Source organism: Urtica dioica, chromosome 4 (assembly GCF_054948205.1).
Source record: "Urtica dioica subsp. dioica isolate 48M chromosome 4, U.dioica_male_clone48M_v1_H2, whole genome shotgun sequence".
In the NCBI taxonomy this organism is placed as follows: Eukaryota; Viridiplantae; Streptophyta; class Magnoliopsida; order Rosales; family Urticaceae; genus Urtica; species Urtica dioica.
This window is the reverse complement of record NC_142759.1, coordinates 36,400,195-36,544,373: the sequence shown is the minus strand read 5'-3', so window position 1 is coordinate 36,544,373 and position 144,179 is coordinate 36,400,195.

The window sequence follows — 144,179 nt, the reverse complement described above, 5'->3', positions numbered from 1 at the left end:
TACTCGAGTCGAGGAGTGGACTCAACTCGAGGAGAAACGTAGAGTCGGCACGAGGAGTATCTTGTCGACTCGTGGACTCGCACTCGACTCGAGGAGTGAACTCAACTCGAGGAGAAACGTAGAGTCGGCACGAGGAGTAGCTTGTCGACTCGTGGACTCGCCACTCGACTCGAGGAGTGGACTCAACTCGAGGAGAAATGTAGAGTCGGCACGAGGAGTATCTTGTCGACTCATGGACTCGGTACTCAACTCGAGGAGTGAACTCAACTCGAGGAGAAACGTAGAGTCGGCATGAGGAGTAGCTTGTCGACTCGTGGACTCGGCACTCGACTCGAGGAGTGAACTCAACTCGAGGAGAAACATAGAGTCGGCACGAGGAGTAGCTTGTCGACTCGTGGACTCGGCACTCGACTCGTGGAGTGGACTCAACTCGAGGAGAAATGTAGAGTCGGCACGAGGAGTAGCTAGTCGACTCGTGGACTCGAGGAATGAACTCAACTCGAGGAGTTTTTTGTAGAGTCGGCACGAGGAGTAGCTAGTCGACTCGTGGACTCGGTACTCGACTCGAGGTATGAACTCAACTCGAGGAGATTTTTGTAGAGTCGGCACGAGGAGTAGCTAGTCGACTCGTGGACTCGGTACTCAACTTGAGGAGTGAACTCAACTCGAGGGGAAATGTAGAGTCGGCACGAGGAGTAGCTCGTCGACTCGTGGACTCAATACTCGACTCGAGGAGTGAATTCAACTCGAAGAGCAATGTAGAGTCGGCACAAGGAGTGGCTTGTCGACTCGTGGACTCGGTACTCGACTCGAGGAGTGAACTCAACTCGAGGAGAAACGTAGAGTCGCCACGACGAGTAGCTAGTCGACTCGTGGACTCGGTACTCGACTCGAGGAGTGAACTCAACTCGAGGAGAAATGTAGAGTCGGCACGAGGAGTGGCTTGTTGACTCGTGGACTCGGTACTCGACTCGAGGAGTGAACTCAACTCGAGGAGAAATGTAGATTCGGCACGAGGAGTAGCTAGTCGACTCGTGGAGTCGGTACTAGACTCGAGGAGAAATGTAGAGTCGGCACGAGGAGTAGCTCGTCGACTCGGTACTCGACTCGAGGAGTGAACTCAACTCGATAAGAAATGTAGAGTCGGCATGAGGAGTAGCTAGTCGACTCGTGGACTCGGTACTCGACTCGAGGAGTGAACTCAACTCGAGGAGAAATGTAGAGTTGGCACGAGGGGTAGCTAGTCGACTCGTGGACTTGGTACTCGACTCGAGGAGAAATGTAGAGTCGGCCCGAGGAGTAGCTTGTCGACTCGTGGACTCGGTACACGACTCGAGGAGTGAACTCAACTCGAGGAGAAACGTAGAGTCGCCACGAGGAGTAGCTTGTCAACTCGTGGACTCGGCACTCGACTCGAGGAGTGAACTCAACTCGAGGAGAAACGTAGAGTCGCCACGAGGAGTAGCTAGTCGACTCGTGGACTCGGTACTCGATTCGAGGAGTTAACTCAACTCGAGGAGAAATGTAGAGTCGGCACGAGGAGTAGCTTGTCGACTCGTGGACTCGGTCCTCGACTCGAGGAGTGAACTCAACTCGAGGAGAAACGTAGAGTCGGCATCAGGAGTAGCTTGTCGACTCGTGGACTCGGCGCTCGACTCGAGGAGTGGACTCAACTCGAGGAGAAATGTAGAGTCGGCACGAGGAGTATCTTGTCGACTCGTGGACTCGGTACTCGAGTCGAGGAGTGGACTCAACTCGAGGAGAAACGTAGAGTCGGCACGAGGAGTATCTTGTCGACTCGTGGACTCGCACTCGACTCGAGGAGTGAACTCAACTCGAGGAGAAACGTAGAGTCGGCACGAGGAGTAGCTTGTCGACTTGTGGACTCGGCACTCGACTCGAGGAGTGGACTCAACTCGAGGAGAAATGTAGAGTCGGCACGAGGAGTATCTTGTCGACTCATGGACTCGGTACTCGACTCGAGGAGTGAACTCAACTCGAGGAGAAACGTAGAGTCGCCACGACGAGTAGCTAGTCGACTCGTGGACTCGGTACTCGACTCGAGGAGTGAACTCAACTCGAGGAGAAACGTAGAGTCGGCACGAGGAGTAGCTTGTCGACTCGTGGACTCGGCACTCGACTCGAGGAGTGGACTCAACTCGAGGAGAAATGTAGAGTCGGCACGAGGAGTATCTTGTCGACTCATGGACTCGGTACTCGACTCGAGGAGTGAACTCAACTCGAGGAGAAACTTAGAGTCGGCATGAGGAGTAGCTTGTCGACTCGTGGACTCGGCACTCGACTCGAGGAGTGAACTCAACTCGAGGAGAAAGATAGAGTCGGCACGAGGAGTAGCTTGTCGACTCGTGGACTCGGCACTCGACTCGTGGAGTGGACTCAACTCGAGGAGAAATGTAGAGTCGGCACGAGGAGTATCTTGTCGACTCGTGGACTCGGTACTCGACTCGAGGAGTGAACTCAACTCGAGGAGAAACGTAGAGTCGGCATGAGTAGTAGCTTGTCGACTCGTGGACTCGGCACTCGACTCGGGGAGTGGACTCAACTCGAGGAGAAACATAGAGTCGGCACGAGGAGTAGCTTGTCGACTCGTGGACTCGGCACTCGACTCGTGGAGTGGACTCAACTCGAGGAGAAATGTAGAGTCGTTACGAGGAGTAGCTAGTCGACTCGTGGACTCGGTACTTGACTCGAGGAATGAACTCAACTCAAGGAGGAATGTAGAGTCGGCACGAGGAGAAGCAAGTCGACTCGATGACTCGGTACTCGACTCGAGGAATGAACTCAACTCGAGGAGAAATGTAGAGTCGGCACGAGGAGTAGCTAGTCGACTCGTGGACTCGGTACTCGACTCGAGGAATGAACTCAACTCGAGGAGTTTTTTGTAGAGTCGGCACGAGGAGTAGCTGGTCGACTCGTGGACTCGGTACTCGAATCGAGGTATGAACTCAACTCGAGGAGATTTTTGTAGAGTCGGCACGAGGAGTAGCTAGTCGACTCGTGGACTCGGTACTCAACTTGAGGAGTGAACTCAACTCGAGAGGAAATGTAGAGTCGGCACGAGGAGTAGCTCGTCGACTCGTGGACTCGGTACTCGACTCGAGGAGTGAATTCAACTCGAAGAGCAATGTAGAGTCGGCACGAGGAGTGGCTTGTCGACTCGTGGACTCGGTACTCAACTTGAGGAGTGAACTCAACTCGAGGGGAAATGTAGAGTCGGCACGAGGAGTAGCTCATCGACTTGTGGACTCGGTACTCGACTCGAGGAGTGAACTCAACTCGAAGAGAAATGTAGAGTCGGCACGAGGAGTGGCTTGTCGACTCGTGGACTCGGTACTAGACTCGAGGAGTGAACTCAACTCGAGGAGAAACGCAGTGTCGCCACGACGAGTAGCTAGTCGACTCGTGGACTCGGTACTCGACTCGAGGAGTGAACTCAACTCGAGGAGAAACATAGAGTCGGCACGAGGAGTAGCTTGTCGACTCGTGGACTCGGCACTCGACTCGAGGAGTGGACTCAACTCGAGGAGAAATGTAGAGTCGGCACGAGGAGTATCTTGTCGACTCGTGTACTCGGTACTCGACTCGAGGAGTGAACTCAACTCGAGGAGAAACGTAGAGTCGGCATGAGGAGTAGCTTGTCGACTCGTGGACTCGCACTCGACTCGAGGACTGAACTCAACTCGAGGAGAAACGTAGAGTCGGCACGAGGAGTAGCTTGTCGACTCGTGGACTCGGCACTCGACTCGAGGAGTGGACTCAACTCGAGGAGAAATGTAGAGTCGGCACGAGGAGTATCTTGTCGACTCATGGACTCGGTACTCGACTCGAGGAGTGAACTCAACTCGAGGAGAAACGTAGAGTCGCCACGACGAGTAGCTAGTCGACTCGTGGACTCGGTACTCGACTCGAGGAGTGAACTCAACTCGAGGAGAAACGTAGAGTCGGCACGAGGAGTAGCTTGTCGACTCGTGGACTCGGCACTCGACTCGAGGAGTGGACTCAACTCGAGGAGAAATGTAGAGTCGGCATCAGGAGTAGCTTGTCGACTCGTGGACTCGGCGCTCGACTCGAGGAGTGGACTCAACTCGAGGAGAAATGTAGAGTCGGCACGAGGAGTATCTTGTCGACTCGTGGACTCGGTACTCGAGTCGAGGAGTGGACTCAACTCGAGGAGAAACGTAGAGTCGGCACGAGGAGTATCTTGTCGACTCGTGGACTCGCACTCGACTCGAGGAGTGAACTCAACTCGAGGAGAAACGTAGAGTCGGCACGAGGAGTAGCTTGTCGACTTGTGGACTCGGCACTCGACTCGAGGAGTGGACTCAACTCGAGGAGAAATGTAGAGTCGGCACGAGGAGTATCTTGTCGACTCATGGACTCGGTACTCGACTCGAGGAGTGAACTCAACTCGAGGAGAAACGTAGAGTCGCCACGACGAGTAGCTAGTCGACTCGTGGACTCGGTACTCGACTCGAGGAGTGAACTCAACTCGAGGAGAAACGTAGAGTCGGCACGAGGAGTAGCTTGTCGACTCGTGGACTCGGCACTCGACTCGAGGAGTGGACTCAACTCGAGGAGAAATGTAGAGTCGGCACGAGGAGTATCTTGTCGACTCATGGACTCGGTACTCGACTCGAGGAGTGAACTCAACTCGAGGAGAAACTTAGAGTCGGCATGAGGAGTAGCTTGTCGACTCGTGGACTCGCACTCGACTCGAGGACTGAACTCAACTCGAGGAGAAACGTAGAGTCGGCACGAGGAGTAGCTTGTCGACTCGTGGACTCGGCACTCGACTCGAGGAGTGGACTCAACTCGAGGAGAAATGTAGAGTCGGCACGAGGAGTATCTTGTCGACTCATGGACTCGGTACTCGACTCGAGGAGTGAACTCAACTCGAGGAGAAACGTAGAGTCGCCACGACGAGTAGCTAGTCGACTCGTGGACTCGGTACTCGATTCGAGGAGTTAACTCAACTCGAGGAGAAATGTAGAGTCGGCACGAGGAGTAGCTTGTCGACTCGTGGACTCGGTCCTCGACTCGAGGAGTGAACTCAACTCGAGGAGAAACGTAGAGTCGGCATCAGGAGTAGCTTGTCGACTCGTGGACTCGGCGCTCGACTCGAGGAGTGGACTCAACTCGAGGAGAAATGTAGAGTCGGCACGAGGAGTATCTTGTCGACTCGTGGACTCGGTACTCGAGTCGAGGAGTGGACTCAACTCGAGGAGAAACGTAGAGTCGGCACGAGGAGTATCTTGTCGACTCGTGGACTCGCACTCGACTCGAGGAGTGAACTCAACTCGAGGAGAAACGTAGAGTCGGCACGAGGAGTAGCTTGTCGACTTGTGGACTCGGCACTCGACTCGAGGAGTGGACTCAACTCGAGGAGAAATGTAGAGTCGGCACGAGGAGTATCTTGTCGACTCATGGACTCGGTACTCGACTCGAGGAGTGAACTCAACTCGAGGAGAAACGTAGAGTCGCCACGACGAGTAGCTAGTCGACTCGTGGACTCGGTACTCGACTCGAGGAGTGAACTCAACTCGAGGAGAAACGTAGAGTCGGCACGAGGAGTAGCTTGTCGACTCGTGGACTCGGCACTCGACTCGAGGAGTGGACTCAACTCGAGGAGAAATGTAGAGTCGGCACGAGGAGTATCTTGTCGACTCATGGACTCGGTACTCGACTCGAGGAGTGAACTCAACTCGAGGAGAAACTTAGAGTCGGCATGAGGAGTAGCTTGTCGACTCGTGGACTCGGCACTCGACTCGAGGAGTGAACTCAACTCGAGGAGAAAGATAGAGTCGGCACGAGGAGTAGCTTGTCGACTCGTGGACTCGGCACTCGACTCGTGGAGTGGACTCAACTCGAGGAGAAATGTAGAGTCGGCACGAGGAGTATCTTGTCGACTCGTGGACTCGGTACTCGACTCGAGGAGTGAACTCAACTCGAGGAGAAACGTAGAGTCGGCATGAGTAGTAGCTTGTCGACTCGTGGACTCGGCACTCGACTCGGGGAGTGGACTCAACTCGAGGAGAAACATAGAGTCGGCACGAGGAGTAGCTTGTCGACTCGTGGACTCGGCACTCGACTCGTCGAGTGGACTCAACTCGAGGAGAAATGTAGAGTCGTTACGAGGAGTAGCTAGTCGACTCGTGGACTCGGTACTTGACTCGAGGAATGAACTCAACTCAAGGAGGAATGTAGAGTCGGCACGAGGAGAAGCAAGTCGACTCGATGACTCGGTACTCGACTCGAGGAATGAACTCAACTCGAGGAGAAATGTAGAGTCGGCACGAGGAGTAGCTAGTCGACTCGTGGACTCGGTACTCGACTCGAGGAATGAACTCAACTCGAGGAGTTTTTTGTAGAGTCGGCACGAGGAGTAGCTGGTCGACTCGTGGACTCGGTACTCGAATCGAGGTATGAACTCAACTCGAGGAGATTTTTGTAGAGTCGGCACGAGGAGTAGCTAGTCGACTCGTGGACTCGGTACTCAACTTGAGGAGTGAACTCAACTCGAGAGGAAATGTAGAGTCGGCACGAGGAGTAGCTCGTCGACTCGTGGACTCGGTACTCGACTCGAGGAGTGAATTCAACTCGAAGAGCAATGTAGAGTCGGCACGAGGAGTGGCTTGTCGACTCGTGGACTCGGTACTCAACTTGAGGAGTGAACTCAACTCGAGGGGAAATGTAGAGTCGGCACGAGGAGTAGCTCATCGACTTGTGGACTCGGTACTCGACTCGAGGAGTGAACTCAACTCGAAGAGAAATGTAGAGTCGGCACGAGGAGTGGCTTGTCGACTCGTGGACTCGGTACTAGACTCGAGGAGTGAACTCAACTCGAGGAGAAACGCAGTGTCGCCACGACGAGTAGCTAGTCGACTCGTGGACTCGGTACTCGACTCGAGGAGTGAACTCAACTCGAGGAGAAACATAGAGTCGGCACGAGGAGTAGCTTGTCGACTCGTGGACTCGGCACTCGACTCGAGGAGTGGACTCAACTCGAGGAGAAATGTAGAGTCGGCACGAGGAGTATCTTGTCGACTCGTGTACTCGGTACTCGACTCGAGGAGTGAACTCAACTCGAGGAGAAACGTAGAGTCGGCATGAGGAGTAGCTTGTCGACTCGTGGACTCGCACTCGACTCGAGGACTGAACTCAACTCGAGGAGAAACGTAGAGTCGGCACGAGGAGTAGCTTGTCGACTCGTGGACTCGGCACTCGACTCGAGGAGTGGACTCAACTCGAGGAGAAATGTAGAGTCGGCACGAGGAGTATCTTGTCGACTCATGGACTCGGTACTCGACTCGAGGAGTGAACTCAACTCGAGGAGAAACGTAGAGTCGCCACGACGAGTAGCTAGTCGACTCGTGGACTCGGTACTCGACTCGAGGAGTGAACTCAACTCGAGGAGAAACGTAGAGTCGGCACGAGGAGTAGCTTGTCGACTCGTGGACTCGGCACTCGACTCGAGGAGTGGACTCAACTCGAGGAGAAATGTAGAGTCGGCACGAGGAGTATCTTGTCGACTCGTGTACTCGGTACTCGACTCGAGGAGTGAACTCAACTCGAGGGGAAATGTAGAGTCGGCACGAGGAGTAGCTCGTCGACTTGTGGACTCGGTACTCGACTCGAGGAGTGAACTCAACTCGAGGAGAAATGTAGAGTCGGCACGAGGAGTGGCTTGTCGACTCGTGGACTCGGTACTAGACTCGAGGAGTGAACTCAACTCGAGGAGAAACGCAGAGTCGCCACGACGAGTAGCTAGTCGACTCGTGGACTCGGTACTCGACTCGAGGAGTGAACTCAACTCGAGGAGAAACGTAGAGTCAGCACGAGGAGTAGCTTGTCGACTCGTGGACTCGGCACTCGACTCGAGGAGTGGACTCAACTCGAGGAGAAATGTAGAGTCGGCACGAGGAGTATCTTGTCGACTCGTGTACTCGGTACTCGACTCGAGGAGTGAACTCAACTCGAGGAGAAACGTAGAGTCGGCATGAGGAGTAGCTTGTCGACTCGTGGACTCGCACTCGACTCGAGGAGTGAACTCAACTCGAGGAGAAACGTAGAGTCGGCACGAGGAGTAGCTTGTCGACTCGTGGACTCGGCACTCGACTCGAGGAGTGGACTCAACTCGAGGAGAAATGTAGAGTCGGCACGAGGAGTATCTTGTCGACTCATGGACTCGGTACTCGACTCGAGGAGTGAACTCAACTCGAGGAGAAACTTAGAGTCGGCATGAGGAGTAGCTTGTCGACTCGTGGACTCGGCACTCGACTCGAGGAGTGAATTCAACTCGAGGAGAAAGATAGAGTCGGCACGAGGAGTAGCTTGTCGACTCGTGGACTCGGCACTCGACTCGTGGAGTGGACTGAACTCGAGGGGAAATGTAGAGTCAGCACGAGGAGTAGCTCGTCGACTCGTGGACTCGGTACTCGACTCGAGGAGTGAATTCAACTCGAAGAGCAATGTAGAGTCGGCACGAGGAGTGGCTTGTCGACTCGTGGACTCGGTACTCGACTCGAGGAGTGAACTCAACTCGAGGAGAAACGTAGAGTCGCCACGAAGAGTAGCTAGTCGACTCGTGGACTCGGTATTCGACTCGAGGAGTGAACTCAACTCGAGGAGAAATGTAGAGTCGGCACGAGGAGTGGCTTGTTGACTCGTGGACTCGGTACTCGACTCGAGGAGTTAACTCAACTCGAGGAGAAATGTAGAGTCGGCACGAGGAGTAGCTAGTCGACTCGTGGACTCGGTACTAGACTCGAGGAGAAATGTAGAGTCGGCACGAGGAGTAGCTCGTCGACTCGTCGACTTGGTACTCGACTCGAGGAGTGAACTCAACTCGATGAGAAATGTAGAGTCGGCATGAGGAGTAGCTAGTCGACTCGTGGACTCGGTACTCGACTCGAGGAGTGAACTCAACTCGAGGAGAAATGTAGAGTTGGCACGAGGGGTAGCTAGTCGACTCGTGGACTTGGTACTCGACTCGAGGAGAAATGTAGAGTCGGCACGAGGAGTAGCTCGTCGACTCGTGGACTCGGTACTCGACTCGAGGAGTGAATTCAACTCGAAGAGCAATGTAGAGTCGGCACGAGGAGTGGCTTGTCGACTCGTGGACTCGGTACTCAACTTGAGGAGTGAACTCAACTCGAGGGGAAATGTAGAGTCGGCACGAGGAGTAGCTCGTCGACTTGTGGACTCGGTACTCGACTCGAGGAGTGAACTCAACTCGAAGAGAAATGTAGAGTCGGCACGAGGAGTGGCTTGTCGACTCGTGGACTCGGTACTAGACTCGAGGAGTGAACTCAACTCGAGGAGAAACGCAGAGTCGCCACGACGAGTAGCTAGTCGACTCGTGGACTCGGTACTCGACTCGAGGAGTGAACTCAACTCGAGGAGAAACGTAGAGTCGGCACGAGGAGTAGCTTGTCGACTCGTGGACTCGGCACTCGACTCGAGGAGTGGACTCAACTCGAGGAGAAATGTAGAGTCGGCACGAGGAGTATCTTGTCGACTCGTGTACTCGGTACTCGACTCGAGGAGTGAACTCAACTCGAGGAGAAACGTAGAGTCGGCATGAGGAGTAGCTTGTCGACTCGTGGACTCGCACTCGACTCGAGGAGTGAACTCAACTCGAGGAGAAACGTAGAGTCGGCACGAGGAGTAGCTTGTCGACTCATGGACTCGGTACTCGACTCGAGGAGTGAACTAAACTCGAGGAGAAACGTAGAGTCGCCACGACGAGTAGCTAGTCGACTCGTGGACTCGGTACTCGACTCGAGGAGTGAACTCAACTCGAGGAGAAACGTAGAGTCGGCACGAGGAGTAGCTTGTCGACTCGTGGATTCGGCACTCGACTCGAGGAGTGGACTCAACTCGAGGAGAAATGTAGAGTCGGCACGAGGAGTATCTTGTCGACTCGTGTACTCGGTACTCGACTCGAGGAGTGAACTCAACTCAATGGGAAATGTAGAGTCGGCACGAGGAGTAGCTCGTTGACTTGTGGACTCGGTACTCGACTCGAGGAGTGAACTCAACTCGAAGAGAAATGTAGAGTCGGCACGAGGAGTGGCTTGTCGACTCGTGGACTCGGTACTAGACTCGAGGAGTGAACTCAACTCGAGGAGAAACGCAGAGTCGCCACGACGAGTAGCTAGTCGACTCGTGGACTCGGTACTCGACTCGAGGAGTGAACTCAACTCGAGGAGAAACGTAGAGTCGGCACGAGGAGTAGCTTGTCGACTCGTGGACTCGGCACTCGACTCGAGGAGTGGACTCAACTCGAGGAGAAATGTAGAGTCGGCACGAGGAGTATCTTGTCGACTCGTGTACTCGGTACTCGACTCGAGGAGTGAACTCAACTCGAGGAGAAACGTAGAGTCGGCATGAGGAGTAGCTTGTCGACTCGTGGACTCGCACTCGACTCGAGGAGTGAACTCAACTCGAGGAGAAACGTAGAGTCGGCACGAGGAGTAGCTTGTCGACTCGTGGACTCGGCACTCGACTCGAGGAGTGGACTCAACTCGAGGAGAAATGTAGAGTCGGCACGAGGAGTATCTTGTCGACTCATGGACTCGGTACTCGACTCGAGGAGTGAACTCAACTCGAGGAGAAACTTAGAGTCGGCATGAGGAGTAGCTTGTCGACTCGTGGACTCGGCACTCGACTCGAGGAGTGAACTCAACTCGAGGAGAAAGATAGAGTCGGCACGAGGAGTAGCTTGTCGACTCGTGGACTCGGCACTCGACTCGTGGAGTGGACTGAACTCGAGGGGAAATGTAGAGTCGGCACGAGGAGTAGCTCGTCGACTCGTGGACTCGGTACTAGACTCGAGGAGAAATGTAGAGTCGGCACGAGGAGTAGCTCGTCGACTCGTCGACTCGGTACTCGACTCGAGGAGTGAACTCAACTCGATGAGAAATGTAGAGTCGGCATGAGGAGTAGCTAGTCGACTCGTGGACTCGGTACTCGACTCGAGGAGTGAACTCAACTCGAGGAGAAATGTAGAGTTGGCACGAGGGGTAGCTAGTCGACTCGTGGACTTGGTACTCGACTCGAGGAGAAATGTAGAGTCGGCCCGAGGAGTAGCTTGTCGACTCGTGGTCTCGGTACACGACTCGAGGAGTGAACTCAACTCGAGGAGAAACGTAGAGTCGCCACGAGGAGTAGCTTGTCAACTCGTGGACTCGGCACTCGACTCAAGGAGTGAACTCAACTCGAGGAGAAACGTAGAGTCGCCACGAGGAGTAGCTAGTCGACTCGTGGACTCGGTACTCGATTCGCGGAGTGAAGTCCACTCGAGGAGAAATGTAGAGTCGGCACGAGGAGTAGCTTGTCGACTCGTGGACTCGGTCCTCGACTCGAGGAGTGAACTCAACTCGAGGAGAAACGTAGAGTCGGCATCAGGAGTAGCTTGTCAACTCGTGGACTCGGCGCTCGACTCGAGGAGTGGACTCAACTCGAGGAGAAATGTAGAGTCGGCACGAGGAGTATCTTGTCGACTCGTGGCCTCGGTACTCGAGTCGAGGAGTGGACTCAACTCGAGGAGAAACGTAGAGTCGGCACGAGGAGTATCTTGTCGACTCGTGGACTCGCACTCGACTCGAGGAGTGAACTCAACTCGAAGAGAAACGTAGAGTCGGCATGAGGAGTAGCTTGTCGACTCGTGGACTCGGCACTCGACTCGAGAAGTGGACTCAACTCGAGGAGAAATGTAGAGTCGGCACGAGGAGTATCTTGTCGACTCATGTACTCGGTACTCGACTCGAGGAGTGAACTCAACTCGAGGAGAAACGTAGAGTCGGCATGAGGAGTAGCTTGTCGACTCGTGGACTCGGCACTCGACTCGAGGAGTGAACTCAACTCGAGGAGAAACATAGAGTCGGCACGAGGAGTAGCTTGTCGACTCGTGGACTCGGCACTCGACTCGTGGAGTGGACTCAACTCGAGGAGAAATGTAGAGTCGGCACGAGGAGTAGCTAGTCGACTCGTGGACTCGGTACTCGACTCGAGGAATGAACTCAACTCGAGGAGTTTTTTGTAGAGTCGGCACGAGGAGTAGCTAGTCGACTCGTGGACTCGGTACTCGACTCGAGGTATGTGTTGTCGGTCGTTTTCGGAAAACCCGAGATGCCAAGAAGGCACGTCGCTCAAAGGGCCGATGGTCAGGCCGGAGGTCCTGAAGAGCGGCAAGTCTTCAAGCCTTCGCCCAAACTCTTGACTCTTTGAGTCGAGCCTAGCCCCTCGAGTTGAGACTTGAGTCGGCTCCCCGACTTGAGCTTCGCTCCTTGGGTTGAGCCTTGAGTCAGTCTCCTCGAGTCGAGCTTCGTTCCTCGAGTCGAGCCTTGGGTTGTTCCTCGAGTCGAGCCTCGAGTCGGTCTCCTCGAGTCGAGCTTCACTCCTCGAGTCGAGCCTCGAGTCGCTCCTCGAATCGAGTCACTCTCGCCAAGTTGAAACCTTCATATTTCATGTGGCAAGAATGGTATTCGAAGGCCCGCAAGAGCCCGACGAGGCGGGCCATGCGCCGCGCGCGCTGCCGCGCCGGCCAACCAAGCACAGCAGCCCGCGCGCCGCGCCAGACAGGCCGCGCGCCGCGCCAGGAAGACCGCGCGCCGCGCGCTCCATGCGCCGCGCATCCCGCGCCGTGTCCAATGACCCGCGCGCCGCGCCAGATGACCCGCGCGCCGCGCCCCCTGCGCCGCGCTTTGTGCGCCGCTCTTTGTGCGCCGCGCGCGCCGTGCGCCTCCGCTTGATGCCACATGCGTTCCTAGTCCCACATGGACGAAAAAGGAGCCTCCTAAGGCCCCCAAACACCTATAAATACCCCCTCTCATTGAGGGGAAATCCATCCCATTCTTTCTCAAGGAACTTGAGTCTTCTCTCCGCTTCTCTAGATGCCATCCTTGGCCTGAAGCGGATTCTCTACGATTTCTCGCTCTCGGAGATTCTGAAGCGCTTTCCGGGGACTCCCGAGTGCCGCCTCTCTTGATCGAGCGATTAATCTTGGGCCCACGAGTGCTCTAACGGTTTTCTACTGAAAATCGCCTACGCGTCTAGCACCCTAGACGCGTCCGCCATTTCTGACAAGAAATCGCCTACGCGTCCTGCATTTCCGACTAGGAATCGCCTACGCGTCCGTAATCTCCGCCACAACAAGGAACTCTTAACTTAGAGTCTTCCACGTCTCCAAAAGAGAGAAAACACACATTCTCTCTCGCGCCCGTGATCTCCGAAGTTCTGAGACATCGCCGAGGACTCCTCCGTGCCTCGTCTCCTTTGTTGAGCACGCCTCTCCACCAAGGCTCTGCGCCTCATACTGTGTCCTACACGCTTGAACTACGTTCTGGCCTGATCCCACACACGGGTACGTAGGCAGCCGACAACCAAGGCACGGTCACTCCTCCTCCTCACCCCCTACCTCTCCCGAGAGGCGGGTTGATCGGAGAGAACCCTAGCTCGAGACTATCGAGTTCACACTCTTGGCCCGGGTGCGATCACTTGGTCCGGCCTTGGATCGAACCGCCCGAGGTTTTAAATAGTTGTTCATTTTCGTGCGACAACAGTATGAACTCAACTCGAGGAGATTTTTGCAGAGTCGGCACGAGGAGTAGCTAGTCGACTCGTGGACTCGGTACTCAACTTGAGGAGTGAACTCAACTCGAGGGGAAATGTAGAGTCAGCAAGAGGAGTAGCTCGTCGACTTGTGGACTCGGTACTCGACTCGAGGAGTGAACTCAACTCGAAGAGAAATGTAGAGTCGGCACGAGGAGTGGCTTGTCGACTCGTGGACTCGGTACTCGACTCGAGGAGTGAACTCAACTCGAGGAGAAACGTAGAGTCGCCACGACGAGTAGCTAGTCGACTCGTGGACTCGGTACTCGACTCGAGGAGTGAACTCAACTCGAGGAGAAACGTAGAGTCGGCACGAGGAGTAGCTTGTCGACTCGTGGACTCGGCACTCGACTCGAGGAGTGGACTCAACTCGAGGAGAAATGTAGAGTCGGCACGAGGAGTATCTTGTCGACTCGTGTACTCGGTACTCGACTCGAGGAGTGAACTCAACTCGAGGAGAAACGTAGAGTCGGCATGAGGAGTAGCTTGTCGACTCGTGGACTCGCACTCGACTCGAGGAGTGAACTCAACTCGAGGAGAAACGTAGAGTCGGCACGAGGAGTAGCTTGTCGACTCGTGGACTCGGCACTCGACTCGAGGAGTGGACTCAACTCGAGGAGAAATGTAGAGTCGGCACGAGGAGTATCTTGTCGACTCCTGGACTCGGTACTCGACTCGAGGAGTGAACTCAACTCGAGGAGAAACTTAGAGTCGGCATGAGGAGTAGCTTGTCGACTCGTGGACTCGGCACTCGACTCGAGGAGTGAACTCAACTCGAGGAGAAAGATAGAGTCGGCACGAGGAGTAGCTTGTCGACTCGTGGACTCGGCACTCGACTCGTGGAGTGGACTCAACTCGAGGAGAAATGTAGAGTCGGCACGAGGAGTATTTTGTCGACTCGTGGACTCGGTACTCGACTCGAGGAGTGAACTCAACTCGAGGAGAAACGTAGAGTCGGCATAAGGAGTAGCTTGTCGACTCGTGGACTCGGCACTCGACTCGTGGAGTGGACTCAACTCGAGGAGAAATGTAGAGTCGGCATGAGGAGTATCTTGTCGACTCGTGGACTCGGTACTCGACTCGAGGAGTGAACTCAACTCGAGGAGAAACGTAGAGTCGGCATGAGTAGTAGCTTGTCGACTCGTGGACTCGGCACTCGACTCGGCGAGTGGACTCAACTCGAGGAGAAACATAGAGTCGGCACGAGGAGTAGCTTGTCGACTCGTGGACTCGGCACTCGACTCGTGGAGTGGACTCAACTCGAGGAGAAATGTAGAGTCGTTACGAGGAGTAGCTAGTCGAATCGTGGACTCGGTACTTGACTCGAGGAATGAACTCAACTCAAGGAGGAATGTAGAGTCGGCACGAGGAGAAGCAAGTCGACTCGATGACTCGGTACTCGACTCGAGGAATGAACTCAACTCGAGGAGAAATGTAGAGTCGGCACGAGGAGTAGCTAGTCGACTCGTGGACTCGGTACTCGACTCGAGGAATGAACTCAACTCGAGGATTTTTTTGTAGAGTCGGCACGAGGAGTAGCTAGTCGACTCGTGGACTCGGTACTCGAATCGAGGTATGTGTTGTCGCAGTTTTTCGGACAACGATTCAGGAGTCGTAGACGGTTAGACCCAAGGCCGGACCAAGTGGTCTCGTCTCGACTCGAGCGTGTCGGGCTTGGTATCCCAAGCCGTCACTTAGCTGTAGATGATCTCTATCTCGTCCAAGCACCTGAAACGTGAACAGAAAGGTGTGAACTACAAAGGGGAAACAGAGGGGTTGCCTCTGTTTACCTCTCCGACGCTCAACATTAGTAGGATTGAGGTGGTTTGTAGAGGGTTTAGTGTTTAGAGGTCGAGACTTGAGAGAAACGAGCGAGGTACGAGTTCGACAGCGTTTCAGTACTCAAATTCGGATTACCTGGACTAGAGAATGGACTCCTCTATTTATAGGCGACCAAGAGACGTGTTGAGGGTCCCTTGGCCGAGTGAGGCTGAGTCGGCCATCGGCCGAGTGAGGTTGGGCCGGCCGATGGCCGAGTGAGATGATGGTCGCCGAGGGAGATTCACTCGGCCAATGGCCGAGTGAAGGAATGGGCGCCGGGTGAGCTTGACTCGGCCACCGGCCGAGTGATGGCCGAGCGAAGAGTCTGGGCCGAGAGAAGACTCACTCGGCTGTTGGCCGAGTGAGCTGTTGGGCCGGCAGGGCTCTTCATTCGGCCTTCGGCCGACCGAGCGTGCTGGGCCGCCCGGGGCCTCACCCGGTCATCGGCCGAGCGAGCATGGTGGGCCGGCTGGAGACTTCATTCGGCCCTTGGCCGGGCGAACACGCTGGGACGTCTGAGGCTTCATTCGGCCATGGGCCGAGTGAGTATGGTGGGCCTCGTCCGGCCATTGGCCGAGTGAACATATGGAGAAGTTCACTCGGCCATTGGCCGAGTGATGGGCTTGGACCGAGAGAAGGCTCACTCGGCCATTGGCCGAGTGAGTTGATGGGCCGGCCGAGTGTGGGCTGGAAGTAGGGTTTCACTCGGCCAATGGCCGAGTGAGCCTGCTCGGCCGCCCGAAATGTCGATCGAGCCGTCGGACCTCGTCGGGCCGATAACATTAGCCCCCCGAGTTTGGCACCGGGCGTAGCCCGTGTGGTAAACTCAAGCAGCTCCGTCTTCAGTCGTCTCGCCGAACCGTCTCGTCAACAATTGGTAAGCCCGCTCACCTTAGGTATTATTTTAATGTTTTTGCTGACGTGTTTGTCGTTATTCGCGCCCATGGGGTCCCCCAACCACACGTCGGCCAGTGGGCCCCCCGAGGACTTCGTCTCGTTCCTCTTTGACGACCCTTACGAGACTTTGGACGATCTTCTAGATCGAATTTCACCGCCCCCGGTCGACCACAACTCTCTCCCCACTCTAGGTTTGGTTTTCCTAGATCGAACGACAATGAATTTGGACGGCCAAGACCTCCCCACGGTGGATGCTTGGTTGGCGGGCGAGGGAGAACACCTAGCGGCCGAGGGCGACGCCGGCGAGGCCGAGGCGAGCGCTGGTGTGGCTGAGGCGAGCGAGGGAGCAGCCGGGGCGCACGCTGCCGGGGCTGGGTCGCGCTGTGGCGTGGCTGGGTCGGCCGAGCGGGCCGAGGTGGACGAGCGCGCAGACGAGGCCGGGTCGGCCGGGGACAGCGCCGGCGGGGTCGACGCGGCTGGGGACAGCGCAGGCGGGGTCGAGCGAGGCCGCGCTGCTGCCGGGGAGGCCTCGGCCGGCTGTGTCGGCACCGTCTGTGGCGAACCCAACCCCGGGGGGGCGCTGGTGGAGGCGCGCGCGACGAACCCAGGCGAGGGGCACGCCGCTCGGGCCGGTGGAGGCGGCGCCGGCGCTGGAGAGGCCGCGCCTGGCTGGGTCGGCTTCGTGGAAGGCTCTTCCCACGCGGGCGGGGCCGTGTTACAGGTGGCCGGAGACCATGGCGGCCCGGGTGGACCAGCCCCAACTAGGCCGGGGCGCGCGCGCGACGAGGAGACGCCGCCGGCGACGGCCGGCGTCACGGGCGGAGGAGCCGACGCCGGAGGTGGGGCACGTGGGCCATCCATTGCTGGAGGAGAGGGGGCGGCCGGCTTGGACCCTTCCCAAACCCTAGGGCCCATTGGGCCGGGCCTAGGTGGGGAGAGCTTGGAGCATGCTCAAACCCTAGGACCTATTGGGCCGGGCCTAAGTGAGAGAGAGCTTGACCCCTCACAGGACCTTGGGCCGAACCACGAGCTTGGGCCGGACGCAGCCCACGGGGGCCACACGGCCATCCCATCGCTTGACACGCACCATGGGCTCACGAACGGGCCGGACGCGCCGACGGAGCCGCCTCTCGTGGTCAACAACCGGGAAACGGGCCCCAGTGGGCCGAGTGCGCATACCACAGCCCGAGCGAGCTACCGTAGCGGGCACCACGAGGGTTCGGGCTAGACGTCGGGTCGTCGCGTCCTATCGGTCACCCCGACAAGCTCGACTGCGCGGGAAGAAGAACGAACCTCGTCGTTTCCCCTCGGGGAAACGGCGATTCGAGATAGCTTTGACTGTTCTGGCATCGATTTCCCGAGTTCGCTCTCGATTGCCAGCTTTAGTGGTTTGAGGAAGCGGTTCCACATCCCGTCGGCCGTATCGCTTTTGCGACCGTTGCCCGACGATCTGCCGACTCGCCCTCGGAAGGGGTACGCCGCCGTTCACGAGGCGAGCCTTCGGGGAGGGCTACGACTGCCTTTTCAGCCCGTGATCCAGGATCTTCTAGCTCGGCTCGGTGTTCATGCGGCCCAGATGTCCCCATCCTTCTACCGTATGGTGGCGGCCTGCCACATGATGCTGCACCGAGCGAAGGGTCGAGCCGTGACGGCCGACGACATCAGGAATCTCGTGGCCGTCTTCGATGTTCCCGGTAAACCCGGCTTCTACAAGGTCCAGCACCGGAAGCGATTCACCATCCTCACCAAGCTGACCTCGAAACACCGATATCCTTGGGTGTGGGCGTCCGAATCTGCCTTCGGGACGGCACCTCTCACCTTTGGCCCCGTTGCTCAATTCCCGGCCGACTATGGCATCGAGAGCTCCGAACTTGCGCTCGTGATCGGAGCGGTTCCCGACTCGAGGCGGCAAGGATCGCTTTTCGAGTCCCCGAATCTTATGGCAACCACCGGATGGTTCGTGCCTGCTGACGAAGACTCCTCATGTTCCGGACCTGGAGTGGAGACTGGCCCGGAATCCGAGGTGGGGGGTTCGTCTGCCCCCCCACCCGACGCGGGGGGTACTGATAGAACATGCGTCGTCGCGTTATAGTTGTTTTTCCATTATTTACGCTTACCATTACGTTTTAACTGACAAACGCGCTTTTCTTCTCTGCAGGTGCCATGGCTCGACGTCACCGACCGCGCACCTAAATGCCGGGAGCAACGCCCACCGACGATGCTACGACCGTGGCTCGCCCTCCAGCCGAGGCCCGTCACGGGGGGTCGCCATCGCGGGCGAGGAATGAAATGATCTCCTCCAACAAGCGACCATCATCGTCGGCTTCTCTCGGGTCACCGTCCGGCCACAAACGCGCTCACACATCGACAGTGCCAGACAGCCTGGACTCCATGCTCCTAGCGGAGGCGGCAGAGTTGAGAGACCAGTGCTCCCGAGGGATCCTTGAGACCTCCTTGCGGGATTTCAAAGGCCTGCTGACGACGAGCGACCTTGAGCACTTGCAGAACGGGATCGGCGACGCCCGAAAGGTATGGCTCGTTTGCTTGTGTTATGTATGACTGTCGTGCTTATTGTAATTATCCGCGTTTTGCTTGCTTGCAGATGCTCGCGCGCCAAGAGCAGAGCGATCGCATTCTCCGAGATATGCTACGACGCATGCAAATCATGGAGAAGGAGAAGACGAGCATGACGGTTGCGCACGCTACCGCCCTAGCGGGGGCTCGCACCGCCCGAGAATTTGAGGCGCTCGAGGGGGAGCTGGAGCGAGCTCGCGGGGAATTGGCCACCGAGAAGGCGCTTCGTGAGAAGGCGGAGCAGGCAGCCGACACCTTCCTGGGGGAAACGAAGAAGCTTCAGGCGGCGCTCGGGTTAAGGTCGAGAGGGAGAGGGATACCCTCCGGACGGAGATGCGGACCCTTGTTGAGGAGAAGGAAGACGCCGTGCGATCCAAGACCGACTTGGAGGACGACTGGGACTTGGCGTTGGAGGCGGCTCGTTACGAGGCGGCCCGGCGAGTTCGGGAAGCGACCGAGAAGGAGAACGCGTCTCGCGGGACCACGTTTTCCTTTTTCAACACCATGTTCCCTCCTTACGATGACGAGCCACCGGAGGACGACTCGCATCCACAGATCCCCGCCGAGGCTGCTCAGTCGAAGACCCACCAGCCTGACGGAGAAGCCGTTGGCGGGTTTGGCGCCCCTGACCCCGAAGGAGATGAAGAGCAAGTCGATTTTGGCTCGGACTAGTTGAGTTTTCCTTGGTTTTTCGCGCACTTGTTTAGCGCTCGCTTTATGCTTTCTTTCGGATTATTGTTATGTTTGCGTCGTACTTTCGTACCTTTCTTATTGGGTTGTTTACACAATATCGTTTTGCTTTGATTGAAGCTTTCTTTTCATCGTGCGTCTTATTTTCTCGACTTGCTACGCTTAGTGTAATCGATTTGAGCAATTTGAATAGTGCGTGTCTTACGAGCCCGGCTTACTATGCTTAGCGTAACCGGTTGGCACGGCTTACTGCCGCATTTGGCGGCGAAATTTCCCGCGGATGCAGGCTAGACCAGTTTCATCCGGCGGGTGCGATTTCCGGCTATCCATTTGTGACTCGCTGCCTATCGGCGCGCGCGAGCTGGGTGGCCGCCGCGCTCATCCTCCGGCGAGTACGCTACCTATCAGCGTGCGTATCGGGATGGGTTTGCAGCTCCCAGTGAGCGTGGTACTCGTTGGTACGCGTGTCACGTTTTGGGTTTTGACTGCCGAGATCGACGATCCGGTGCGCGGACGTGATCCATCGATGACTTGCCGCCTATCGGTGCGCAAGGTGCATCGGTGCACGAGAGGGTCGCAGCAAAAGACGTGCGAGGCCGGAGGTCCGGTGCGCGGATCCGACTCATCGACGTTTCGCTATCTCTCGGCATACGGCCTCGACCCATGCGAGAGCGTCGCACGAGGAGGGTACGAAGTCGGAGGTCCGGGGCGCGGATCCGATTTATGGGTGTTTTGTTACCGTTTGGCGCGTGGAAAGTGGAGTTACCGTTTGGCGCGTGGAAAGTGGAGTAAGCGAGCTTGTTGCTCTCGCCTTATCCTCCTTAGCCCCCCGAGTTTCTTGGGTGCTCGTAGAGGAGGCTAGAAACTAAGATACCAAGTGTTTTGAAGTGAAATGTAATTTATTAAATTATCGAAATGGTTCAAAAATTACATCCCAGGCCGTTGGCCAAACTCGAAATTGTAAATTGCCTTTGCTAGAATTGAAAATTACATGAAGACAAAAAGCGAAAAAAGGACGAATGAACGTCTACTGGTAATATTGTCGGAGATGCTCCGCATTCCATGGGTGTGTGAACACGAGTCCCTCCATGTTCTCGAGCTCGTATGTGCCATTGTGGATGGCTCGGCGCACACGGTACGGGCCTTCCCAGGTGGGGCCTAGAACTCCCGCACCTTGCACTTTGGTGTTTTGGAACACCCTTCGAAGGACGAGGCTTCCGTCGGCGAACTTCCGCAGCTTGATCTTCGAGTTGTAGTACTTCTCGACCTTCCTCTTCTGCGCAGCAAGCCGGGTAAGTGCGTCCGCCCTCTTTTCGTCTATAAGGTCTAGCTCGAGCCTGATCGCGTCATCGTTGGCGGCTTCGTCGTACTCCTCGATGCGCAAGGTTGGCAACTTGATCTCGACGGGTACCACAGCCTCGACGCCGAACGCGAGGGCGAAAGGGGTTTCGCCGGTCGCGTTTCGGGCGGTGGTGCGGTATGCCCATAAGACCATGGGGAGCTCGTCAGCCCAAGCCCCCTTTCTTGCCTCCAGCTTCTTCTTCAGGTTCTCCTTGATCGTCTTATTCACCGCCTCGACCTGACCGTTGGCTTGGGGATGGCGGGGAGAAGAGAAAGTCTTGCTAATGCCAAGCTGTTCGCACATTTCTCGGAGTCGCGCATTGTCGAATTGTTTTCCGTTGTCGGTTACAATTGACGCAGGGATCCCGAAGCGGCAGATGATGTTTCTCCAAATGAAGCTTGTCGTGTTCGCCTCGGTGATCTTTGCTAGCGGTTCAGCCTCTACCCACTTTGTGAAGTAATCGATAGCCACGATCGCGTGCTTGTATTGTCTCGGGGCCGTAGGTAGCTCGCCGATGAGGTCGATTCCCCACTTCGCGAAAGGTCGCGGCACGATAATCGGACACAAAGGGGCCGGTGCTTGGCGCGGAATGTGGGCGAACCTTTGGCACTTGTCACACTTCTTGGCCCACTCGTGGGAGTCCTTTTTCAAGGTTGGCCAGAAATATCCAAGTCTTAGCAACTTCAATGCCAAAGATTGCCCGGCGGCGTGATTACCGCACACCCCCTCGTGCACCTCGTGGAGTGCTTTCCTCGCCTCCACCTCGGTCAGGCAACGGAGAAGGGGCATGGAGTAGCCTCTCTTGAACAAACTATCCTCCCTCATCGTGTACTTTGGGGCTAGGCTTCTCAGCTTTCTAGCTTCTTCTTTATCCTCGGGGACGACTCCTCGTTTTAGGAACTCCACGAGCGGGGTCATCCATGAGGGAGGTGGAGTCTCGTCAATGACCCCTACGTCACCTCTCGAGACGTAGGGTCGGGTCAACACTTCGATTGGGACGCTGCCCTCGCCCTCCTCGTCTATCCCAGACGCGAGGCGAGCTAGGGCGTCGGCGTCAACGTTCTCTTCTCGAGGGACCTGGACGATCTCGAACCATGACAGGGCCTCCAAGTTCTTTTGGGCCTTGGACAAGTAGGCGATCATGTGTGGCTCCTTTGCGGCGTAGTCGCCCTTAACCTGATTCACGATCAATTGCGAGTCGCAATGGATGCGCAGGTTTCGGGCGCCCAACTTGTTCGCTAGTTCCAAGCCAACAATCAGAGCCTCGTACTCTGCCTCGTTGTTGGAAGCCTTGAACTCGAACCGTAGGGCGTACCTCAGCTTTTCCCTATCGGGATTTGTGAGCACGACGCCGGCGCCAGCCCCCCGGGCGTTTGATGCGCCATCCACGTGCAAGTCCCAGACCGGCCCTATCGGGTCGTTGGTTCTCTTCTTTGACGACTCGCTATGGTCGTCCTCCTTGTCTTCCGTGGTCTTACTTCTTTCGTCGCCCTCGCTGGTTGGGGGCGCGCTTGTGAACTCGGCGAGGGCCTGACCCTTAATGGCGGTTCTCGGTTGGAACTCGACCCCGTATTCGCCCAGCTCTTGGGACCATATCGCCATTCGAGAGGAGGTCCCTTTTTGAAGGGCCTTCTCGATGGGATGCCCCGAGCGGACCACGATGGGGTGCGCCTGGAAGTAGGGCCGGAGCTTTCTCGCGCTCATGACGAGGGCGAGTGACAGTCTCTCGATCTCGGGGTATCGGGTTTCGGCGTCGAGGAGCGCCTTGCTAACGTAGTAGACTGGCCATTGTACTTTGTCCTCTTCGCGTATGAGGACCGCGCTCACGGCCCTATCGGAAACCGCGAGGTAGAGGTATAGGGTTTCGCCATCCTTTGGCTTCGCGAGGAACGGGGGGGAGGTGAAATAGGCTTTCATATCGCGGAATGCTTCCTCGCACTCTTCCGTCCACACGAACCCGTCGGTCTTCTTCAGTGCCTTGAAGAACGGTTGGCACCTGTCAGTGGCTTTGGAAACGAATCGCGTCAGGGCGGCGATCCTTCCCGTCAAGCTTTGAACTTCTTTGACCTTTTGTGGCGACCTCATTTCTAAGATCGCCTTAATCTTCTCAGGATTAGCCTCGATCCCGCGGCGACTCACCATGTAGCCCAGAAATTTCCCAGACTCGACCCCGAAGGCGCACTTGTTGGGGTTAAGCTTCATCTTGTAGCGCCGCAGAATCGTGAACATTTCCCTAAGGTCTCGAACGTGGTCGCGGGCTTTGAGGCTTTTGACCAGCATGTCATCCACGTCGACCTCCATAGTTTTGCCAATTTGATTGGCGAACATGCGGTTCACCAACCTTTGATACGTTGCTCCCGCGTTTTTGAGGCCAAAGGGCATGACCTTGTAACAGTAAAGTCCGCGGTTCGTAACAAAGGTGGTTTTAATTTGATCCGGCTCGTGCATGCGGATCTGGTTGTAGCCTGAGTAGGCTTCCATGAAGCTTAGCAGTTCGTGGCCCGCAGTGGCGTCCACGAGCTGCTCGATCCTCGGGAGAGGGAAGCTGTCTTTCGGGCAGGCTTTGTTGAGATCTTTGTAGTCGATACAGATCCGCCACTTCCCGTTTGGCTTCTTGACCATTACCACATTGGACACCCACTTGGGGTGCTCCGCCTCCCTGATGAAGTCGGCGGCGAGAAGTTTGTCAACTTCTTCACCAATGGCTTGGTACCTGTCCCCACTGAACGCCCGTCGCGGTTGAACGCGCTCGGCCACTCTCTTGTCGTCGTTGAGATGATGAACCATGATCTCGGGGTCGATCCCCGGCATGTCGGCGTGTGTCCACGCAAAGACATCTTTGTGCTCTCGGAGGAAAGCGGCGAGCTCGATTCGGGTCTCAGACGCGAGTTGGGCGCCTACCTTGACCACTTGGTCAGGTTTGGCGTCGTCCAACACGACGGGAACGAGGTCGTCCGGTGTCTCCACCTTTCGACGCTCGACTTCGTCCCTTTGGTCTAGCTCTCCGAAGGTGCCTCCTTCCTCTAACTTGCACGGGAATTTGTCTCCGAGTTGGAAGACGGTGCTCACCACCTTCGCTTTCCCTTTTCCGTCCACGCCCTGGATGTAGCACATCCTCGCCATGGATTGGTCTCCCAACATCACGGCGATCCCTTTATCGGTCGGGAACTTCATCATCAGGTGGTACGTGGACGTTATGGCCTTCAACCGATTGAGAGTCGGGCGGCCGACGATGATGTTGTAAGCCGAAGGCTGATCCACCACCAGGAACGACACGATGTGGGTAACCTCGAGCCCCCCCGGCGTATCGAAGGTAACCGGGAGGTCGATAGTTCCCTCCGTCATAACCCTCTCCCCAGAGAAGCCGAAGAGCGGGGTTGAGATCGGGGTCGGTCTTACCCCGGAGAGCTTCATCCTGTCCAACGCAGATTTGAAGATTATGTCGGCGGAGCTCCCATTGTCGATCAGGATTCTTCGGACGAGATTGTTGGCGACCGGGGCAGAGACGACTATCGCGTCATTGTGTGGATGGAGAACTCGCGTTGCTTCTTGTCCGGTGAAGAACATGGACTCGAAGGGGGCCGGAGGAGGGACCTCGTACGTGTGGTTGATGTAGTGCGCTATTTTCCCTTGGGAAACTTCGCGCACGTACTTCTTCCTTTGCGTAGCCGAGTCTCCGAACTCCGGGCCACCCAAGATTGCACCCAGGACGTGAAGTTGCGAGCTCTCCGGCTCTTCGTTTGTCGCGCGGTCCGTGACAGTCACCGTCGCTGGACCTTTCTTCCCTTGCCGCGGGCGACCTCCGTGTGCCGCGGCCGTCCCGATAGTTCTCAGGACGTACTCTTTAAGCTTCCCATCTTGAATCAGGGCCTCAATCTGACGCTTGAGTTGATAGCATTCGGATGTCAGGTGCCCGTGATCTTGATGGTAATCACAGTACTTGCTTTGATCCCTCTTGGCGGGATCCTTCGTGAGCGGGGTCGGGCTCCCCAACTTGTCACGGTGCAGAGCTAGGATTTGCTCCGGCGGAGTGTTCAGAGGAGTGAATGGCGAGAACCTCCGGAAGCTGTCGACATGCGACGGCTTCGGCCCGGGGAGGGAACGGCCGTTAGGGGCCTGGCTTCCCTTATTCCTCCTCTTTCGGGGGTCGGGACGATCTTCATCTCGATCGTGGCGGCGACTCCCCTGTCGTCCTGCCTTTCGGCCATCTCGGCCATCGAGATAGTCCTCGACTCCCATGTATGTGCGGGCTCTTGTCATCAGCTCCGCCATGTCACGCGGGACTTGGCCAACAATAGACTTGAGGAAGTCGCTCGTGAGCACTCCCTCGGTGATCGCCGTGATGGCGTCCCTGTCGTCGAACCCTTCGACCTTGTGAGACTCCTCGGTGAAGCGAGCGAGGTATTGTCTCAACGTCTCGTCTCTTCCTTGTCGGATAGAGAGGAGGTGGGTCTTCGGCTTCTTTTGCGCCACGAGGGTGGCGAATCGGGCGAGGAAAGCCTCTCGCAAGGCCCGGAAAGACGGGATGCTTCCCGGCCTCAAGCTTCGGAACCACTCAAACCCCGAGCCTGTGAGGGTCAGGCTGAAGGCTTGGCAGAGGGTGGCGTCCGCCTGCCCCTGCATAGTCATCCACGTCTCATAGTGTTGGACGTGGAAGTGGGGGTCCGTACGTCCATCGTAGGGGGGAATGGACGGTAACTTGAAGTTCCCCACGCATGGTTGCGCGAGGATTTGTGCGGCGAAGGGAGAGTATGATTCCTCGATCCCTCCGTACGGCCTTTGCCTCCCCGACTCCCTCATTTCGATGATTTGATTCTGGAGGCTTTGAATCATCGTGACCATGTCGAGCCCGTTAGCGGGGCCGATCGTCGGGGCCACGGGAGTCACCGGTTGGCGTTCGTTGGACGCTTGGTCCACGACATTGGCCTGCGGTCGGCCGAGAGTTGCGGCGGGGAGCGCGTCCCTTCGAGAGTTTAGCCTTTGGCGGAGATCCTCCCCTCGGGAGTTTCTCTGCGCCGTCAAGCGCTCTCTAAGGTCCGCACTCGGTGCGGGGCGAGGTGAGGTCGCCCTTGGTCGGGCCGTCCGGCGGGCGCTTCGGCTGTCGGCCCCATCATCTACCAGAGTCGCTCTCTCCTCGGCGAGGGGCCGTGTCCGGCCACCTCTTGAAACCGAGGGGGCGAGTCCCCAGGAATGTGACCGTGCCTGCTGCCGCACTATGTGCGACGGTCCGGCCAAAGCGTCGTTGGGCCTCTCGGGCCGCGAAGGGGCGAGGCTAGGCGTTGCCTCGTTGGTCCTCGACTCCCCCACATATTCGGAGTCGGAGTAGTCTTTGGCGGACCTATCCTCAACGTCATAGCCGAGGAGGTCGGCTATGAGCGAACCATCGACGCCGGGGCGGTCAAGGAGCTCCGCAAGCCGCCGGGCCGTGTCCTCTCGGAGCGCGGCCTCGGGGTCAACCATCGGGTCTTGGGGCTGGCTCTCGCTATCGCGAGGTTGCTCTTCAAGACGATGTGCGAGGTGCCGAAGACCGTACCTCGAGCCAGTCGCTCGGGTACCCGCGGAGGTAGTGGGAATGTGACTCATCTCTCGAGAGTCGTGAGAACAAAGGGAGAAAACTGGTAGAGGGAATGCGTCGTCAAGGTCGAGAGATCCCCTCCTTCTAGCGCCAAAATGTTGTCGCAGTTTTTCGGACAACGATTCAGGAGTCGTAGATGGTTAGACCCAAGGCCGGACCAAGTGGTCTCGTCTCGACTCGAGCGTGTCGGGCTTGGTATCCCAAGCTGTCACTTAGCTGTAGATGATCTCTATCTCGTCCAAGCACCTGAAACGTGAACAGAAAGGTGTGAACTACAAAGGGGAAACAGAGGGGTTGCCTCTGTTTACCTCTCCGACGCTCAACATTAGTAGGATTGAGGTGGTTTGTAGAGGGTTTAGTGTTTAGAGGTCGAGACTTTAGAGAAACGAGCGAGGTACGAGTTCGACAGCGTTTCAGTACTCAAATTCGGATTACCTGGACTAGAGAATGGACTCCTCTATTTATAGGCGACCAAGAGACGTGTTGAGGGTCCCTTGGCCGAGTGAGGCTGAGTCGGCCATCGGCCGAGTGAGGTTGGGCCGGCCGATGGCCGAGTGAGATGATGGTCGCCGAGGGAGATTCACTCGGCCAATGGCCGAGTGAAGGAATGGGCGCCGGGTGAGCTTGACTCGGCCACCGGCCGAGTGATGGCCGAGCGAAGAGTCTGGGCCGAGAGAAGACTCACTCGGCTGTTGGCCGAGTGAGCTGTTGGGCCGGCAGGGGTCTTCATTCGGCCTTCGGCCGACCGAGCGTGCTGGGCCGCCCGGGGCCTCACGAGCATGGTGGGCCGGCTGGAGACTTCATTCGGCCCTTGGCCGGGCGAACACGCTGGGACGTCTGAGGCTTCATTCGGCCATGGGCCGAGTGAGTATGGTGGGCCTCGTCCGGCCATTGTCCGAGTGAGCATATGGAGAAGTTCACTCGGCCATTGGCCGAGTGATGGGCTTGGACCGAGAGAAGGCTCACTCGGCCATTGGCCGAGTGAGTTGATGGGCCGGCCGAGTGTGGGCTGGAAGTAGGGTTTCACTCGGCCAATGGCCGAGTGAGCCTGCTCGGCCGCCCGAAATGTCGATCGAGCCGTCGGACCTCGTCGGGCCGATAACAGTATGAACTCAACTCGAGGAGATTTTTGTAGAGTCGGCACGAGGAGTAGCTAGTCGACTCGTGGACTCGGTACTCAACTTGAGGAGTGAACTCAACTCGAGGGGAAATGTAGAGTCGGCACGAGGAGTAGCTCGTCGACTCGTGTACTCGGTACTCGACTCGAGGAGTGAATTCAACTCGAAGAGCAATGTAGAGTCGGCACGAGGAGTGGCTTGTCGACTCGTGGACTCGGTACTCAACTTGAGGAGTGAACTCAACTCGAGGGGAAATGTAAAGTCGGCATGAGGAGTAGCTCGTCGACTTGTGGACTCGGTACTCGATTCGAGGAGTGAACTCAACTCGAAGAGAAATGTAGAGTCGGCACGAGGAGTGGCTTGTCGACTCGTGGACTCGGTACTCGACTCGAGGAGTGAACTCAACTCGAGGAGAAACGTAGAGTCGCCACGACGAGTAGCTAGTCGACTCGTGGACTCGGTACTCGACTCGAGGAGTGAACTCAACTCGAGGAGAAACGTAGAGTCGGCACGAGGAGTAGCTTGTCGACTCGTGGACTCGGCACTCGACTCGAGGAGTGGACTCAACTCGAGGAGAAATGTAGAGTTGGCACGAGGAGTATCTTGTCGACTCGTGTACTCGGTACTCGACTCGAGGAGTGAACTCAACTCGAGGAGAAACGTAGAGTCGGCATGAGGAGTAGCTTGTCGACTCGTGGACTCGCACTCGACTCGAGGAGTGAACTCAACTCGAGGAGAAACGTAGAGTCGGCACGAGGAGTAGCTTGTCGACTCGTGGACTCGGCACTCGACTCGAGGAGTGGACTCAACTCGAGGAGAAATGTAGAGTCGGCACGAGGAGTATCTTGTCGACTCATGGACTCGGTACTTGACTCGAGGAGTGAACTCAACTCGAGGAGAAACTTAGAGTCGGCATGAGGAGTAGCTTGTCGACTCGTGGACTCGGCACTCGACTCGAGGAGTGAACTCAACTCGAGGAGAAAGATAGAGTCGGCACGAGGAGTAGCTTGTCGACTCGTGGACTCGGCACTCGACTCGTGGAGTGGACTCAACTCGAGGAGAAATGTAGAGTCGGCACGAGGAGTATCTTGTCGACTCGTGGACTCGGTACTCGACTCGAGGAGTGAACTCAACTCGAGGAGAAACGTAGAGTCGGCATGAGGAGTAGCTTGTCGACTCGTGGACTCGGCACTCGACTCGTGGAGTGGACTCAACTCGAGGAGAAATGTAGAGTCGGCACGAGGAGTATCTTGTCGACTCGTGGACTCGGTACTCGACTCGAGGAGTGAACTCAACTCGAGGAGAAACGTAGAGTCGGCATGAGTAGTAGCTTGTCGACTCGTGGACTCGGCACTCGACTCGGGGAGTGGACTCAACTCGAGGAGAAACATAGAGTCGGCACGAGGAGTAGCTTGTCGACTCGTGGACTCGGCACTCGACTCGTGGAGTGGACTCAACTCGAGGAGAAATGTAGAGTCGTTACGAGGAGTAGCTAGTCGACTCGTGGACTCGGTACTCGACTCGAGGAATGAACTCAACTCAAGGAGGAATGTTGAGTCGGCACGAGGAGAAGCAAGTCGACTCGATGACTCGGTACTCGACTCGAGGAATGAACTCAACTCGAGGAGAAATGTAGAGTCGGCACGAGGAGTAGCTAGTCGAGTCGTGGACTCGGTACTCGACTCGAGGAATGAACTCAACTCGAGGAGTTTTTTGTAGAGTCGGCACGAGGAGTAGCTAGTCGACTCGTGGACTCGGTACTCGAATCAAGGTATGAACTCAACTCGAGGAGATTTTTGTAGAGTCGGCACGAGGAGTAGCTAGTCGACTCGTGGATTCGGTACTCAACTTGAGAAGTGAACTCAACTCGAGGGGAAATGTAGAGTCGGCACGAGGAGTAGCTCGTCGACTCGTGGACTCGGTACTCGACTCGAGGAGTGAATTCAACTCGAAGAGCAATGTAGAGTCGGCACGAGGAGTGGCTTGTCGACTCGTGGACTCGGTACTCGACTCGAGGAGTGAACTCAACTCGAGGAGAAACGTAGAGTCGCCACGACGAGTAGCTACTCGACTCGTGGACTCGGTACTCGACTCGAGGAGTGAACTCAACTCGAGGAGAAATGTAGAGTCGGCACGAGGAGTGGCTTGTTGACTCGTGGACTCGGTACTCGACTCGAGGAGTGAACTCAACTCGAGGAGAAATGTAGAGTCGGCACGAGGAGTAGCTAGTCGACTCGTGGACTCGGTACTAGACTCGAGGAGAAATGTAGAGTCGGCACAAGGAGTAGCTCGTCGACTCGTCGACTCGGTACTCGACTCGAGGAGTGAACTCAACTCGATGAGAAATGTAGAGTCGGCATGAGGAGTAGCTACTCGACTCGTGGACTCGGTACTCGACTCGAGGAGTGAACTCAACTCGAGGAGAAACGTAGAGTCGGCACGAGGAGTAGCTTGTCGACTCGTGGACTCGGCACTCGACTCGAGGAGTGGACTCAACTCGAGGAGAAATGTAGAGTTGGCACGAGGAGTATCTTGTCGACTCGTGTACTCGGTACTCGACTCGAGGAGTGAACTCAACTCGAGGAGAAACGTAGAGTCGGCATGAGGAGTAGCTTGTCGACTCGCACTCGACTCGAGGAGTGAACTCAACTCGAGGAGAAACGTAGAGTCGGCACGAGGAGTAGCTTGTCGACTCGTGGACTCGGCACTCGACTCGAGGAGTGGACTCAACTCGAGGAGAAATGTAGAGTCGGCACGAGGAGTATCTTGTCGACTCATGGACTCGGTACTTGACTCGAGGAGTGAACTCAACTCGAGGAGAAACTTAGAGTCGGCATGAGGAGTAGCTTGTCGACTCGTGGACTCGGCACTCGACTCGAGGAGTGAACTCAACTCGAGGAGAAAGATAGAGTCGGCACGAGGAGTAGCTTGTCGACTCGTGGACTCGGCACTCGACTCGTGGAGTGGACTCAACTCGAGGAGAAATGTAGAGTCGGCACGAGGAGTATCTTGTCGACTCGTGGACTCGGTACTCGACTCGAGGAGTGAACTCAACTCGAGGAGAAACGTAGAGTCGGCATGAGGAGTAGCTTGTCGACTCGTGGACTCGGCACTCGACTCGTGGAGTGGACTCAACTCGAGGAGAAATGTAGAGTCGGCACGAGGAGTATCTTGTCGACTCGTGGACTCGGTACTCGACTCGAGGAGTGAACTCAACTCGAGGAGAAACGTAGAGTCGGCATGAGTAGTAGCTTGTCGACTCGTGGACTCGGCACTCGACTCGGGGAGTGGACTCAACTCGAGGAGAAACATAGAGTCGGCACGAGGAGTAGCTTGTCGACTCGTGGACTCGGCACTCGACTCGTGGAGTGGACTCAACTCGAGGAGAAATGTAGAGTCGTTACGAGGAGTAGCTAGTCGACTCGTGGACTCGGTACTCGACTCGAGGAATGAACTCAACTCAAGGAGGAATGTAGAGTCGGCACGAGGAGAAGCAAGTCGACTCGATGACTCGGTACTCGACTCGAGGAATGAACTCAACTCGAGGAGAAATGTAGAGTCGGCACGAGGAGTAGCTAGTCGAGTCGTGGACTCGGTACTCGACTCGAGGAATGAACTCAACTCGAGGAGTTTTTTGTAGAGTCGGCACGAGGAGTAGCTAGTCGACTCGTGGACTCGGTACTCGAATCAAGGTATGAACTCAACTCGAGGAGATTTTTGTAGAGTCGGCACGAGGAGTAGCTAGTCGACTCGTGGATTCGGTACTCAACTTGAGAAGTGAACTCAACTCGAGGGGAAATGTAGAGTCGGCACGAGGAGTAGCTCGTCGACTCGTGGACTCGGTACTCGACTCGAGGAGTGAATTCAACTCGAAGAGCAATGTAGAGTCGGCACGAGGAGTGGCTTGTCGACTCGTGGACTCGGTACTCGACTCGAGGAGTGAACTCAACTAGAGGAGAAACGTAGAGTCGCCACGACGAGTAGCTACTCGACTCGTGGACTCGGTACTCGACTCGAGGAGTGAACTCAACTCGAGGAGAAATGTAGAGTCGGCACGAGGAGTGGCTTGTTGACTCGTGGACTCGGTACTCGACTCGAGGAGTGAACTCAACTCGAGGAGAAATGTAGAGTCGGCACGAGGAGTAGCTAGTCGACTCGTGGACTCGGTACTAGACTCGAGGAGAAATGTAGAGTCGGCACAAGGAGTAGCTCGTCGACTCGTCGACTCGGTACTCGACTCGAGGAGTGAACTCAACTCGATGAGAAATGTAGAGTCGGCATGAGGAGTAGCTACTCGACTCGTGGACTCGGTACTCGACTCGAGGAGTGAACTCAACTTGAGGAGAAATGTAGAGTTGGCACGAGGGGTAGCTAGTCGATTCGTGGACTTGTACTCGACTCGAGGAGAAATGTAGAGTCGGCCCGAGGAGTAGCTTGTCGACTCGTGGACTCGGTACACGACTCGAGGAGTGAACTCAACTCGAGGAGAAACGTAGAGTCGCCACGAGGAGTAGCTTGTCAACTCGTGGACTCGGCACTCGACTCGAGGAGTGAACTCAACTCGAGGAGAAACGTAGAGTCGCCACGAGGAGTAGCTAGTCGACTCGTGGACTCGGTACTCAATTCGAGGAGTGAACTCAACTCGAGGAGAAATGTAGAGTCGGCACGAGGAGTAGCTTGTCGACTCGTGGACTCGGTACTCGACTCGAGGAGTGAACTCAACTCGAGGAGAAACGTAGAGTCGGCATCAGGAGTAGCTTGTCGACTCGTGGACTCGGCGCTCGACTCGAGGAGTGAACTCAACTCGAGGAGAAACGTAGAGTCGGCACGAGGAGTAGCTTGTCGACTCGTGGACTCGGCACTCGACTCGAGGAGTGGACTCAACTCGAGGAGAAATGTAGAGTCGGCACGAGGAGTATCTTGTCGACTCGTGGACTCGGTACTCGACTCGAGGAGTGAACTCAACTCGAGGAGAAACGTAGAGTCGGCATGAGGAGTAGCTTGTCGACTCGTGGACTCGCACTCGACTCGAGGAGTGAACTCAACTCGAGGAGAAACGTAGAGTCGGCACGAGGAGTAGCTTGTCGACTCGTGGACTCGGCACTCGACTCGAGGAGTGGACTCAACTCGAGGAGAAATGTAGAGTCGGCACGAGGAGTATCTTGTCGACTCGTGGACTCGGTACTCGACTCGAGGAGTGAACTCAACTCGAGGAGAAATGTAGAGTCGGCATGAGGAGTAGCTTGTCGACTCGTGGACTCGCACTCGACTCGAGGAGTGAACTCAACTCGAGGAGAAACGTAGAGTCGGCACGAGGAGTAGCTTGTCGACTCGTGGACTCGGCACTCGACTCGAGGAGTGGACTCAACTCGAGGAGAAATGTAGAGTCGGCACGAGGAGTATCTTGTCGACTCATGGACTCGGTACTCGACTCGAGGAGTGAACTCAACTCGAGGAGAAACGTAGAGTCGGCATGAGGAGTAGCTTGTCGACTCGTGGACTCGGCACTCGACTCGAGGAGAAATGTAGAGTCGGCACGAGGAGTAGCTTGTCGACTCGTGGACTCGGTACACGACTCGAGGAGTGAACTCAACTCGAGGAGAAACGTAGAGTCGCCACGAGGAGTAGCTTGTCAACTCGTGGACTCGGCACTCGACTCGAGGAGTGAACTCAACTCGAGGAGAAACGTAGAGTCGCCACGAGGAGTAGCTAGTCGACTCGTGGACTCGGTACTCGATTCGAGGAGTGAACTCAACTCGAGGAGAAATGTAGAGTCGGCACGAGGAGTAGCTTGTCGACTCGTGGACTCGGTACTCGACTCGAGGATTGAACTCAACTCGAGGAGAAACGTAGAGTCGGCATCAGGAGTAGCTTGTCGACTCGTGGACTCGGCGCTCGACTCGAGGAGTGTACTCAACTCGAGGAGAAACGTAGAGTCGGCACGAGGAGTAGCTTGTCGACTCGTGGACTCGGCACTCGACTCGAGGAGTGGACTCAACTCGAGGAGAAATGTAGAGTCGGCACGAGGAGTATCTTGTCGACTCGTGGACTCGGTACTCGACTCGAGGAGTGAACTCAACTCGAGGAGAAACGTAGAGTCGGCATGAGGAGTAGCTTGTCGACTCGTGGACTCGCACTCGACTCGAGGAGTGAACTCAACTCGAGGAGAAACGTAGAGTCGGCACGAGGAGTAGCTTGTCGACTCGTGGACTCGGCACTCGACTCGAGGAGTGGACTCAACTCGAGGAGAAATGTAGAGTCGGCACGAGGAGTATCTTGTCGACTCATGGACTCGGTACTCGACTCGAGGAGTGAACTCAACTCGAGGAGAAACGTAGAGTCGGCATGAGGAGTAGCTTGTCGACTCGTGGACTCGGCACTCGACTCGAGGAGAAATGTAGAGTCGGCACGAGGAGTAGCTCGTCGACTCGTCGACTCGGTACTCGACTCGAGGAGTGAACTCAACTCGATGAGAAATGTAGAGTCGGCATGAGGAGTAGCTTGTCGACTCATGGACTCGGTACTCGACTCGAGGAGTGAACTCAACTCGAGGAGAAACATAGAGTCGGCACGAGGAGTAGTTTGTCGACTCGTGGACTCGGCACTCGACTCGTGGAGTGGACTCAACTCGAGGAGAAATGTAGAGTCGGCACGAGGAGTAGCTAGTCGACTCGTGGACTCGGTACTCGACTCGAGGAATGAACTCAACTCGAGGAGTTTTTTGTAGAGTCGGCACGAGGAGTAGCTAGTCGACTCGTGGACCCGGTACTCGACTCGAGGTATGAACTCAACTCCAGGAGATTTTTGTAGAGTCGGCACGAGGAGTAGCTAGTCGACTCGTGGACTCGGTACTCAACTTGAGGAGTGAACTCAACTCGAGGGGAAATGTAGAGTCGTCACGAGGAGTAGCTCGTCGACTTGTGGACTCGGTACTCGACTCGAGGAGTGAACTCAACTCGAAGAGAAATGTAGAGTCGGCACGAGGAGTGGCTTGTCGACTCGTGGACTCGGTACTCGACTCGAGGAGTGAACTCAACTCGAGGAGAAACGTAGAGTCGCCACGACGAGTAGCTAGTCGACTCGTGGACTCGGTACTCGACTCGAGGAGTGAACTCAACTCGAGGAGAAATGTAGAGTCGGCACGAGGAGTGGCTTGTTGACTCGTGGACTCGGTACTCGAATCGAGGAGTGAACTCAACTCGAGGAGAAATGTAGAGTCGGCACGAGGAGTAGCTAGTCGACTCGTGGACTCGGTACTAGACTCGAGGAGAAATGTAGAGTCGGCACGAGGAGTAGCTTGTCGACTTGTGGACTCGGCACTCGACTCGAGGAGTGGACTCAATTCGAGGAGAAATGTAGACTCGGCACGAGGAGTATCTTGTCGACTCGTGGACTCGGTACTCGACTCGAGGAGTGAACTCAACTCGAGGAGAAACGTAGAGTCGGCATGAGGAGTAGCTTGTCGACTCGTGGACTCGCACTCGACTCGAGGAGTGAACTCAACTCGAGGAGAAACGTAGAGTCGGCACGAGGAGTAGCTTGTCGACTCGTGGACTCGGCACTCGACTCGAGGAGTGGACTCAACTCGAGGAGAAATGTAGAGTCGGCACGAGGAGTATCTTGTCGACTCATGGACTCGGTACTCGACTCAAGGAGTGAACTCAACTCGAGGAGAAACGTAGAGTCGGCATGAGGAGTAGCTTGTCGACTCGTGGACTCGGCACTCGACTCGAGGAGTGAACTCAACTCGAGGAGAAACATAGAGTCGGCACGAGGAGTAGCTTGCCGACTCGTGGACTCGGCACTCGACTCGTGGAGTGGACTCAACTCGAGGAGAAATGTAGAGTCGGCACGAGGAGTAGCTAGTCGACTCGTGGACTCGGTACTTGACTCGAGGAATGAACTCAACTCAAGGAGGAATGTAGAGTCGGCACGAGGAGAAGCAAGTCGACTCGTTGACTCGGTACTCGACTCGAGGAATGAACTCAACTCGAAGAGAAATGTAGAGTCGGCACGAGGAGTAGCTAGTCGACTCGTGGACTCGGTACTCGACTCGAGGAATAAACTCAACTCGAGGAGTTTTTTGTAGAGTCGGCACGAGGAGTAGCTAGTCGACTCGTGGACTCGGTACTCGACTCGAGGTATGAACTCAACTCGAGGAGATTTTTGTAGAGTCGGCACGAGGAGTAGCTAGTCGACTCGTGGACTCGGTACTCGACTCGAGGAGTGAACTCAACTCGAGGAGAAACGTAGAGTCGGCATGAGGAGTAGCTTGTCGACTCGTGGACTCGGCACTCGACTCGAGGAGAAATGTAGAGTCGGCACGAGGAGTAGCTTGTCGACTCGTGGACTCGGTACACGACTCGAGGAGTGAACTCAACTCGAGGAGAAACGTAGAGTCGCCACGAGGAGTAGCTTGTCAACTCGTGGACTCGGCACTCGACTCGAGGAGTGAACTCAACTCGAGGAGAAACGTAGAGTCGCCACGAGGAGTAGCTAGTCGACTCGTGGACTCGGTACTCGATTCGAGGAGTGAACTCAACTCGAGGAGAAATGTAGAGTCGGCACGAGGAGTAGCTTGTCGACTCGTGGACTCGGTACTCGACTCGAGGATTGAACTCAACTCGAGGAGAAACGTAGAGTCGGCATCAGGAGTAGCTTGTCGACTCGTTGACTCGGCGCTCGACTCGAGGAGTGTACTCAACTCGAGGAGAAACGTAGAGTCGGCACGAGGAGTAGCTTGTCGACTCGTGGACTCGGCACTCGACTCGAGGAGTGGACTCAACTCGAGGAGAAATGTAGAGTCGGCACGAGGAGTATCTTGTCGACTCGTGGACTCGGTACTCGACTCGAGGAGTGAACTCAACTCGAGGAGAAACGTAGAGTCGGCATGAGGAGTAGCTTGTCGACTCGTGGACTCGCACTCGACTCGAGGAGTGAACTCAACTCGAGGAGAAACGTAGAGTCGGCACGAGGAGTAGCTTGTCGACTCGTGGACTCGGCACTCGACTCGAGGAGTGGACTCAACTCGAGGAGAAATGTAGAGTCGGCACGAGGAGTATCTTGTCGACTCATGGACTCGGTACTCGACTCGAGGAGTGAACTCAACTCGAGGAGAAACGTAGAGTCGGCATGAGGAGTAGCTTGTCGACTCGTGGACTCGGCACTCGACTCGAGGAGAAATGTAGAGTCGGCACGAGGAGTAGCTCGTCGACTCGTCGACTCGGTACTCGACTCGAGGAGTGAACTCAACTCGATGAGAAATGTAGAGTCGGCATGAGGAGTAGCTTGTCGACTCATGGACTCGGTACTCGACTCGAGGAGTGAACTCAACTCGAGGAGAAACATAGAGTCGGCACGAGGAGTAGTTTGTCGACTCGTGGACTCGGCACTCGACTCGTGGAGTGGACTCAACTCGAGGAGAAATGTAGAGTCGGCACGAGGAGTAGCTAGTCGACTCGTGGACTCGGTACTCGACTCGAGGAATGAACTCAACTCGAGGAGTTTTTTGTAGAGTCGGCACGAGGAGTAGCTAGTCGACTCGTGGACTCGGTACTCGACTCGAGGTATGAACTCAACTCCAGGAGATTTTTGTAGAGTCGGCACGAGGAGTAGCTAGTCGACTCGTGGACTCGGTACTCAACTTGAGGAGTGAACTCAACTCGAGGGGAAATGTAGAGTCGGCACGAGGAGTAGCTCGTCGACTTGTGGACTCGGTACTCGACTCGAGGAGTGAACTCAACTCGAAGAGAAATGTAGAGTCGGCACGAGGAGTGGCTTGTCGACTCGTGGACTCGGTACTCGACTCGAGGAGTGAACTCAACTCGAGGAGAAACGTAGAGTCGCCAAGACGAGTAGCTAGTCGACTCGTGGACTCGGTACTCGACTCGAGGAGTGAACTCAACTCGAGGAGAAATGTAGAGTCGGCACGAGGAGTGGCTTGTCGACTCGTGGACTCGGTACTCGACTCGAGGAGTGAACTCAACTCGAGGAGAAATGTAGAGTCGGCACGAGGAGTAGCTAGTCGACTCGTGGACTCGGTACTAGACTCGAGGAGAAATGTAGAGTCGGCACGAGGAGTAGCTTGTCGACTTGTGGACTCGGCACTCGACTCGAGGAGTGGACTCAACTCGAGGAGAAATGTAGAGTCGGCACGAGGAGTATCTTGTCGACTCGTGGACTCGGTACTCGACTCGAGGAGTGAACTCAACTCGAGCAGAAACGTAGTGTCGGCATGAGGAGTAGCTTGTCGACTCGTGGACTCGCACTCGACTCGAGGAGTGAACTCAACTCGAGGAGAAACGTAGAGTCGGCACGAGGAGTAGCTTGTCGACTCGTGGACTCGGCACTCGACTCGAGGAGTGGACTCAACTCGAGGAGAAATGTAGAGTCGGCACGAGGAGTAGCTTGTCGACTCATGGACTCGGTACTCGACTCGAGGAGTGAACTCAACTCGAGGAGAAACGTAGAGTCGGCATGAGGAGTAGCTTGTCGACTCGTGGACTCGGCACTCGACTCGAGGAGTGAACTCAACTCGAGGAGAAACGTAGAGTCGGCACGAGGAGTAGCTTGTCGACTCGTGGACTCGGCACTCGACTCGAGGAGTGGACTCAACTCGAGGAGAAATGTAGAGTCGGCACGAGGAGTAGCTTGTCGACTCATGGACTCGGTACTCGACTCGAGGAGTGAACTCAACTCGAGGAGAAACGTAGAGTCGGCATGAGGAGTAGCTTGTCGACTCGTGGACTCGGCACTCGACTCGAGGAGTGAACTCAACTCGAGGAGAAACATAGAGTCGGCACGAGGAGTAGCTTGCCGACTCGTGGACTCGGCACTCGACTCGTGGAGTGGACTCAACTCGAGGAGAAATGTAGAGTCGGCACGAGGAGTAGCTAGTCGACTCGTGGACTCGGTACTTGACTCGAGGAATGAACTCAACTCAAGGAGGAATGTAGAGTCGGCACGAGGAGAAGCAAGTCGACTCGTTGACTCGGTACTCGACTCAAGGAATGAACTCAACTCGAAGAGAAATGTAGAGTCGGCACGAGGAGTAGCTAGTCGACTCGTGGACTCGGTACTCGACTCGAGGAATAAACTCAACTCGAGGAGTTTTTTGTAGAGTCGGCACGAGGAGTAGCTTGTCAACTCGTGGACTCGGCACTCGACTCGAGGAGTGAACTCAACTCGAGGAGAAACGTAGAGTCGCCACGAGGAGTAGCTAGTCGACTCGTGGACTCGGTACTCGATTCGAGGAGTGAACTCAACTCGAGGAGAAATGTAGAGTCGGCACGAGGAGTAGCTTGTCGACTCGTGGACTCGGTACTCGACTCGAGGAGTGAACTCAACTCGAGGAGAAACGTAGAGTCGGCATCAGGAGTAGCTTGTCGACTCGTGGACTCGGCGCTCGACTCGAGGAGTGTACTTAACTCGAGGAGAAACGTAGAGTCGGCACAAGGAGTAGCTTGTCGACTCGTGGACTCGGCACTCGACTCGAGGAGTGGACTCAACTCGAGGAGAAATGTAGAGTCGGCACGAGGAGTATCTAGTCGACTTATGGACTCGGTACTCGACTCGAGGAGTGAACTCAACTCGAGGAGAAACGTAGAGTCGGCATGAGGAGTAGCTTGTCGACTCGTGGACTCGGCACTCGACTCGGGGAGTGAACTCAACTCGAGGAGAAACATAGAGTCGGCACGAGGAGTAGCTTGTCGACTCGTGGACTCGGCACTCGACTCGTGGAGTGGACTCAACTCGAGGAGAAATGTAGAGTCGTTACGAGGAGTAGCTAGTCGACTCGTGGACTCGGTACTTGACTCGAGGAATGAACTCAACTCAAGGAGGAATGTAGAGTCGGCACGAGGAGAAGCAAGTCGACTCGTTGACTCGGTACTCGACTCGAGGAATGAACTCAACTCGAGGAGAAATGTAGAGTTGACACGAGGAGTAGCTAGTCGACTCGTGGACTCGGTACTCGACTCGAGGAATGAACTCAACTCGAGGTGTTTTTTGTAGAGTCAGCACGAGGAGTAGCTAGTCGACTCGTGGACTCGGTACTCGAATCGAGGTATGAACTCAACTCGAGGTGTTTTTTGTAGAGTCGCCACGAGGAGTAGCTAGTCGACTCATGGACTCGGTACTCAACTTGAGGAGTGAACTCAACTCGAGGAGAAACGTAGAGTCGGCACGAGGAGTAGCTTGTCGACTCGTGGACTCGGCACTCGACTCGAGGAGTGGACTCAACTCGAGGAGAAATGTAGAGTCGGCACGAGGAGTAGCTTGTCTTCTCATGGACTCGGTACTCGACTCGAGGAGTGAACTCAACTCGAGGAGAAACGTAGAGTCGGCATGAGGAGTAGCTTGTCGACTCGTGGACTCGGCACTCGACTCGAGGAGTGAACTCAACTCGAGGAGAAACATAGAGTCGGCACGAGGAGTAGCTTGCCGACTCGTGGACTCGGCACTCGACTCGTGGAGTGGACTCAACTCGAGGAGAAATGTAGAGTCGGCACGAGGAGTAGCTAGTCGACTCGTGGACTCGGTACTTGACTCGAGGAATGAACTCAACTCAAGGAGGAATGTAGAGTCGGCACGAGGAGAAGCAAGTCGACTCGTTGACTCGGTACTCGACTCAAGGAATGAACTCAACTCGAAGAGAAATGTAGAGTCGGCACGAGGAGTAGCTAGTCGACTCGTGGACTCGGTACTCGACTCGAGGAATAAACTCAACTCGAGGAGTTTTTTGTAGAGTCGGCACGAGGAGTAGCTTGTCAACTCGTGGACTCGGCACTCGACTCGAGGAGTGAACTCAACTCGAGGAGAAACGTAGAGTCGCCACGAGGAGTAGCTAGTCGACTCGTGGACTCGGTACTCGATTCGAGGAGTGAACTCAACTCGAGGAGAAATGTAGAGTCGGCACGAGGAGTAGCTTGTCGACTCGTGGACTCGGTACTCGACTCGAGGAGTGAACTCAACTCGAGGAGAAACGTAGAGTCGGCATCAGGAGTAGCTTGTCGACTCGTGGACTCGGCGCTCGACTCGAGGAGTGTACTTAACTCGAGGAGAAACGTAGAGTCGGCACAAGGAGTAGCTTGTCGACTCGTGGACTCGGCACTCGACTCGAGGAGTGGACTCAACTCGAGGAGAAATGTAGAGTCGGCACGAGGAGTATCTAGTCGACTTATGGACTCGGTACTCGACTCGAGGAGTGAACTCAACTCGAGGAGAAACGTAGAGTCGGCACGAGGAGTAGCTTGTCGACTCGTGGACTCGGCACTCGACTCGTGGAGTGGACTCAACTCGAGGAGAAATGTAGAGTCGTTACGAGGAGTAGCTAGTCGACTCGTGGACTCGGTACTTGACTCGAGGAATGAACTCAACTCAAGGAGGAATGTAGAGTCGGCACGAGGAGAAGCAAGTCGACTCGTTGACTCGGTACTCGACTCGAGGAATGAACTCAACTCGAGGAGAAATGTAGAGTTGACACGAGGAGTAGCTAGTCGACTCGTGGACTCGGTACTCGACTCGAGGAATGAACTCAACTCGAGGTGTTTTTTGTAGAGTCAGCACGAGGAGTAGCTAGTCGACTCGTGGACTCGGTACTCGAATCGAGGTATGAACTCAACTCGAGGTGTTTTTTGTAGAGTCGCCACGAGGAGTAGCTAGTCGACTCATGGACTCGGTACTCAACTTGAGGAGTGAACTCAACTCGAGGAGAAATGTAGAGTCGCCACGAGGAGTAGCTCGTCGACTCGTGGACTCGGTACTCGACTCGAGGAGTGAACTCAACTCGAAAAGAAATGTAGAGTCAGCACGAGGAGTAGCTTGTCGACTCGGGGACTCGATACTCGCCTCGAGGAGTGAACCCAACTCGAGGAGAAATGTGGAGTCGGCACGAGGAGTAGCCTGTCGACTCGTGGACTCGATACTCGACTCGAGGAGTAAATTCAACTCGAGGAGAAACGTAGAGTCGGCACGAGGAGTAGCTTGTCGACTCGTGGACTTGGTACTTGACTCGAGGAGTGAACTCGACTCGAGGAGAAATGTAGAGTCGGCACGAGGAGTAGCCAGTCGACTCGCGGATTCGGTACTTGACTCGAGGATTGAACCCAACTGTAGGCGACATGTAGAGTCGGAACGGGGAGTAGCTTGTCGACTCGTGCACTCGGTACTCGACTTCGAGGAGTGAACTCAACTCGAGGAGAAACGTAGATTCGGCACGAGGAGTAGCTTGTCGACTCGTGGACTCGGTACTCGACTCGAGGAGAGAACTCAACTCGAGGAGAAACGTAGAGTCGGCACGAGGAGTAGCTTGTCGACTCCTGGACTCGGTACTCGACTCGAGGAGTGAACTCAACTCGAGGATAAATGTAGTGTTGGCGCAAGGAGTAGCTTGTCGACTCGTGGACTCGGTACTCGACTCGAGGAGTGAACTCAACTCTAGGATAAACGTAGAGCCGGCGCGAGGAGTAGCTTGTCGACTCGTGGACTTGGTACTCGACTCGAGGAGTGAACTCAACTCAGGGATAAACGTAGAGCCGGCGCGAGAAGTAGCTTGTCGGCTCGTGGACTCGTGGACTCGGTACTCGACTCGAGGAATGAACTCAACTCGAGGAGAAATGTATAGTCGGCACGAGGAGTAGCTCGTCGACTCGTGGACTCGGTACTTGACTCGAGGAGCGAATTCAACTCGAGGAGAAACGTAGAGTCGGCACGAGGAGTAGCTTGCCGACTCGTGGAGTTGGTACTCGACTCGAGGAGAAACGTAGATTCGGCACGAGGAGTAGCTTGTCGACTCGTGAACTCGATACTCGACTCGAGGAGTGAATTCAACTCGAGGAGAAATGTAGAGTCGGCACGAGGAGTAGCTTGTCGACTCATGGACTCGTTATTCGACTCGAGGAGTGAACTCAACTCGAGGAGAAACGTAGAGTCGGCAGGAGGAGTAGCTTGTCGAGTTGTGGACTCGTTACTCGACTCGAGGAGTGAACTCTACTCGAGGAGAAAGGTAGAGTCGGCACGAGGAAAGGCTTGTCGACTCGTGGACTCGGTACTTGACTCGAGGAGTGAACTCAACTCGAGGAGAAACGTAGAGTCGGCATGAGGAGTAGCTTGGCGACTCGTGGACTCGGTACTCGACTCGAGGAGTGAACTCAACTCAAGGAGAAACGTAGAGTCGGCACGAGGAGTAGCTTGTCGACTCGTGGACTCAGTACTCGACTCGAGGAGAGAACTCGACTCGAGGAGAAACGTAGAGTTGGCACGAGGAGTAGCTTGTCGACTCGTGGACTCGGTACTCGACCCGAGGAGTGAACTCAACTCGAGGATAAATGTAGTGTTGGCGCAAGGAGTAGCTTGTCGACTCGTGGACTCGGTACTCGACTCGAGGAGTGAACTCAACTCTAGGATAAACGTAGAGCCGGCGCGAGGAGTAGCTTGCCGACTCGTGGACTTGGTACTCGACTCGAGGAGTGAACTCAACTCAGGGATAAACGTAGAGTCGGCGCGAGAAGTAGCTTGTCGGCTCGTGGACTCGGTACTCGACTCGAGGAATGAACTCAACTCGAGGAGAAATGTAGAGTCGGCACGAGGAGTAGCTCGTCGACTCGTGGACTCGGTACTTGACTCGAGGAGCGAATTCAACTCGAGGAGAAACGTAGAGTCGGCACGAGGAGTAGCTTGCCGACTCGTGGAGTTGGTACTCGACTCGAGGAGAAACGTAGATTCGGCACGAGGAGTAGCTTGTCGACTCGTGAACTCGATACTCGACTCGAGGAGTGAATTCAACTCGAGGAGAAATGTAGTGTCGGCACGAGGAGTAGCTTGTCGACTCATGGACTCGTTATTCGACTCGAGGAGTGAACTCAACTCGAGGAGAAACGTAGAGTCGGCAGGAGGAGTAGCTTGTCGAGTTGTGGACTCGTTACTCGACTCGAGGAGTGAACTCTACTCGAGGAGAAAGGTAGAGTCGGCACGAGGAAAGGCTTGTCGACTCGTGGACTCGGTACTCGACTCGAGGAGTGAACTCAACTCGAGGAGAAACGTAGAGTCGGCATGAGGAGTAGCTTGGCGACTCGTGGACTCGGTACTCGACTCGAGGAGTGAACTCAACTCAAGGAGAAACGTAGAGTCGGCACGAGGAGTAGCTTGTCAACTCGTGGACTCAGTACTCGACTCGAGGAGAGAACTCAACTCGAGGAGAAACGTAGAGTTGGCACGAGGAGTAGCTTGTCGACTCGTGGACTCGGTACTCGACCCGAGGAGTGAACTCAACTCGAGGATAAATGTAGTGTTGGCGCAAGGAGTAGCTTGTCGACTCGTGGACTCGGTACTCGACTCGAGGAGTGAACTCAACTCTAGGATAAACGTAGAGTCAGCATGAGGAGTAGCTTGTCGACTTGTGGACTTGGTACTGGACTCGAGGAGTGAACTCAACTCAAGGATAAACGTAGAGTCGGCGCGAGAAGTAGCTTGTCGGCTCGTGGACTCGGTACTCGACTCGAGGAATGAACTCAGCTCGAGGTGAAATGCAGAGTCGGCACGAGGAGTAGCTCGTCGACTCGTGGACTCGGTACTTGACTCGAGGAGCGAATTCAACTCGAGGAGAAACGTAGTGTCTGTTGTCAATAGTGCCCACAAGAAGAGTTGTAGTCTTTATTTTGAACATTTGATGTAATAAAGTCTCATGAAGACTCTTGCTTGTAATTGCCTATTCATTCATTAATAAAGTTGAAACGTTCATTCAATCTTCCTTGTCTGAAGCTTTATGATAAAACCATAGTCTTTTAGTCCATAAACAAACTTAACAACTTACGAAGAGACAAATGTAGATTTGCATGAACAAACTCTTCGTAGTTTGCTTAAAACGATATATTCGCAATCTTAGGGTCAAAGGACTATTGACCTCAGTATGATTGTTAGAAGAATCTATGATGTCTGGTTATGAGGCATTGAGAGTTAGGAACTCTATAGTTCTTCTAGGTATCTTCCGAAGGTACTGAATTGACCAGTGCACTTCTAGAGACAAGATAAGAACAAACCATTTAACCTCTTATGTCTCGAAGTCACTATGTATGAATTGCATCATGCTTACCTTAATCCTGAAATGAGACATGCCATTTCACACCTTAGTATTCTCATTTGAGAAAGTCAAAGTTCGGACTCACTATGTGATTCCGAACAAGGCCTATTGGTGAAGTACTAAGTTGTGAGTCTGTCATGAGTAACTTTGTGAAGTTCTCATAGATATGGAATTCATGTACAAGATTGCTGAAATGCAATGTATGTCACCTCATGCTTTGTTCCTTGGAGTGTGAATAAATGAACTGGCCAGTGTCCAAATTGAGTCTTGACTCTTTTGGATGAAACAATGTGACTTGTTAGCTCCTCGTCAATACATTGTTTCTAACTTATTCACAAGCGACAAAGGAGTTGAGGAAATAACAGCTAGAAGGGTAAAATGGTAATTTAGTAAATCCCGACTAGCTGATGACATTCATGAAGGGTAAACATAGATAATATTCAGTGGATCCGCTCATCATAATTAGGTCGAATTCTTGAGTAGAAAATAAATTCATTTGAACCGAGAGATTTTCAGTGTCAGCTCTTTAGTGGAGTCAGTTGGCATTAAGCTAAACTTGGAAAAGGTTTGTGAACTTTTGAGTCCAAGTGTTTAGCTAAAGCTTTGTTCATTTGGGTCCATGAGGTCACTGTCACGAATCACATCGATAGGAATAGTTAAACTGGAAGCTAAGCCAAAACAAGAACGAAAATAGTTAAAAGGGTATTTTTGTCTTTTGAGACATAAGGATGAAATGGATGTCAATAAATTTTGACAAGTTCATTTGATGACTTAATGTCACTCGGCCATAATATGATTAATTGGGCCTTGTGAATTAATTTCATTTCATAAGAATTTTATTGAAAACTCTTAATGGGCCTTTTTCATGTTCTCATGAATAAATGAAGAAGCTTCTAGAAGCTCCTTCTAGAAGTGAAATGGGCGCCCATAATACCCAAGGAAAGAGAGTTTATTTTGTGCATAAATGTATTTAGATACTTGCCAAAAGAAAAAGAGGAAACAAATTTCCCACACATGCAATGGGAAATTCGGCCAAGTGAGAAAAGGGAAAGCCAAGGAACAAAAAAAGGAAACAAATCCTTGCCTCTAGGAGGCAGCCTTGGGCGCCCAACAAGGAATGGGAAATGAAGGATTTTTGCTCATGAATATGTGATATTCTATAGAAGAGGAAACTACCTTATTGAAGGTGAGACCTCTCCTATAAATAGGAGCCCCATTTCCTCACAATTCATTCATCCAAGTTTAAGAGATTTGAGAGACTCTCTCTCTAGAACTTGGCCGAAGTCCTCTTCTCTCTCTCTCTAGTTTATTTTCGGTTTTCTCTTGTCTTGGCACCTAGGTCCTCACTCGACCTAGTCTTTAGCTCTGCGACTTCGAGACTCGTTCTCAAGTCGTAGTGTTTAAAAGTGCCCACTCACTAATTCCTTCTTTTCGAGTGATTTAGTGATAGAAACTTTCGTGGTTGCTCGAGGTGCCGAGGAAAGAAAAGAGAGACGTGCTGCGAGGGGAGACGAACGTTGCCAACCTTCCAAAGGCTCATCAACGTTCAAGCATCAAAAAGGTTAGTAACTTTTAAAGCTCATATTAGTTTTTATTTACATGCATATGCTCTTGTCTAGGTTAGTAAAAACTAGTTTTACTTAAAAAGAAAATTTTTAAAATTCCGCCGCTTTGCGAAGCGTTTAATCTTTTTCTTAAACCCTAGATCGATTCCAACAAATGGTATCAGAGCTATGGTCAAAGGAATGCATGTGCATGTTTTTTAAATTATGAGCTTGAAAATCGTTTTCGAAAGTTTACTAATTTTGTGACAAGTTAGAATTGTAATCTTAGATTTTTTTTTAATTTATTGCTCTTGTCTTTAAATTAAAAAAAACATGTTGATTTTCTATGAGTTTGGGATGATGTTAAAACACATTAGAATCAGTTCTAAAAGTTTTTAATTTTTTATATTGAAAAACGTGTTTTAAAGGTTTGAGAATTTTCGAGTAAATTTTGTGACTAGTTTTATTTTCTTACTAGTTCCGTTTATTTACTTGAATCGTTTTATGCATGTTGTTATTTCTTTTATTCTATGTTGTTACCCTGCTAATAAAACACAAATAAAAGCTTTAAACAACCTCATAAAACGTTCCGTTACACTCGATTCTTTTTCGCACCTAAAAGGACAAAGCTTTAATTTATTTCTTTTTCTTCGAGCTGGAATGTAAACCCGCATTAAAAGCGGCATAACTCTCTGCTCAGAAATCGAAATTTAATGATTCTTGAATCAAATTAAAGCTCTGTCTGTCCTCTGTCCAATGCCACCGGTTTCGGCTCAAAAGGACATCGGAGCCGCCAGTTATGGCGATTTTACTCCGAGGTGCGCGGCTGTCTGAAACTCCAGTTTTTTTTTTTAGAAATCCGGATTTTCAAACCCCACTACCATGAGTTATAGAACTCTAATGAGAAAACTTTCTTGAGAAAAAATGTTTTTCATATGATTATAAACATGATGTGTAAAGATTAAAAGTTTTGTTTTTTGAAAGATTAATTGAAATTGAATTTTTACAAAACTAGTTTGAATTTTGAAAAACCGTTTTCACTTTCAAACTTGAAAATATTTTGTCATCCAAATCAAATAAATTTTCAAAATGTTTTCAAAACTATATCTATATCACATATGTTCAAAATCTATATGCTCTTGAAATTTTGAGTGGGAGGTCTCTTTGTAGACAAAACCGAAAAATAAAAAGATGTGTAATCTCAAACTTTCAAGTGTTCGAGTGGGTTGAAGTTCACACTTCCCTCACGCACTTTCCCGAAATAGAAAATAGGAAAAGATCGAGTATGTCCCTTGTGCCTTTATGCACTAATACTGCTCTGAACATGTCGATCTAGGATTCTCTTCTAGTTATCCGCTCCGTCGCTCTCTAACTAGGAAATCTGTTTCCGAACTTAAAAGAGTCGATGAACCAACTCCAAAAACTAAGTGGGAGGGTTATACTCGTTGTTTGTAACCCGCGATCCCCAACACTAGTGAAAGATGCAATAACGTGGGACTAAGAGCCGCTCTTGCGACCCTCACTTAAATGTGAGTACTCCAAGGCGTTATTGCTTCGATCATTGCTCAATGAACTACGTCCGAGAGTGATGCAATGATGGCAAGGCCTCCCCTTGGGGGATTGTTTTTCAAAGCTGATCTTTTGGACTAAGTGGTTGGTTGCACACTTAGGCTCAATCCCTAGTATCCTTCCTTAAGGCTCTGCGAAAGGATATGAGTGATCAAACCAATTTACAAGGTGGCTAGTCGAAATGATGTACTGACATCTTGGCTTAGCATTAATGATGTGTCATTTACTTATAAAAGGAGATTTTTTGCGGCCTTCTCTTGAGGGAGTAAATTATCGTTTGGTTTATAACACCTTTGGGTTTTACAAAAGTCTTAATAAAACTTAAATCCTAAACCAAAGACTAATCATAAACTTGTTTCAACTTCAATAGGCTTTATGTCCCGCAAACATCTCTCAATCTTTCTTTCCTCGATCAAACTCGAAAACGAAAACTACGTAGATTAGAAACGTAACCTCGACATAATACCTACCGTTAACAAGCACAAATGGGTACTCACCACCCCGTGTCCTCCTCTGACGAATGATGATTCAACTCAAGAGGAAAATGACGCCTTAGCGGCCTGGCTTCGATCCGATGAGATTGTGAGGTGCTATATGATGGCATCTATGAACAATATGCTGAAAGAGCAACATCGTGACATCGAGACTGCCGCTGACATGCTCTACAATCTCCTTGAGATGTTTGAAGGGCAAAGGCGTCAAACAAGGCTACAAGCAGTCCGACAGTTTATGAACTGTCGCATGAAGGCTAGGACTCCTGTTAGGGACCATATGATGCTGATCATTAGTTACCTAAATGAAAAGGAAATCCTAGGATCTGAGATTGATGGGAAGAATATCATAGATATGATCTTAGAAACTCTCCCCGATTCTCCTGATACCTTCATGCTGAACTACTCCATTACAAGGCTAAAGTACACTATTACCGAGCTTATGAAGGAGCTTCACACTGCTGTAGGTCTCACTAAGAGAAAGAGGAATCAAGGAGAGGCACATGCTACTGAGCAAAAAGCCTCCGCCTCTGGAACTGTGAAGAGACCTTACAAGGCCGATAAAGAGAACTGTCCCGCCTATCTCAAAGCAAAGGAACATAGTATTGTACTAGTTACCGAAGCATGCTTAGTAGCTGATAATGTATCAACGTGGATTCTTGACTCCGCTGCTACTAACCATATTTGTTGTTCCTTAAATGGTTTCAAGAAAACCAAAAGCTTAGAGGAAGGCGAGTTCTGTTTCAAATGGGGTGATGGGAGCCTGGTGTCTGCAAAGGCTGTGGGATCCGTGACGCTGTCTTTTGAAGACCGCACTTTAAACTTGAATAATGTTTATTTTGTTCCTACCTTTGGGAAGAACTTAATATCCGTTGCTCGTCTTCGTGAGCAAGATTATTGTTTAAAGTTCATTAAGAATGGAATTCGTATTTCGTTTCCTGATAATTCTTTTGTCACTGATGCATGTATGAAGAATGCTCTTTTCTACATCTATCCCACTAAACCTTCTCTTTTAGACACCGAAATAGATAACGATCTAATTAGGGAGCCAAAGAGGATCAAACTTTCTAAATCCTCCGATCTAACAAAATCAACATACCTATGGCACTTAAGACTTGGTCATATCAGTCTAGATAGGATTAAGAGACTTGTGAGGGATGGTCCACTCCAAGCCTCTGCAATAGGTTCACTACCTACTTGTGAATCCTGTATAGAAGGAAAAATGACTAAGCGACCTTTCTCCGATAAGGGTCGAAGAGCCACTGAGTTGCTGGAACTAATACATTCTGATGTATGTGGTCCGCTCAGCCAACAGGCACGTGGAGGATACGAATACTTCGTTACCTTCACTGATGATTACTCAAGATATGGGTTTGTCTATTTGCTTAAACACAAATCCGAGACCTTTAACGTATTTAAGGTCTTTAGGGCTTTAGTGGAAAAGCAAACTGGCAAAGTGATCAAAACCCTTCGATCTGATCGAGGTGGTGAGTATATGTCTGGAGAGTTCGATGACTTTCTTAAAGAAGAAGGTATCGCTTCTCAGCTTACCGCACCTGGCACACCTCAACAAAACGGAGTGTCAGAGAGAAGAAACCGAACTCTTATGGAGATGGTTAGATCAATGATGAGTTACTCATCACTCCCGCTTTCCTTTTGGGGATATGCCCTCGAAACAGCCGCTTACATTCTGAACCAAGTTCCGTCTAAAACGGTTCCTGGTACTCCTTATGAAAGATGGACTGGCCGTAAAGTAAGTTTGGGCCACATCCGAATTTGGGGTTGCCCTGCACATGTGCTAAGGCAAAAGACTAGCAAGTTGGCTAGTAGGTCAGAATTGTGCCTGTTTGTAGGATATCCAAAGGAAACCAAAGGTTTCATTTTCTATAGTCCCGAGGACGATAAGACTTTCGTTAGCACGAATGCTCGTTTCCTTGAGGAGGACTTTATGAATGATGCGAAACCTAGAAGCAAAATTGTGCTTGAAGAAAAGTTGGGTGAGGAAGCTTCTACCTCATCTGTAAGAACTGTTCTTACCCCAACTGAAACACAACCTAACTCGTCAGAATCTCGTCAAGTAGTACTTAGACGTAGTGGGAGGGCTACTCAAAAGCCTGACAGGTACATGTCTTATGGAGACTCTCTTGTAGCCGTCTCCGACATGGATGACCCTGTTTCCTATAGCCAAGCGATGGCTTGTTCTGAATCAAACCTTTGGCTTGACGCCATGAAAGTTGAAATGCACTCGATGTATGTCAACAAAGTCTGGAAACTTGTAGACCTTCCTGAAGGGATTAAACCCGTAGGGTGTAAGTGGATATACAAGAAGAAAAGGGGTCCTGATGGGAACGTCGAGACGTTCAAAGCACGACTTGTGGCGAAGGGTTATACCCAACAAGAAGGGATTGACTATGAAGAAACCTTCTCGCCAGTCGCAATGCTTAAATCCATCCGCATACTCCTATCCATAGCTGCAGCTCTCGACTATGAGATCTGGCAAATGGATGTCAAGACAGCCTTTCTGAATGGCAATCTTGACGAGCGCATTTACATGGCTCAACCAGACGGTTTCGTGGATAAAGGTCAAGAGACCAAGGTTTGTGAGTTGCTTAAATCCATTTATGGACTAAAGCAAGCATCTAGGTCATGGAATATTAGATTCGATGAAACTGTAAAGAGCTTCGGCTTTGAACAGTCAATAGATGAGCCTTGTGTTTACAAGTTAATACACGAAGGCAAAGTTGTGTTTCTGGTACTATATGTCGATGATATACTACTCATTGGTAATGACGTGGGTAAGTTATCTGAGGTTAAGGTCTGGCTAGCAAAGCAATTCGATATGAAGGATCTAGGAGAAGCCGCGTACATTCTGGGAATCCAAATCTTTCGAGATAGGAAAAACCGGACCCTGTCGCTCTCTCAAGCATCTTATATTGATAAGGTGATGGATCGCTTCTCGATGCAAGACTGCAAGAGGGGTCAAACACCCTTTAGGCATGGAGTTCACTCTCTAAGGACCAGTCTCCCAAGACTGCACAAGAGATTGAAGACATGAGGAAAATTCCTTACGCCTCTGCCGTAGGAAGTCTCATGTATGCTATGCTTTGCACCCGACCTGATATATGTTTCGCCGTTGGCGTAGTTAGTCGTTTCCAATCCAACCCTGGACCCGAGCACTGGATTGCTGTTAAGCATGTTCTTAAGTATCTTCGAAGAACTAGGAACTTGATGCTTACATACTCAGGTACTGACCTGACTATGACGGGATATACCGACTCCAATTTTCAAGCGGATAAGGATTCCAGGAAATCCACTTCGGGATCTGTGTTCATCCTTAATGGTGGAGCTGTTGTGTGGAGAAGTATTAAGCAATCTTGCATTGCTGACTCCACAATGGAAGCAGAATATGTGGTTGCTTGTGAAGCATCCAAAGAGGCTGTATGGCTTAGAAAGTTCCTTAAGTATTTGGAAGTTGTTCCAAACGTCGACGAGCCCATGACCCTTTATTGTGATAATAGTGGGGCTGTCGCTAACTCAAAGGAACCTAGAAGCCATAAGCGCTCTAAGCATATTGAGAGGAAATACCATTTGATTCGAGAGATCGTGCAGCGCGGAGACGTGGAAGTGAAGAAGATCTCAACGGTGGACAACCTCGCAGATCCATTCACCAAGGCCCTAGCGAACAAGGTCTTCGACCAACATCGTGAGGGATTAGGCATGAAGGACTACACACACCTTCTTTGAGTCAAGTGGGAGTTTGTTGTCAATAGTGCCCACAAGAAGAGTTGTAGTCTTTATTTTGAACATTTGATGTAATAAAGTCTCATGAAGACTCTTGCTTGTAATTGCCTATTCATTCATTAATAAAGTTGAAACGTTCATTCAATCTTCCTTGTCTGAAGCTTTATGATAAAACCATAGTCTTTTAGTCCATAAACAAACTTAACAACTTACGAAGAGACAAATGTAGATTTGCATGAACAAACTCTTCGTAGTTTGCTTAAAACGATATATTCGCAATCTTAGGGTCAAAGGACTATTGACCTCAGTATGATTGTTAGAAGAATCTATGATGTCTGGTTATGAGGCATTGAGAGTTAGGAACTCTATAGTTCTTCTAGGTATCTTCCGAAGGTACTGAATTGACCAGTGCACTTCTAGAGACAAGATAAGAACAAACCATTTAACCTCTTATGTCTCGAAGTCACTATGTATGAATTGCATCATGCTTACCTTAATCCTGAAATGAGACATGCCATTTCACACCTTAGTATTCTCATTTGAGAAAGTCAAAGTTCGGACTCACTATGTGATTCCGAACAAGGCCTATTGGTGAAGTACTAAGTTGTGAGTCTGTCATGAGTAACTTTGTGAAGTTCTCATAGATATGGAATTCATGTACAAGATTGCTGAAATGCAATGTATGTCACCTCATGCTTTGTTCCTTGGAGTGTGAATAAATGAACTGGCCAGTGTCCAAATTGAGTCTTGACTCTTTTGGATGAAACAATGTGACTTGTTAGCTCCTCGTCAATACATTGTTTCTAACTTATTCACAAGCGACAAAGGAGTTGAGGAAATAACAGCTAGAAGGGTAAAATGGTAATTTAGTAAATCCCGACTAGCTGATGACATTCATGAAGGGTAAACATAGATAATATTCAGTGGATCCGCTCATCATAATTAGGTCGAATTCTTGAGTAGAAAATAAATTCATTTGAACCGAGAGATTTTCAGTGTCAGCTCTTTAGTGGAGTCAGTTGGCATTAAGCTAAACTTGGAAAAGGTTTGTGAACTTTTGAGTCCAAGTGTTTAGCTAAAGCTTTGTTCATTTGGGTCCATGAGGTCACTGTCACGAATCACATCGATAGGAATAGTTAAACTGGAAGCTAAGCCAAAACAAGAACGAAAATAGTTAAAAGGGTATTTTTGTCTTTTGAGACATAAGGATGAAATGGATGTCAATAAATTTTGACAAGTTCATTTGATGACTTAATGTCACTCGGCCATAATATGATTAATTGGGCCTTGTGAATTAATTTCATTTCATAAGAATTTTATTGAAAACTCTTAATGGGCCTTTTTCATGTTCTCATGAATAAATGAAGAAGCTTCTAGAAGCTCCTTCTAGAAGTGAAATGGGCGCCCATAATACCCAAGGAAAGAGAGTTTATTTTGTGCATAAATGTATTTAGATACTTGCCAAAAGAAAAAGAGGAAACAAATTTCCCACACATGCAATGGGAAATTCGGCCAAGTGAGAAAAGGGAAAGCCAAGGAACAAAAAAAGGAAACAAATCCTTGCCTCTAGGAGGCAGCCTTGGGCGCCCAACAAGGAATGGGAAATGAAGGATTTTTGCTCATGAATATGTGATATTCTATAGAAGAGGAAACTACCTTATTGAAGGTGAGACCTCTCCTATAAATAGGAGCCCCATTTCCTCACAATTCATTCATCCAAGTTTAAGAGATTTGAGAGACTCTCTCTCTAGAACTTGGCCGAAGTCCTCTTCTCTCTCTCTCTAGTTTATTTTCGGTTTTCTCTTGTCTTGGCACCTAGGTCCTCACTCGACCTAGTCTTTAGCTCTGCGACTTCGAGACTCGTTCTCAAGTCGTAGTGTTTAAAAGTGCCCACTCACTAATTCCTTCTTTTCGAGTGATTTAGTGATAGAAACTTTCGTGGTTGCTCTAGGTGCCGAGGAAAGAAAAGAGAGACGTGCTGCGAGGGGAGACGAACGTTGCCAACCTTCCAAAGGCTCATCAACGTTCAAGCATCAAAAAGGTTAGTAACTTTTAAAGCTCATATTAGTTTTTATTTACATGCATATGCTCTTGTCTAGGTTAGTAAAAACTAGTTTTACTTAAAAAGAAAATTTTTAAAATTCCGCCGCTTTGCGAAGCGTTTAATCTTTTTCTTAAACCCTAGATCGATTCCAACAGTGTCGGCACGAGGAGTAGCTTGTCGACTCGTGGACTTGGTACTCGAGGAGAAACGTAGAGTCAGCACGAGGAGTAGCTTGTCGACTCGTGAACTCGATACTCGACTCGAGGAGTGAATTCAACTCGAGGAGAAACGTAGAGTCGGCACGAGGAGTAGCTTGTCGACTCATGGACTCGTTATTCGACTCGAGGAGTGAACTCAACTCGAGGAGAAACGTAGAGTCGGCATGAGGAGTAGCTTGTCGAGTTGTGGACTCTTTACTCGACTCGAGGAGTGAACTCAACTCGAGGATAAATGTAGTGTTGGCGCAAGGAGTAGCTTGTCGACTCGTGGACTCGGTACTCGACTCGAGGAGTGAACTCAACTCTAGGATAAACGTAGAGCCGGCGCGAGGAGTAGCTTGCCGACTCGTGGACTCGGCACTCGACTCGAGGAGTGGACTCAACTCGAGGAGAAATGTAGAGTCGGCACGAGGAGTATCTAGTCGACTTATGGACTCGGTACTCGACTCGAGGAGTGAACTCAACTCGAGGAGAAACGTAGAGTCGGCATGAGGAGTAGCTTGTCGACTCGTGGACTCGGCACTCGACTCGGGGAGTGAACTCAACTCGAGGAGAAACATAGAGTCGGCACGAGGAGTAGCTTGTCGACTCGTGGACTCGGCACTCGACTCGTGGAGTGGACTCAACTCGAGGAGAAATGTAGAGTCGTTACGAGGAGTAGCTAGTCGACTCGTGGACTCGGTACTTGACTCGAGGAATGAACTCAACTCAAGGAGGAATGTAGAGTCGGCACGAGGAGAAGCAAGTCGACTCGTTGACTCGGTACTCGACTCGAGGAATGAACTCAACTCGAGGAGAAATGTAGAGTTGACACGAGGAGTAGCTAGTCGACTCGTGGACTCGGTACTCGACTCGAGGAATGAACTCAACTCGAGGTGTTTTTTGTAGAGTCAGCACGAGGAGTAGCTAGTCGACTCGTGGACTCGGTACTCGAATCGAGGTATGAACTCAACTCGAGGTGTTTTTTGTAGAGTCGCCACGAGGAGTAGCTAGTCGACTCATGGACTCGGTACTCAACTTGAGGAGTGAACTCAACTCGAGGAGAAATGTAGAGTCGCCACGAGGAGTAGCTCGTCGACTCGTGGACTCGGTACTCGACTCGAGGAGTGAACTCAACTCGAAGAGAAATGTAGAGTCAGCACGAGGAGTAGCTTGTCGACTCGGGGACTCGATACTCGCCTCGAGGAGTGAACCCAACTCGAGGAGAAATGTGGAGTCGGCACGAGGAGTAGCTTGTCGACTCGTGGACTCGATACTCGACTCGAGGAGTAAATTCAACTCGAGGAGAAACGTAGAGTCGGCACGAGGAGTAGCTTGTCGACTCGTGGACTTGGTACTTGACTCGAGGAGTGAACTCGACTCGAGGAGAAACGTAGAGTCGGCACGAGGAGTAGCCAGTCGACTCGCGGATTCGGTACTTGACTCGAGGATTGAACCCAACTGTAGGCGACATGTAGAGTCGGAACGGGGAGTAGCTTGTCGACTCGTGCACTCGGTACTCGACTTCGAGGAGTGAACTCAACTCGAGGAGAAACGTAGATTCGGCACGAGGAGTAGCTTGTCGACTCGTGGACTCGGTACTCGACTCGAGGAGAGAACTCAACTCGAGGAGAAACGTAGAGTCGGCACGAGGAGTAGCTTGTCGACTCCTGGACTCGGTACTCGACTCGAGGAGTGAACTCAACTCGAGGATAAATGTAGTGTTGGCGCAAGGAGTAGCTTGTCGACTCGTGGACTCGGTACTCGACTCGAGGAGTGAACTCAACTCTAGGATAAACGTAGAGCCGGCGCGAGGAGTAGCTTGTCGACTCGTGGACTTGGTACTCGACTCGAGGAGTGAACTCAACTCAGGGATAAACGTAGAGCCGGCGCGAGAAGTAGCTTGTCGGCTCGTGGACTCGTGGACTCGGTACTCGACTCGACGAATGAACTCAACTCGAGGAGAAATGTAGAGTCGGCACGAGGAGTAGCTCGTCGACTCGTGGACTCGGTACTTGACTCGAGGAGCGAATTCAACTCGAGGAGAAACGTAGAGTCGGCACGAGGAGTAGCTTGCCGACTCGTGGAGTTGGTACTCGACTCGAGGAGAAACGTAGATTCGGCACGAGGAGTAGCTTGTCGACTCGTGAACTCGATACTCGACTCGAGGAGTGAATTCAACTCGAGGAGAAATGTAGAGTCGGCACGAGGAGTAGCTTGTCGACTCATGGACTCGTTATTCGACTCGAGGAGTGAACTCAACTCGAGGAGAAACGTAGAGTCGGCAGGAGGAGTAGCTTGTCGAGTTGTGGACTCGTTACTCGACTCGAGGAGTGAACTCTACTCGAGGAGAAAGGTAGAGTCGGCACGAGGAAAGGCTTGTCGACTCGTGGACTCGGTACTTGACTCGAGGAGTGAACTCAACTCGAGGAGAAACGTAGAGTCGGCATGAGGAGTAGCTTGGCGACTCGTGGACTCGGTACTCGACTCGAGGAGTGAACTCAACTCAAGGAGAAACGTAGAGTCGGCACGAGGAGTAGCTTGTCGACTCGTGGACTCAGTACTCGACTCGAGGAGAGAACTCGACTCGAGGAGAAACGTAGAGTTGGCACGAGGAGTAGCTTGTCGACTCGTGGACTCGGTACTCGACCCGAGGAGTGAACTCAACTCGAGGATAAATGTAGTGTTGGCGCAAGGAGTAGCTTGTCGACTCGTGGACTCGGTACTCGACTCGAGGAGTGAACTCAACTCTAGGATAAACGTAGAGCCGGCGCGAGGAGTAGCTTGCCGACTCGTGGACTTGGTACTCGACTCGAGGAGTGAACTCAACTCAGGGATAAACGTAGAGTCGGCGCGAGAAGTAGCTTGTCGGCTCGTGGACTCGGTACTCGACTCGAGGAATGAACTCAACTCGAGGAGAAATGTAGAGTCGGCACGAGGAGTAGCTCGTCGACTCGTGGACTCGGTACTTGACTCGAGGAGCGAATTCAACTCGAGGAGAAACGTAGAGTCGGCACGAGGAGTAGCTTGCCGACTCGTGGAGTTGGTACTCGACTCGAGGAGAAACGTAGATTCGGCACGAGGAGTAGCTTGTCGACTCGTGAACTCGATACTCGACTCGAGGAGTGAATTCAACTCGAGGAGAAATGTAGAGTCGGCACGAGGAGTAGCTTGTCGACTCATGGACTCGTTATTCGACTCGAGGAGAAACGTAGAGTCGGCAGGAGGAGTAGCTTGTCGAGTTGTGGACTCGTTACTCGACTCGAGGAGTGAACTCTACTCGAGGAGAAAGGTAGAGTCGGCACGAGGAAAGGCTTGTCGACTCGTGGACTCGGTACTCGACTCGAGGAGTGAACTCAACTCGAGGAGAAACGTAGAGTCGGCATGAGGAGTAGCTTGGCGACTCGTGGACTCGGTACTCGACTCGAGGAGTGAACTCAACTCAAGGAGAAACGTAGAGTCGGCACGAGGAGTAGCTTGTCGACTCGTGGACTCAGTACTCGACTCGAGGAGAGAACTCAACTCGAGGAGAAACGTAGAGTTGGCACGAGGAGTAGCTTGTCGACTCGTGGACTCGGTACTCGACCCGAGGAGTGAACTCAACTCGAGGATAAATGTAGTGTTGGCGCAAGGAGTAGCTTGTCGACTCGTGGACTCGGTACTCGACTCGAGGAGTGAACTCAACTCTAGGATAAACGTAGAGTCAGCATGAGGAGTAGCTTGTCGACTTGTGGACTTGGTACTGGACTCGAGGAGTGAACTCAACTCAAGGATAAACGTAGAGTCGGCGCGAGAAGTAGCTTGTCGGCTCGTGGACTCGGTACTCGACTCGAGGAATGAACTCAGCTCGAGGTGAAATGCAGAGTCGGCACGAGGAGTAGCTCGTCGACTCGTGGACTCGGTACTTGACTCGAGGAGCGAATTCAACTCGAGGAGAAACGTAGAGTCGGCACGAGGAGTAGCTTGTCGACTCGTGGACGTGGTACTCGAGGAGAAACGTAGAGTCAGCACGAGGAGTAGCTTGTCGACTCGTGAACTCGATACTCGACTCGAGGAGTGAATTCAACTCGAGGAGAAACGTAGAGTCGGCACGAGGAGTAGCTTGTCGACTCATGGACTCGTTATTCGACTCGAGGAGTGAACTCAACTCGAGGAGAAACGTAGAGTCGGCATGAGGAGTAGCTTGTCGAGTTGTGGACTCTTTACTCGACTCGAGGAGTGAACTCAACTCGAGGATAAATGTAGTGTTGGCGCAAGGAGTAGCTTGTCGACTCGTGGACTCGGTACTCGACTCGAGGAGTGAACTCAACTCTAGGATAAACGTAGAGCCGGCGCGAGGAGTAGCTTGCCGACTCGTGGACTCGGCACTCGACTCGAGGAGTGGACTCAACTCGAGGAGAAATGTAGAGTCGGCACGAGGAGTATCTAGTCGACTTATGGACTCGGTACTCGACTCGAGGAGTGAACTCAACTCGAGGAGAAACGTAGAGTCGGCATGAGGAGTAGCTTGTCGACTCGTGGACTCGGCACTCGACTCGGGGAGTGAACTCAACTCGAGGAGAAACATAGAGTCGGCACGAGGAGTAGCTTGTCGACTCGTGGACTCGGCACTCGACTCGTGGAGTGGACTCAACTCGAGGAGAAATGTAGAGTCGTTACGAGGAGTAGCTAGTCGACTCGTGGACTCGGTACTTGACTCGAGGAATGAACTCAACTCAAGGAGGAATGTAGAGTCGGCACGAGGAGAAGCAAGTCGACTCGTTGACTCGGTACTCGACTCGAGGAATGAACTCAACTCGAGGAGAAATGTAGAGTTGACACGAGGAGTAGCTAGTCGACTCGTGGACTCGGTACTCGACTCGAGGAATGAACTCAACTCGAGGTGTTTTTTGTAGAGTCAGCACGAGGAGTAGCTAGTCGACTCGTGGACTCGGTACTCGAATCGAGGTATGAACTCAACTCGAGGTGTTTTTTGTAGAGTCGCCACGAGGAGTAGCTAGTCGACTCATGGACTCGGTACTCAACTTGAGGAGTGAACTCAACTCGAGGAGAAATGTAGAGTCGCCACGAGGAGTAGCTCGTCGACTCGTGGACTCGGTACTCGACTCGAGGAGTGAACTCAACTCGAAGAGAAATGTAGAGTCAGCACGAGGAGTAGCTTGTCGACTCGGGGACTCGATACTCGCCTCGAGGAGTGAACCCAACTCGAGGAGAAATGTGGAGTCGGCACGAGGAGTAGCTTGTCGACTCGTGGACTCGATACTCGACTCGAGGAGTAAATTCAACTCGAGGAGAAACGTAGAGTCGGCACGAGGAGTAGCTTGTCGACTCGTGGACTTGGTACTTGACTCGAGGAGTGAACTCGACTCGAGGAGAAACGTAGAGTCGGCACGAGGAGTAGCCAGTCGACTCGCGGATTCGGTACTTGACTCGAGGATTGAACCCAACTGTAGGCGACATGTAGAGTCGGAACGGGGAGTAGCTTGTCGACTCGTGCACTCGGTACTCGACTTCGAGGAGTGAACTCAACTCGAGGAGAAACGTAGATTCGGCACGAGGAGTAGCTTGTCGACTCGTGGACTCGGTACTCGACTCGAGGAGAGAACTCAACTCGAGGAGAAACGTAGAGTCGGCACGAGGAGTAGCTTGTCGACTCCTGGACTCGGTACTCGACTCGAGGAGTGAACTCAACTCGAGGATAAATGTAGTGTTGGCGCAAGGAGTAGCTTGTCGACTCGTGGACTCGGTACTCGACTCGAGGAGTGAACTCAACTCTAGGGTAAACGTAGAGCCGGCGCGAGGAGTAGCTTGTCGACTCGTGGACTTGGTACTCGACTCGAGGAGTGAACTCAACTCAGGGATAAACGTAGAGCCGGCGCGAGAAGTAGCTTGTCGGCTCGTGGACTCGTGGACTCGGTACTCGACTCGAGGAATGAACTCAACTCGAGGAGAAATGTAGAGTCAGCACGAGGAGTAGCTCGTCGACTCGTGGACTCGGTACTTGACTCGAGGAGCGAATTCAACTCGAGGAGAAACGTAGAGTCAGCACGAGGAGTAGCTTGCCGACTCGTGGAGTTGGTACTCGACTCGAGGAGAAACGTAGATTCGGCACGAGGAGTAGCTTGTCGACTCGTGAACTCGATACTCGACTCGAGGAGTGAATTCAACTCGAGGAGAAATGTAGAGTCGGCACGAGGAGTAGCTTGTCGACTCATGGACTCGTTATTCGACTCGAGGAGTGAACTCAACTCGAGGAGAAACGTAGAGTCGGCAGGAGGAGTAGCTTGTCGAGTTGTGGACTCGTTACTCGACTCGAGGAGTGAACTCTACTCGAGGAGAAAGGTAGAGTCGGCACGAGGAAAGGCTTGTCGACTCGTGGACTCGGTACTTGACTCGAGGAGTGAACTCAACTCGAGGAGAAACGTAGAGTCGGCATGAGGAGTAGCTTGGCGACTCGTGGACTCGGTACTCGACTCGAGGAGTGAACTCAACTCAAGGAGAAACGTAGAGTCGGCACGAGGAGTAGCTTGTCGACTCGTGGACTCAGTACTCGACTCGAGGAGAGAACTCGACTCGAGGAGAAACGTAGAGTTGGCACGAGGAGTAGCTTGTCGACTCGTGGACTCGGTACTCGACCCGAGGAGTGAACTCAACTCGAGGATAAATGTAGTGTTGGCGCAAGGAGTAGCTTGTCGACTCGTGGACTCGGTACTCGACTCGAGGAGTGAACTCAACTCTAGGATAAACGTAGAGCCGGCGCGAGGAGTAGCTTGCCGACTCGTGGACTTGGTACTCGACTCGAGGAGTGAACTCAACTCAGGGATAAACGTAGAGTCGGCGCGAGAAGTAGCTTGTCGGCTCGTGGACTCGGTACTCGACTCGAGGAATGAACTCAACTCGAGGAGAAATGTAGAGTCGGCACGAGGAGTAGCTCGTCGACTCGTGGACTCGGTACTTGACTCGAGGAGCGAATTCAACTCGTGGAGAAACGTAGAGTCGGCACGAGGAGTAGCTTGCCGACTCGTGGAGTTGGTACTCGACTCGAGGAGAAACGTAGATTCGGCACGAGGAGTAGCTTGTCGACTCGTGAACTCGATACTCGACTCGAGGAGTGAATTCAACTCGAGGAGAAATGTAGAGTCGGCACGAGGAGTAGCTTGTCGACTCATGGACTCGTTATTCGACTCGAGGAGTGAACTCAACTCGAGGAGAAACGTAGAGTCGGCAGGAGAAGTAGCTTGTCGAGTTGTGGACTCGTTACTCGACTCGAGGAGTGAACTCTACTCGAGGAGAAAGGTAGAGTCGGCACGAGGAAAGGCTTGTCGACTCGTGGACTCGGTACTCGACTCGAGGAGTGAACTCAACTCGAGGAGAAACGTAGAGTCGGCATGAGGAGTAGCTTGGCGACTCGTGGACTCGGTACTCGACTCGAGGAGTGAACTCAACTCAAGGAGAAACGTAGAGTCGGCACGAGGAGTAGCTTGTCGACTCGTGGACTCAGTACTCGACTCGAGGAGAGAACTCAACTCGAGGAGAAACGTAGAGTTGGCACGAGGAGTAGCTTGTCGACTCGTGGACTCGGTACTCGACCCGAGGAGTGAACTCAACTCGAGGATAAATGTAGTGTTGGCGCAAGGAGTAGCTTGTCGACTCGTGGACTCGGTACTCGACTCGAGGAGTGAACTCAACTCTAGGATAAACGTAGAGTCAGCATGAGGAGTAGCTTGTCGACTTGTGGACTTGGTACTGGACTCGAGGAGTGAACTCAACTCAAGGATAAACGTAGAGTCGGCGCGAGAAGTAGCTTGTCGGCTCGTGGACTCGGTACTCGACTCGAGGAATGAACTCAGCTCGAGGTGAAATGCAGAGTCGGCACGAGGAGTAGCTCGTCGACTCGTGGACTCGGTACTTGACTCGAGGAGCGAATTCAACTCGAGGAGAAACGTAGAGTCGGCACGAGGAGTAGCTTGTCGACTCGTGGACTTGGTACTCGAGGAGAAACGTAGAGTCAGCACGAGGAGTAGCTTGTCGACTCGTGAACTCGATACTCGACTCGAGGAGTGAATTCAACTCGAGGAGAAACGTAGAGTCGGCACGAGGAGTAGCTTGTCGACTCATGGACTCGTTATTCGACTCGAGGAGTGAACTCAACTCGAGGAGAAACGTAGAGTCGGCATGAGGAGTAGCTTGTCGAGTTGTGGACTCTTTACTCGACTCGAGGAGTGAACTCAACTCGAGGATAAATGTAGTGTTGGCGCAAGGAGTAGCTTGTCGACTCGTGGACTCGGTACTCGACTCGAGGAGTGAACTCAACTCTAGGATAAACGTAGAGCCGGCGCGAGGAGTAGCTTGCCGACTCGTGGACTTGGTACTCGACTCGAGGAGTGAACTCAACTCAGGGATAAACGTAGAGTCGGCGCGAGAAGTAGCTTGTCGGCTCGTGGACTCGGTACTCGACTCGAGGAATGAACTCAACTCGAGGAGAAATGTAGAGTCGGCACGAGGAGTAGCTCGTCGACTCGTGGACTCGGTACTTGACTCGAGGAGCGAATTCAACTCGAGGAGAAACGTAGAGTCGGCACGAGGAGTAGCTTGCCGACTCGTGGAGTTGGTACTCGACTCGAGGAGAAACGTAGATTCGGCACGAGGAGTAGCTTGTCGACTCGTGAACTCGATACTCGACTCGAGGAGTGAATTCAACTCGAGGAGAAATGTAGAGTCGGCACGAGGAGTAGCTTGTCGACTCATGGACTCGTTATTCGACTCGAGGAGTGAACTCAACTCGAGGAGAAACGTAGAGTCGGCAGGAGGAGTAGCTTGTCGAGTTGTGGACTCGTTACTCGACTCGAGGGGTGAACTCTACTCGAGGAGAAAGGTATAGTCGGCACGAGGAAAGGCTTGTCGACTCGTGGACTCGGTACTTGACTCGAGGAGTGAACTCAACTCGAGGAGAAACGTAGAGTCGGCATGAGGAGTAGCTTGGCGACTCGTGGACTCGGTACTCGACTCGAGGAGTGAACTCAACTCAAGGAGAAACGTAGAGTCGGCACGAGGAGTAGCTTGTCGACTCGTGGACTCAGTACTCGACTCGAGGAGAGAACTCGACTCGAGGAGAAACGTAGAGTTGGCACGAGGAGTAGCTTGTCGACTCGTGGACTCGGTACTCGACCCGAGGAGTGAACTCAACTCGAGGATAAATGTAGTGTTGGCGCAAGGCGTAGCTTGTCGACTCGTGGACTCGGTACTCGACTCGAGGAGTGAACTCAACTCTAGGATAAACGTAGAGCCGGCGCGAGGAGTAGCTTGCCGACTCGTGGACTTGGTACTCGACTCGAGGAGTGAACTCAACTCAGGGATAAACGTAGAGTCGGCGCGAGAAGTAGCTTGTCGGCTCGTGGACTCGGTACTCGACTCGAGGAATGAACTCAACTCGAGGAGAAATGTAGAGTCGGCACGAGGAGTAGCTCGTCGACTCGTGGACTCGGTACTTGACTCGAGGAGCGAATTCAACTCGAGGAGAAACGTAGAGTCGGCACGAGGAGTAGCTTGCCGACTCGTGGAGTTGGTACTCGACTCGAGGAGAAACGTAGATTCGGCACGAGGAGTAGCTTGTCGACTCGTGAACTCGATACTCGACTCGAGGAGTGAATTCAACTCGAGGAGAAATGTAGAGTCGGCACGAGGAGTAGCTTGTCGACTCATGGACTCGTTATTCGACTCGAGGAGTGAACTCAACTCGAGGAGAAACGTAGAGTCGGCAGGAGGAGTAGCTTGTCGAGTTGTGGACTCGTTACTCGACTCGAGGAGTGAACTCTACTCGAGGAGAAAGGTAGAGTCGGCACGAGGAAAGGCTTGTCGACTCGTGGACTCGGTACTCGACTCGAGGAGTGAACTCAACTCGAGGAGAAACGTAGAGTCGGCATGAGGAGTAGCTTGGCGACTCGTGGACTCGGTACTCGACTCGAGGAGTGAACTCAACTCAAGGAGAAACGTAGAGTCGGCACGAGGAGTAGCTTGTCGACTCGTGGACTCAGTACTCGACTCGAGGAGAGAACTCAACTCGAGGAGAAACGTAGAGTTGGCACGAGGAGTAGCTTGTCGACTCGTGGACTCGGTACTCGACCCGAGGAGTGAACTCAACTCGAGGATAAATGTAGTGTTGGCGCAAGGAGTAGCTTGTCGACTCGTGGACTCGGTACTCGACTCGAGGAGTGAACTCAACTCTAGGATAAACGTAGAGTCGGCATGAGGAGTAGCTTGTCGACTTGTGGACTTGGTACTGGACTCGAGGAGTGAACTCAACTCAAGGATAAACGTAGAGTCGGCGCGAGAAGTAGCTTGTCGGCTCGTGGACTCGGTACTCGACTCGAGGAATGAACTCAGCTCGAGGTGAAATGCAGAGTCGGCACGAGGAGTAGCTCGTCGACTCGTGGACTCGGTACTTGACTCGAGGAGCGAATTCAACTCGAGGAGAAACGTAGAGTCGGCACGAGGAGTAGCTTGTCGACTCGTGGACTTGGTACTCGAGGAGAAACGTAGAGTCAGCACGAGGAGTAGCTTGTCGACTCGTGAACTCGATACTCGACTCGAGGAGTGAATTCAACTCGAGGAGAAACGTAGAGTCGGCACGAGGAGTAGCTTGTCGACTCATGGACTCGTTATTCGACTCGAGGAGTGAACTCAACTCGAGGAGAAACGTAGAGTCGGCATGAGGAGTAGCTTGTCGAGTTGTGGACTCTTGACTCGACTCGAGGAGTGAACTCAACTCGAGGATAAATGTAGTGTTGGCGCAAGGAGTAGCTTGTCGACTCGTGGACTCGGTACTCGACTCGAGGAGTGAACTCAACTCTAGGATAAACGTAGAGCCGGCGCAAGGAGTAGCTTGCCGACTCGTGGACTTGGTACTCGACTCGAGGAGTGAACTCAACTCAGGGATAAACGTAGAGTCGGCGCGAGAAGTAGCTTGTCGGCTCGTGGACTCGGTACTCGACTCGAGGAATGAACTCAACTCGAGGAGAAATGTAGAGTCGGCACGAGGAGTAGCTCGTCGACTCGTGGACTCGGTACTTGACTCGAGGAGCGAATTCAACTCGAGGAGAAACGTAGAGTCGGCACGAGGAGTAGCTTGCCGACTCGTGGAGTTGGTACTCGACTCGAGGAGAAACGTAGATTCGGCACGAGGAGTAGCTTGTCGACTCGTGAACTCGATACTCGACTCGAGGAGTGAATTCAACTCGAGGAGAAATGTAGAGTCGGCACGAGGAGTAGCTTGTCGACTCATGGACTCGTTATTCGACTCGAGGAGTGAACTCAACTCGAGGAGAAACGTAGAGTCGGCAGGAGGAGTAGCTTGTCGAGTTGTGGACTCGTTACTCGACTCGAGGAGTGAACTCTACTCGAGGAGAAAGGTAGAGTCGGCACGAGGAAAGGCTTGTCGACTCGTGGACTCGGTACTTGACTCGAGGAGTGAACTCAACTCGAGGAGAAACGTAGAGTCGGCACGAGGAGTAGCTTGGCGACTCGTGGACTCGGTACTCGACTCGAGGAGTGAACTCAACTCAAGGAGAAACGTAGAGTCGGCACGAGGAGTAGCTTGTCGACTCGTGAACTCAGTACTCGACTCGAGGAGAGAACTCGACTCGAGGAGAAACGTAGAGTTGGCACGAGGAGTAGCTTGTCGACTCGTGGACTCGGTACTCGACCCGAGGAGTGAACTCAACTCGAGGATAAATGTAGTGTTGGCGCAAGGCGTAGCTTGTCGACTCGTGGACTCGGTACTCGACTCGAGGAGTGAACTCAACTCTAGGATAAACGTAGAGCCGGCGCGAGGAGTAGCTTGCCGACTCGTGGACTTGGTACTCGACTCGAGGAGTGAACTCAACTCAGGGATAAACGTAGAGTCGGCGCGAGAAGTAGCTTGTCGGCTCGTGGACTCGGTACTCGACTCGAGGAATGAACTCAACTCGAGGAGAAACGTAGAGTCGGCATGAGGAGTAGCTTGGCGACTCGTGGACTCGGTACTCGACTCGAGGAGTGAACTCAACTCAAGGAGAAACGTAGAGTCGGCACGAGGAGTAGCTTGTCGACTCGTGAACTCAGTACTTGACTCGAGGAGAGAACTCGACTCGAGGAGAAACGTAGAGTTGGCACGAGGAGTAGCTTGTCGACTCGTGGACTCGGTACTCGACCCGAGGAGTGAACTCAACTCGAGGATAAATGTAGTGTTGGCGCAAGGAGTAGCTTGTCGACTCGTGGACTCGGTACTCGACTCGAGGAGTGAACTCAACTCTAGGATAAACGTAGAGTCGGCATGAGGAGTAGCTTGTCGACTTGTGGACTTGGTACTGGACTCGAGGAGTGAACTCAACTCAAGGATAAACGTAGAGTCGGCGCGAGAAGTAGCTTGTCGGCTCGTGGACTCGGTACTCGACTCGAGGAATGAACTCAGCTCGAGGTGAAATGCAGAGTCGGCACGAGGAGTAGCTCGTCGACTCGTGGACTCGGTACTTGACTCGAGGAGCGAATTCAACTCGAGGAGAAACGTAGAGTCGGCACGAGGAGTAGCTTGTCGACTCGTGGACTTGGTACTCGAGGAGAAACGTAGAGTCAGCACGAGGAGTAGCTTGTTGACTCGTGAACTCGATACTCGACTCGAGGAGTGAATTCAACTCGAGGAGAAACGTAGAGTCGGCACGAGGAGTAGCTTGTCGACTCATGGACTCGTTATTCGACTCGAGGAGTGAACTCAACTCGAGGAGAAACGTAGAGTCGGCATGAGGAGTAGCTGGTCGAGTTGTGGACTCTTTACTCGACTCGAGGAGTGAACTCAACTCGAGGATAAATGTAGTGTTGGCGCAAGGAGTAGCTTGTCGACTCGTGGACTCGGTACTCGACTCGAGGAGTGAACTCAACTCTAGGATAAACGTAGAGCCGGCGCGAGGAGTAGCTTGCCGACTCGTGGACTTGGTACTCGACTCGAGGAGTGAACTCAACTCAGGGATAAACGTAGAGTCGGCGCGAGAAGTAGCTTGTCGGCTCGTGGACTCGGTACTCGACTCGAGGAATGAACTCAACTCGAGGAGAAATGTAGAGTCGGCACGAGGAGTAGCTCGTCGACTCGTGGACTCGGTACTTGACTCGAGGAGCGAATTCAACTCGAGGAGAAACGTAGAGTCGGCACGAGGAGTAGCTTGCCGACTCGTGGAGTTGGTACTCGACTCGAGGAGAAACGTAGATTCGGCACGAGGAGTAGCTTTTCGACTCGTGAACTCGATACTCGACTCGAGGAGTGAATTCAACTCGAGGAGAAATGTAGAGTCGGCACGAGGAGTAGCTTGTCGACTCATGGACTCGTTATTCGACTCGAGGAGTGAACTCAACTCTAGGAGAAACGTAGAGTCGGCAGGAGGAGTAGCTTGTCGAGTTGTGGACTCGATACTCGACTCGAGGAGTGAACTCTACTCGAGGAGAAAGGTAGAGTCGGCACGAGGAAAGGCTTGTCGACTCGTGGACTCGGTACTTGACTCGAGGAGTGAACTCAACTCGAGGAGAAACGTAGAGTCGGCATGAGGAGTAGCTTGGCGACTCGTGGACTCGGTACTCGACTCGAGGAGTGAACTCAACTCAAGGAGAAACGTAGAGTCGGCACGAGGAGTAGCTTGTCGACTCGTGGACTCAGTACTCGACTCGAGGAGAGAACTCGAGTCGAGGAGAAACGTAGAGTTGGCACGAGGAGTAGCTTGTCGACTCGTGGACTCGGTACTCGACCCGAGGAGTGAACTCAACTCGAGGATAAATGTAGTGTTGGCGCAAGGCGTAGCTTGTCGACTCGTGGACTCGGTACTCGACTCGAGGAGTGAACTCAACTCTAGGATAAACGTAGAGCCGGCGCGAGGAGTAGCTTGCCGACTCGTGGACTTGGTACTCGACTCGAGGAGTGAACTCAACTCAGGGATAAACGTAGAGTCGGCGCGAGAAGTAGCTTGTCGGCTCGTGGACTCGGTACTCGACTCGAGGAATGAACTCAACTCGAGGAGAAATGTAGAGTCGGCACGAGGACTAGCTCGTCGACTCGTGGACTCGGTACTTGACTCGAGGAGCGAATTCAACTCGAGGAGAAACGTAGAGTCGGCACGAGGAGTAGCTTGCCGACTCGTGGAGTTGGTACTCGACTCGAGGAGAAACGTAGATTCGGCACGAGGAGTAGCTTGTCGACTCGTGAACTCGATACTCGACTCGAGGAGTGAATTCAACTCGAGGAGAAATGTAGAGTCGGCACGAGGAGTAGCTTGTCGACTCATGGACTCGTTATTCGACTCGAGGAGTGAACTCAACTCGAGGAGAAACGTAGAGTCGGCAGGAGGAGTAGCTTGTCGAGTTGTGGACTCGTTACTCGACTCGAGGAGTGAACTCTACTCGAGGAGAAAGGTAGAGTCGGCACGAGGAAAGGCTTGTCGACTCGTGGACACGGTACTCGACTCGAGGAGTGAACTCAACTCGAGGAGAAACGTAGAGTCGGCATGAGGAGTAGCTTGGCGACTCGTGGACTCGGTACTCGACTCGAGGAGTGAACTCAACTCAAGGAGAAACGTAGAGTCGGCACGAGGAGTAGCTTGTCGACTCGTGGACTCAGTACTCGACTCGAGGAGAGAACTCAACTCGAGGAGAAACGTAGAGTTGGCACGAGGAGTAGCTTGTCGACTCGTGGACTCGGTACTCGACCCGAGGAGTGAACTCAACTCGAGGATAAATGTAGTGTTGGCGCAAGGAGTAGCTTGTCGACTCGTGGACTCGGTACTCGACTCGAGGAGTGAACTCAACTCTAGGATAAACGTAGAGTCGGCATGAGGAGTAGCTTGTCGACTTGTGGACTTGGTACTGGACTCGAGGAGTGAACTCAACTCAAGGATAAACGTAGAGTCGGCGCGAGAAGTAGCTTGTCGGCTCGTGGACTCGGTACTCGACTCGAGGAATGAACTCAGCTCGAGGTGAAATGCAGAGTCGGCACGAGGAGTAGCTCGTCGACTCGTGGACTCGGTACTTGACTCGAGGAGCGAATTCAACTCGAGGAGAAACGTAGAGTCGGCACGAGGAGTAGCTTGTCGACTCGTGGACTTGGTACTCGAGGAGAAACGTAGAGTCAGCACGAGGAGTAGCTTGTCGACTCGTGAACTCGATACTCGACTCGAGGAGTGAATTCAACTCGAGGAGAAACGTAGAGTCGGCACGAGGAGTAGCTTGTCGACTCATGGACTCGTTATTCGACTCGAGGAGTGAACTCAACTCGAGGAGAAACGTAGAGTCGGCATGAGGAGTAGCTTGTCGAGTTGTGGACTCTTTACTCGACTCGAGGAGTGAACTCAACTCGAGGATAAATGTAGTGTTGGCGCAAGGAGTAGCTTGTCGACTCGTGGACTCGGTACTCGACTCGAGGAGTGAACTCAACTCTAGGATAAACGTAGAACCGGCGCGAGGAGTAGCTTGCCGACTCGTGGACTTGGTACTCGACTCGAGGAGTGAACTCAACTCAGGGATAAACGTAGAGTCGGCGCGAGAAGTAGCTTGTCGGCTCGTGGACTCGGTACTCGACTCGAGGAATGAACTCAACTCGAGGAGAAATGTAGAGTCGGCACGAGGAGTAGCTCGTCGACTCGTGGACTCGGTACTTGACTCGAGGAGCGAATTCAACTCGAGGAGAAACGTAGAGTCGGCACGAGGAGTAGCTTGCCGACTCGTGGAGTTGGTACTCGACTCGAGGAGAAACGTAGATTCGGCACGAGGAGTAGCTTGTCGACTCGTGAACTCGATACTCGACTCGAGGAGTGAATTCAACTCGAGGAGAAATGTAGAGTCGGCACGAGGAGTAGCTTGTCGACTCATGGACTCGTTATTCGACTCGAGGAGTGAACTCAACTCGAGGAGAAACGTAGAGTCGGCAGGAGGAGTAGCTTGTCGAGTTGTGGACTCGTTACTCGACTCGAGGAGTGAACTCTACTCGAGGAGAAAGGTAGAGTCGGCACGAGGAAAGGCTTGTCGACTCGTGGACTCGGTACTCGACTCGAGGAGTGAACTCAACTCGAGGAGAAACGTAGAGTCGGCATGAGGAGTAGCTTGGCGACTCGTGGACTCGGTACTCGACTCGAGGAGTGAACTCAACTCAAGGAGAAACGTAGAGTCGGCACGAGGAGTAGCTTGTCGACTCGTGGACTCAGTACTCGACTCGAGGAGAGAACTCAACTCGAGGAGAAACGTAGAGTTGGCACGAGGAGTAGCTTGTCGACTCGTGGACTCGGTACTCGACCCGAGGAGTGAACTCAACTCGAGGATAAATGTAGTGTTGGCGCAAGGAGTAGCTTGTCGACTCGTGGACTCGGTACTCGACTCGAGGAGTGAACTCAACTCTAGGATAAACGTAGAGTCGGCATGAGGAGTAGCTTGTCGACTTGTGGACTTGGTACTGGACTCGAGGAGTGAACTCAACTCAAGGATAAACGTAGAGTCGGCGCGAGAAGTAGCTTGTCGGCTCGTGGACTCGGTACTCGACTCGAGGAATGAACTCAGCTCGAGGTGAAATGCAGAGTCGGCACGAGGAGTAGCTCGTCGACTCGTGGACTCGGTACTTGACTCGAGGAGCGAATTCAACTCGAGGAGAAACGTAGAGTCGGCACGAGGAGTAGCTTGTCGACTCGTGGACTTGGTACTCGAGGAGAAACGTAGAGTCAGCACGAGGAGTAGCTTGTCGACTCGTGAACTCGATACTCGACTCGAGGAGTGAATTCAACTCGAGGAGAAACGTAGAGTCGGCACGAGGAGTAGCTTGTCGACTCATGGACTCGTTATTCGACTCGAGGAGTGAACTCAACTCGAGGAGAAACGTAGAGTCGGCATGAGGAGTAGCTTGTCGAGTTGTGGACTCTTTACTCGACTCGAGGAGTGAACTCAGCTCGAGGAGAAAGGTAGAGTCGGCACAAGGAAAGGCTTGTCGACTTGTGGACTTGGTACTCGACTCGAGGAGTGAACTCAACTCGAGGAGAAACGTAGAGTCGGCATGAGGAGTAGCTTGGCGACTCGTGGACTCGGTACTCGACTCGAGGAGTGAACTCAACTCAAGGAGAAACGTAGAGTCGGCACGAGGAGTAGCTTGTCGACACGTGGACTCAGTACTCGACTCGAGGAGAGAACTCAACTCGAGGAGAAACGTAGAGTCGGCACGAGGAGTAGCTTGTCGACTCGTGGACTCGGTACTCGACTCGAGGAGTGAACTCAACTCTAGGATAAATGTAGTGTTGGCGCAAGGAGTAGCTTGTCGACTCGTGGACTCGGTACTCGACTCGAGGAGTCAACTCAACTCTAGGATAAACGTAGAGCCGGCGCGAGGAGTAGCTTGTCGACTCGTGGACTTGGTACTCGACTCGAGGAGTGAACTTAACTCAAGGATAAACGTAGAGTCGGCGCGAGAAGTAGCTTGTCGGCTCGTGGACTCGGTACTCGACTCGAGGAATGAACTCAACTCGTGGAGAAATGTAGAGTCGGCACGAGGAGTAGCTCGTCGACTCGTGGACTCGGTACTTGACTCGAGGAGCGAATTCAACTCGAGGAGAAACGTAGAGTCGGCACGAGGAGTAGCTTGTCGACTCGTGGACTTGGTACTCGACTCGAGGAGAAACGTAGAGTCGGCACGAGGAGTAGCTTGACGACTCGTGGACTCGATACTCGACTCGAGGAGTGAATTCAACTCGAGGAGAAACGTAGAGTCGGCACGAGGAGTAGCTTGTCGACTCATGGACTCGTTATTCGACTCGAGGACTGAACTCAACTCGAGGAGAAACGTAGAGTCGGCATGATTAGTAGCTTGTCGAGTTGTGGACTCTTTACTCGACTCGAGGAGTGAACTCAACTCGAGGAGAAAGGTAGAGTCGGCACAAGGAAAGGCTTGTCCACTTGTGGACTCGGTACTCGACTCGAGGAGTGAACTCAACTCGAGGAGAAACGTAGAGTCGGCATGAGGAGTAGCTTGGCGACTCGTGGACTCGGTACTCAACTCGAGGAGTGAACTCAACTCAAGGAGAAACATAGAGTCGGCACGAGGAGTAGCTTGTCGACTTGTGGACTCGGTACTCGACTCGAGGAGTGAACTCAACTCGTGGAGAAACATAGAGTCGGCACGAGTAGTAGCTTGTCGACTTGTGGACTCGGTGCTCGACTTGAGGAGAAAGGTAGAGTCGGCACGAGGAGTAGCTTGGCGACTCGTGGACTCGGTACTCGACTCGAGGACTGAACTCAACTCGAGGAGAGACGTAGAGTCGGCACGAGGAGTAGCTTGTCGACTCGTGGACTTGGTACTCGAGGAGAAACGTAGAGTCAGCACGAGGAGTAGCTTGTCGACTCGTGAACTCGATACTCGACTCGAGGAGTGAATTCAACTCGAGGAGAAACGTAGAGTGGGCACGAGGAGTAGCTTGTCGACTCATGGACTCGGTACTTGACTCGAGGAGCGAATTCAACTCGAGGAGAAACGTAGAGTCGGCACGAGGAGTAGCTTGTCGACTCGTGGACTTGGTACTCGAGGAGAAACGTAGAGTCAGCACGAGGAGTAGCTTGTCGACTCGTGAACTCGATACTCGACTCGAGGAGTGAATTCAACTCGAGGAGAAACGTAGAGTCGGCACGATGAGTAGCTTGTCGACTCATGGACTCGTTATTCGACTCGAGGAGTGAACTCAACTCGAGGAGAACCGTAGAGTCGGCATGAGGAGTAGCTTGTCGAGTTGTGGACTCTTTACTGGACTCGAGGAGTGGACTCAACTCGAGGAGAAATGTAGAGTCGGCACGAGGAGTAGCTTGTCGACTCGTGGACTCGGCACTCGACTCGAGGAGTGGACTCAACTCGAGGAGAAATGTAGAGTCGGCACGAGGAGTAGCTAGTCGACTCGTGGACTCGGTACTCGACTCGAGGAGTGAACTCAACTCGAGGAGAAACGTACAGTCGGCAGGAGGAGTAGCTTGTCGACTCGTGGACTCGGCACTCGACTCGAGGAGTGAACTCAACTCGAGGTGAAACGTAGAGTCACCACGAGGAGTAGCTAGTCGACTCGTGGACTCGGTACTCGACTCGAGGAGTGAACTCAACTCGACGAGAAACGTAGAGTCGGCACGAGGAGTAGCTTGTCGACTCGTGGACTCGGTACTCGACTCGAGGAGTGAACTCAACTCGAGGAGAAACGTAGAGTCGGCACGAGGAGTAGCTTGTCGACTCGTGAACTCGATACTTGACTCGAGGAGTGAATTCAACTCGAGGAGAAACGTAGAATCGGCACGAGGAGTAGCTTGTCGACTCATGGACTCGTTATTCGACTCGAGGAGTGAACTCAACTCGAGGAGAAACGTAGAGTCGGCATGAGGAATAGCTTGTCGAGTTGTGGACTCTTTACTCGACTCGAGGAGTGAACTCAACTCGAGGAGAAAGGTAGAGTCGGCACAAGGAAAGGCTTGTCGACTTGTGGACTCGGTACTCGACTCGAGGAGTGAACTCAACTCGAGGAGAAACGTAGAGTCGGCATGAGGAGTAGCTTGGCGATTCGTGGACTCGGTACTCGACTCGAGGAGTGAACTCAACTCAAGGAGAAACGTAGAGTCGGCACGAGGAGTAGCTTGTCGACTTGTGGACTCGGTACTCGACTCGAGGAGTGAACTCAACTCGTGGAGAAACATAGAGTCGGCACGAGGAGTAGCTTGTCGACTTGTGGACTCGGTACTCGACTTGAGGAGAAAGGTAGAGTCGGCACGAGGACTAGCTTGGCGACTCGTGGACTCGGTACTCGACTCGAGGACTGAACTCAACTCGAGGAGAGACGTAGAGTCGGCACGAGGAGTAGCTTGTCGACTCGTGGACTCAGTACTCGACTCGAGGAGTGAACTCAACTCGAGGAGAAACGTAGAGTCGGCACGAGGAGTAGCTTGTCGAGTCGTGGACTCGGTACTCGACTCGAGGAGTGAACTCAACTCGACGAGAAACGTAGAGTCGGCACGAGGAGTAGCTTGTCGACTCGTGGACTCGGTACTCAACTCGAGGAGTGAACTCAACTCGAGGAGAAACGTAGAGTCGGCACGAGGAGTAGCTTGTTGACTCGTGGACTCGGTACTCGACTCGAGGAGTGAACTCAACTCGAGGAGAAACGTAGAGTCGGCACGAGGAGTAGCTTGTCGGCTCGTGGACTCGGTACTCGACTCGAGGAGTGAACTCAACTCCAGGAGAAACGTAGAGTCGGCACGAGGAGTAGCTTGTCGGCTCGTGGACTCGGTACTCGACTCGAGGAATGAACTCGACTCGAGGAGAAATGTAGAGTCGGCACGAGGAGTAACTCGTCGACTCGTGGACTCTGTACTCGACTCGAGGAGCGAATTCAACTCGAGGAGAAACGTAGAGTCGGCACGAGGAGTAGCTTGTCGACTCGTGGACTTGGTACTCGACTCGAGGAGCGAACTCAACTCGAGGAGAAACGTAGAGTCGGCACGAGGAGAAGCTTTTCGACTCGTGGACTCGGTACTTGACTCGAGGAGCGAATTAAACTCGAGGAGAAACATAGAGTCGGCACGAGGAGCAGCTTGTCAACTCGTGGACTCGGTACTCGACTTGAGGAGCGAATTCAACTCGAGGAGAAACGTAGAGTCGGCACGAGTAGTAGCTCGTCGACTCGTTGACTCGGTACTGGACTCGAGGAGTGAATTCAACTCAAGGAGAAACGTAGAGTCGGCACGAGGAGTAGCTTGTCGACTCGTGGACTCGATACTCGACTCGAGTTGTGAATTCAACTCGACGAGAAACGTAGAGTCGGCACGAGGAGTAGCTTGTCGACTCCTGGACTCGGTACTCGACTTGAGTAGTGAGTGAACTCAACTCGAGGAGAAACGTAGAGTCGGCACGAGGAGTAGCTTGTCGGCTCGTGGACTCGGTACTCGACTCGAGGAGTGAACTCAACTCGAGGAGAAACGTAGAGTCGGCACGAGGAGTAGCTCGTCGACTCGTGGACTCGGTACTCGACTCGAGGAGTGAACCCAACTCGAGGAGAAACGTAGAGTCGGCACGAGGAGTAGCATGTCGACTCGTGGACTCGGTACTCGACTCGAGGAGCGAACTCAACTCGAGGAGAAACGTGAAGAGTCGGCATGAGGAGTAGCTTGTCGACTAGTGGACTCGGTACTCGACTCGAGAAGCGAACTCAACTCAAGGAGAAACGTGAAGAGTCGGCACGAGGAGTAGCATGTCGACTCGTGGACTCGGTACTCGACTCGAGGAGTGAACTCAACTCGAGGAGAAACGTAGAGTCGGCATGAGGAGTAGCTTGGCGACTCGTGGACTCGGTACTCGACTCGAGGAGTGAACTCAACTCAAGGAGAAACGTAGAGTCGGCACGAGGAGTAGCTTGTCGACTCGTGGACTCAGTACTCGACTCGAGGAGAGAACTCAACTCGAGGAGAAACGTAGAGTTGGCACGAGGAGTAGCTTGTTGACTCGTGGACTCGGTACTCGACCCGAGGAGTGAACTCAACTCGAGGATAAATGTAGTGTTGGCGCAAGGAGTAGCTTGTCGACCCGTGGACTCGGTACTCGACTCGAGGAGTGAACTCAACTCTAGGATAAACGTAGAGTCGGCATGAGGAGTAGCTTGTCGACTTGTGGACTTGGTACTGGACTCGATGAGTGAACTCAACTCAAGGATAAACGTAGAGTCGGCGCGAGAAGTAGCTTGTCGGCTCGTGGACTCGGTACTCGACTCGAGGAATGAACTCAACTCGAGGTGAAATGCAGAGTCGGCACGAGGAGTAGCTCGTCAACTCGTGGACTCGGTACTTGACTCGAGGAGCGAATTCAACTCGAGGAGAAACGTAGAGTCGGCACGATGAGTAGCTTGTCGACTCGTGGACTTGGTACTCAAGGAGAAACGTAGAGTCACCACGAGGAGTAGCTTGTCGACTCGTGAACTCGATACTCGACTCGAGGAGTGAATTCAACTCGAGGAGAAACGTAGAGTCGGCACGAGGAGTAGCTTGTCGACTCATGGACTCGTTATTCGACTCGAGGAGTGAACTCAACTCGAGGAGAAACGTAGAGTCGGCATGAGGAGTGGCTTGTCGAGTTGTGGACTCTTTACTCGACTCGAGGAGTGAACTCAACTCGAGGAGAAAGGTAGAGTCGGCACAATTAAAGGCTTGTCGACTTGTGGACTCGGTACTCGACTCGAGGAGTGAACTCAACTCGAGGAGAAACGTAGAGTCGGCATGAGGAGTAGCTTGGCGACTCGTGGACTCCGTACTCGACTCGAGGAGTGAACTCAACTCAAGGAGAAACGTAGAGTCGGCACGAGGAGTAGCTTGTCGACTCGTGGACTCAGTACTCGACTCGAGGAGAGAACTCAACTCGAGGAGAAACGTAGAGTCGGCACGAGGAGTAGCTTGTCGACTCGTGGACTCGGTACTCGACTCGAGGAGTGAACTCAACTCTAGGATAAATGTAGTGTTGGCGCAAGGAGTAGCTTGTCGACTCGTGGACTCGGTACTCGACTCGAGGAGTGAACTCAACTCTAGGATAAACGTAGAGCCGGCGCGAGGAGTAGCTTGTCGACTCGTGGACTTGGTACTCGACTCGAGGAGTGAACTTAACTCAAGGATAAACGTAGAGTCGGCGCGAGAAGTAGCTTGTCGGCTCGTGGACTCGGTACTCGACTCGAGGAATGAACTCAACTCGTGGAGAAATGTAGAGTCGGCACGAGGAGTAGCTCGTCGACTCGTGGACTCGGTACTTGACTCGAGGAGCGAATTCAACTCGAGGAGAAACGTAGAGTCGGCACGAGGAGTAGCTTGTCGACTCGTGGATTTGGTACTCGACTCGAGGAGAAACGTAGAGTCGGCACGAGGAGTAGCTTGTCGACTCGTGGACTCGATACTCGACTCGAGGAGTGAATTCAACTCGAGGAGAAACGTAGAGTCGGCACGAGGAGTAGCTTGTCGACTGATGGACTCGTTATTCGACTCCAGGAGTGAACTCAACTCGAGGAGAAACGTAGAGTCGGCATGAGGAGTAGCTTGTCGAGTTGTGGACTCTTTACTCGACTCGAGGAGTGAACTCAACTCGAGGAGAAAGGTAGAGTCGGCACAAGGAAAGGCTTGTCGACTTGTGGACTCGGTACTCGACTCGAGGAGAAACGTAGAGTCGGCACGAGGAGTAGCTTGTCGACTCGTGGACTTGGTACTCGAGGAGAAACGTAGAGTCAGCACGAGGAGTAGCTTGTCGACTCGTGAACTCGATACTCGACTCGAGGAGTGAATTCAACTCGAGGAGAAACGTAGAGTCGGCACGATGAGTAGCTTGTCGACTCATGGACTCGTTATTCGACTCGAGGAGTGAACTCAACTCGAGGAGAACCGTAGAGTCGGCATGAGGAGTAGCTTGTCGAGTTGTGGACTCTTTACTGGACTCGAGGAGTGGACTCAACTCGAGGAGAAATGTAGAGTCGGCACGAGGAGTAGCTTGTCGACTCGTGGACTCGGCACTCGACTCGAGGAGTGGACTCAACTCGAGGAGAAATGTAGAGTCGGCACGAGGAGTAGCTAGTCGACTCGTGGACTCGGTACTCGACTCGAGGAGTGAACTCAACTCGAGGAGAAACGTACAGTCGGCAGGAGGAGTAGCTTGTCGACTCGTGGACTCGGCACTCGACTCGAGGAGTGAACTCAACTCGAGGTGAAACGTAGAGTCACCACGAGGAGTAGCTAGTCGACTCGTGGACTCGGTACTCGACTCGAGGAGTGAACTCAACTCGACGAGAAACGTAGAGTCGGCACGAGGAGTAGCTTGTCGACTCGTGGACTCGGTACTCGACTCGAGGAGTGAACTCAACTCGAGGAGAAACGTAGAGTCGGCACGAGGAGTAGCTTGTCGACTCGTGAACTCGATACTTGACTCGAGGAGTGAATTCAACTCGAGGAGAAACGTAGAGTCGGCACGAGGAGTAGCTTGTCGACTCATGGACTCGTTATTCGACTCGAGGAGTGAACTCAACTCGAGGAGAAACGTAGAGTCGGCATGAGGAATAGCTTGTCGAGTTGTGGACTCTTTACTCGACTCGAGGAGTGAACTCAACTCGAGGAGAAAGGTAGAGTCGGCACAAGGAAAGGCTTGTCGACTTGTGGACTCGGTACTCGACTCGAGGAGTGAACTCAACTCGAGGAGAAACGTAGAGTCGGCATGAGGAGTAGCTTGGCGATTCGTGGACTCGGTACTCGACTCGAGGAGTGAACTCAACTCAAGGAGAAACGTAGAGTCGGCACGAGGAGTAGCTTGTCGACTTGTGGACTCGGTACTCGACTCGAGGAGTGAACTCAACTCGTGGAGAAACATAGAGTCGGCACGAGGAGTAGCTTGTCGACTTGTGGACTCGGTACTCGACTTGAGGAGAAAGGTAGAGTCGGCACGAGGACTAGCTTGGCGACTCGTGGACTCGGTACTCGACTCGAGGACTGAACTCAACTCGAGGAGAGACGTAGAGTCGGCACGAGGAGTAGCTTGTCGACTCGTGGACTCAGTACTCGACTCGAGGAGTGAACTCAACTCGAGGAGAAACGTAGAGTCGGCACGAGGAGTAGCTTGTCGAGTCGTGGACTCGGTACTCGACTCGAGGAGTGAACTCAACTCGACGAGAAACGTAGAGTCGGCACGAGGAGTAGCTTGTCGACTCGTGGACTCGGTACTCAACTCGAGGAGTGAACTCAACTCGAGGAGAAACGTAGAGTCGGCACGAGGAGTAGCTTGTTGACTCGTGGACTCGGTACTCGACTCGAGGAGTGAACTCAACTCGAGGAGAAACGTAGAGTCGGCACGAGGAGTAGCTTGTCGGCTCGTGGACTCGGTACTCGACTCGAGGAGTGAACTCAACTCCAGGAGAAACGTAGAGTCGGCACGAGGAGTAGCTTGTCGGCTCGTGGACTCGGTACTCGACTCGAGGAATGAACTCGACTCGAGGAGAAATGTAGAGTCGGCACGAGGAGTAACTCGTCGACTCGTGGACTCTGTACTCGACTCGAGGAGCGAATTCAACTCGAGGAGAAACGTAGAGTCGGCACGAGGAGTAGCTTGTCGACTCGTGGACTTGGTACTCGACTCGAGGAGCGAACTCAACTCGAGGAGAAACGTAGAGTCGGCACGAGGAGAAGCTTTTCGACTCGTGGACTCGGTACTTGACTCGAGGAGCGAATTAAACTCGAGGAGAAACATAGAGTCGGCACGAGGAGCAGCTTGTCAACTCGTGGACTCGGTACTCGACTTGAGGAGCGAATTCAACTCGAGGAGAAACGTAGAGTCGGCACGAGTAGTAGCTCGTCGACTCGTTGACTCGGTACTGGACTCGAGGAGTGAATTCAACTCAAGGAGAAACGTAGAGTCGGCACGAGGAGTAGCTTGTCGACTCGTGGACTCGATACTCGACTCGAGTTGTGAATTCAACTCGACGAGAAACGTAGAGTCGGCACGAGGAGTAGCTTGTCGACTCCTGGACTCGGTACTCGACTTGAGTAGTGAGTGAACTCAACTCGAGGAGAAACGTAGAGTCGGCACGAGGGGTAGCTTGTCGGCTCGTGGACTCGGTACTCGACTCGAGGAGTGAACTCAACTCGAGGAGAAACGTAGAGTCGGCACGAGGAGTAGCTCGTCGACTCGTGGACTCGGTACTCGACTCGAGGAGTGAACCCAACTCGAGGAGAAACGTAGAGTCGGCACGAGGAGTAGCATGTCGACTCGTGGACTCGGTACTCGACTCGAGGAGCGAACTCAACTCGAGGAGAAACGTGAAGAGTCGGCATGAGGAGTAGCTTGTCGACTAGTGGACTCGGTACTCGACTCGAGAAGCGAACTCAACTCAAGGAGAAACGTGAAGAGTCGGCACGAGGAGTAGCATGTCGACTCGTGGACTCGGTACTCGACTCGAGGAGTGAACTCAACTCGAGGAGAAACGTAGAGTCGGCATGAGGAGTAGCTTGGCGACTCGTGGACTCGGTACTCGACTCGAGGAGTGAACTCAACTCAAGGAGAAACGTAGAGTCGGCACGAGGAGTAGCTTGTCGACTCGTGGACTCAGTACTCGACTCGAGGAGAGAACTCAACTCGAGGAGAAACGTAGAGTTGGCACGAGGAGTAGCTTGTTGACTCGTGGACTCGGTACTCGACCCGAGGAGTGAACTCAACTCGAGGATAAATGTAGTGTTGGCGCAAGGAGTAGCTTGTCGACTCGTGGACTCGGTACTCGACTCGAGGAGTGAACTCAACTCTAGGATAAACGTAGAGTCGGCATGAGGAGTAGCTTGTCGACTTGTGGACTTGGTACTGGACTCGATGAGTGAACTCAACTCAAGGATAAACGTAGAGTCGGCGCGAGAAGTAGCTTGTCGGCTCGTGGACTCGGTACTCGACTCGAGGAATGAACTCAACTCGAGGTGAAATGCAGAGTCGGCACGAGGAGTAGCTCGTCAACTCGTGGACTCGGTACTTGACTCGAGGAGCGAATTCAACTCGAGGAGAAACGTAGAGTCGGCACGATGAGTAGCTTGTCGACTCGTGGACTTGGTACTCGAGGAGAAACGTAGAGTCACCACGAGGAGTAGCTTGTCGACTCGTGAACTCGATACTCGACTCGAGGAGTGAATTCAACTCGAGGAGAAACGTAGAGTCGGCACGAGGAGTAGCTTGTCGACTCATGGACTCGTTATTCGACTCGAGGAGTGAACTCAACTCGAGGAGAAACGTAGAGTCGGCATGAGGAGTGGCTTGTCGAGTTGTGGACTCTTTACTCGACTCGAGGAGTGAACTCAACTCGAGGAGAAAGGTAGAGTCGGCACAAGGAAAGGCTTGTCGACTTGTGGACTCGGTACTCGACTCGAGGAGTGAACTCAACTCGAGGAGAAACGTAGAGTCGGCATGAGGAGTAGCTTGGCGACTCGTGGACTCCGTACTCGACTCGAGGAGTGAACTCAACTCAAGGAGAAACGTAGAGTCGGCACGAGGAGTAGCTTGTCGACTCGTGGACTCAGTACTCGACTCGAGGAGAGAACTCAACTCGAGGAGAAACGTAGAGTCGGCACGAGGAGTAGCTTGTCGACTCGTGGACTCGGTACTCGACTCGAGGAGTGAACTCAACTCTAGGATAAATGTAGTGTTGGCGCAAGGAGTAGCTTGTCGACTCGTGGACTCGGTACTCGACTCGAGGAGTGAACTCAACTCTAGGATAAACGTAGAGCCGGCGCGAGGAGTAGCTTGTCGACTCGTGGACTTGGTACTCGACTCGAGGAGTGAACTTAACTCAAGGATAAACGTAGAGTCGGCGCGAGAAGTAGCTTGTCGGCTCGTGGACTCGGTACTCGACTCGAGGAATGAACTCAACTCGTGGAGAAATGTAGAGTCGGCACGAGGAGTAGCTCGTCGACTCGTGGACTCGGTACTTGACTCGAGGAGCGAATTCAACTCGAGGAGAAACGTAGAGTCGGCACGAGGAGTAGCTTGTCGACTCGTGGATTTGGTACTCGACTCGAGGAGAAACGTAGAGTCGGCACGAGGAGTAGCTTGTCGACTCGTGGACTCGATACTCGACTCGAGGAGTGAATTCAACTCGAGGAGAAACGTAGAGTCGGCACGAGGAGTAGCTTGTCGACTGATGGACTCGTTATTCGACTCCAGGAGTGAACTCAACTCGAGGAGAAACGTAGAGTCGGCATGAGGAGTAGCTTGTCGAGTTGTGGACTCTTTACTCGACTCGAGGAGTGAACTCAACTCGAGGAGAAAGGTAGAGTCGGCACAAGGAAAGGCTTGTCGACTTGTGGACTCGGTACTCGACTCGAGGAGTGAACTCAACTCGAGGAGAAACGTAGAGTCGGCATGAGGAGTAGCTTGGCGACTCGTGGACTCGGTAGTCAACTCGAGGAGTGAACTCAACTTAAGGAGAAACATAGAGTCGGCACGAGGAGTAGCTTGTCGACTTGTGGACTCGGTACTCGACTCGAGGAGTGAACTCAACTCGTGGAGAAGCATAGAGTCGGCACGAGAAGTAGCTTGTCGACTTGTGGACTCGGTACTCGACTTGAGGAGAAAGGTAGAGTCGGCACGAGGAGTAGCTTGGCGACTCGTGGACTCGGTACTCGACTCGAGGACTGAACTCAACTCGAGGAGAGACGTAGAGTCGGCACGAGGAGTAGCTTGTCGACTCGTGGACTTGGTACTCGAGGAGAAACGTAGAGTCAGCACGAGGAGTAGCTTGTCGACTCGTGAACTCGATACTCGACTCGAGGAGTGAATTCAACTCGAGGAGAAACGTAGAGTCGGCACGAGGAGTAGCTTGTCGACTCATGGACTCGGTACTTGACTCGAGGAGCGAATTCAACAAGAGGAGAAACGTAGAGTCGGCACGAGGAGTAGCTTGTCGACTCGTGGACTTGGTACTCGAGGAGAAACGTAGAGTCAGCACGAGGAGTAGCTTTTCGACTCGTGAACTCGATACTCGACTCGAGGAGTGAATTCAACTCGAGGAGAAACGTAGAGTCGGCACGAGGAGTAGCTTGTCGACTCATGGACTCGTTATTCGACTCGAGGAGTGAACTCAACTCGAGGAGAAACGTAGAGTCGGCATGAGGAGTAGCTTGTCGAGTTGTGGACTCTTTACTCGACTCGAGGAGTGGACTCAACTCGAGGAGAAATGTAGAGTCGGCACGAGGAGTAGCTTGTCGACTCGTGGACTCGGCACTCGACTCGAGGAGTGGACTCAACTCGAGGAGAAATGTAGAGTCGGCACGAGGAGTAGCTAGTCGACTCGTGGACTCGGTACTCGACTCGAGGAGTGAACTCAATTCGAGGAGAAACGTAGAGTCGGCATGAGGAGTAGCTTGTCGACTCGTGGACTCGGCACTCGACTCGAGGAGTGAACTCAACTCGAGGAGAAACGTAGAGTCACCACGAGGAGTAGCTAGTCGACTCGTGGACTCGGTACTCGACTCGAGGAGTGAACTCAACTCGACGAGAAACGTAGAGTCGGCACGAGGAGTAGCTTGTCGACTCGTGGACTCGGTACTCGACTCGAGGAGTGAACTCAACTCGAGGAGAAACGTAGAGTCGGCACGAGGAGTAGCTTGTCGACTCGTGAACTCGATACTCGACTCGAGGAGTGAATTCAACTCGAGGAGAAATGTAGAGTCGGCACGAGGAGTAGCTTGTCGACTTATGGACTCGTTATTCGACTCGAGGAGTGAACTCAACTCGAGGAGAAACGTAGAGTCGGCATGAGGAGTAGCTTGTCGAGTTGTGGACTCTTTACTCGACTCGAGGAGTGAACTCAACTCGAGGAGAAAGGTAGAGTCGGCACAAGGAAAGGCTTGTCGACTTGTGGACTCGGTACTCGACTCGAGGAGTGAACTCAACTCGAGGAGAAACGTAGAGTCGGCGTGAGGAGTAGCTTGGCGACTCGTGGAATCGGTACTCGACTCGAGGAGTGAACTCAACTCAAGGAGAAACGTAGAGTCGGCACGAGGAGTAGCTTGTCGACTTGTGGACTCGGTACTCGACTCGGGGAGTGAACTCAACTCGTGGAGAAACATAGAGTCGGCACGAGGAGTAGCTTGTCGACTTGTGGACTCGGTACTCGACTTGAGGAGAAAGGTAGAGTCGGCACGAGGACTAGCTTGGCGACTCGTGGACTCGGTACTCGACTCGAGGACTGAACTCAACTCGAGGAGAGACGTAGAGTCGGCACGAGGAGTAGCTTGTCGACTCGTGGACTCAGTACTCGACTCGAGGAGTGAACTCAACTCGAGGAGAAACGTAGAGTCGGCACGAGGAGTAGCTTGTCGAGTCGTGGACTCGGTACTCGACTCGAGGAGTGAACTCAACTCGACGAGAAACGTAGAGTCGGCACGAGGAGTAGCTTGTCGACTCGTGGACTCGGTACTCGACTCGAGGAGTGAACTCAACTCGAGGAGAAACGTAGAGTCGGCACGAGGAGTAGCTTGTTGACTCGTGGACTCGGTACTCGACTCGAGGAGTGAACTCAACTCGAGGAGAAACGTAGAGTCGGCACGAGGAGTAGCTTGTCGGCTCGTGGACTCGGTACTCGACTCGAGGAGTGAACTCAACTCCAGGAGAAACGTAGAGTCGGCACGAGGAGTAGCTTGTCGGCTCGTGGACTCGGTACTCGACTCGAGGAATGAACTCGACTCGAGGAGAAATGTAGAGTCGGCACGAGGAGTAACTCGTCGACTCGTGGACTCTGTACTCGACTCGAGGAGCGAATTCAACTCGAGGAGAAACGTAGAGTCGGCACGAGGAGTAGCTTGTCGACTCGTGGACTTGGTACTCGACTCGAGGAGCGAACTCAACTCGAGGAGAAACGTAGAGTCGGCACGAGGAGAAGCTTTTCGACTCGTGGACTCGGTACTTGACTCGAGGAGCGAATTAAACTCGAAGAGAAACATAGAGTCGGCACGAGGAGTAGCTTGTCAACTCGTGGACTCGGTACTCGACTCGAGGAGCGAATTCAACTCGAGGAGAAACGTAGAGTCGGCACGAGTAGTAGCTCGTCGACTCGTTGACTCGGTACTGGACTCGAGGAGTGAATTCAACTCAAGGAGAAACGTAGAGTCGGCACGAGGAGTAGCTTGTCGACTCGTGGACTCGATACTCGACTCGAGTTGTGAATTCAACTCGACGAGAAACGTAGAGTCGGCACGAGGAGTAGCTTGTCGACTCCTGGACTCGGTACTCGACTTGAGTAGTGAGTGAACTCAACTCGAGGAGAAACGTAGAGTCGGCACGAGGAGTAGCTTGTCGGCTCGTGGACTCGGTACTCGACTCGAGGGGTGAACTCAACTCGAGGAGAAACGTAGAGACGGCACGAGGAGTAGCTCGTCGACTCGTGGACTCGGTACTCGACTCGAGGAGTGAGCTCGACCCGAGGAGAAACGTAGAGTCGGCAGGAGGAGTAGCTCGTTGACTCGTGGACTAGAACTGGACTCGAGGAGTGAATTCAACTCAAGGAGAAACGTAGAGTCGACACGAGGAGTAACTTGTCGACTCGTGGACTCGGTACTCGAATCGAGGAGTGAACCCAACTCGAGGAGAAACATGGAGGCGGCACGAGGAGTAGCTTGTCGACTCGTGGACTCGGTACTCGACTCGAGGAGCGAACTCAACTCGAGGAGAAACGTAGAGTCGGCACGAGGAGTAGCATGTCGACTCGTGGACTCGGTACTCGACTCGAGGAGCGAACTCAACTCGAAGACAAAACGTAGAGTCGGCACGAGGAGTAGCTTGTCGACTCGTGGACTCGGTACTCGACTCGAGGAGCGAACTCAACTCGAGGAGAAACGTGAAGAGTCGGCATGAGGAGTAGCTTGTCGACTAGTGGACTCGGTACTCGACTCGAGGAGCGAGCTCAACTCAAGGAGAAACGTGAAGAGTCGGCACGAGGAGTATTGTTGTCGGCAAGTCTCGGACCGACAAGGAAAAAGACATCACTTCGACCCACGTGACCTGCGCGAGGCCTTTGACCGCGGAGCCTTGCCTCAGCCATTGGCCGGCCCAAACCAATGGCCGGCCCAAGTTCCAGCCGGCCAATGGCCGGTCATATGCTCAGCCGGCCCATGGCCGGTCCAAGGGTCTCACTTGGCCATTGGCCGAGGCAAAGCTTCAGCCGGCCAATGGCCGGCCCAGTTCACTCGGCCATTGGCCGAGGCAAAGTTTCAGTCGGCCAATGGCCGACCCAAGGGTCTCACTCGGCCATTGGCCGAGGTAAAGCTTCAGCCGGCCAATGGTCGGCCCAGTAAACTCGGCCATTGCCGAGGCAAAGCTTCAGTCGGCCAATGGCCGACCCAAGGGTCTCACTCGGCCATTGGCCGAGGCAAAGCTTCAGCCGGCCCAGTTCACTCGGCCATTGGCCGAGGCAAAGTTTCAGTCGGCCAATGGCCGACCCAAGGGTCTCACTCGGCCATTGGGCGAGGCAAAGCTTCAGCCGGCCAATGGCCGGCCCAGTTCACTAGGCCATTGGCCGAGGCAAAGCTTTAGTCGGCCCAGTTCACTAGGCCATTGGCCGAGGCAAAGCTTCAGCTGGCCCAGTTCACTCGGCCATTGGCCGAGGCAAAGTTTCAGTCGGCCAATGGCAGACCCAAGGGTCTCACTCGGCCATTGGGCGAGGCAAAGCTTCAGCCGGCCAATGGCCGGCCCAAATCACTAGGCCATTGGCCGAGGCAAAGCTTTAGTCGGCCAATGGCCGACCCAAGGGTCTCACTCGGCCATTGGCCGAGGCAAAGCTTCAGCCGGCCAATGGCCGGCCCAGTTCACTCGGCCATTGGCCGAGGCAAAGTTTCAGTCGGCCAATGGCCGACCCAAGGGTCTCACTCGGTCATTGGGCGAGGCAAAGCTTCAGCCGGCCAATTGCCGGCCCAGTTCACTCGGCCATTGGCCGAGGCAAAGCTTCAGTCGGCCAATGGCCGACCTAACATGCTCACTCGGCCATTGGCCGGTCCAACCATTCAGCCGGGGCAATGGCCGGCCCAGTTCACTCGGCCATTGGCCGAGGCAAAGTTTCAGTCGGCCAATGGCCGACCCAAGGGTCTCACTCGGCCATTGGCCGAGGCAAAGCTTCAGCCGGCCAATGGCCGGCCCAGTTCACTCGGCCATTGGCCGAGGCAAAGCTTCAGTCGGCCAATGGCCGACCCAAGGGTCTCACTCGGCCATTGGCCGAGGCAAAGCTTCAGCCGGCCAATGGCTGGCCCAGTTCACTCGGCCATTGGCCGAGGCAAAGTTTCAGTCGGCCAATGGCCGACCCAAGGGTCTCACTCGGCCATTGGCCGAGGCAAAGTTTCAGTCGGCCAATGGCCGACCCAAGGGTCTCACTCGGCCATTGGGCGACGCAAAGCTTCAGCCGGCCAATGGCCGGCCCAGTTCACTCGGCCATTGGCCGAGGCAAAGCTTCAGTCGGCCAATGGCCGACCCAACATGCTCACTCGGCCATTGGCCGGTCCAACCATTCAGCCGGCCAATGGCCAACCCAACCTTGCTCACTCGGCCAAGGGGTCTTCAAACCACCCTTTGGCTGCCTGTAAATGCAGGGGCCGCTCCCCTAGTCCTGGTAATCCACTCTTGAGTACTGCAACGCTGTCGAACTCGTAACTCGCTCGTTTCTCTCAAGTCTCGGCCTCTAAACACCCCTAAAACCTCTATACTCCACCTCAATCCCACTAATGTTGAGCGTTGTAGAGGTAAACAGGGGCACCCCCCCTGTTTCCCCTTTGTAGTTCACAACCTCTTTCTTGCTTTTCAGGTATCGAGACAAGGTGAGCTTCACCCACAGCTAAGGGACGACTTGGGACACCAAGTCCGACACGCTCGAGCCGGAGTGAGACCACTTGGTCCGGCCTTGGGTCTAACCACTCTGGGCTCCTAAATAGTTGTCCAAAAATCAGCGACAACATTTTGGCGCTAGAAGGAGGGGATCTCTTGACCTTGGCAACACATCCCCTCTACCAGTCTTCTTCTCACTTCTACGACTCTCGAGAGATGAGTCGTAGCCCCGCCACCTCCGTGGGCGCCCCGAGCGACTAGCTCGAGGCACGACCTCCAAAGCTCCGCGCACCGTCTCGAAGGGCAACCTCGTGATAACGAGAGCCAGCCCCGAGACCTGGCGAATGACCCCGAGGCCGCAGTCCGAGAGGACACGGCTCGAAGGCTCGCCGAGCTCCTAGACCGCCCCGGCGTCACCGGCGCGCTCATCGCCGTCGTCCTCGACTCCAACAATGTCGATGACATCAACCACGAGACCAACCTCGACCACGCTATTCACGAAAGTGGACACACGCGCACGCCTCCAAGGGGACACCCTCGGGCGGCCGCGTCGAAACGTCAACTTTCTGATGAGCACGCGCACGCGCCCTCGAGGGGACACCCTTGGGCGACCACGTCAAGGCTCCAAACCTCACGCAATACCCGAGAACGCTCAGTCTCGAGGTCCCGAAAGGGACGCTCCAAGCTCTCCATCCGCGTCCAAAACCCTCGTGAAGGTGACAACATCGATGGTCGCGGCCTCCGTCAAGGGCGTCGCCTGAATGACGCGCCCTTAACAAGGGTGATAGGGACAGCCTCCGGAGACTTGAGAGACCGCCTCAGTTCTCAAAGAGAGAATCACGGGTTCGACTTGAGAGAAAAGCTCAACGCTCGACGCGAGACCGCGATCGTCTTGGGGCAGCAACCACCCAACATTGATCGAGCACCCAGCCAGAAGCGCGCGGCGGCACTTGTGATACCGGCCGTTGGTCCCGAGTCACGAAGGAAAAGGCGCCGGAAGGGTCAACTCCCTAATGACCACCCTTCTCCAGCCCCGAAGCGATCCTTCGTCCCGCTCAACACAACGCCCAACCGGATCCTGAGCTTACGCCGCGATGAGCTGGGAAGCCCCGCTCCACTCACAAAGGACCCCGCGAAGCGAGATCGAAGTAGGTTCTGCGAATACCACAAAGATCACGGGCACGTGACGATCGAATGCAAGCAGCTTAAGAAGCGAATTGATTCCCTAATTCGAGGTGGGAATCTCAGGGAATTCGTCGCATCCGTTAACAAGGTGACAACCCCGACCGAGCGCCCGACTCGTCAGATGGAATGAGGCGTCTCAAGGGGCCGATGGTTAGGCCGGAGGTCCCAAAGAGAGACGAGCACCCACCACTCGCCGTGGTGACTACCACGGCTTCCGCCATTAAGCTCACGACCGAACTCAATCGGCTTCATGATCACTTTTATTTCAAAATTGTAATTTTCTTTTTTCTCAAAAGAAGGCCAAGTGCCATGACTACCTGTAACAACCCCCTTTATTGCAATAAAGAGTTATTCTACACATGACAACTTTTTGACACGCACTATTGTATACCTCCTACACAAGAGTTTCTTGGCCTTCGTCTCACAAACGCAAGAAACTCGGGGGGCTAACAGGGATCAATGATCAATAAAAAACAACTCAACAACAACTCAAAAAAAATGATAATAATAAAGTCTCAAGGGGCCGATGGTTAGGCCGGAGGTCCCCAAGAAAGATTTCTCACATAACTCCTCGTGTAGGCTTTACATGAGTCCTCGAGTCGAGTCCAGAGTCCATGAGTCGACTGATACTCCTCATGCCGACTCTTCACATATCTTCTCGAGACGAGCTCATTCCTCGAGTCGATCTCCGAGTCCGCGAGTCGACCGATACTCCTCGCGCCGACTCTTCACGAAACTCCTCGTGCAGGCTACATAAGCCCTCGAGTCGAGTTCGAGTCCACGAGTCGACCGACACTCCTCGTGGCGACTCCACATGTCTCCTTGAAATGCGTTCATTCCTCGAGTCGAGTTTGAATCCACGAGTCGACAAGCTACTCCTCGTGGCAACTCTACATGTCTCCTCGAGATGCGTTCATTCCTCGAGTCGAGTTTGAATCCACGAGTCGACGAGCTACTCCTCGTGGCAACTCCACATGTCTCCTCGAGATGCGTTCATTCCTCGAGTCGAGTTCGAATCCACTAGTCGACAAGCCATCCTCGTGCCGACTTCACACGCCTCCTCGAGACGAGTTCATTCCTCGAGTCGAGTTCGAGTCGACTAGTCGACAAGCTACGCCTTGTGCCGACCCCACATGGCTCCTCGAGATGAGTTCATTCCTCGAGTCGAGTTCGAACCCACGAGTCGACCGCTAGTCCGTGTGCCGATTCTTCACGAAACTCCTCGTGCAGGCTCTACGTGAGTCCTCGAGTCGAGTTCGAGTCCACGAGTCGATTGATACTCCTCGTGCAGGCTCTACGATGTCTCCTCGAGATGAGTTAATTCCTCGAGTCGAGCTCCGAGTCCGCGAGTTGACCGATACTCCTCGCGACGACTCTTTACGAAACTCCTCGTGCAGGCTCTACGTGAGTCCTCGAGTCAAGTTCGAGTCCACGAGTCGATTGATACTCCTCGTGCAGGCTCTACGATGTCTCCTCGAGATAAATTCATTTCTCGATTCGAGCTCCGAGTCCGCGAGTCGACCGATACTCCTCGCGACGACTCTTCACGAAACTCCTCGTGCAGGCTCTACGAGAGCCCTTGAGTTGAGTCCCGAGTCCACAAGACAACTAACCACTCCTCGTGCAGGCTCTACGAGAGCCCTCGAGTTGAGTCCCGAGTCCACAAGCCAACTAACCATTCCTCTTGCAGGCTTTACATGAGTCCTCGAGTTGAGTCCCAAGTCCACAAGTCAACTAACTATTCCTCGTGCAGGCTCTACACGAACCCTCGAGTTGAGTCTTGAGTCCGCGCTCGCCGCCCAGCTCGTGGGCCGAAAGGCAACGAGTTACAAATGGGTTCAAGGTCTGCGTCCGCTGGGCGTATCTGGTCTAGCCAGCGTCCACTGGAAACCTCGCCGCACAAAAGTGGCATCGCGCTCGCCGCCCAGCTCGTGGGCCGAAAGGCAACGAGTTACAAATGGGTTCAAGGTCTGCGTCCGCTGGGCGTATCTGGTCTAGCCAGCGTCCACGGGAAACCTCGCCACACAAAAGTGGCATCGCGCTCGCCGCCCAGCTCGTGGGCCGAAAGACAACGAGTTACAAATGGGTTCAAGGTCTGCGTCCGCTGGGCGTATCTTGTCTAGCCAGCGTCCACGGGAAACCTCGCCACACAAAAGTGGCATCGCGCTCGCCGCCCAGCTCGTGGGCCGAAAGGCAACGAGTTACAAATGGGTTCAAGGTCTGCGTCCGCTGGGCGTATCTGGTCTAGCCAGCGTCCACGGGAAACCTCGCCACACAAAAGTGGCATCGCGATCGCCGCCCAGCTCGTGGGCCGAAAGGCAACGAGTTACAAATGGGTTCAAGGTCTGCGTCCGCTGGGCGTATCTGGTCTAGCCAGCGTCCACGGGAAACCTCGCCACACAAAAGTGGCATCGCGCTCGCCGCCCAGCTCCTGGGCCGATAGGCAACGAGTTACAAATGGGTTCAAGGTCTGCGTCCGCTGGGCGTATCTGGTCTAGCCAGCGTCCACGGAAAACCTCGCCACACAAGTGTGGCATCGCGCTCGCCGCCCAGCTCCTGGGCCGATAGGCAACGAGTTACAAATGGGTTCAAGGTTTGCGTCCGCTGTGCGTATCTGGTCTAGCCAGCGTCCACGGGAAACCTGGCCACACAAATGTGGCATCACGCTCGCCGCCCAGCTCGTGAGCCGATAGGCAACGAGTTTTAAATGGGTTCAAAGGCTTGCGTCCGCCAGGGCGTATCTAGTCTAGCCAGCGTCCATGGAAAACCCGGTCACGCAACGTGACACCGAGGCCCCCCGAGGCCCAAGCCGTGCTAATCGATCATGCCTTCATTGGTAGGTCGAGAAAACAAGCCGCGCACAACAAAAACGTGCAAATAGATTACACCTTCATTGGTAAGTCGAGGAAATAAGCCACGCACAACAAAAGCCATCCCTCGTGACGCATAAAGGCCGTCCCTCGTGACGCACAAAGCCGTCCCTCGTGACGCACCGATGCCATCCCTCGCGATGCATTGAAAGCCCTTCTACAATGCGACCACAAACCCGAGAGCGTTTGTCCTGGGTCCGCACATCAACGCAAGCACTGAGTTTCCGCTCGACCTACGCTCGACCAGAAACTCGGGGGGCTAATGTTGTCGGCCTGTCTCGGACCGACGAGGAAAAAGACATCACTTCGACCCACGCGACCGGCGCGAGGCCTTTGACGGCGGAGCCTTGCCTAAGCCATTGGCCGGCCCAAACCAATGGCCGGCCCAAGTTCCAGCCGGCCAATGGCCGGCCATATGCTCAGCCGGCCCATGGCCGGCCCAAGGGTCTCACTCGGCCATTGGCCGAGGCAAAGCTTCAGCCGGCCAATGGCCGGCCCAGTTCACTCGGCCATTGGCCGAGGCAAAGCTTCAGTCGGCCAATGGCCGACCCAAGGGTCTCACTCGGCCATTGGCCGAGGCAAAGCTTCAGCCGGCCAATGGCCGGCCCAGTTCACTCGGCCATTGTCCGAGGCAAAGTTTCAGTCGGCCAATGGCTGACCCAAGGGTCTCACTCGGCCATTGGCCGAGGCAAAGCTTCAGCCGTCCAATGGCCGGCCCAGTTCACTCGGCCATTGGCCGAGGCAAAGCTTCAGTCGGCCAATGGCCGACCCAACATGCTCACTCGGCCATTGGCCGGTCCACCATTCAGCCGGCCAATGGCCGACCCAACCTTGCTCACTCGGCCAAGGGGTCTTCAAACCACCCTTTGGCTGCCTATAAATACAGGGGCCGCTCCCCTAGTCCAGGTAATCCATTCTTGAGTACTGAAACGCTGTCGAACTCGTACCTCGCTCGTTTCTCTCAAGTCTCGGCCTCTAAACACCCCTAAAACCTCTATACTCCACCTCAATCCCACTAATGTTGAGCGTCGGAGAGGTAAACAGGGGCACTCCCCCTGTTTCCCCTTTGTAGTTCACAACCTCTTTCTTGCTTTTCAGGTATCGAGACAAGGTGAGCTTAACCCACAGCTAAGGGATGAGTTGCGACACCAAGTCCGACACGCTCGAGCCGGAGTGAGACCACTTGGTCCGGCCTTGGGTCTAACCACTCTGGGCTCCTAAATAGTTGTCCGAAAATCAGCGACAACAAGTATCAATCGACTCATGGACTCGAACTCGACTCGAGGAATAAACTCATCTCGAGGAGTTATGTGAAGATTGTCTCTCTTTGGGACCTCCGGCCTGACCATCGGCCCCTTGGGACTTTTTTTTATATTTTTTATTATTTATTTTTGAGTTGTTTTTGTTTGAGCATTGATCCCCATTAGCCCCCGAGTTTCTTGCGTTTGTGAGACGAAGGCCAAGAAACTCTCGTGTTGGAGGTATACAACAGTGTGTTAGAATAATTTTTTATTGCAATAAGGGGGTCGTTACAGGTAGTCATGGCACTTTGCCTTTTTTGAGAAAGAAAATTACATTTTTGAAATGAAAGCGATCACGAGGTTGATCGAGTTCGGTCGTGTGTTTGAGGGTGTAGGCTGCGACAATCATGGCTTGCTAGCAGATGCGACGAATTTCTTGAAGTCCCCACTTCGAAGTAGGGAATCAATTCGCTTCCTAAGCTGGTAGCATTCTGTTGTCGCGTGCCCATGGTCATGGTGATATTCGCATTGCTTGCTCTCGTCCCTCGTTGCGGGGTCCATCTTTAACGGGGCCGGAGATCCTAGCTTCTCCCTATGTAAGCTCAGGATCCGGTCGGGCGCCGTGTTGAGTTGGACGAAGGATTGCTTCGGCGCTGGAGACAGATGGTCATAGGGGACTGGACCGCTTCTATGCCTCTTCCTTCGCGAGCCGGGATCGGTGGCCGGCGCCATGAGTGGGGCGGCGCGCCTTTTGTTGGATGCGCGGTCAGCAACGTTGGGTGGTTGATGTCCCAAGACGACTTCTCTCTCGACCCTGCGTCGGGCGTTGAGTTTTTCTCTCAAGTCGCTCCCATGAGATTCCCTTCTGGAATTGAGGCGATCTCTCAAGTCTCCGGTGGCGGTCCCTATTACTTTAGGCGAGGACACGTCATTTGGGTGATGTCCTCGACAGACGCCATGGCCACTGACATCGTCATCTCCCCGGGGGTTTTGGACGAGGATGGTGAACTTGGGGCGTCCCTTTCGGGGCCTGGAGGTGTCGGGGTTGTCGCGTGCACTGACGAGGGTCGACTTTGGATCTGCAACATCGGTTGGGATGGAAGCTTCAGCGAGCACCGGAGTCGGCTCGCGCGTGCTGGGGTCGATCAGATCTACAGCGCCGGTGGGAGTCGAGACTTCGGCGGGTGTCGGGGCTGGTTCGCGCGCGGAGGGATCGCGCGGATCTGCAGCGCCCGATGACCAGCTGGCCCGAGGAGAATGGCTCGCCTACGTTCACGCCGTCGACGCGAGCTCCGGACCCTTCTTCCCCGTCGCCACGATCTCTTCCCTTTCTTCTGTCTCTTCTCTTTTTTTCCTTTTCTCTCACTTTTCTTCTCGCTGGAGAGTCTGAGATGAAGACCAAAGAGGAATCTCTTTTTCTGTCTTTTGTTTTGTGGCTGAAGGATAAAATGGGAGAGAGAATATGTTTGGAGAGGAAATTGTTGGCTTTGATTTTTTCTAGTCTTCCGTGGGGGAAGTGAGTTTGCCGGTGGAGAGCTCGTGGTTGTTCTCGAGATCCCCTCCTTCTAGCGCCAAAATGTTGTCGCTCGTTTTCGGACAACGATTTAGGAGCCCCGAACGGTTCGACCCGAGGCCGGACCAAGTGGTCGCGTTCGGGCTCGAGCGTGTCGGACTCGGTATCCCGAGCCTTCCCTTAGATGTGAATGTCCCTTGAGTTTGTCCAAGCACCTGAGGAGGAAGAAAGAACACGTGAACTACAAAGGGAAAGCAGAGGGGGTGCCTCTGTTTACCTCTCCGACGCTCAACATTAGTGGGATTGACGTGGAGAATAGAGGGTTTAGGTGTTTAAGGGCCGAGACTTGAGAGAAACGAGCGAGAGGTGAGTTCGGCAGCATTTCAGTACTCAAGAATGGATTACCGTTTGAAGAGGGTGGGCCTCTTGTATTTATAGGCGACCAAGGGGTCATTGGTGGGCCCCTTGGCCGAGGATAACGTAGGCTCGGCCATTGGCCGAGGATAGCATAGGCTCGGCCAAGGATAGCATTGGATGGCCGAGGATAGCATAGGATGGCCGAGGATAGCATAGGATGGCCGAGGATAGCATAGGCTCGGTCGAGGATAGCATAGGATGGCCGAGTATAGCATAGCAGGCTCGTGAGGCCGAGGTCGAGCTCGTGAGGCCGAGGTCGAGCTCGTGGACTCGGTACTCGACTCGAGGAGTGAACTCAACTCAAGGATAAACGTAGAGCCGGTGCGAGGAGTAGCTTGTCGACTCGTGGACTTGGTACTCGACTCGAGGAGTGAACTCAACTCGAGGATAAACGTAGAGTGTTGTCAATGGTGCCCACAAGAAGAGTAGTAGTGTCTATTTATGTACATTTGATGTCATATAGTCTTACGAAGACTCTTGCTTGTAATTGCCTATTCATTCATTAATAAAGTTGAAACGTTCATTCAATCTTCCTTGTCTGAAGCTTTATGATAAAACCATAGTCTTTTAGTCCATAAACAAACTTAACAACTTACGAAGAGACAAATGTAGATTTGCATGAACAAACTCTTCGTAGTTTGCTTAAAACGATATATTCGCAATCTTAGGGTCAAAGGACTATTGACCTCAGTATGATTGTTAGAAGAATCTATGATGTCTGGTTATGAGGCATTGAGAGTTAGGAACTCTATAGTTCTTCTAGGTATCTTCCGAAGGTACTGAATTGACCAGTGCACTTCTAGAGACAAGATAAGAACAAACCATTTAACCTCTTATGTCTCGAAGTCACTATGTATGAATTGCATCATGCTTACCTTAATCCTGAAATGAGACATGCCATTTCACACCTTAGTATTCTCATTTGAGAAAGTCAAAGTTCGGACTCACTATGTGATTCCGAACAAGGCCTATTGGTGAAGTACTAAGTTGTGAGTCTGTCATGAGTAACTTTGTGAAGTTCTCATAGATATGGAATTCATGTACAAGATTGCTGAAATGCAATGTATGTCACCTCATGCTTTGTTCCTTGGAGTGTGAATAAATGAACTGGCCAGTGTCCAAATTGAGTCCTGACTCTTTTGGATGAAACAATGTGACTTGTTAGCTCCTCGTCAATACATTGTTTCTAACTTATTCACAAGCGACAAAGGAGTTGAGGAAATAACAGCTAGAAGGGTAAAATGGTAATTTAGTAAATCCCGACTAGCTGATGACATTCATGAAGGGTAAACATAGATAATATTCAGTGGATCCGCTCATCATAATTAGGTCGAATTCTTGAGTAGAAAATAAATTCATTTGAACCGAGAGATTTTCAGTGTCAGCTCTTTAGTGGAGTCAGTTGGCATTAAGCTAAACTTGGAAAAGGTTTGTGAACTTTTGAGTCCAAGTGTTTAGCTAAAGCTTTGTTCATTTGGGTCCATGAGGTCACTGTCACGAATCACATCGATAGGAATAGTTAAACTGGAAGCTAAGCCAAAACAAGAACGAAAATAGTTAAAAGGGTATTTTTGTCTTTTGAGACAAAGGATGAAATGAATGTCAATAAATTTTTTGACAAGGTCATTTTGTGACATGTTTCACTCGGCCATGACTTGATCATTGGGCCTTGTGAATTAATTTCATTTCATAAGAATTTTATTGAAAATTCTTAATGGGCCTTTTTCATGTTGTCATGAACAAGTGAAAAAGCTTCTAGAAGGCCTTTCTAGCATCACTATAGGCGCCCAAATACCCAAGAGACAAGAGAGAATATTTGGTGCATAAATGTATGAAGATACTTGCCAAAAGAAAAAGAGGAAACAAATTTCCTCTAAGGGAAATAAGAGGTAGGCGCCCAACACAAGAAACAAGCAAGGAATGGAACAAAAAAGGAAACAAATCCAAGGGCTTCTAGAAGCCTATTTGGCCGAGTGACTCTAAGGGAAGGAGAGCAATATTTGCTCATGAATATGTGATATTCAATGAAAGAGGAAACTACCTTATTGAAGGTAAAACCTCCCCTATAAATAGAGGCCTCATTCCCTTCATTCCATTCATTCCACATAAGTTAGAGATTGAGAGCTTCTCTCTCTAGACCTTGTGGTGGCCGAAATCCTCTCTCTCTCTCTTTCTATTTTATTTTCGATTTTTCTTGTTTTGGCACCTAGGTCCTCACTCGACCTAGTGTTTAGCTCTGCGACTTCGAGACTCGTTCTTAAGTCGTAGTGTTTAAAAGTGCCCACTCACTAATTCCTTCTTTTCGAGTGATTTAGTGATAGAAACTATCGTGGTTGCTCGAGTTCCCGAGGAAAGAAAAGAGAGACGTGCTGCGAGGGGAGACGAACGTTGCCAACCTTCCAAAGGCTCATCAACGTTCAAGCATCAAAAAGGTTAGTAACTTTTATAGCTCATATTAGTTTTTATTTACATGCATATGCTCTTGTCTAGGTTAGTAAAAACTAGTTTTACTTAAAAAGAAAATTTTTAAAATTCCGCCGCTTTGCGAAGCGTTTAATCTTTTTCTTAAACCCTAGATCGATTCCAACATAGAGTCGGCGCGAGAAGTAGCTTGTCGGCTCGTGGACTCGGTACTCGACTCGAGGAATGAACTCAACTCGAGGAGAAATGTAGAGTCGGCACGAGGAGTAGCTCGTCGACTCGTGGACTCGGTACTCGACTCGAGGAGCGAATTTAACTCGAGGAGAAACGTAGAGTCGGCAGTCAATGGTGCCCACAAGAAGAGTAGTAGTGTCTATTTATGTACATTTGATGTCATATAGTCTTACAAAGACTCTTGCTTGTAACTGCTTATTTATTAATAAAAGTTGAAACGTTCATTCAATCTTCCTTGTCTGAAGCTTTATGATAAAACCTTAGTCTTTTAGTCCATAAACAAACTAAACAAGTTACGAAGAGACAAATGTAGATTTGCATGAACAAACTCTTCGTAGTTTGCTTAAAACGATATATTCGCAATCTAAGGGTCAAAGGACTATTGACCTCAGTATGATTGTTAGAGGAATCTATGATGTCTGGTTATGAGGCATTGAGAGTTGGAGACTCTATAGTTCTTCTAGGTATCTTCCGAAGGTACTGAATTGACCAGTGTACTTCTAGAGACAAGATAAGAACAAACCATTTAACCTCTTATGTCTCGAAGTCACTATGTATGAATTGAATCATGCTTACCTTAATCCTGAAATGAGACATGTCATTTCACACCTTAGTATTCTCATTTGAGAAAGTAAGAGTTCGGACTCACTATGTGATTCCGAACAGGGCCTATTGGTGAAGTACTAAGTTGTTAGTATGTCATGAGTAACTTTGTGAAGTTCTCATAGATATGGAATTCATGTACAAGATTGCTGAAATGCAATGTATGTCACCTCATGCTTTGTTCCTTGGAGTGTGAATAAATGAACTGGCCAGTGTCCAAATTGAGTCCTGACTCTTTTGGATGAAACAATGTGACTTGTTAGCTCGTCGTCAATACATTGTTTCTAACTTATTCACAAGCGACAAAGGAGTTGAGGAAATAACAGCTAGAAGGGTAAAATGGTAATTTAGTAAATCCCGACTTGCTGATGACATTCATGAAGGGTAAACATAGATAATATTCAGTGGATCCGCTCATCATAATTAGGTCGAATTCTTGAGTAGAAAATAAATTCATTTGAACCGAGAGATTTTCAGTGTCAGCTCTTTAGTGGAGTCAGTTGGCATTAAGCTAAACTTGGAAAAGGTTTGTGAACTTTTGAGTCCAAGTGTTTAGCTCAAGCTTTGTTCATTTGGGTCCATGAGGTCACTGTCACGAATCACATCGATAGGAATAGTTAAACTGGAAGCTAAGTTAAAACAAGAACGAAAATAGTTAAAAGGGTATTTTTGTCTTTTGAGACAAAGGATGAAATGAATGTCAATAAATTTTTTGACAAGTTCATTTGATGACTTAATGTCACTCGGCCATGACTTGATCATTGGGCCTTGTGAATTAATTTCGTTTCATTAGAATTTTATTGAAAATTCTAAATGGGACTTTTCTTATGTTGCCATGAACAAGTGAAGAAAATTCTAGAAGCCTTTTCTAGACATAATGGGCGCCCAACATACCCATAGGAAGAGAGAATTTTTTGTGCATAAATGTATCAAGATACTTTCCAAAAGAAAAAGAGGAAACAAATTTGCATGAGGATGCAATAAGGGATTCGGCCAAGTAGAGTCAAGGCAAGGCCGTGTGACTTAAGTGGGAAAGAGGCAATATTTGCTCATGAATATGTGATATTCTATAGAAGAGGAAACTACCTTATTGAAAGTAAAGCCTCTCCAATAAATAGGAGCCTCATTTCCTCACATTTCATTCATCCAAGTTTAAGAGATTTGAGAGACTCTCTCTCTAGAACTTTGGCCGAAACTCCTCTCTCTCTCTCTAGTTTATTTTCGATTTTTCTTGTTTTGGCACCTAGGTCCTCACTCGACCTAGTGTTTAGCTCTGCGACTTCAAGACTCGTTCTTAAGTTGTAGTGTTTAAAAGTGCCCAGTCACTAATTCCTTTATTTCGAGTGATTTAGTGATAGAAACTTTCGTGGTTGCTCGAGGTGCCGAGGAAAGAAAGAGAGACGTGCTGCGAGGGGAAACGAGCGTTGCAAACTTTCCAAAAGCTTCTTCAAAGTTCAAGCTTCAAGAAAGGTTAGTAAACTTCTAGCTCATATTAGTTTTTAATTACATGTACTTGTTCTTTGTCTAGGTTAGTAAAAACTGTTTTTACTTGTAAAGAAATTTTTTAAAATTCCGCCGCTTCCCGAAATAGAAAATAGGAAAAGATCGAGTATGTACCTTGTGCCTTTATGCACTAATACTTCTCTGAACATGTCGATCTAGGATTCTCTTCTAGTTGTCCGCTCTGTCGCTCTCTAACTAGGAAATTTGTTTCCGAAGTTATAAGAGTCGATGAACCAACTCCAAAAAACTAAGTGGGAGGGTTATACTTGTTGTTTGTAACCCACGATCCCCAACACTAATGAAAAGTGCAAGTGTCGCCGGACTAAGAGTCACCCTCGTGGCCCTCTCTTAAATGAGAGTACTCAAGGGCGCTTTGCTCTGATCATTGCTCATTGAGCTACGTCCAAGAGTGAGACGATGATGGCAAGGCCTCCCCTTTGGGGATTGTTTTTCAAAGTTGATCTTTTGGACTAAGTGGTTGGTTGCACACTTAGGCTCAATCCCTAGTAATCCTCCCTCGAGGCCCTGCGAAAGGATGTGAGTGATCAAACCAATTTACAAGGTGGCTAGTCAAAATAGATGTATTAACATCTTGGCTTAGCATTAATGATGTGTCATTTACTTATAAAAGGAGATTTTTTGCGGCCTTCTCTTGAGGGAGTAAATTATCGTTTGGTTTATAACACCTTTGGGTTTTATAAAAGTCTTAATAAAACTTAAATCCTAAACCAAAGACTAATCATAAACTTGTTTCAACTTATATAGGCAATATGTCTCTCAACCATCTCTCTATCTTTCTTTCCTCGAATAAACCCGAAAACGAAAACTACGTAGATTCGAAACGTAACCTCGACATAATACCTACCGTTAACAAGCACAAATGGGTACTCACCACCCCGTGTCCTCCTCTTACGAATGATGATTCAACTCAAGAGGACAATGACGCCTTAGCGGCCAGGCTTCGATCCGATGAGATTGTGAGGTGCTATATCTTGGCATCTATGAACAATATGCTGAAAGAGCAACATCGTGACATCGAGACTGCCGCTGACATGCTCTACAATCTCCTTGAGATGTTTGGAGGGCAAAGGCGTCAAACAAGGCTACAAGCAGTCCGACAGTTTATGAACTGTCATATGCAGGCTAGGACTCCTGTTGGAGACTTCATGATACTGATCATTAGTTTTCTGAGATTGATGGGAAGAATATCATAGATATGAGATTGATGGGAAGAATATCATAGATATGATCTTAGAAACTCTCCCCGCATCTCTTGATACCTCCAAGATGAACTACTTCATAAACAAGCTAGAGTACACTGTTACCAAGCTTATGAAGGGACTTCACACTGCTGTAGGTCTCACTAAGAGAAAGAGGAATCAATGAGAGGCACATGCTACTGAGCAAAAAGCCTCCGCCTCTGGAACTGTGAAGAGACCTTACAAGGCCGATAAAAAGAACTGTCCCGCCTACCTCAAAACCAAAGTAAAAGGAAAAGCAAAAGCTTAGAGGAAGGCGAGTTATGTTTCAAATGGGGTGATGGGAGCCTGGTGTCTGCGAAGGCTGTGGGATCTATGACGCTGTCTTTTGAAGAACGCACTTTAAACTTGAATAATGTTTATTTTGTTCCTACCTTTGGGAAGAACTTAATATCCGTTGCTCGTCTTCTCGAGCAAGATTATTGTTTAAAGTTCATTAAGAATGGAATTCGTATTTCGTTTCTTGATAATTCTTTTGTCACTGATGCATGTATGAAGAATGCTCTTTTTACATCTATCCCACTCAACCTTCTCTTTTAGACACCGAAATAGATAACGATCTAATTAGGGAGCCAAAGAGGATCAAACTTTCTGAATCCTCCGATCTAACAAAATCAACATACCTCTGGCACTTGAGACTTGGTCATATCAGTCTAGATAGGATTAAGAGACTTGTGAGGGATGGTCCACTCCAAGCCTCTGCAATAGGTTCACTACCTACTTGTGAATCCTGCATAGAAGGAAAAATGACTAAGCGACCTTTCTCTGATAAGGGTCGAAGAGCCACTGAGTTGCTGGAACTAGTACATTATGATGTATGTGGTCCGCTCAACCAACAGGCACGTGGAGGATACGAATACTTTGTTACCTTCACCGATGATTACTCACGATATAGGTTTGTCTATTTGCTCAAACACAAATCCGAGACCTTTAACGTATTTAAGGTCTTTAGGGCTTTAGTGGAAAAGCAAACTGGCAAAGTGATCAAAACCCTTCGATCTGATCGAGGTGGTGAGTATATGTCTGGAGAGTTCGATGACTTTCTTAAAGAAGAGGGTATCGCTTCTCAGCTTACCGCACCTGGCACACCTCAACAAAACGGAGTGTCAGAGAGAAGAAACCGAACTCTTATGGAGATGGTTAGATCAATGATGAGTTACTCATCACTCCCGCTTTCCTTTTAGGGATATGCCCTTGAAACAGCCGCCTATATTCTGAACCAAGTTCCGTCCAAAACGGTTCCTGGTACTCCTTATGTATGATGGACTGGCCGTAAAATGAATCTTGGCCGCATCCGAATTTGGGGCTGCCCTGCACACGTGCTGAGGCAAAAGACTAGCAAGTTGGCTAGTAGGTCAGAATTGTGCCTGTTTGTGTGATATCCAAAGGAAACCAAAGGTTTTACTTTCTATAGTCCCGAGGACGATAAGACTTTCGTTTGCACGAATGCTCGTTTCCTTGACGAGGACTTTGTGAAAGATGCAAAACCTAGAAGCAAAATTGTGCTTGAAGAAAAGTTGGGTGAGGAAGCTTCTACCTCATCTGTAAGAACTGTTCTTACCCCAACTGAAACACAACCTAACTCATCAGAATCTCGTTAAGTAGTACTTAGACGTAGTGGGAGGGCTACTCAAAAGCCTGACAGGTACATGTCTTATGGAGACTCTCTTGTAGCCGTCTCTGACATGGATGATCCTGTTTCCTATAGCCAAGCGATGACTTGTTCTGAATCAAACCTTTGGCTTGACGCCATGAAAGTTGAAATGCATTCGATGTATGTCAACAAAGTATGGAAACTTGTAGACCTTCCTGAAGGGATTAAACCCGTAGGGTGTAAGTGGATATACAAGAAGAAAAGGGGTCCTGATGGGAACGTCGAGACGTTTAAAGCACGACTTGTGGCGAAGGGTTATACCCAACAAGAAGGGATTGACTATGAAGAAACCTTCTCGCCAGTCGCGATGCTTAAATCCATCCGCATACTCCTATCCATAGCTGCAGCTCACGACTATGAGATCTGGCAAATGGATGTCAAGACAGCCTTTCTGAATGGCAATCTTCACGAGCGCATTTACATGACTCAACCAGACGGTTTCGTGGAAGAAGGTCAAGATACCAAGGTTTGTGAGTTGCTTAAGTCCATTTATGGATTAAAGCAAGCATCAAGGTCATGGAATATTAGATTCGATGAAACTGTAAAGAGCTTTGGCTTTGAACAGTCAATAGATGAGCCTTGTGTTTACAAGTTAATACACGAAGGTAAAGTTGTGTTTATGGTACTATATGTCGATGATATACTACTCATTAGTAATGACGTGGGTAAGTTATCTGAAGTTAAGGTTTGGCTGGCAAAGCAATTCGATATGAAGGATCTAGGAGAAGCCGCGTACATTCTGGGGATCCAAATCTTTCGAGATAGGAAAAACCGGACCCTGTCGCTCTCTCAAGCATCTTATATTGATAAGATAATGGATCGCTTCTCGATGCAAGACTCCAAGAAGGGCCAAACACCCTTTAGGCATGGAGTTTCACTCTCTAAGGACCAGTCTCCCAAGACTGCACAAGAGATTGAAGACATGAGGAAAATTCCTTACGCCTCTGCCGTAGGAAGCCTCATGTATGCTATGCTTTGCACTAGACCTGATATATGTTTCGCCGTTGGCGTTGTTAGCCGTTTCCAATCCAACCCTGGACCCGAGCACTGGATTGCTGTTAAGCATGTTCTTAAGTATCTTCGAAGAACTAGGAACTTGATGCTTACATACTCAGGTACTGACCTGACTATGACGGGATATACCGACTCCGATTTTCAAGCGGATAAGGATTCTAGGAAATCCACTTCGCGATCTGTGTTCATCCTTAATGGTGGAGCTGTTGTGTGGAGAAGTATTAAGCAATCTTGCATTGCTGACTCCACAATGGAAGCAGAATATGTGGCTGCTTGTGAAGCATCCAAAGAGGCTGTATGGCTTAAAAAGTTCCTTAAGTATTTGGAAGTTGTTCCAAACGTCGACGAGCCCATGACCCTTTATTGTGATAATAGTGGGGCTGTCGCCAACTCAAAGGAACCTCGAAGCCATAAGCGCTCTAAGCATATTGAGAGGAAATACCATTTGATTCGAGAGATCGCGCAGCGCGGAGACGTGGAGGTGAAGTAGATCTCTGGCAGATCCATTCACCAAGGCCCTAGCGAACATGGTCTTCGACCAACTTCGAGAGGGATTAGGCATGTAGGACTACTCACATCTTCTTTGAGTCAAGTGGGAGTTTGTTGTCAATGGACTACTTACGAAGACTCTTGCTTGTAACTGCTTATTTATTAATAAAAGTTGAAACGTTCATTCAATCTTCCTTGTCTGAAGCTTTATGATAAAACCTTAGTCTTTTAGTCCATAAACAAACTAAACAACTTACGAAGAGACAAATGTAGATTTGCATGAACAAACTCTTCGTAGTTTGCTTAAAACGATATATTCGCAATCTAAGGGTCAAAGGACTATTGACCTCAGTATGATTGTTAGAGGAATCTATGATGTCTGGTTATGAGGCATTGAGAGTTGGAGACTCTATAGTTCTTCTAGGTATCTTCCGAAGGTACTGAATTGACCAGTGTACTTCTAGAGACAAGATAAGATCAAACCATTTAACCTCTTATGTCTCGAAGTCACTATGTATGAATTGAATCATGCTTACCTTAATCCTGAAATGAGACATGTCATTTCACACCTTAGTATTCTCATTTGAGAAAGTCAGAGTTCGGACTCACTATGTGATCCCGAACAGGGCCTATTGGTGAAGTACTAAGTTGTGAGTATGTCATGAGTAACTTTGTGAAGTTCTCATAGATATGGAATTCATGTACAAGATTGCTGAAATGCAATGTATGTCACCTCATTGAGTCCTGACTCTTTTGGATGAAACAATGTGACTTGTTAGCTCGTCGTCAATACATTGTTTCTAACTTATTCACAAGCGACAAAGGAGTTGAGGAAATAACAGCTAGAAGGGTAAAATGGTAATTTAGTAAATCCCAACTTGCTGATGACATTCATGAAGGGTAAACATAGATAATATTCAGTGGATCCGCTCATCATAATTAGGTCGAATTCTTGAGTAGAAAATAAATTCATTTGAACCGAGATATTTTCAGTGTCAGCTCTTTAGTGGAGTCAATTGGCATTAAGCTAAACTTGGAAAAGGTTTGTGAACTTTTGAGTCCAAGTGTTTAGCTCAAGCTTTGTTCATTTGGGTCCATGAGGTCACTGTCACGAATCACATCGATAGGAATAGTTAAACTGGAAGCTAAGTCAAAACAAGAACGAAAATAGTTAAAAGGGTATTTTTGTCTTTTGAGACAAAGGATGAAATGAATGTCAATAAATTTTTTGACAAGTTCATTTGATGACTTAATGTCACTCGGCCATGACTTGATCATTGGGCCTTGTGAATTAATTTCGTTTCATGAGAATTTTATTGAAAATTCTAAATGGGCCTTTTCTTATGTTGTCATGAACAAGTGAAGAAAATTCTAGAAGCCTTTTCTAGACATAATGGGCGCCCAACATACCCATAGGAAGAGAGAATTTTTTGTGCATAAATGTATCAAGATACTTGCCAAAAGAAAAAGAGGAAACAAATTTGCATGAGGATGCAATAAGGGATTCGGCCAAGTAGAGTCAAGGCAAGGCCGTGTGACTTAAGTGGGAAAGAGGCAATATTTGCTCATGAATATGTGATATTCTATAGAAGAGGAAACTACCTTATTGAAGGTAAAGCCTCTCCTATAAATAGGAGCCTCATTTCCTCACATTTCATTCATCCAAGTTTAAGAGATTTGAGAGACTCTCTCTGTAGAACTTTGGCCGAAACTCCTCTCTCTCTCTCTCTAGTTTATTTTCGATTTTTCTTGTTATGGCACCTAGGTCCTCATTCGACCTAGTGTTTAGCTCTGCGACTTCAAGACTCGTTCTTAAGTCGTAGTGTTTAAAAGTGCCCACTCACTAATTCCTTTATTTCGAGTGATTTAGTGATAGAAACTTTCGTGGTTGCTCGAGGTGCCGGGGAAAGAAAGAGAGACGTGCTGCGAGGGGAGACGAGCGTTGCAAACTTTCCAAAAGCTCCTTCAAAGTTCAAGCTTCAAGAAAGCTTAGTAAACTTCTGGCTCATATTAGTTTTTAATTACATGTACTTGTTCTTTGTCTAGGTTAGTAAAAACTATTTTTACTTGTAAAGAAATTTTTTAAAATTCCGCCCCCGAAGCGTTTAATCTTTTTCTTAAACCCAAGATCAATTCCAACAGAGTCGGCACGAGGAGTAGCTTGTCGACTCGTGGACTCGTTATTCGACTCGAGGAGTAAACTCAACTCGAGGAGAAACGTAGAGTCGGCAGGAGGAGTAGCTTGTCGAGTTGTGGACTCGGTACTCGACTCGAGGAGTGAACTCAACTCGAGGAGAAAGGTAGAGTCGGCACGAGCAGTAGCTTGTCGACTCGTGGACTCGGTACTCGACTCGAGGAGTGAACTCAACTCGAGGAGAAACGTAGAGTCGGCACGAGGAGTAGCTTGTCGACTCGTGGACTCGGTACTCGACTCGAGGAGTGAACTCAACTCGAGGAGAAACGTAGAGTCGACACGAGGAGTAGCTTGTCGACTCGTGGACTCGGTACTCGACTCGAGGAGTGAACTCAACTCGAGGAGAAACGTAGAGTCGGCATGTGGAGTAGCTTGTCGAATCGTGGACTCGGTACTCGACTCGAGGAGTTAAATCAACTCGAGGAGAAACGAAGAGTCGGCACGAGGAGTAGCTTGTAGACTCGTGGACTCGGTACTCGACTCGAGGAGTGAACTCAACTCGTGGAGAAATGTAGAGTCGGCACAAGGAGTAGCTTGTCGACTTGTGGACTCGGTACTCGACTCGAGGAGTGAACTCAACTCGAGGAGAACCGTAGAGTCGGCACGAGGAGCAGCTTGTCGACTCGTGGACTCGGTACTCGACTCGAGGACTGAACTAAACTCGAGGAGAAACGTAGAGTCGACACGAGGAGTAGCTTGTCGACTCGTGGACTCGGTACTCGACTCGAGGAGTGAACTCAACTCGAGGAGAAACGTAGAGTCGGCATGTGGAGTAGCTTGTCGAATCGTGGACTCGGTACTCGACTCGAGGAGTTAACTCAACTCGAGGAGAAACGAAGAGTCGGCACGAGGAGTAGTTTGTAGACTTGTGGACTCGGTACTCGACTCGAGGAGTGAACTCAACTCGAGGAAAAACGTAGAGTCGGCACGAGGAGTAGCTTGTCGACTCGTGGACTCGGTACTCGACTCGAGGAGTGAACTCAACTCGAGGAGAAACGTAGAGTCGGCACGAGGAGTAGCTTGTCGGCTCGTGGACTCGGTACTCGACTCGAGGAGTGAACTAAACTCGAGGAGAAACGTAGAGTCGGCACGAGGAGTAGCTTGTCGGCTCGTGGACTCGGTACTCGACTCGAGGACTGAACTCAACTCGAGGAGAAATGTAGAGTCGGCACGAGGAGTAGCTCGTCGACTCGTGGACTCGGTACTCGACTTGAGGAGCAAATTCAACTCGAGGAGAAACGTAGAGTCGGCACGAGGAGTAGCTTGTCGACTCGTGGACTTGGTACTCGACTCGAGGAGTGAACTCAACTCGAGTAGAAACGTAGAGTCGGCACGAGGAGTAGCTTGTCGACTCGTGGACTCGGTACTCGACTCGAGGAGTGAACCCAACTCGAGGAGAAACGTGGAGTCGGCACGAGGAGTAGCTTGTCGACTCGTGGACTCGGTACACGACTCGAGGAGCGAACTCAAATCGAGGAGAAACGTAGAGTCGGCACGAGGAGAAGCTTGTCGACTCGTGGACTAGGTACTCGACTCGAGGAGCGAACTCAACTCGAGGAGAACCGTAGAGTCGGCACGAGGAGCAGCTTGTCGACTCGTGGACTCGGTACTCGACTCGAGGAGCGAATTCAACTCAAGGAGAAACGTAGAGTCGGCACGAGGAGTAGCTTGTCGACTCGTGGACTACTGGACTCGAGGAGAAACGTAGAGTCGGCACGAGGAGTAGCTCGTCGATTCGTGGACTCGGTACTGGACTCGAGGAGTGAATTCAACTCAAGGAGAAATGTAGAGTCGGCACGAGGAGTAGCTTGTCGACTCGTGGACTCGATACTCGACTCGAGGAGTGAATTCAACTCGAGGAGAAACGTAGAGTTGGTACGAGGAGTAGCTTGTCGACTCGTGGACTCGGTACTCGACTCGAGGAGTGAACTTAACTCAAGGAGAAACGTAGAGTCGGCACGAGGAGTAGCTTGTCGACTCGTGGACTCGGTACTCGACTCGAGGAGTGAACTCAACTCGTGGAGAAATGTAGAGTCTGCCCGAGGAGTAGCTTGTCGACTTGTGGACTCAGTACTCGACTCGAGGTGTGAACTCAACTCGAGGAGAAACGTAGAGTCAGCACGAGGAGTAGCTTGACGGCTCGTGGACTCGGTACTCGACTTGAGGAATGAACTCAACTCGAGGAGAAATGTAGAGTCGGCACGAGGAGTAGCTCGTCGACTCGTGGACTCGGTACTCGACTCGAGGAGCGAATTCTACTCGAGGAAAAAGGTAGAGTCGGCACGAGGAGTAGCTTGTCGACTCGTGGACTTGGTACTCGACTCGAGGAGTAAACTCAACTCGAGTAGAAAAGTAGAGTCGGCACGAGGAGTAGCTTGTCGACTCGTGGACTCGGTACTCGACTCGAGGAGTGAACCCAACTCGTGGAGAAACGTGGAGTCGGCACGAGGAGTAGCTTGTCGACTCGTGGACTCGGTACTCGACTCGAGGAGCGAACTCAACTCGAGGAGAAACATAGAGTCGGCACGAGGAGAAGCTTGTCGACTCGTGGACTAGGTACTCGACTCGAGGAGCGAACTCAACTCGAGGAGAAACATAGAGTCGGCACGAGGAGCAGCTTGTCGACTCGTGGACTCGGTACTCGACTCGAGGAGCGAATTCAACTCGAGGAGAAACGTAGAGTCGGCACGAGGAGTAGCTTGTCGACTCGTGGACTCGGTACTGGACTCGAGGAGAAACGTAGAGTCGGCACGAGGAGTAGCTCGTCGATTCGTGGACTCGGTACTGGACTCGACGAGTGAATTCAACTCAAGGAGAAACGTAGAGTCGGCACGAGGAGTAGCTTGTCGACTCGTGGACTCGATACTCGACTCGAGGAGTGAATTCAACTCGAGGAGAAACGTAGAGTTGGTACGAGGAGTAGCTTGTCGACTCGTGGACTCGGTACTCGACTCGAGGAGTGAACTCAACTCAAGGAGAAACGTAGAGTCGGCACGAGGAGTAGCTTGTCGACTCGTGGACTCGGTACTCGACTCGAGGAGTGAACTCAACTCGTGGAGAAATGTAGAGTCTGCACGAGGAGTAGCTTGTCGACTTGTGGACTCGGTACTCGACTCGAGGAGTGAACTTAACTCGAGGAGAAAGGTAGAGTCGGCACGAGGAGTAGCTTGTCGACTCGTGGACTCGGTACTCGACTCGAGGACTGAACTCAACTCGAGGAGAAACGTAGAGTCGACACGAGGAGTAGCTTGTCGACTCGTGGACTCAGTACTCGACTCGAGGAGTGAACTCAACTCGAGGAGAAACATAGAGTCGGCATGTGGAGTAGCTTGTCGAATCGTGGACTCGGTACTCGACTCGAGGAGTGAACTCAACTCGAGGAGAAACGAAGAGTCGGCACGAGGAGTAGTTTGTCGACTCGTGGACTCGGTACTCAACTCGAGGAGTGAACTCAACTCGAGGAGAAATGTAGAGTCGGCACGAGGAGTAGCTCGTCGACTCGTGGACTCGGTACTCAACTCGAGGAGTGAACTCAACTCGAGGAGAAACGTAGAGTCGGCACAAGGAGTAGCTTGTCGGCTCGTGGACTCGGTACTCGACTCGAGGAGTGAACTCAACTCGAGGAGAAACGTAGAGTCGGCACGAGGAGTAGCTTGTCGGCTCGTGGACTCGGTACTCGACTCGAGGAATGAACTCAACTCGAGGAGAAATGTAGAGTCGGCACGAGGAGTAGCTCGTCGACTCGTGGATTCGGTACTCGACTCGAGGAGCGAATTCAACTCGAGGAGAAACGTAGAGTCGACACGAGGAGTAGCTTGTCGACTCGTGGACTTGGTACTCGACTCGAGGAGTGAACTCAACTCAAGTAGAAACGTAGAGTCGGCACGAGGAGTAGCTTGTCGACTCGTGGACTCGGTACTCGACTCGAGGAGTGAACCCAACTCGAGGAGAAACGTGGAGTCAGCACGAGGAGTAGCTTGTCGACTCGTGGACTCGGTACTCGACTCGAGGAGCGAACTCAACTCGAGGAGAAACGTAGAGTCGGCACGAGGAGAAGCTTGTCGACTCGTCGACTAGGTACTCGACTCGAGGAGCGAACTCAACTCGAGGAGAAACGTAGAGTCGACACGAGGAGCAGCTTGTCGACTCGTGGACTCGGTACTCGACTCGAGGAGCGAATTCAACTCGAGGAGACACGTAGAGTCGGCACGAGGAGTAGCTCGTCGACTCGTGGACTCGGTACTGGACTCGAGGAGAAACGTAGAGTCGGCACGAGGAGTAGCTTGTCGATTCGTGGACTCGGTACTGGACTCGAGGAGTGAATTCAACTCAAGGAGAAACGTAGAGTCGGCACGAGGAGTAGCTTGTCGGCTCGTGGACTCGATACTCGACTCGAGGAGTGAACTCAACTCGAGGAGAAATGTAGAGTCGGCACGAGGAGTAGCTCGTCGACTCGTGGACTCGGTACTCGACTCGAGGAGCGAATTCAACTCGAGGAGAAACGTAGAGTCGGCAGGAGGAGTAGCTCGTTGACTCGTGGACTCGGTACTGGACTCAATGAGTGAATTCAACTCAAGGACAAACATATAGAAGGCAGGAGGAGTAGCTTGTCGACTCGTGGACTCGGTACTCGACTCGAGGAGTGAACCCAACTTGAGGAGAAACGTGGAGTCGGCACGAGGAGTAGCTTGTCGACTCGTGGATTCGGTACTCGACTCGAGGAGTGAACTCAACTCGAGGAGAAACGTAGAGTCGGCACAAGGAGTAGCTTGTCGGCTCGTGGACTCGGTACTCGACTCGAGGAGTGAACTCAACTCGAGGAGAAACGTAGAGTCGGCACGAGGAGTAGCTTGTCGGCTCGTGGACTCGGTACTCGACTCGAGGAATGAACTCAACTCGAGGAGAAATGTAGAGTCGGCACGAGGAGTAGCTCGTCGACTCGTGGATTCGGTACTCGACTCGAGGAGCGAATTCAACTCGAGGAGAAACGTAGAGTCGACACGAGGAGTAGCTTGTCGACTCGTGGACTTGGTACTCGACTCGAGGAGTGAACTCAACTCAAGTAGAAACGTTGAGTCGGCACGAGGAGTAGCTTGTCGACTCGTGGACTCGGTACTCGACTCGAGGAGTGAACCCAACTCGAGGAGAAACATGGAGTCAGCACGAGGAGTAGCTTGTCGACTCGTGGACTCGGTACTCGACTCGAGGAGCGAACTCAACTCGAGGAGAAACGTAGAGTCGGCACGAGGAGAAGCTTGTCGACTCGTCGACTAGGTACTCGACTCGAGGAGCGAACTCAACTCGAGGAGAAACGTAGAGTCGGCACGAGGAGCAGCTTGTCGACTCGTGGACTCGGTACTCGACTCGAGGAGTGAACTCAACTCGAGGAGAAATGTAGAGTCGGCACGAGGAGTAGCTCGTCGACTCGTGGACTCGGTACTCGACTCGAGGAGCGAATTCAACTCGAGGAGAAACGTAGAGTCGGCAGGAGGAGTAGCTCGTTGACTTGTGGACTCGGTACTGGACTCAATGAGTGAATTCAACTCAAGGACAAACGTATAGAAGGCACGAGGAGTAGCTTGTCGACTCGTGGACTCGGTACTCGACTCGAGGAGTGAACCCAACTTGAGGAGAAACGTGGAGTCGGCACGTGGAGTAGCTTGTCGACTCGTGGATTCGGTACTCGACTCGAGGAGCGAACTCAACTCGAGGAGAAACGTAGAGTCGGCACGAGGAGTAGCTTGTCGACTCGTGGACTCGGTACTTGACTCGAGGAGCGAACTCAACTCGAGGAGAAACGTAGAGTCGGCACGAGGAGTAGCTTGTCGACTCGTGGACTCGGTACTCGACTCAAGGAGCGAACTCAACTCGAGGAGAAACGTGAAGAGTCGGCATGAGGAGTAGCTTATCGACTCGTGGACTCGGTACTCGACTCGAAGAGCGAACTCAACTCAAGGAGTATCAATCGACTCGTGGACTCGAACTCGACTCGAGGAATAAACTCATCTCGAGGAGTTATGTGAAGATTGTCTCTCTTTGGGACCTCCGGCCTGACCATCGTCCCCTTGGGATTTTTTTTTATATTTTTTATTTTTTATTTTTGAGTTGTTTTTGTTTGAGCATTGATCCCCATTAGCCCCCCGAGTTTCTTGCGTTTGTGAGACGAAGGCCAAGAAACTCTCGTGTTGGAGGTATACAACAGTGTGTTAGAATAATTTTTTATTGCAATAAGGGGGTCGTTACAGGTAGTCATGGCACTTTGCCTTTTTTGAGAAAGAAAATTACATTTTTGAAATGAAAGCGATCACGAGGTTGATCGAGTTCGGTCGTGAGTTTGAGGGTGGAGGCTGCGACAATCATGGTTTGCTAGCAGATGCGACGAATTTCTTGAAGTCCCCACTTCGAAGTAGGGAATCAATTCGCTTCCTAAGCTGGTAGCATTCTGTTGTCGCATGCCCGTGGTCATGGTTATATTCGCATTGCTTGCTCTCGTCCCTCGTCGCGGGGTCCATCTTTAACGGCGCAGGAGATCCTAGCTTCTCCCTGTGTAAGCTCAGGATCCGGTCGGGCGCCGTGTTGAGTTGGACGAAGGATTGCTTCGGGGCTGGAGACAGATGGTCATTGGGGACTGGACCGCTTCTATGCCTCTTCCTTCGTGAGCCGGGATCGGTGGCCGGCGCCATGAGTGGGGCGGCGCGCCTTTTGTTGGATGCGCGGTCAGCAACGTTGGGTGGTTGATGTCCCAAGACGACTTCTCTCTCGACCTTGCGTCGGGCGTTGAGTTTTTCTCTCAAGTCGCTCACATGAGATTCCCTTCTGGAATTGAGGCGATCTCTCAAGTCTCCGGTGGCGGTCCCTATTACTTTAGGCGAGGACACGTCATTCGGGTGATGTCCTCGACAGACGCCACGGCCACTGACGTCGTCATCTCCCCGGGGGTTTCGGACGAGGATGGTGAGCTTGGGGCGTCCCTTTCGGGGCCTGGAGGTCGAGCGTCCCTAAGTATTACTCGACACTTGATGCCTTGACGTGGTCGCCCGAGGGTGTCCCCTTGGAAGCGCGCGTGTTTGTTAGAAAGTTGACATCTCGGCGCGGTCGCCCGAGGGTGTCCCCTTGGAAGCGCGCGCGTGCGTCCCCTTTCGTGAACAGCGTGGTGGAGGTTGTTCTCGTCGGCTCTCGACTTTGCCGCGTAATCGGGGTCTTTCTCATCGTGGTTGACATCGTCGAAGTCGTTGGAGTCGAGGAGGTCGGCGATGAGCGTGCCGGTCACACCGGGGCGGTCTAGGAGCTCGGCGAGCCTTCGAGCCGTGTCCTCTCGGACTGCGGCCTCGGGGTCATTCGTCGGGTCTCGGGTCTGGCTCTCATTATCATGAGGTTTCCCTTCGAGACGGTGCGCGGAGCTTTGGAGGTCGTGCCTTGAGCTAGTCGCTCGGGCGCCCACGGAGGTGGCGGGGTTACCCGGGTTGCGAGCCAAGGAGCTCTCTTTGCGCTGCCTGGGTCAGATCTGCTCCAAGGGACCGAGTACCACCCTTCTTCCATGGCGGCATCGGGGCTGTCGCGTGCGCTGACGAGGGTCGACTTTGGATCTGCAACGTCGATTGGGATTGAAGCTTCAGCGAGCACCGGAGTCGGCTCGCAAGTGCTGGGGCCGATCAGATCTGCAGCGCCGGCGGGAGTCGAGACTTCGGCGGGTGTCGGGGCTGGTTCGCGCGCGGAGGGATCGCGTGGATCTGCAGCGCCCGATGACCAGCTGGCCCGAGGAGAACGGCTCGCCTACGTTCACGCCGTCGACGCGAGCTCCGGACCCTTCTTCCCCGTCGCCACGATCTCTTCCCTTGCTTCTCTCTCTTCTCTTTTTTTCCTTTTCTCTGACTTTTGTTCTCGCTGGAGAGTCTGAGATGAAGACCAAAGAGGAATCTGTTGTCGCAGTTTTTCGGACAACGATTTAGGAGTCGCAGACGGTTAGACCCAAGGCCGGACCATGTGGTCTCGTCTCGACTCGAGCGTGTCGGGCTTGGTATCCCAAGCCGTCCCTTAGCTGTGGATGATCTCTATCTCGTCCAAGCACCTGAAACGTGAACAGAAAGGTGTGAACTACAAAGGGGAAAGAGAGGGGTTGCCTCTGTTTACCTCTCCGACGCTCAACATTAGTAGGATTGAGGTGGTTTGTAGAGGGTTTAGTGTTTAGAGGTCGAGACTTGAGAGAAACGAGCGAGGTACGGGTTCGACAGCGTTTCAGTACTCAAATTTGGATTACCTGGACTAGGGGAGAGGCCCCTTTATTTATAGGCGACCAAGGGGTGTTATGGGCAACCCCTTGGCCGAGAATTGTCTTGGCCCGGCCATTGGCCGAGACTGGCCCTTGGGCCGGCCAATGGCCGAGGCTATTTAGGCCGGCCATTGGCCGAGGCTGGCCCTAGGGCCGGCCAATGGCCGGGAGTAGATTGAGTCGGCCATTGGCCGAGACTGGCCCTTGGGCCGGCCAATGGCCGAGGCTATTTGGGCCGGCCATTGGCCGAGGCTGGCCCTAGGGCCGGCCATTGGCCGAGGCTGGCCCTAGGGCCGGCCAATGGCCGGGAGTAGACTGAGTCGGCCATTGGCCGAGACTGGCCCTTGGGCCGGCCAATGGCCGAGGCTATTTGGGCCGGCCATTGGCCGAGGCTGGCCCTAGGGCCGGCCAATGGCAGGGAGCATCTTGAGTCGGCCATTGGCCGAGGCTGGCCTCTGGGCCGGCCAATGGCCGAGGCTGTTTGGGCCGGCCATTGGCCGAGGCTGGCCCTAGGGCCGGCCAATGGCCGGGGCGAGCTGCCGAGACGCGTGCGACGTTGCTCCGCCTTCGTTCGTCCGCTATCGGGGTTGGGCCGATAACATTAGCCCCCCGAGTTTACGGCCGAGTGAAACTCGTGCGGTAAACTCAAGACTTTCGCCGTCGTCGGCCCACCGGAGCAACCCGTCGCGACAAGGTTTGGCTCGGTTCCTTTAATTATTATTATTTTTATTCTCCGGTCACTTTTGCCTTGTCTCGTTAAACGCGTCAATGGACCCTACCAACCACCTGTCGGGGAGTGGGTCCATTGATGACGACCTCTTCTCTTTGTTCGAGAACCAAGATGCAAATTTAGACGAATTGTGGGCGCAACTTTCACCTCCATCGGTTACCAACATCGTGCGGCCTTCACGCCCTTTGAGCCACCACGTGACTGAGATGGCCGAGGGAGATTTTCACACGGTCGAAGCATGGCTGGCCGACGGGGAGGAGTACACGTGCACTGGGGACGGCCCCGGCCGCCAAGGGAACCCCGGCCCAGGAGCGCCGGGCGTCGGGGAGCGCTGGGCCGACCAGCGCGGGGGCGCGCCTGGCGAACTGGGCCCGGGAGGAGATGCGCCGGCCCCTGTCGGCGCCGTCTGTGCTGGGAGCGTCGCCGGAGGAGCCCCAGGCGGCGCTGGGGACGCGCGCGGCCCGGGTGAAGTCGCGCTCGGCGAGGCGGGCCTGGGCGATGGTGCGCCGGTCTTCGTCGGCGCTGTCTGCGCTGGAGGCACCGCCGGGGGAGATCCAAGCAGCGCAGGAGGAGCGCTCGCCCTGGGGGGGGCCGCGCCGGCCGAGTCGGGCGCCAGGAGCGTCGCGCCGGTCCTGGGCGGCGACGCTGGGCCTGTTTGGCAGGCGGGCGGCGACGAAGGAGGCCTGGGTGGCTCGGTCCCGGCCTTTCCCGAGGAGGGGCGCGCTGGTGGAGCCCGACTGGAGGCGGGCGGCGCCATTGAAGGGCCGCCGGAGGTGGGCGGCGCCGCTGGAGGGCCGCCGGAGGTGGGCGGCGCTGCCGGAGGGAGCGCCGGCGCCGGTGACGAGGAGGGCTGGCCGGACAGCGCCGGCCGGGGGGCGGCGGCCGAGGCATTGGTCGCCCTAGCCCTAGGAGCTGGCGGGCTAGGGCTACAAGGGGGGAGCCCACCTAGCGGGCCGGGCCGCTCTGCTGGGCCAGGTGCGCGCGCCACTGGGTCGAGCGAGACTCCCAGGGGCCCAGATGACTTGGGCGCGCGAGAGGATTGCCTCCCTGGACCGGGCGCTGGCGGGGCCGGCCCAATGGCCTTGGGCGCACAATGCGGGGGCCCGGACGTGCGAGGGGGCCTCCTACCCGGGCCGGAGGCCGGTGGAGTCGACCCAAATGCCTTGGGCACCCACCGAGGGAGCACGGGCGAGATAGGCCTCGCCGAGGGAAGCTTGCCGGGTCCGAGGCCGGGCGCCGATGACGGGTCCATTGCCGGGCCAGCCACTGGGGGAACAAGGCCCGCCGAGCCGAGCGCCCACGCCACGGTCCCGCCGGCCGGCCTAGGCGATCGCCACGAAGGATCTGCCGGGCCGGGGATCGCTTCCGGCGTCGAGTGCTCGAGCGAATCGTCGGACCGTCGTGTCGCACCCGCTGCGATGTCTTCTTTAACAGCGCGGGAGGAGGCACGAGCTCTAGCCTTTCTGACCGGGGAATCGGCTATATGTGGCGGCCTGGATTGCTCGAGAGTCGACACTCCGAGCTCGCTCTCGATCGCTAGTTTTACGAGCTTGAGGAGGCGATACGGCATCTCGGACTCCGTGACGATCTTGCGACCGTTGCCCGACGATCTTCCGTCTCGCCCCCGGAAAGGACACGCCGCCGTTCATGAGGCGAGCCTTCGCGGAGGGTTACGGTTACCCTTCCAGCCGGTGATCCAAGAGTTATTAGTTCAGTTGGGGGTGCATGCGTCGCAAATGTCTCTGACCTTCTACCGGGTAGTCGCCGCGTGCCACATGATGCTTTATCGGGCGAAAAGAAGAGCGGTTACTGCGGACGACATCCAAGATCTCGTGCTCGTTCGCGGGGTTCCGGGGAAACCAGGCTTCTACACGGCGTTTACTCGGAAGCGCATCTCTGTCGTTACCAAGGTTACCTCGAAGCATCGATACCCTTGGGTGTGGGTGTCCGAGTCAGCCTTTGGGAACGCGCCTCTCTTCTTCGGCCCCGCGGCCGACTTCCCACCCGTGGGTGACATCGAGGGCTCCGAGCTCGTCGCGGTGATTAGGGCGATTCCAGAATCAAGGCGGCAAGGGACACTCTTCGAGTCCCCAGACCTGATGGCGAGGACCGGGTGGTTCGTGCCTAGTGACGACGTTCCTTCGCCCCCCGGTCTCGACGCGGGGGCCACGGAGGATCCCGAGACCGAGGAGGGGGGTGCGTCAGCTCCTTCCCCCGACGCGGGGGGTACTGGCCGCGCATACTTTCACGTTACCGCGCTATCGTCGTTTTTCGTTATTTACGCTTATTTTTATGCTTTAGCTGACAGACGTTCTTTCCTTCTCTACAGGTATCATGGCTCGGCGTCATCGACCACGCACACAAATGCCGAAAACAACGCCCCCCGACGATGCCACGACCGTGGCCCGTCCTCCAGCTGAGGTTCGTCGCGGGGGGTCGCCATCGCGGGCGAGGAATGAAGTGATCTCCTCCAACAAGCGACCATCATCGTCGGCTTCTCTCGGGTCACCGTCTGGCCACAAACGCGCTCACATGTCGACGGTGTCGGACAGCTTGGACTCTATGCTCCTAGCGGAGGCGGCAGAGCTGAGAGACCAATGCTCCCGAGGGATCCTTGAGACCTCCTTGCGGGATTTCAAGGGTCTGCTGACGACGAGCGACCTCGAGCACTTCCAGAACGGGATCGGCGACGCCCGAAAGGTATGACTCGTTTGCTTGTGTTATGTATGACTGTCGTGCTTATTGTAATTATCCGCGTTTCATTTACTTGCAGATGCTCGCGCGCCAAGAGCGGAGCGATCGCATTCTCCGAGATATTCTACGACGTATGCAAATCATGGAGAAGGAGAAGACGAGCATGGCGGCCGCGCACGCTGCCGCCCTAGCAAGGGCTCGCACCGCCCGAGAGTTCGAGGCGCTCGAGGGGGAGTTGGAGCGAGCTCGCGGGGGACTGGCCACCGAGAAGGCGCTTCGTGAGAAGGCGGAGCAGGCAGCCGACACCTTCCTGGGGGAAACGAAGAAGCTTCAGACGGCGCTCTCGAGCCGGGATGCAGAGCTGAGCATCGTTCACGCTCGACTATCGGCGAGCGAGATCGCTCGTGTTAAGGTCGAGAGGGAGAGGGATACCCTCCGGACGGAGATGCAGACCCTTGCCGAGGAGAAGGAAGACGCCGTGCGATCCAAGACCGACTTGGAGGACAACTGGGACCTGGCGTTGGAGGCGGCTCGTTACGAGGCGGCCCGGCGAGTTCGGGAAGCGACCGAAAAGGAGAACGCGTCTCGCGGGACTACGTTTTCCTTTTTCAACACCATGTTCCCTCCTTACGACGACGAGCTGCCGGAGGACGACCCGCATCCCCGAATCCCTGCTGAGGCTGCGCAATCGACGACCCATCAACCGGACGGAGAAACCGTCGGCGGGTTCGGCACTTCTTGCCCCGACGAAGACGAGGAGCAGATCGATTTCAGCTCGGAGTAGCCAACTTTTCTCTAGTTTTTCGCGCAATTGTTTAGCGCTTACGTATTGTTTATTTCCGGATTCTCATTTGTTCGGTGTGCATCGTACTTTCTTTGTTTTTCTCGTTGGTTTGATTGTGTGACATTGTCTTGCTTTGATGGGAGCTTTTCTTTTATCGTGCGTCTTATTTTCTCGACTTGCTACGCTTAGTGTAATCGATTTGCGCAATTTGAATGGTGCGTGTCTTACGAGCCCGGTTTGCTATGCCTAGCACAACCGGTTGGCACGGCTTACTGCCGCATTTGGCGGCGAAGGTGCGGCTTTTGGCCATCCACTCGCGACTCGCTGCCTATCGGTGCGTACGAGCTGGGTGGCCGTCGCGCTCATCCTCCGGCGAGTACGCTACCTATCGGCGTGCGTATCGGGATGGGTTTGCAGCTCCCAGTGAGCGTGGTACTCGTTGGTACGCGTGTCACGTTTTGGGTTTTGACTGCGGAGATCGACAATCCGGTGCGCGGACGTGATCCATCGATGCCTTGCCGCCTATCGGTGCGCAAGGTGCATCGGTGCACGAGAGGGTCGCAGCAAAAGACGTGCGAGGCCGGAGGTCCGGTGCGCGGATCCAACTTGTCGACGTTTCGCTATCTCTCGGCACACGGCCTCAACCCGTGCGAGAGCGTCGCACGAGGAGGGTACGAAGTCGGAGGTCCGGTGCGCGGATCCGATTTATGGGTGTTTTGTTACCGCTTGGCGCGTGGAAAGTGGAGTAAGCGGGCTCGTTACTCTCGCCTTATCCCCCTTAGCCCCCCGAGTTTCTTGGGTGCTCGTAGAGGAGGCTAGAAACTAAGATACAATGTTTTGAAGTGAAACGTAATTTATTAAATTATTGAAGTGGTTCAAAAATTACATCCCAGGCCGTTGGCCAAACTTGAAATTGTAAATTGTCTTTGCTAGAACCGAAAATTACATGAAAACAAAAAAGCGAAAAAAGGACGAATGAACGTCTATTGGTAATATTGCCGGAGGTGTTCCGCGTTCCACGGGTGTGTGAACACGAGCCCCTCCATGTTCTCGAGCTCGTACGTGCCGTTGTGGATGGCTCGGCGCACACGGTACGGGCCTTCCCAGGTGGGGCCTATAACTCCCGCGCCTTGCACCTTGGTGTTTTGGAACACCCTTCGAAGAACGAGGCTTCCGTCGGCGAACTTCCGCAGCTTGATTTTTGAGTTGTAGTATTTCTCGACCTTCCTCTTTTGCGCAGCAAGCCGGGTGAGTGCGTCCGCCCTCCTTTCGTCTATGAGGTCTAGCTCGAGCCTGATCGCGTCGTCGTTGGCGGCTTCGTCGTACTCCTCGATGCGCAAGGTTGGCAGCTTGGTCTCGACGGGTACCACAGCCTCGACACCGAACGCGAGAGCGAAAGGGGTTTCGCCGGTCGCGTTTCGAGCGGTGGTGCGATATGCCCATAAGACCATGGGGAGCTCGTCGGCCCAAGCCCCTTTTCTTGCCTCCAACTTCTTCTTCAGGTTCTCCTTGATCGTCTTGTTCACCGCCTCGACCTGACCGTTGGCTTGAGGATGGCGGGGAGAGGAGAAAGTCTTGCTAATGCCAAGCTGTTCGCACATTTCTCGAAGGCGCGCATTGTCGAATTGTTTTCCGTTGTCGGTTACGATTGACGCAGGGATCCCGAAGCGGCAGATGATGCTTTTCCAAATGAAGCTTGTCGTGTTCGCCTCGGTGATCTTTGCTAGCGGCTCAGCCTCTACCCACTTCGTGAAGTAATCGACAGCTACGATCGCGTGCTTGTATTGTCTCGGGGCCGTAGGTAGCTCGCCAATGAGGTCGATTCCCCACTTCGCGAAAGGTCGCGGCACGATAATTGGACACAAAGGGGCCGGTGCTTGGCGCGGAATGTGGGCGAACCTTTGGCACTTGTCACATTTCTTGGCCCAGTCGTGGGAGTCCTTTATCAAGGTCGGCCAGAAATATCCAAGTCTCAGCAGCATCAATGCCAAAGATTGCCCGGCGGCGTGGTTACCGCACACCCCCTCGTGCACCTCGTGGAGTGCTTTCCTCGCCTCCACCTGGGTCAGGCAACAGAGAAGGGGCATGGAGTAGCCTCTCTTGAACAAGCTATCCTCCCTCATTGTGTACTTCGGCGCCAAGCTTCTCAGCTTTCTGGCCTCTTCTCTGTCTTCGGGAACGACTCCTCGCCTAAGAAATTCCACGAGCGGAGTCATCCACGAGGGAGGCGGAGTCTCGTCAACGACCCCTACGTCGCCTCTCGAGACGTAGGGCCGGGTCAGCACTTCGATTGGGACGCTACCCTCGCCCTCCTCGTCTATCCCAGACGCGAGGCGAGCTAGGGCGTCGGCGTCAACGTTCGCCTCTCGAGGAACCTGGACGATCTCGAACCACGACAGTGTTGTCAATGGTGCCCACAAGAAGAGTAGTAGTGTCTATTTATGTACATTTGATGTCATATAGTCTTACGAAGACTCTTGCTTGTAATTGCTTATTCATTAATAAAAAGTTGAAACGTTCATTCAATCTTCCTTGTCTGAAGCTTTATGATAAAACCATAGTCTTTTAGTCCATAAACAAACTAAACAACTTACGAAGAGACAAATGTAGATTTGCATGAACAAACTCTTCGTAGTTTGCTTAAAACGATATATTCGCAATCTTAGGGTCAAAGGACTATTGACCTCAGTATGATTGTTAGAAGAATCTATGATGTCTGGTTATGAGGCATTGAGAGTTAGGAACTCTATAGTTCTTCTAGGTATCTTCCGAAGGTACTGAATTGACCAGTGCACTTCTAGAGACAAGATAAGAACAAACCATTTAACCTCTTATGTCTCGAAGTCACTATGTATGAATTGCATCATGCTTACCTTAATCCTGAAATGAGACATGCCATTTCACACCTTAGTATTCTCATTTGAGAAAGTCAAAGTTCGGACTCACTATGTGATTCCGAACAAGGCCTATTGGTGAAGTACTAAGTTGTGAGTCTGACATGAGTAACTTTGTGAAGTTCTCATAGATATGGAATTCATGTACAAGATTGCTGAAATGCAATGTATGTCACCTCATGCTTTGTTCCTTGGAGTGTGAATAAATGAACTGGCCAGTGTCCAAATTGAGTCTTGACTCTTTTGGATGAAACAATGTGACTTGTTAGCTCCTCGTCAATACATTGTTTCTAACTTATTCACAAGCGACAAAGGAGTTGAGGAAATAACAGCTAGAAGGGTAAAATGGTAATTTAGTAAATCCCGACTAGCTGATGACATTCATGAAGGGTAGCATAGATAATATTCAGTGGATCCGCTCATTATAATTAGGTCGAATTCTTGAGTAGAAAATAAATTCATTTGAACCGAGAGATTTTCAGTGTCAGCTCTTTAGTGGAGTCAGTTGGCATTAAGCTAAACTTGGAAAAGGTTTGTGAACTTTTGAGTCCAAGTGTTTAGCTAAAGCTTTGTTCATTTGGGTCCATGAGGTCACTGTCACGAATCACATCGATAGGAATAGTTAAACTGGAAGCTAAGCCAAAACAAGAACGAAAATAGTTAAAAGGGTATTTTTGTCTTTTGAGACAAAGGATGAAATGAATGTCAATAAATTTTTTTGACAAGGTCATTTTATGACATGTTTCACTCGGCCATGACTTGATCATTGGGCCTTGTGAATTAATTTCATTTCATAAGAATTTTATTGAAATTCTTATTGGGCCTTTTTCATGTTGTCATGAACAAATGGAAAAGCTTCTAGAAGCCTTTTCTAGAAGGCCTTGGGCGCCCAACATACCCAACCAAGAGAGTTTATTTTGTGCATAAATGTATTTAGATACTTGCCAAAAGAAAAAGAGGAAACAAATTTCCCACACATGCTTGTAGGAAATTCGGCCAAGTGAGAAAAGGGAAAGCCAAGGAACAAAAAAGGAAACAAATCCTAGCCTCTAGGAGGCAGCCTTGGGCGCCCAACATGGAATGGGAAATAAAGGATTTTTGCTCATGAATATGTGATATTCTATAGAAGAGGAAACTACCTTATTGAAGGTGAGACCTCTCCTATAAATAGGAGCCCCATTTCCTCACAATTCATTCGTCCAAGTTTAAGAGATTTGAGAGACTCTCTCTCTAGAACTTGGCCGAAGTCCTCTTCTCTCTCTCTCTAGTTTATTTTCGGTTTTCTCTTGTCTTGGCACCTAGGTCCTCACTCGACCTAGTCTTTAGCTCTGCGACTTCGAGACTCGTTCTCAAGTCGTAGTGTTTAAAAGTGCCCACTCACTAATTCCTTCTTTTCGAGTGATTTAGTGATAGAAACTTTCGTGGTTGCTCGAGGTGCCGAGGAAAGAAAAGAGAGACGTGCTGCGAGGGGAGACGAACGTTGCCAACCTTCCAAAGGCTCATCAACGTTCAAGCATCAAAAAGGTTAGTAACTTTTAAAGCTCATATTAGTTTTTATTTACATGCATATGCTCTTGTCTAGGTTAGTAAAAACTAGTTTTACTTAAAAAGAAAATTTTTAAAATTCCGCCGCTTTGCGAAGCGTTTAATCTTTTTCTTAAACCCTAGATCGATTCCAACAAATGGTATCAGAGCTATGGTCAAAGGAATGCATGTGTATGTTTTTAAATTATGAGCTTGAAAATCGTTTTCGAAAGTTTACTAATTTTGTGACAAGTTAGAATTGTAATCTTAGATTTTTTTTTAATTTATTGCTCTTGTCTCTAAATTAAAAACCATGTTGTTTTTCTATGAGTTTGGGATGATGTTAAAACACATTAGAATCAGTTCTAAAAGTTTTTAATTTTTTATATTGAAAAACGTGTTTTAAAGGTTTGAGATTATCGAGTAAATTTTGTGACTAGTTTTTTTTTTCTTGCTAGTTTCGTTTATTTACTTGAATCGTTTTATGCATGTTGTTATTTCTTTTATTCTATGTTATTACCCTGCTAATAAAACACAAATAAAAGCTTTAAACAATATCTTAAAACGTTCCGTTACACTCGATTCTTTTTCGCACCTAAAAGGACAAAGCTCTAATTTATTTCTTTTTCTTCGAGCTGGAATGTAAACCCGCATTAAAAGCGGCATAACTCTCTGCTCAGAAATCGAAATTTAATGATTCTTGAATCAAATTAAAGCTCTGTCTGTCCTCTGTCCAATACCACCGGTTTCGGCTGAAAAGGACATCGGAGCCGCCAGTTATGGCGATTTTACTCCGAGGTGCGCGGCTGTCTGAAACTCCAGTTTTTTAGAAATCCGGATTTTCAAACCCCACTACCATGAGTTATAGAACTCTAATGAGAAAATTTTCTTGAGCAAAAATGTTTTTCATATGATTATAAACATGATGTGTAAAGATTAAAAGTTTTGATTTTTGAAAGATTAATTGAAATTGAATTTTTACAAAACTAGTTTGAATTTTGAAAAACCGTTTTCACTTTCAAACTTGAAAATATTTTGTCATCCAAATCAAATAAGTTTTCAAAATGTTTTCAAAACTATATCTATATCACATATGTTCAAAATCTATATGCTCTTGAAATTTTGAGTGGGAGGTCTCTTTGTAGACAAAACCGAAAAATAAAAAGATGTGTAATCTCAAACTTTCAAGTGTTCGAGTGAGTTGAAGTTCACACTTCCCTCACGCACTTTCCCGAAATAGAAAATAGGAAAAGATCGAGTATGTACCTTGTGCCTTTATGCACTAATACTGCTCTGAACATGTCGATCTAGGATTCTCTTCTAGTTGTCCGCTCTGTCGCTCTCTAACTAGGAAATCTGTTTCCGAACTTAAAAGAGTCGATGAACCAACTCCAAAAACTAAGTGGGAGGGTTATACTCGTTGTTTGTAACCCGCGATCCCCAACACTAATGAAAGATGCAATAACGTGGGACTAAGAGCCGCTCTTGCGACCCTCACTTAAATGTGAGTACTCCAAGGCGTTATTGCTTCGATCATTGCTCAATGAGCTACGTCCGAGGGTGATGCAATGATGGCAAGGCCTCCCCTTGGGGGATTGTTTTTCAAAGCTGATCTTTTGGACTAAGTGGTTGGTTGCACACTTAGGCTCAATCCCTAGTATCCTTCCTTAAGGCTCTGCGAAAGGATATGAGTGATCAAACCAATTTACAAGGTGGCTAGTCAAAATGATGTACTGACATCTTGGCTTAGCATTAATGATGTGTCATTTACTTATAAATGGAGATTTTTTGCGGCCTTCTCTTGAGGGAGTAAATTATCGTTTAGTTTATAACACCTTTGGATTTTATAAAAAGTCTTAATAAAACTTAAATCCTAAACCAAAGACTAATCATAAACTTGTTTCAACTTATATAGGCAATATGTCTCTCAACTATCTCTCTATCTTTCTTTCCTCGATCAAACTCGAAAACGAAAACTACGTAGATTCGAAACGTAACCTCGACATAATACCTACCGTTAACAAGCACAAATGGGTACTCACCACCTCGTGTCCTCCTCTGACGAATGATGATTCAACTCAAGAGGACAATGACGCCTTAGCGGCCTGGCTTCGATCCGATGAGATTGTGAGGTGCTATATCTTGGCATCTATGAACAATATGCTGAAAGAGCAACATCGTGACTTCGAGACTGCCGCTAACATGCTCTACAATCTCCTTGAGATGTTTGGAGGGCAAAGGCGTCAAACAAGGCTACAAGCAGTCCGACAGTTTATGAACTGTCATATGCAGGCTAGGACTCCTGTTGGAGACTTCATGATACTGATCATTAGTTTTCTGAATAAAATGGAAATCCTAGGATCTGAGATTGATGGGAAGAATATCATAGATATGATCTTAGAAACTCTCCCCGCATCTCTTGATACTTCCAAGCTGAACTACTCCATTACAAAGCTAAAGTACATTGTTACCAAGTTTATAAAGGAGCTTCACACTGCTGTAGGTCTCACTAAGAGAAAGAGGAATCAAGGAGAGGCACATGCTACTGAGCAAAAAGCCTCCGCCTCTGGAACTAGGAAGAGACCTCACAAAGCCGGAAAAAAAAAAAAAAGAACTGTCCTGCCTATCTCAAAGCAAAGGAACATAGTATTGTACTAGTTACCGAAGCATGCTTAGTAGCTGATAATGTATCAACGTGGATTCTTGACTCCGCTGCTACTAACCATATTTGTTGTTCCTTGAATGGTTTCAAGAAAACCAAAAGCTTAGAGGAAGGCGAGTTCTGTTTCAAATGGGGTGATGGGAGCCTGGTGTCCGCGAAGGCTGTGGGATCCGTGACGCTGTCTTTTGAAGACCGCACTTTAAACTTGAATAATGTTTATTTTGTTCCTACCTTTGGGAAGAACTTAATATCCGTTGCTCGTCTTTGTGAGCAAGATTATTGTTTAAAGTTCATTAAGAATGGAATTCGTATTTCGTTTCCTGATAATTCTTTTGTCACTGATGCATGTATGAAGAATGCTCTTTTCTACATCTATCCCACTAAACCTTCTCTTTTAGACACCGAAATAGATAACGATCTAATTAGGGAGCCAAAGAGGATCAAAGTTTCTGAATCCTCCGATCTAACAAAATCAACATACCTCTGGCACTTAAGACTTGGTCATATCAGTCTAGATAGGATTAAGAGACTTGTGAGGGATGGTCCACTCCAAGCCTTTGCAATAGGCTCACTACCTACTTGTGAATCCTGTATAGAAGGAAAAATGACTAAGCGACCTTTCTCCGATAAGGGTCGAAGAGCCACTGAGTTGCTGGAACTAATACATTCTGATGTATGTGGTCCGCTCAACCAACAGGCACGTGGAGGATACGAATACTTCGTTACCTTCACTGATGATTACTCAAGATATGGGTTTGTCTATTTGCTTAAACACAAATCCGAGACCTTTAACGTATTTAAGGTCTTTAGGGCTTTAGTGGAAAAGCAAACTGGCAAAGTGATCAAAACCCTTCGATCTGATCGAGGTGGTGAGTATATGTCTGGAGAGTTCGATGACTTTCTTAAAGAAGAAGGTATCGCTTCTCAGCTTACCGCACCTGGCACACCTCAACAAAACGGAGTGTCAGAGAGAAGAAACCGAACTCTTATGGAGATGGTTAGATCGATGATGAGTTACTCATCACTCCCGCTTTCCTTTTGGGGATATACCCTCGAAACGGCCGCCTACATTCTGAACCAAGTTCCGTCCAAAACGGTTCCTGGTACTCCTTATGAACGATGGACTGGCCGTAAAGTGAATCTTGGCCGCATCCGAATATGGGGTTGCCCTGCACACGTGCTAAGGCAAAAGACTAGCAAGTTGGCTAGTAGGTCAGAATTGTGCCTGTTTGTAGGATATCCGAAGGAAACCAAAGGTTTTACTTTCTATAGTCCCGAGGACGATAAGACTTTCGTTAGCACGAATGCTCGTTTCCTCGAGGAGGACTTTATGAAGGATGCGAAACCTAGAAGCAAAATTGTGCTTGAAGAAAAGTTGGGTGAGGAAGCTTCTACCTCATCTGTAAGAACTGTTCTTACCCCAACTGAAACACAACCTAACTCATCAGAACCTCGTCAAGTAGTACTTCGACGTAGTGGGAGGGCTACTCAAAAGCCTGACAGGTACATGTCTTATGGAGACTCTCTTGTAGCCGTCTCTGACATGGATGATCCTGTTTCCTATAGCCAAGCAATGGCTTGTTCTGAATCAAACCTTTGGCTTGACGCCATGAAAGTTGAGATGCACTCGATGTATGTCAACAAAGTCTGGAAACTTGTAGACCTTCCTGAAGGGATTAAACCCGTAGGGTGTAAGTGGATATACAAGAAGAAAAGGGGTCCTGATGGGAACGTTGAGACGTTCAAAGCACGACTTGTGGCGAAGGGTTATACCCATCAAGAAGGGATTGACTATGAAGAAACCTTCTCGCCAGTCGCGATGCTTAAATCCATCCGCATACTCCTATCCATAGCTGCAGCTCTCGACTATGAGATCTGGCAAATGGATGTCAAGACAGCTTTTCTGAATGGCAATCTTGACGAGCGCATTTACATGGCTCAACCAGACGGTTTCGTGGATAAAGGTCAAGAGACCAAGGTTTGTGAGTTGCTTAAATCCATTTATGGACTAAAGCAAGCATCTAGGTCATGGAACATTAGATTCGATGAAACTGTAAAGAGCTTCGGCTTTGAACAGTCAATAGATGAGCCTTGTGTTTACAAGTTAATACACGAAGGCAAAGTTGTGTTTCTGGTACTATATGTCGATGATATACTACTCATTGGTAATGACGTGGGTAAGTTATCTGAGGTTAAGGTCTGGCTAGCAAAGCAATTCGATATGAAGGATCTAGGAGAAGCCGCGTACATTCTGGGAATCCAAATCTTTCGAGAAAGGAAAAACCGGACCCTGTCGCTCTCTCAAGCATCTTATATTGATAAGGTGATGGATCGCTTCTCGATGCAAGACTGCAAGAGGGGTCAAACACCCTTTAGGCATGGAGTTTCACTCTCTAAGGACCAGTCTCCCAAGACTGCACAAGAGATTGAAGACATGAGGAAAATTCCTTACGCCTCTGCCGTAGGAAGCCTCATGTATGCCATGCTTTGCACCCGACCTGATATATGTTTCGCCGTTGGCGTAGTTAGTCGTTTCCAATCCAACCCTGGACCCGAGCACTGGATTGCTGTTAAGCATGTTCTTAAGTATCTTCGAAGAACTAGGAACTTGATGCTTACATACTCAGGTACTGACCTGACTATGACGGGATATACCGACTCCGATTTTCAAGCGGATAAGGATTCCAGGAAATCCACATCAGGATCTGTGTTCATCCTTAATGGTGGAGCTGTTGTGTGGAGAAGTATTAAGCAATCTTGCATTGCTGACTCCACAATGGAAGCAGAATATGTGGCTGCTTGTGAAGCATCCAAAGAGGCTGTATGGCTTAGAAAATTCCTTAAGTATTTGGAAGTTGTTCCAAACGTCGACGAGCCCATGACCTTTTATTGTGATAATAGTGGGGCTGTCGCTAACTCAAAGGAACCTAGAAGCCATAAGCGCTCTAAACATATTGAGAGGAAATACCATTTGATTCGAGAGATCGCGCAACGCGGAGACGTGGAGGTGAAGTAGATCTCTGGAAGATCCATTCACCAAGGCCCTAGCGAACATGGTCTTCGACCAACTTCGAGAGGGATTAGGCATGTAGGACTACTCACATCTTCTTTGAGTCAAGTGGGAGTTTGTTGTCAATGGTGCCCACAAGAAGAGTAGTAGTGTCTATTTATGTACATTTGATGTCATATAGTCTTACGAAGACTCTTGCTTGTAATTGCTTATTCATTAATAAAAAGTTGAAACGTTCATTCAATCTTCCTTGTCTGAAGCTTTATGATAAAACCATAGTCTTTTAGTCCATAAACAAACTAAACAACTTACGAAGAGACAAATGTAGATTTGCATGAACAAACTCTTCGTAGTTTGCTTAAAACGATATATTCGCAATCTTAGGGTCAAAGGACTATTGACCTCAGTATGATTGTTAGAAGAATCTATGATGTCTGGTTATGAGGCATTGAGAGTTAGGAACTCTATAGTTCTTCTAGGTATCTTCCGAAGGTACTGAATTGACCAGTGCACTTCTAGAGACAAGATAAGAACAAACCATTTAACCTCTTATGTCTCGAAGTCACTATGTATGAATTGCATCATGCTTACCTTAATCCTGAAATGAGACATGCCATTTCACACCTTAGTATTCTCATTTGAGAAAGTCAAAGTTCGGACTCACTATGTGATTCCGAACAAGGCCTATTGGTGAAGTACTAAGTTGTGAGTCTGACATGAGTAACTTTGTGAAGTTCTCATAGATATGGAATTCATGTACAAGATTGCTGAAATGCAATGTATGTCACCTCATGCTTTGTTCCTTGGAGTGTGAATAAATGAACTGGCCAGTGTCCAAATTGAGTCTTGACTCTTTTGGATGAAACAATGTGACTTGTTAGCTCCTCGTCAATACATTGTTTCTAACTTATTCACAAGCGACAAAGGAGTTGAGGAAATAACAGCTAGAAGGGTAAAATGGTAATTTAGTAAATCCCGACTAGCTGATGACATTCATGAAGGGTAGCATAGATAATATTCAGTGGATCCGCTCATTATAATTAGGTCGAATTCTTGAGTAGAAAATAAATTCATTTGAACCGAGAGATTTTCAGTGTCAGCTCTTTAGTGGAGTCAGTTGGCATTAAGCTAAACTTGGAAAAGGTTTGTGAACTTTTGAGTCCAAGTGTTTAGCTAAAGCTTTGTTCATTTGGGTCCATGAGGTCACTGTCACGAATCACATCGATAGGAATAGTTAAACTGGAAGCTAAGCCAAAACAAGAACGAAAATAGTTAAAAGGGTATTTTTGTCTTTTGAGACAAAGGATGAAATGAATGTCAATAAATTTTTTTGACAAGGTCATTTTATGACATGTTTCACTCGGCCATGACTTGATCATTGGGCCTTGTGAATTAATTTCATTTCATAAGAATTTTATTGAAATTCTTATTGGGCCTTTTTCATGTTGTCATGAACAAATGGAAAAGCTTCTAGAAGCCTTTTCTAGAAGGCCTTGGGCGCCCAACATACCCAACCAAGAGAGTTTATTTTGTGCATAAATGTATTTAGATACTTGCCAAAAGAAAAAGAGGAAACAAATTTCCCACACATGCTTGTAGGAAATTCGGCCAAGTGAGAAAAGGGAAAGCCAAGGAACAAAAAAGGAAACAAATCCTAGCCTCTAGGAGGCAGCCTTGGGCGCCCAACATGGAATGGGAAATAAAGGATTTTTGCTCATGAATATGTGATATTCTATAGAAGAGGAAACTACCTTATTGAAGGTGAGACCTCTCCTATAAATAGGAGCCCCATTTCCTCACAATTCATTCGTCCAAGTTTAAGAGATTTGAGAGACTCTCTCTCTAGAACTTGGCCGAAGTCCTCTTCTCTCTCTCTCTAGTTTATTTTCGGTTTTCTCTTGTCTTGGCACCTAGGTCCTCACTCGACCTAGTCTTTAGCTCTGCGACTTCGAGACTCGTTCTCAAGTCGTAGTGTTTAAAAGTGCCCACTCACTAATTCCTTCTTTTCGAGTGATTTAGTGATAGAAACTTTCGTGGTTGCTCGAGGTGCCGAGGAAAGAAAAGAGAGACGTGCTGCGAGGGGAGACGAACGTTGCCAACCTTCCAAAGGCTCATCAACGTTCAAGCATCAAAAAGGTTAGTAACTTTTAAAGCTCATATTAGTTTTTATTTACATGCATATGCTCTTGTCTAGGTTAGTAAAAACTAGTTTTACTTAAAAAGAAAATTTTTAAAATTCCGCCGCTTTGCGAAGCGTTTAATCTTTTTCTTAAACCCTAGATCGATTCCAACAGACAGGGCCTCCAAGTTCTTTTGGGCCTTGGACAAGTAGGCGATCATGTGTGGCTCCTTTGCGGCGTAGTCGCCCTTAACCTGATTCACGATCAATTGCGAGTCGCAATGGATGCGCAGGTTTTGGGCGCCCAACTTGTTCGCTAGCTCCAAGCCAACAATCAGAGCCTCGTACTCTGCCTCGTTGTTGGAAGCCTTGAACTTGAACCGCAGGGCGTACCTTAGCTTTTCCCTATCGGGATTTGTGAGCACAACGCTGGCGCCAGCCCCCCGGGCGTTTGACGTGCCATCCACGTGCAAGTCCCAAACCGGCCCTATCGGGTCGTTGGTTCTCTTCTTTGACGACTCGCCATGGTCGTCCTCCTTGTCTTCCGTGGTCTTACTTCTTTCGTCGCCCTCGTTGGTTGGGGGCGTGCTTGTGAACTCGGCGATGAAGTCGGCGAGGGCCTGGCCCTTAATGGCGGTTCTCGGTTGGAACTCGACCCCGTATTCGCCCAGCTCTTGGGACCATATCGCCATTCGAGAGGAGGTCCCTTTTTGAAGGGCCTTCTCGATGGGATGCCCCGAGCGGACCACGATGGGGTGCGCTTGGAAGTAGGGCCGGAGCTTTCTCGCGCTCATGACGAGGGCGAGGGACAGTCTCTCGATTTCGGGGTACCGGGTTTCGGCGTCGAGGAGCGCCTTGCTAACGTTGTAGACCGGCCATTGTACTTTGTCCTCTTCGCGTATGAGGACCGCGCTCACGGCTCTATCGGAAACCGCGAGGTAGAGGTATAGGGTTTCGCCATTCTTTGGCTTTGCGAGGAACGGGGGGAGGTGAAATAGGCTTTCATATCTCGGAATGCTTCCTCGCACTCCTCCGTCCATACGAACCCGTCGGTCTTTTTCAGTGCCTTGAAGAACGGTTGGCACCTATCAGTGGCTTTGGAAACGAATCGCGTCAGGGCGGCGATCCTTCCCGTCAAGCTTTGAACTTCTTTTACCTTTTGTGGCGACCTCATCTCTAAGATCGCCTTAATCTTCTCAGGATTGGCCTCGATCCCGCGGCGGCTCACCATGTAGCCCAGAAACTTTCCAGACTCGACCCCGAAAGCGCACTTGTTGGGGTTAAGCTTCATCTTGTAGCGCCGCAGAATCGTGAACATTTCCCTAAGGTCTCGAACGTGGTCGTGGGCTTTGAGGCTTTTGACAAGCATGTCATCCGCGTAGACCTCCATAGTCTTGCCAATTTGATTGGCGAACATGCGGTTCACCAACCTTTGATACGTTGTTCCCGCGTTTTTGAGGCCAAAGGGCATGACCTTGTAACAGTAGAGTCCGCGGTTCGTAACAAAGGTGGTCTTGATCTGATCCGGCTCGTGCATGCGGATCTGGTTGTAGCCTGAATAGGCGTCCATGAAGCTCAGCAACTCGTGGCCCGCCGTGGCGTCCACGAGCTGCTCGATCCTCGGGAGAGGGAAGCTGTCTTTCGGGCAGGCTTTGTTGAGATCTTTGTAATCGATACAGATCCGCCACTTCCCGTTTGGCTTCTTGACCATCACCACGTTGGACACCCACTTGGGGTGCTCCGTCTCCCTGATGAAGTCGGCGGCGAGAAGTTTGTCAACTTCCCACTGAACGCCCGTCGCGGTTGAACGCGCTCGGCCACCCTCTTGTCGTCGTTGAGACGATGAACCATGATCTCGGGGTCGATCCCCGGCATGTCGGCGTGTGTCCACGCAAAGACATCTTTGTGCTCTCGGAGGAAAGCGGCGAGCTCGATTCGGGTCTCAGACGGGAGTTGGGCGCCTACCTTGACTACTTGGTCAGGTTTGGCGTCGTCCAACGCGACGGGAACGAGGTCGTCCGGTGTCTCCACCTTTCGACGCTCGACTTCGTCCCTTTCGTCTAGCTCTCCGAAGGTGCCTCCTTCCTCTAACTTGCACGGGAATTTGTCTCCGAGTTGGAAGACGGTGCTCACCACCTTCCCTTTCCCTTTTCCGTCCACGCCCTGGATGTAGCACATCCTCGCCATGGATTGGTCTCCCAACATCACGGCGATCCCTTTCTCGGTCGGGAACTTCATCATCAGGTGGTACGTGGACGTTATGGCCTTCAACCGATTGAGAGTCGGGCGGCCGACGATGATGTTGTAAGCCGAGGGCTGATCCACCACTAGGAACGACACGATGTGGGTAACCTCGAGCCCCCCCGGCGTACCGAAGGTAACCGGGAGGTCGATAGTTCCCTCCATCATAACCCTCTCCCCAGAGAAGCCGAAGAGCGGGGTTGAGATCGGGGTCGGTCTTACCCCGGATAGCTTCATCCTGTCCAACGCCGATTTGAAGATTATGTCGGCGGAGCTCCCATTGTCGATCAGGATTCTCCGGACGAGGTTGTTGGCGACCGGGGCAGAGACGACTATCGCGTCGTTGTGTGGATGGAGAACTCGCGTTGCTTCTTGTCCGGTGAAGAACATGGACTCGAAGGGGGCCGGAGGAGGGACCTCGTACGTATGGTTGATGTAGTGCGCTATTTTCCCTTGGAAAACTTCGCGCACGTACTTCTTCCTTTGCGTATCCGAGTCTCCGAACTCCGGGCCACCCAAGATTGCACCCACGACGTGAAGTTGCGAGCTCTCCGGCTCTTCGTTTGTCGCGCGGTCCGTGACAGTCACCGTCGCCGGACCTTTCTTCCCTTGCCGCGGGCGACCTCCGTGCGCCGCGGCCGTCCCGATAGTTCTTAGGACGTACTCTTTCAGCTTCCCATCTTGAATCAAGGCCTCAATCTGACGCTTGAGTTGATAGCATTCAGATGTCAGGTGCCCGTGATCTTGATGGTAGTCACAGTACTTGCTTTGATCCCTCTTGGCGGGATCCTTCGTGAGCGGGGTTGGGCTCCCCAACTTGTCACGGTGCAGAGCCAGGATTTGCTCCGGCGGAGTGTTCAGAGGAGTGAATGGCGAGAACTTTCGGAAGCTGTCGACATGTGACGGCCTCAGCCCGGGGAGGGAACGGCCGTTGGGGGCCTGGCTTCCCTTATTCCTCCTCTTCCGGGGGTCGGGACGATCTTCATCTCGATCGTCGCGGCGGCGACTCCCCTGTCCTCCTGACTTTCGACCATCTCGGCCATCGAGATAGTCCTCGACTCCCATGTATGTGCGGGCTCTTGTCATCAGCTCCGCCATGTCACGCGGGACTTGGCCAACAATAGACTTGAGGAAGTTGCTCGTGCGCGCCCCCTCGGTGATCGCCGTGATGGCGTCCCTGTCGTCGAACCCTTCGACCTTGTGAGACTCCTCGGTGAAGCGAGCGAGGTATTGTCTCAACGTCTCGTCTCTTCCTTGTCGGATAGAGAGGAGGTGGGTCTTCGGCTTCTTTTGCGCCACGAGGGTGGCGAATCGGGCGAGGAAAGCCTCTCGCAAGGCCCGGAAAGACGGGATGCTTCCCGGCCTCAAGCTTCGGAACCACTCAAACCCCGAGCCTGTGAGGGTCAGGCTGAAGGCTTGGCAGAGGGTGGCGTCCGCCTGCCCCTGCATAGTCATCCACGTCTCATAGTGTTGGACGTGGAAGTGGGGGTCCGTACGTCCATCGTAGGGGGGAATGGACGGTAACTTGAAGTTCCCCACGCACGGTTGCGCGAGGATATGCGTGGCGAAGGGAGAGTATGATTCCTCGATCCCTCCGTACGGCCTTTGCCTCCCCGACTCCCTCATTTCGATGATTTGATTCTGGAGGCTTTGAATCATCGTGACCATGTCGAGCCCGTTAGCGGGGCCGACCGTCGGGGCCACGGGAGTCACCGGTTGGCGTTCGTTGGACGCTTGGTCCACGACATTGGCCTCCGGCCGGCCGAGAGTTGCGGCGGGGAGCGCGTCCCTTCGAGAGTTTAGCCTTTGGCGGAGATCCTCCCCTCGGGAGTTTCTCTGCGCCGTCAAGCGCTCTCTAAGGTCCACACTCGGTGCGGGGCGAGGTGAGGTCGCCCTTGGTCGGACCGTCCGGCCGGCGCTTCGGCTGTCGGCCCCATCATCTACCAGAGTCGCTCTCTCCTCGGCGAGGGGCCGTGTCCGACCGCCTCTTGAAACCGAGAGGGCGAGTCCCCGGGCATGTGACAGTGCCTGCTGCCGCGCTAGGTGCGACGGCCCGGCCAAAGCGTCGTTGGGCCTCTCGGGCCGCGAAGGGGCGAGGTTAGGCGTTGCCTCGTTGGTCCTCGACTCCCCCACATATTCGGAGTCGGAGTAGTCTTTGGCGGACCTATCTTCGACGTCATAGCCGAGTAGGTCGGCTATGAGCGAACCGTCGACGCCGGGGCGGTCAAGGAGCTCCGCAAGCCGCTGGGCCGTGTCCTCTCGGAGCACGGCCTCGGGGTCAATCATCGGGTCTTGGGGCTGGCTCTCGCTATCGCGAGGTTGCCCTTCAAGACGATGTGCGAGGCGTCGAAGACCGTACCTCGAGCTCGTTGCTCGGGTACCCGCGGAGGTAGTGGGAACGTGACTCATCTCTCGAGAGTCGTGAGAACAAAGGGAGAAAGCTGGTAGAGGGAATGCGTCGTCAAGGTCGAGAGGTCCCCTCCTTCTAGCGCCAAAATGTTGTCGCAGTTTTTCGGACAACGATTTAGGAGTCGCAGACGGTTAGACCCAAGGCCGGACCAAGTGGTCTCGTCTCGACTCGAGCGTGTCGGGCTTGGAATCCCAAGCCGTCCCTTAGCTGTGGATGATCTCTATCTCGTCCAAGCACCTGAAACGTGAACAGAAAGGTGTGAACTACAAAGGGGAAACAGAGGGGTTGCCTCTGTTTACCTCTCCGACGCTCAACATTAGTAGGATTGAGGTGGTTTGTAGAGGGTTTAGTGTTTAGAGGTCGAGACTTGAGAGAAACGAGCGAGGTACGGGTTCGAAAGCGTTTCAGTACTCAAATTCGTATTACCTGGACTAGGGGAGCGGCCCCTTTATTTATAGGCGACCAAGGGGTGTTATGGGCAACCCCTTGGCCGAGAATTGTCTTGGCCCGGCCATTGGCCGAGACTGGCCCTTGGGCCGGCCAATGGCCGAGGCTATTTGGGCCGGCCATTGGCCGAGGCTGGCCCTAGGACCGGCCAATGGCCGGGAGTAGATTGAGTCGGCCATTGGCCGAGACTGGCCCTTGGGCCGGCCAATGGCCGAGGCTATTTGGGCCGGCCATTGGCCGAGGCTGGCCCTAGGGCCGGCCAATGGCCGGGAGTAGACTGAGTCGGCCATTGGCCGAGACTGGCCCTTGGGCCGGCCAATGGCCGAGGCTATTTGGGCCGGCCATTGGTCGAGACTTGCCCTAGGGCCGGCCAATGGCTGGGAGCATCTTGAGTCGGCCATTGGCCGAGGCTGGCCTCTGGGCCGGCCAATGGCCGAGGCTGTTTGGGCCGGCCATTGGCCGAGGCTGTGTTGTCAATGGTGCCCACAAGAAGAGTAGTAGTGTCTATTTATGTACATTTGATGTCATATAGTCTTACGAAGACTCTTGCTTGTAATTGCTTATTCTTTAATAAAAAGTTGAAACGTTCATTCAATCTTCCTTGTCTGAAGCTTTATGATAAAACCATAGTCTTTTAGTCCATAAACAAACTAAACAACTTACGAAGAGACAAATGTAGATTTGCATGAACAAACTCTTCGTAGTTTGCTTAAAACGATATATTCGCAATCTTAGGGTCAAAGGACTATTGACCTCAGTATGATTGTTAGAAGAATCTATGATGTCTGGTTATGAGGCATTGAGAGTTGGAGACTCTATAGTTCTTCTAGGTATCTTCCGAAGGTACTGAATTGACCAGTGCACTTCTAGAGACAATATAAGAACAAACCATTTAACCTCTTATGTCTCGAAGTCACTATGTATGAATTGCATCATGCTTACCTTAATCCTGAAATGAGACATGCCATTTCACACCTTAGTATTCTCATTTGAGAAAGTCAGAGTTCGGACTCACTATGTCATTCCGAACAGGGCCTATTGGTGAAATACTAAGTTGTGAGTATGTCATGAGTAACTTTGTGAAGTTCTCATAGATATGGAATTCATGTACAAGATTGCTGAAATGCAATGTATGTCACCTCATGCTTTGTTCCTTGGAGTGTGAATAAATGAACTGGCCAGTGTCCAAATTGAGTCCTGACTCTTTTGGATGAAACAATGTGACTTGTTAGCTCCTCGTCAATACATTGTTTCTAACTTATTCACAAGCAACAAAGGAGTTGAGGAAATAACAGCTAGAAGGGTAAAATGGTAATTTAGTAAATCTCGACTAGCTGATGACATTCATGAAGGGTAGCATAGATAATATTCAGTGGATCCGCTCATTATAATTAGGTGAATTCTTGAGTAGAAAATAAATTCATTTGAACCGAGAGATTTTCAGTGTCAGCTCTTTAGTGGAGTCAGTTGGCATTAAGCTAAACTTGGAAAAGGTTTGTGAACTTTTGAGTCCAAGTGTTTAGCTAAAGCTTTGTTCATTTGGGTCCATGAGGTCACTGTCACGAATCACATCGATAGGAATAGTTAAAATGGAAGCTAAGCCAAAACAAGAACGAAAATAGTCAAAAGGGTATTTTTGTCTTTTGAGACAAAGGATGAAGTGAATGTCAATAAATTTTTGACAAGGTCATTTTATGACATGTTTCACTCGGCCATGACTTGATCATTGGGCCTTGTGAATTAATTTCATTTCATAAGAATTTTATTTGAAAATTCTAAATGGGCCTTTTCTTATGTTGTCATGAACAAGTGAAGAAAATTCTAGAAGCCTTTTCTAGAACATGTTGGGCGCCCATAATACCCAAGATAGAGAGATTATTTTGTGCATAAATGTATTTAGATACTTGCCAAAAGAAAAAGAGGAAACAAATTTGCATATTAGATGCACAAGGGAATCGGCCAAGAGACTAATAGGCAAGCCAAGGAACAAAAAAGGAAACAAATCCTAGCCTTCTAGAAGGCTGCCTTGGGCGCCTAAGAGGAATGGGAAATAAGGGTTATTTTGCTCATGAATATGTGATATTCTATAGAAGAGGAAACTACCTTATTGAAGGTGAGACCTCTCCTATAAATAGGAGCCTCATTCTTCTCATTTTCATTCATCCAAGTTTAAGAGATTTGAGAGACTCTCTCTCTAGAACTTTGGCTGAAAATCCTCTCTCTCTCTCTCTAGTTTATTTTCGATTATTTCTTGTCTTGGCACCTAGGTCCTCACTCGACCTAGTGTTTAGCTCTGCGACTTCGAGACTCGTTCTCAAGTCGTAGTGTTTAAAAGTGCCCACTCACTGATTCCTTCTTTTCGAGTGATTTAGTGATAGAAACTTTCGTGGTTGCTCGAGTTGCCGAGGAAAGAAAGAGAGACGTGCTGCGAGGGGAGACGAGCGTTGCAACTTTCCAAAAGCTTCTACAAGGTTCAAGCTTCAAGAAAGGTTAGTAATTTAATAGCTCATAATAGTTTTTATTTACATGTACATGCTCTTGTCTAGGTTAGTAAAAACTAGTTTTACTTAAAAAGAAAATTTTTAAAATTCCGCCGCTTAACGAAGCGTTAAACTTTTTCTTAAACCCTAGATCGATTCCAACAAATGGTATCAGAGCTATGGTCAAAGGAATGCATGTGCATGTTTTTAAATTATGAGCTTGAAAATCGTTTTCGAAAGTTTACTAATTTTGTGACAAGTTAGAATTGTAAATCTTAGATTTTTTTTAATTTATTGCTCATGCCTTTAAATTAAAAACCATGTTGATTTTCTATGAGTTTGGGATGATGTTAAAACACATTAGAATCAGTTCTAAAAGTTTTTAATTTTTTATATTGAAAAACGTGTTTTAAAGGTTTGAGATTTTTCGAGTAAATTTTGTGACTAGTTTTATTTTCTTGCTAGTTTTGTTTATTTACTTGAATCGTTTTATGCATGTTGTTATTTCTTTTATTCTATGTTATTACCCTGCTAATAAAACACAAATAAAAGCTTTAAACAACTTCATAAAACGTTCCGTTACACTCGATTCTTTTTCGCACCTAAAAGGACAAAGCTTTAATTTATTTCTTTTTCTTCGAGCTAGGAATGTAAACCCGCATTAAAAGCGTCATAACTCTCTGCTCAGAAATCTAAATTTAATGATTCTTAAATCAAATTAAAGCTCTGTCTGTCCTCTGTCCAATGCCACCGGTTTCGGCTCAAAAGGACATCGGAGCCGCCAGTTATGGCGATTTTACTCCGAGGTGCGCGGCTGTCTGAAACTCCAGTTTTTTAGAAATCCGGATTTTCAAACCCCACTACCATGAGTTATAGAACTCTAATGAGAAAGCTTTCTTGAGCAAAAATGTTTTTCATATGATTATAAACATGATGTGTAAGATTAAAATGTTTTGATTTTTGAAAGTTTAATTGAAATTGAATTTTTACAAAACTAGTTTGAATTTTGAAAAACCGTTTTCACTTTCAAACTTGAAAATATTTTGTCATCCAAATCAAATAAGTTTTCAAAATGTTTTCAAAACTATATCTATATCACATATGTTCAAAATCTATATGCTCTTGAAATTTTGAGTGGGAGGTCTCTTTGTAGACAAAACCGAAAAATAAAAAGATGTGTAATCTCAAACTTTCAAGTGTTCGAGTGAGTTGAAGTTCACACTTCCCTCACGCACTTTCCCGAAATAGAAAATAGGAAAAGATCGAGTATGTCCCTTGTGCCTTTATGCACTAATACTGCTCTGAACATGTCGATCTAGGATTCTCTTCTAGTTGTCCGCTCTGTCGCTCTCTAACTTGGAAATTTGTTTCCGAACTTATAAGAGTCGATGAACCAACTCCAAAAACTAAGTGGGAGGGTTATATTCGTTGTTTGTAACCCGCGATCCCCACCACTAGTGAAAGATGCAATAACGTGGGACTAAGAGCCGCTCTTGCGACCCTCACTTAAATGTGAGTACTCCAAGGCGTTATTGCTTCGATCATTGCTCAATGAGCTACGTCCGAGAGTGATGCAATGATGGCAAGGCCTCCCCTTGGGGGATTGTTTTTCAAAGCTGATCTTTTGGACTAAGTGGTTGGTTGCACACTTAGGCTCAATCCCTAGTATCCTTCCTTAAGGCTCTGCGAAAGGATACGAGTGATCAAACCATTTTACAAGGTGGCTAGTCAAAATGATGTACTGACATCTTGGCTTAGCATTAATGATGTGTCATTTACTTATAAATGGAGATTTTTTGCGGCCTTCTCTTGAGGGAGTATATTATCGTTTGGTTTATAACACCTTTGGGTTTTACAAAAGTCTTAATGAAACTTAAATCCTAAACCAAAGACTAATCATAAACTTGTTTCAACTTATATAGGCAATATGTCTCTCAAACATCTCTCAATCTTTCTTTCCTCGAATAAACTCGAAAACGAAAACTACGTTGATTCGAAACGTAACCTCGACATAATACCTACCGTTAACAAAGCACAAATGGGTACTCACCACCCCGTGTCCTCCTCTGACGAATGATGATTCAACTCAAGAGGACAATGACGCCTTAGCGGCCTGGCTTCGATCCGATGAGATTGTGAGGTGCTATATCTTGGCATCTATGAACAATATGCTGAAAGAGCAACATCGTGACTTCGAGACTGCCGCTGACATGCTCTACAATCTCCTTGAGATGTTTGGAGGGCAAAGGCGTCAAACAAGGCTACAAGCAGTCCGACAGTTTATGAACTGTCATATGCAGGCTAGGACTCCTGTTGGAGACTTCATGATACTGATCATTAGTTTTATGAATAAAATGGAAATCCTAGGATCTGAGATTGATGGGAAGAATATCATAGATATGATCTTAGAAACTCTCCCCGTATCTCTTGATACCTCCAAGATGAACTAGTCCATTAACAAGCTAGAGTACACTGTTACCAAGCTTATGGAGGAACTTCACACTGCTGTAGGTCTCACTAAGAGAAAGAGGAATCAAGGAGAGGCACATGCTACTGAGCAAAAAGCCTCCGCCTCTGGAACTGTGAAGAGACCTTAGAAGGCCGATAAAAAGAACTGTCCCGCCTATCTCAAAGCAAAGGAACATAGTATTGTACTAGTTACTGAAGCATGCTTAGTAGTTGATAATGTATCAACGTGGATTCTTGACTCCGCTGCTACTAACCATATTTGCTGTTCCTTGAATGGTTTCAAGAAAACCAAAAGCTTAGAGGAAGGCGAGTTCTGTTTCAAATGGGGTGATGGGAGCCTGGTGTCCGCGAAGGCTGTGGGATCTGTGACGCTGTCTTTTGAAGACCGCACTTTAAACTTGAATAATGTTTATTTTGTTCCTACCTTTGGGAAGAACTTAATATCCGTTGCTCGTCTTCGTGAGCAAGATTATTGTTTAAAGTTCATAAAGAATGGAATTCGTATTTCGTTTCCTGATAATTCTTTTGTCACTAATGCATGTATGAAGAATTCTCTTTTCTACATCTATCCCACTCAACCTTCTCTTTTAGACACCGAAATAGATAACGATCTAATTAGGGAGCCAAAGAGGATCAAACTTTCTGAATCCTCCGATCTAACAAAATCAACATACCTCTGGCACTTAAGACTTGGTCATATCAGTCTAGATAGGATTAAGAGACTTGTGAGGGATGGTCCACTCCAAGCCTCTGCAATAGGTTCACTACCTACTTGTGAATCCTGCATAGAAGGAAAAATGACTAAGCGCCCTTTCTCCGATAAGGGTCGAAGAGCCACTGAGTTGCTGGAACTAATACATTCTGATGTATGTGGTCCGCTCAACCAACAGGCACGTGGAGGATACGAATACTTCGTTACCTTCACTGATGATTACTCAAGATATGGGTTTGTCTATTTGCTTAAACACAAATCCGAGACCTTTAACGTATTTAAGGTCTTTAGGGCTTTAGTGGAAAAGCAAACTGGCAAAGTGATCAAAACCCTTCGATCTGATCGAGGTGGTGAGTATATGTCTGGAGAGTTCGATGACTTTCTTAAAGAAGAAGGTATCGCTTCTCAGCTTACCGCACCTGGCACACCTCAACAAAACGGAGTGTCAGAGAGAAGAAACCGAACTCTTATGAAGATGGTTAGATCAATGATGAGTTACTCATCACTCCCGCTTTCCTTTTGGAGATATGCCCTCGAAACAGCCGCCTACATTCTGAACCAAGTTCCGTCCAAGACGGTTCCTGGTACTCCTTATGAACGATGGACTGGCCGTAAAGTGAATCTTGGCCGCATCCGAATTTAGGGTTGCCCTGCACACGTGCTGAGGCAAAAGACTAGCAAGTTGGCTAGTAGGTCAGAATTGTGCCTGTTTGTAGGATATCCGAAGGAAACCAAAGGTTTTACTTTCTATAGTCCCGAGGACGATAAGACTTTCGTTAGCACGAATGCTCGTTTCCTTGAGGAGGACTTTATGAAGGATGCAAAACCTAGAAGCAAAATTGTGCTTGAAGAAAAGTTGGGTGAGGAAGCTTCTACCTCGTCTGTAAGAACTGTTCTTACCCCAACTGAAACACAACCTAACTCATCAGAATCTCGTCAAGTAGTACTTCGACGTAGTGGGAGGGCTACTCAAAAGCCTGACAGGTACATGTCTTATGGAGACTCTCTTGTAGCCGTCTCCGACATGGATGATCCTGTTTCCTATAGCCAAGCAATGGCTTGTTCTGAATCAAACCTTTGGCTTGACGCCATGAAAGTTGAAATGCACTCGATGTATGTCAACAAAGTCTGGAAACTTGTAGACCTTCCTGAAGGGATTAAACCCGTAGGGTGTAAGTGGATATACAAGAAGAAAAGGGGTCCTGATGGGAACGTTGAGACGTTCAAAGCACGACTTGTGGCGAAGGGTTATACCCAACAAGAAGGGATTGACTATGAAGAAACCTTCTCGCCAGTCGCGATGCTTAAATCCATCCGCATACTCCTATCCATAGCTGCAGCTCTCGACTATGAGATCTGGCAAATGGATGTCAAGACAGCCTTTCTTAATGGCAATCTTGACGAGCGCATTTACATGGCTCAACCAGACGGTTTCGTGGATAAAGGTCAAGAGACCAAGGTTTGTGAGTTGCTTAAATCCATTTATGGACTAAAGCAAGCATCTAGGTCATGGAATATTAGATTCGATGAAACTGTAAAGAGCTTTGGCTTTGAACAGTCAATAGATAAGCCTTGTGTTTACAAGTTAATACACGAAGGTAAAGTTGTGTTTCTGGTACTATATGTCGATGATATACTACTCATTGGTAATGACGTCGGTAAGTTATCTGAGGTTAAGGTCTGGCTAGCAAAGCAATTCGATATGAAGGATCTAGGAGAAGCCGCGTACATTCTGGGAATCCAAATCTTTCGAGATAGGAAAAACCGGACCCTGTCGCTCTCTCAAGCATCTTATATTGATAAGGTGATGGATCGCTTCTCGATGCAAGACTGCAAGAGGGGCCAAACACCCTTTAGGCATGGAGTTTCACTCTCTAAGGACCAGTCTCCCAAGACTGCACAAGAGATTGAAGACATGAGGAAAATTCCTTACGCCTCTGCCGTAGGAAGCCTTATGTATGCTATGCTTTGCACTAGACCTGACATCTGTTTCGCCGTTGGCGTAGTTAGCCGTTTCCAATCCAACCCTGGACCCGAGCACTGGATTGCTGTTAAGCATGTTCTTAAGTATCTTCGAAGAAGTAGGAATATGATGCTTACATACTCAGGTACTGACCTGACTATGATGGGATATACCGACTCCGATTTTCAAGCGGATAAGGATTCCAGGAAATCCACTTCGGGATCTGTGTTCATCCTTAATGGTGGAGCTGTTGTGTGGAGAAGTATTAAGCAATCTTGCATTGCTGACTCCACAATGGAAGCAGAATATGTGGCTGCTTGTGAAGCATCCAAAGAGGCTGTATGGCTTAGAAAATTCCTTAAGTATTTGGACGTTGTTCCAAACGTCGACGAGCCCATGACCCTTTATTGTGATAATAGTGGGGCTGTCGCTAACTCAAAGGAACCTAGAAGCCATAAGCACTCTAAACATATTGAGAGGAAATACCATTTG